Source organism: Panicum virgatum, chromosome 8N (assembly GCF_016808335.1).
Source record: "Panicum virgatum strain AP13 chromosome 8N, P.virgatum_v5, whole genome shotgun sequence".
In the NCBI taxonomy this organism is placed as follows: Eukaryota; Viridiplantae; Streptophyta; class Magnoliopsida; order Poales; family Poaceae; genus Panicum; species Panicum virgatum.
The window spans coordinates 22206086-22349756 of record NC_053152.1 but is presented as its reverse complement, the minus strand read 5'-3'; the positions used below and the strand labels follow the sequence as shown (position 1 = coordinate 22349756).

Below are 143671 nucleotides of genomic sequence, written 5' to 3'. Positions count from 1 at the left end.
GTATTCAAAACTTTTTCATTTGAGACCCAAAAAATAGAGAAAATTTTAGTTTACCGAGAGGTACCTAAGATTTCAGAAATTGCAGATAGGTCCCTATCTCCATTTCCCCTCCCCTGTCCTCTGCCGCGGCACAGCCGCCCGCCGTAGGCGTACGGTGGACACCGTCCACGTCCATCTGGACCCCCAGGAGCCCCCAAAACTGCCGCTTGGCACTCTAGCTGGCCACTCCTCCGTTCGCCACGCGCCCCAGGCCCCTTGGCAAGGCGACACGCCGCCCGCCATGCACCGCGCCGCCTCCTCCGGCCGCCACATCGCCGCCGAGCGCTCCTGGCTCAGTTCGACCTTCCCCAGGCGCCGTTTAGCTTCGTCTCGACGCTCTCCCTCCTATAAATAGGAGCAGAGCCCCGCCGTCGCGCGACCCCTCTCATTCCCCCCTTCCTCCACCGCTCGCCATCGCCGGCGAGCTCGACTCGCGCTGACAGGCCATCCCCGACCCACATTGCCCCCTCCGACCTCATCAGCAGCCTCACCCAACTCCATTGAAGCTCACACGCACCCCAAATCCCACTAGAAGCCGCCCAATCGGCGGCGCCCAATCGCGCCGCTGCCGGCGAGCTCGAGGCTCACCGTGGACTGATCGATTCCGGCAGAGACCGAGCTCGACACCTACCCCAGAAGCTTCCTCATGCTCTCGCAGTGCTCGTGCACTCGGCGTTCGTCCACCCCAAGGTCTCCTTCCTCCACACCGCCGGCGACCCGAACGCCACCACCGCCATCAACGCCGACGACCTCGATTCCGGCCACCCCAGCCCCGAACACCGACGTTGGTAGGTAGCTCTCGAACTCCTCTAACCCACGCGCCTCCCAGTCGCAGCCCCGGTAAGCCCTGCCTAAAAGAACACCACCGGCAAGATGCGACTGCGGAGAAGGCCGGCGAAGGATCCGGTTGTAATTTTTCTTTTTTGTTCAAGGGTCTGAATGCAAGTTTTTCAGAGTATGGCAGTGAAATTCAAAAATGCATAACAAATCATAGAAAAACCATAAAAATGCAAACTCAAATGGTCTGGAACCATTACACTGAGATCTACAAGTTTTGTTACACCCAAATCTTCAGAAACCATACCCATTTTAATCTATGAAAAAGAACAGCAAAAACACCTAATGTTTGTTCTGGAAGTTCTGCTCACTGAATGACCTTGATTTTTGGATATGATTGGTTCTGGTAGAATATTAGACTTATCATAAAAAGAGAAGAACTGTTTGAACCTGTTAATTGGCTTAAACAACCAAGATTCTCAAATCTGCTAGTGAACTTCTTGATTTAATGTTGGAAAACATGGATATGTTTTTGTTCTGCAATTTTTTCTAGATGCATATGTAACTGAGATCTTGCAGATCCATAAGTTTAAGAAATGTTAGAGCTAGTTTGCTTTGTACCATATTTAATGCTTGTTTAATCAACTTAATTCACCATATGTAGTTAATTTGCTTTTAAAAAAATCTAGATTTATTTCTGGAGTCTTGTTCTAGTCCTGTAATCATGCCTGCAAAATTTGAGCTATATTTACTGAGAATCATGCTTAGTATACCATGGCTAGGTTTGCTATTTTTGTTCTGGGTAAAATAGGCTGTATTTGATCATAATTTTTGGACATGTTCTTAGTTAGAGAACATATTTCCAATAGTAAAAATCTCACATGCAGTACTGATCATCTTGAACCTTGAATTAATATGCAAGCTCATATAAAGTTAAATGCATAATTAATTTATTTGGTAGAAATAATGCTAGATCATTTTTATGGAGCATGTTAATACCATATTTAGGTTCTGGTAAAAGTTTGAGATCCAAAATCCATGTATAGCTTTCTGTGGAATTTATCTTTGATGATAGCTTGATGATTTTGTTAATTTTATAACCCCTGCTGCATAAGTAAATAAAATCTGGAAAATTTACAGTACTGAGTAGAAGGTATATAGATGCTCCTGTAACTTTTGTAGCACCAGAAACCAAGCTCATCATTCTGTGCAAAATTGTGAAGTCATATAGTAATCTAATTGCATGATTTTGTATGATTAAATGCTTTATGGTTAGATGCTGAAATTTATACACTAGATACTAGATTGTCTGAGCTACTCTGTATAAATTTTTCACCACTAGTTCATGAGTATGTTTTCCTATATGAAATATTGAACACATGCTAGATTTTAATGCTAGGAATGGAAAACAACCCACACACTCATTCATGAAGATACTTAGTTGTAATTACTACTCCATAAATGACTGCCCAGTAAATGAACTCACAAAGATCATCATTAAGTTAATTTTGTTGGACTACAACTTTATCATGAAGGAAAGAAATCATTTATCCTATTGAAACCATGGAAATCTTGCATTGCATATAGACGCGGTTAATCTTGCCGATGGAGATTACGAACTGGTTCTCGCGGACTCTCTGTCCACCTCGGAGGTTAACCTTAATTGTACTAATGTGAATCAAGACCTGGGCCTAGCCCCATAGGACTTTCTGCCTGACAGTGCCCAGGATGGCAAGCCCCGGTGCATAATCTCATTATTTTCAGCGTTATTATTCATCTAACTATTCAGATATGTTGTAATAATTTTATTGTGCATTTATGTTTTCTAGGAGTTGATCGAAAACCTTAGATGCATGATCCCTAGGTACCTATGTTCGATATCCGGATCTTTTTATCGACTAGTTGCCCTGCTAATTAGGAACAGTAGAAGTCGAGTGGTTTCCTGCCTCTCGCGAGCATATAGGAATTGACTGACTTTAAATTCCTGCTGAAATATAAGGACAACAGGTGGGGTTGTGTAGTTGTGATACCTCACTGGTGTAGTCAAAAATGGTTAAGATTGCAGTGTGTGGCTCATTTCGTTAGGCGTTTGAAAGTACTAGCCACATGTCGAGAAATATGGTAATCGGTAAACTCAAGTACCTGATTGGACCGGCGAGTGGAACGATCAATCACCCTCTTAGTAGATTTAGGTTTTATTTTTGTCCGGACGTACGGGTGCAGAGTGGTCGGACTCTGTAGTCGGGGAGGGTGACCCGGATCCATGGACCGGAAAGAAAGGGGAAAGCGAAGTCGATCCCCATGCGTGTGGTCTAGGTTCCCCTGGCCAGATTGAAATTTGATTCGGAATCGTCCGCCTCTCACGGCATGAGATTGCTTAATGTTTTCGGTCACACAGAGTAACAAGTGGAACTTGAGGTTGATAATACTGCTGTATGATTAAATGGTTGCTCTACCATGTTTGAGTAGAGATAGATGCAAACTTAGAACGGTTAATCCAACTAGAAGATGGCAAAGATAAAATCTTGAAAATAAGGATCAACTCTTAGTGGTGTTTTTGGCAAAATAAACCCCACAAACCAAAAAGCCTTGCATGTCTAGTTATCGGACTATGCTATATCCGGTGACGGGTAAGTCTTGCTGAGTATTAGTATACTCAGCCTTGTGGCACTGTTTTCAGGTACCAACTTCGAGGATTTGATTGCAAGTCTGAATTGGCCGTGTACTTTGCCTCCGGGCTGGTCTGTTGAGTAGGATGATCCTTCGGCTGGTGCTGATCACCCTCCCGCTGAGTGACATTTTCTTACGGGCTTTATCGATTCGTCATTTCCTCTCGTTAGACGTCTTTTACTGCTTCCACTGAGACAATGAGACTTGAATAATTCAAGTAGATGGAACTCTGTAGTACTTTACTTTGCTGAACTTGGTTTGTAATAAATTTACCTTCCGCTGCAAAACTCTAAGATGTATGAGATGTTTCTGTGTTGAAATCTCTGGGCTTACCTTCGTGTGAGTGTTGTCTGCGCGATCCTGGAATAGTATGGCTTTTATCGAGGCTTCACTTGAGGAACTGCCGGTGCGTGCCAAATTGGGTCAGAGTTGCTTAGCAATGAAGATCAGTGCACCCGGGCCCAGTCTTTTGGGTGGTTCCGCCACAGCTGGCATCAGAGCTCGCCGACAGCCTACCAGAGATGGCAACATCTGTTTTCAAAACAACAAACTAAAACTTGACTTCAAAACTACTAAGTTTTTGAAAAGTCTAGGATCTCCAATGACAAGTTTAGAACGTAAAGCCCAAGGGGATCTTATAGGTATAATCAGGTGGCTTATATTGTATGGCTAACTTCCAGCACATTACATTCCAGTATTTAAATTCCGCAATTTAATTCTGCAACTACATCATCGCCGCGGAGGTATGCTTGCTCAGTCAGCTGAGGGAGTCTGACCTTCCCGTCGGTGATGCGAGCCGAACGCTGGAGCTCAAGCAGTGGCCTACTTGAGCTGCTGCCCATATACCAACCTCGGTTGATTATATGGGGAGTAATGGTTCGAAACTGAAATTCAATTCCCCTTCAAAGACAGTACTCAGTCAATACGTTGTTTCGATGGCGTATGCTTAACGTTATCCATATGACGGTAATTGTATGGATGCCGGTTCTATAGTGATCGGTAATATATGAGAACGCTTTTGTGAGTGCTGGCACGGAAGGTTCATTTATATACTGTCAATTTTCTACAGGTACGCTAACTCGAAAACGAATCCTAGGCAAGATATCTATATCGAATAGTTATATAGCGAGAGACGTATTAAGTATGCCATCGAAGCTAACTGCGTAAGTCCAAGGTTACTTGGCAATTCTTTTCTTTGGTGAGGATGAATAGGATCTGCATTCATCCTCAAATCTTCTGCAAAGAAACCTTTGAAAGAAATCGTACTCGGAAAGTTTGAAACACAAGTCCTAAGGATCATCTAGAAAATCTGTGAAATCTGGAAATGTTGGTTTCTTCGAATTTTTAATATATGAAAATATTCTCAAATCAAGTTTGGGCTGTAATATGAAATGTAACTACATAAATTACCAAACCACTGTAAAATTTGAGAATTTTTGAAGTATCCTACCATAGTGTTTTTAAATTTATAATAACCTTCTGCAAATCTGTCAACTCAGAGCAGTCTGTCTAAACCTAATTTTTCGACCATCTTAAGTTGCTCATTTGAAAAATCGTACAACATGAAAGTTGTAGGTAACTTGATGAAGAACTTACCATAAAAATTTGAATTATCGTGGTCAACTGGTTTGGTAGTTCTGGTCAAATTTCACCCTCTCTGGACAAATTGATTTCTGGTTTGACACCACTTCGAAACTTTGAGCATAACACCTCCTTAGGATTTGAATTAGTCTTAGTGATGACTAGATGAAATGTTCCTCAATACCCTAGGTATCTTCTTTAAATTTTTGTGAATTTTCGGAGCATGTTATCTATCATTTTGGTTAATTTCTTTAACTGTCCAGAATCAGCCATTCCTTGTTTAACCTTTAGCTGATCCATCGGTCTTTTTGTTGGGACAGATGGACGAGCTGGCGGTGATCGACGAGCAGGGGCACGTGCACTCAGCTTGTTTGCACTGGGACGGACTTCCTCGCTGTCTCTGGGAGCTCTTGAGTGCAGCCGGTTACCTCCAGCCACCGCTCTACAAGGGCCACGACTTTGTGGAGAGCGGGGTTCGCCGTTGCAGCGTGACGATGGTGATTCCGCAGCACCCGCTCAACGGATGGGAGCCGATCGTGACCCAGGTGATCGGCCACCGTTTGCTGGACACTTGGGAGGCCACCGCCATGAGGGCGATGACCACTTTCTGCTCTCAGCACCCGCTGGAGGTTGTTCTGTCTGCGTTCGGGTTGTTTCCCGCACACAACCCGGCCGACCCACTTTGGTGCGACAGGATGGCCAACGTGGACACGGTTGTGACCCTCGACCCAGTCGGGGCACTCCGGATGACTGCGTTGTGCCTGGACATCCTCTACCGTCTCCAGACTTTCCAGATTCAGGCCACCGCTCAGCTGGTTGACCAGGCTCGGGCTTTACACTTGACCATCCAGCTGAGAGACGAGCAGCTTCGTGAGGCCAGTGACGAGCTCGAGAGCAGGGGTGCTCTGATCACCTAGCTCCAGAGCCAGGTCCAGGAGCTTTAGGACATGGTGATGGACCGTGACACCACTCTCCACTTCCTCGAGGACCAGTTCCACGACCTTCAGCTTGACCTTGACGACGCCCAGGGGCAGCTCCACCAGATGCGGGAGGCTCTTCACGCACCACCCGGCCAGATGCAGGTGGATGGTGAGGAGGAGCCCCAGGAGATCCAGGGTGTTTCAGAGATGGACTTCGAGGAGCAGGCGCCGCAGCCTGCACTGGTCGAGACACACTCTCCCGCAGTGAGCGAGGCGTCGGTCAACATGTAGATTGAGGCGTTGTTTCCTAACTTTTGTAGACTCCTCTTAGTGTGGCCTAAATTTTGGATCATGGGCTACTAGGCTAACTCAGAGTTGAGTAACCCCCTTAGTATTGATGTTAGAAGCACTCAAGTAGAAAGTGAGAAGTTGATGTATGTAATGAACCTCGAATGCGACTTATGTAAGATGTTGGCAGACTGTGAAAAGCTGAGCGCAGCAGCTAGTTCGAATTTTTATACTTACTTCCTTTCCGAATTATCTTGTGATTTGAATACCAAAGTTGTCTCAAAATTCATTATCTAAATACTCACAAAATTTCAGCTCAAACAGACGTGTACAGCAGGAGATATTCGCAAAATACAGAGGCTCTATTTTCTGTAAAATCAGAAAACTAGAGGAGGAGTAATTGAATTTTTCGACTAACTTACTCTGGGAATCTGACTTTGCGTTGACTACCAAAGTTGTAGCTTATGAAAATATATATCTCCTGTAAAAAGTTTAAGTCCATATCATGCACAGAACCCCAGTTATGCACTTTTTCATATCGCCGGTTTTCTGTGTAACACGATTTATGCAATTCATATTCTTCCATATATGTATTGGGTTGTATATTTCCAGTTGAAATGATGAAAATGTTGAGGCTAATGCAAACTACTCACATTTCAGATGGTTGGATCAACTCAAGGCAGTCCCAGTGGTTCTGAATCCGGAGGGAATGGCAATCCACCTCCACCTCCTCCACCAGCGGGTATCGCAGAAGTTCTTGCCGCGCAAACTGAAATCTTGCGGCAGTTGGTACAAGCTCAGCAATAGCCGCGAGGTGGGCATCACGCTCATCAAGCGCAAGAGGTGAGCTACCAGGACTTTCTCAGTATGCAGCCCCCGCTATTTTGCTATTCACCAAAGCGGATGAGCCACTGGATGCGGATGCTTGGATTCGCACAATCGAGTCCAAGTTTTCTTTGCTGACTGTTCCTTGTTCCGAAGCGAACAAGACACGATATGTCGCACAACAACTTCGCGGATCAGCTCATATGTGGTGGGATCATTACCACGGGATGCTACCAGCTGATCACGTGGTGAATTGGAATGAGTTCAAGGATGCATTTCGAGCTCATCATATTCCGGCTGGACTTCTTGATCGAAAACTCAATGAGTTTTTGGCTTTAACTCAGGGCACTCGAACTGTACTACAGTATGCCCAGGCTTTTAATCACTTGTGTCAACATGCTGGTCATCATGCGGATACCGACACTAAGAAGCGTGAACGCTTCCGTCAAGGCCTCAGCACCAAGTTGCAGGAGAGGCTAAATCTTGTCCGTGCTGATTCTTTCAATGATCTGGTGAATCTGGACATTACTCAGGAGGATCTTATTTCGGCGCATCGCACTGAAAAGGAGCGCAAGGCACCTGTTGTACCCTCGAGTACCTCTGCACCAAGGTATCGCATTGTGCAGAATACTTCAGCTGCACCCTCTCAGAAGGCCCCTCAGCCAGAGCGTTGGGTTATCTGGCCTCCTCAGCAGCAGCAGGCTCGGTTTGTGCCACCTCAGCAAACTCGCTATGCTCCACCACAGCAGCAGCAGACCTGCCCTAGGCCAAATTTTTAGCAGGCCGCTCACCCTAACAACAACAACCGCTGTTTTAAATGTGGGAGTCCAAATCACTTTGCGAAGATGTGCCCTCAAGCGGGACAAACTCAAGGACAGGCTTCTCGCAGAAATGATCAGAACAAGGGCAAGAAGCAGATCGTTCAAGTCAGGCAAGGCCGAATTAACTTCACTAATTTAGCTGATCTTCTAGAGGGAGCACCAATTATGTCGGGTACATTCTCTATAAACCATCACCCCGCAATTATCTTATTCGATTCTGGTGCATCTCATAGCTTCATTAGTTCTAAATTTGGAGCAAGAGTTGGGTTAGATTTTTGTCACACCAAAGGGTCATACATGATCTCTACTCCGGGTGGTAAAGTCGCATCGAACCAAATCGTTAAAAGCGCACCACTTAAGTTGGGTAGTAAAACAATTCCCACCAATTTAATCCTATTACCACTTGAAGGGATGGATGTTATTATAGGAATGGATTGGATGAATAGACATGGGGTACTGTTAGATATCTCTTCCCGAGCCATTGAAATTAATTCTCCTACCCATGGCCACTCGGTTCTATATTTACCTCATTCGGAACATGTCAATTCCTATGCTTATCCCATGAAAGATATTCGTATTGAAGATATTCCCGTAGTCCGTGAGTATGCAGATATATTTCCGAATGATTTGCCTGGTATGCCACCAGATTGGGATATCGAATTCGTCATTGAACTGCAGTCTGGTACAGCACCTATTTCAAAAAGGCCGTACCGAATGCCGCCCAAAGAGCTGGCAGAGCTGAAAATCCAATTACAAGAACTTCTGGACAAGGGTTTTATTCGCCCAAGTGCTTCACCTTGGGGCTGTCCAGCATTGTTCGTAAAGAAGAAGGATGACAGTCTGAGGTTGTGTGTCGACTACCGGCCTCTCAATGTGGTAACCATAAAAAATAAATACCCACTTCCCCGCATTGATGTACTGTTCGATCAGTTGGCTGGAGCAAAGATCTTCTCTAAGATCGATCTTCGATCGGGGTATCATCAAATAAAAATCAGACCTTGTGATATTCCCAAGACCGCATTCTCAACCAGATATGGTCTCTATGAATATTTGGTTATGTCTTTCGGTCTCACAAATGCTCCCGCTTATTTCATGTATCTTATGAATTCGGTATTCATGCTGGAACTTGACAAGTTTGTCATGGTTTTCATCGACGACATTCTGATCTATTCCAAGAACGAGGCAAAACATGAACAACATCTGCGTACTATTCATCAACGCCTCAGAGATCATAAACTATACGCGAAATTTTCCAAGTGTGAATTCTGGTTGGACACAGTCAAATTTTTGGGTCACACTATATCCAGTGAAGGTATCTCAGTTGACCCTAGCAAAGTCCAAGAAGTAATGGACTGGAAGCCTCCTACTTCCATTCATCAGATTCGCAGTTTTCTAGGATTGGCGGGATACTACCGCAGGTTTATTCCAGAGTTCTCCAGAATTGCAAAGCCAATGACGGAACTGCTAAAGAAGGATGTCAAATTTAAATGGGATGAGAAGTGCGATGAAGTATTCCATACACTTCTCCAGAATTGCAAAGCCAATGACGGAACTGCTAAAGAAGGATGTCAAATTTAAATGGGATGAGAAGTGCAATGAAGTATTCCATACACTGAGAGCACATTTAACCATAGCACCAGTCTTAGCTCAACCTGACAACAGCAAGTCCTATGATGTTTACTGTGATGCATCGGGTACGGGTTATTGCATATGCTTCCCGAGCCCTTCGACCACATGACCTAAATTATCCCACTCATGATCTTGAGCTAGCAGTGGTTATTCATGCTCTCAAGATTTGGAGATATTATCTTATGGGCACTCATTGCAATATCTATACCGACCATAAGAGTCTCAAATACATTTTCACCCAAAGTGAGCTGAATATGAGGCAACGAAGATGGCTGGAATTAATTAAAGATTATGACCTGGAAGTTCATTATCATCCGGGCAAAGCCAATGTCGTAGCCGATGCGCTCAGTCACGAGGTTCACTGCAATTGTCTATCAGCAGAATCATACAACGACTCATTGTGTGCTGAAATGCAAAAGCTAAATTTCGAGATCATTCCTCAGGGTTCGCTGGCGCATATTTCTGTGGAACCGACACTCCATGACCAAGTCATCATGGCACAATTGCACGACAAGAGTGTCAGAATCATCGAACAGAAAGTGTTAGAAGGCGAAAGTAAATACAAGTGTTTCCATGTGGACCATAAAGGAATTTTGTGGTTCGAGGATCGCCTAGTCGTTCTCAAAAATCATGAGCTACGGAACCAAATTTTGGACGAAGCACATCTCCCTAAATTTTCCATTCATCCGGGCAGCACTAAAATGTACCAAGATCTCAGACAAAACTTCTGGTGGACTCGCATGAAGCGAGAAATTGCTAAATATGTCGCAGAGTGTGACACATGTCAGAGAGTGAAAGCTAGTCACTTGAAAGATGCTGGAACTCTCCAACCTCTGCCAATTCCGTCCTGGAAATGGGAAGATATCAGTATAGATTTCATTGTGGGCTTACCCAATACCACCCAACATCATGATTCCATATGGGTTATTGTCGACAGGCTCACAAAGACCGCTCATTTTATTCCAGTTCATACTGAATATCGAGCCAAGAAATATGGTGAAATCTATATCGATCGGATTGTCTGTCTGCACGGGGTACCCAAAACAATTATTTCTGATCGTGGTACTCAGTTTGTGGCAAGATTTTGGGAGCAGCTTCAAGAGGCTCTCGGAACTAAATTAATTCGAAGCTCAGCATACCGTCCACAAACTGACAGACAAAAGGGTCAATCAAATTCTCGAAGACATGCTTCGAGCGTGTGTCATCCATTATGACAAGAATTGGGACAAATGGTTGGCCTTGTCTGAATTCTCCTATAATAATAGCTATCCGGCCAGTCTAAAGATGGCACCATTCGAGGCCTTGTATGGTCGACGGTGTCGAACTCCTTTGAGTTGGTCCCAGACTGGAGAGCGCAAAATATTCGGACCCGAATTAGTGGTCGAGGCTGAGGAGAAAGTGAAAATAATACAAGCAAATCTCATAGCAGCCCAATCCTGGCAAAAGAGTTATTTTGACAAGCGGAGGAAACCTTTGAAATTCAGCCTTGGGGATCATGTCTATTTTCGAGTTTCACCAACTCGAGGTGTTCAATGCTTCGGAGTCGAAGACAAGTTAGCACCTCGCTATGTTGAACCCTATGAAATTATCGAAGAATGTGGACCCGTGGCTTATCGACTGTGACTTCCTTCGCAACTCGCAGCCATCCATGATGTTTTCCACATATCTCAACTCAAGAAATGTATTCGAGTTCCGACAGAAATCATTGATCAACAGGAAATATTTGTGGAACCCGATCTCTCTTATACTGAATATCCACTTAAAATTTTGGATCAAAAAGAGAAAGGTACTCATCGAAAGGTGGTAAAAATGTATAAAATTCAGTGGTCTCATCACACTGAAGAAGAATCCACCTGGGAGACGGAAGATTATCTCAATCAACAATATCCGGGTTTTCTTAGCTTCACCTTAGGTATCCTATCCTCCGTCTTAATTCCAATCATCCAATCTAGGGACGAGATTCTTTTAAGGGGGGTGGGCTGTGACACCTCTGGTGTCTGTGTACTAAAATCCAGTTCATTTAACTCAAATAAATTGTAGAAGGGGTTTTGGAAATTAAATTCAGAAAGAAAAGGGTCAAATAAAAGTCAAACAACACATTTGGAAAATAGAATGTGAGAGTAAAGGGGTTAAAAAATACTCAAATCCTATTCAAAAATATGCACAAAAATAAGTTTGGGTTGTAATTGGTACCTTAAATGACATGTGCTAAATTCAACTTTCAGCAAAATTCCCTCATAAACCAAATAAAAATCAAAGACCTTTTGTGCAAGTTTGAAATTTTAAAATAGTTCAAAATGTGGACTTCAAATGGAAACTTTCGTAAAACAAAAATTGTAGATATTGAAAAGCTACACAAGTTTGGTATTCAAAACTTTTTCATTTGAGCCCCGAAAAATAGAGAAAATTTTAGTTTACCAAGAGGTACTTGAGATTTCGGAAATTGCAGATAGGTCGCTATCTCCATATCCCCTCCCTTGTCCTCTGCCGTGGCGTAGCCGTCCGCTGCCGGTCCACGTCCATCTGGACCCTAGGAGCCCCCAAAACTGCCGCTTGGCACTCTAGATGGCCGCTCCTCCATCCGCCACGCACCCCAGGCCCTTTGGCAAGGCGACACGCCGCTCGCCATGCACCGCGCCACCTCCTCCGACCGCCATCTCGCCACCGAGCGGTCCTGGCTCAGTTCGACCTTCCCCACGCACCGTTTAGCCTCACCTCGATGCTCTCCCTCCTATAAATAGGACTAGAGCCCCGCCGTCGCGTGACACCTCTCATTTCCCCCTTCCTCCCCCACCCGCCATCGCCGGTGAGCTCGAGCTCGCGCGGACAAGCCATCCCCGACCCACATTGCCCCCTCCGACCTCACCAGCAGCCTCACCCAACTCTGGTAGAATATTAGACTTATCATAAAAAGAGAAGAACTGTTTGAACCTGTTAATTGGCTTAAACAACCAAGATTCTCAAATCTGCTAGTGAACTTCTTGATTTAATGTTGGAAAACATGGATATGTTTTTGTTCTGCAATTTTTTCTAGATGCATATGTAACTGAGATCTTGCAGATCCATAAGTTTAAGAAATGTTAGAGCTAGTTTGCTTTGTACCATATTTAATGCTTGTTTAATCAACTTAATTCACCATATGTAGTTAATTTGCTTTTAAAAAAATCTAGATTTATTTCTGGAGTCTTGTTCTAGTCCTGTAATCATGCCTGCAAAATTTGAGCTATATTTACTGAGAATCATGCTTAGTATACCATGGCTAGGTTTGCTATTTTTGTTCTGGGTAAAATAGGCTGTATTTGATCATAATTTTTGGACATGTTCTTAGTTAGAGAACATATTTCCAATAGTAAAAATCTCACATGCAGTACTGATCATCTTGAACCTTGAATTAATATGCAAGCTCATATAAAGTTAAATGCATAATTAATTTATTTGGTAGAAATAATGCTAGATCATTTTTATGGAGCATGTTAATACCATATTTAGGTTCTGGTAAAAGTTTGAGATCCAAAATCCATGTATAGCTTTCTGTGGAATTTATCTTTGATGATAGCTTGATGATTTTGTTAATTTTATAACCCCTGCTGCATAAGTAAATAAAATCTGGAAAATTTACAGTACTGAGTAGAAGGTATATAGATGCTCCTGTAACTTTTGTAGCACCAGAAACCAAGCTCATCATTCTGTGCAAAATTGTGAAGTCATATAGTAATCTAATTGCATGATTTTGTATGATTAAATGCTTTATGATTAGATGCTGAAATTTATACACTAGATACTAGATTGTCTGAGCTACTCTGTATAAATTTTTCACCACTAGTTCATGAGTATGTTTTCCTATATGAAATATTGAACACATGCTAGATTTTAATGCTAGGAATGGAAAACAACCCACACACTCATTCATGAAGATACTTAGTTGTAATTACTACTCCATAAATGACTGCCCAGTAAATGAACTCACAAAGATCATCATTAAGTTAATTTTGTTGGACTACAACTTTATCATGAAGGAAAGAAATCATTTATCCTATTGAAACCATGGAAATCTTGCATTGCATATAGACGCGGTTAATCTTGCCGATGGAGATTACGAACTGGTTCTCGCGGACTCTCTGTCCACCTCGGAGGTTAACCTTAATTGTACTAATGTGAATCAAGACCTGGGCCTAGCCCCATAGGACTTTCTGCCTGACAGTGCCCAGGATGGCAAGCCCCGGTGCATAATCTCATAATTTTCAGCGTTATTATTCATCTAACTATTCAGATATGTTGTAATAATTTTATTGTGCATTTATGTTTTCTAGGAGTTGATCGAAAACCTTAGATGCATGATCCCTAGGTACCTATGTTCGATATCCGGATCTTTTTATCGACTAGTTGCCCTGCTAATTAGGAACAGTAGAAGTCGAGTGGTTTCCTGCCTCTCGCGAGCATATAGGAATTGACTGACTTTAAATTCCTGCTGAAATATAAGGACAACAGGTGGGGTTGTGTAGTTGTGATACCTCACTGGTGTAGTCAAAAATGGTTAAGATTGCAGTGTGTGGCTCATTTCGTTAGGCGTTTGAAAGTACTAGCCACATGTCGAGAAATATGGTAATCGGTAAGCTTAAGTACCTGATTGGACCGGCGAGTGGAACGATCAATCACCCTCTTAGTAGATTTAGGTTTTATTTTTGTCCGGACGTACGGGTGCAGAGTGGTCGGACTCTGTAGTCGGGGAGGGTGACCCGGATCCATGGACCGGAAAGAAAGGGGAAAGCGAAGTCGATCCCCATGCGTGTGGTCTAGGTTCCCCTGGCTAGATTGAAATTCGATTCGGAATCGTCCGCCTCTCACGGCATGAGATTGCTTAATGTTTTCGGTCACACAGAGTAACAAGTGGAACTTGTGGTTGATAATACTGATGTATGATTAAATAGTTGCTCTACCATGTTTGAGTAGAGATAAATGCAAACTTAGAATGGTTAATCCAACTAGAAGATGGCAAAGATAAAATCTTGAAAATAAGGATCAACTCTTAGTGGCGTTTTTGGCAAAACAAACCCCACAAACCAAAAAGCCTTGCATGTCTAGTTATCGGACTATGGTATATCCGGTGACGGGTAAGTTTTGCTGAGTATTAGTATACTCGTCCTTGCTTGTAGCACTATTTTCAGGTACTAACTTCGAGGATTTGATTGCGAATCTGACTTGGTCGTGTACTTTGCCTCCGGGCTAGTCTGTTGAGTGGGATGGTCCATCGGCTGGTGCTGATCACCCTCCCGCTGAGTGACGTTTTCATACGGGCTTTATCGATGCGTCATTTTCTCTTGTTAGACGTCTTTTACTACTTCCGCTGAGACAATGAGACTTGAATAATTCGAGTAGATGGAACTTTGTAGTACTTTACTTTTCTGAACTTGGTTTGTAATAAATTTACCTTTCACTGTAAAACTCTGAGATGTATGAGATGTTTCTGTGTTGTAATCTTTGGGCTCACCTTCATGTGAGTGTTTTCTGCGCGATCCTGGGATAGCGTGGTTTTTATCGAGGCTTCACTCGAGGAACTACCGGTGCGTGCCGAATTGGGTCAAAGTTGCTTAGCAACGAAGATCAGTGCACCCGGGCCCAGTCTTTTGGGTGGTTCTGCCACAGCGCGCCACCCGTCCCTGTCGCCCGCAGCTAGAAATGAAGTTTTCCAGGGGCGGATAAAGGGCCCTCCCCTTAAAATCAATTTCCAGGGGCGGGCCATGGCACCAACCGCCCCTGGAAACCATTTGTCAGGGCCGGCTTACCCCGTGAGCCGCCCTTGAAAATGATGTTTCCAGGGGCGGCTGATGCCATCACCCGCCCCTGGAAATTCTTTTACAGGGGGCGGCTCAAAGCATGAGCCTCCCCTGAAATTCATTTCCCGCCAAGCCAAAATTTGAAATTCCAGATTTTTGTTTCCCGCTTTATTAATCTATTCAAATTTTTGTTTCCCACCAATTTATTATAATCTGTTTCCCTCTATATTTAAATATTCTATTTTTTATTTTCTGCCAATTTTCACCTGTAAAGCAATTGCACGATTGGATTCAGGTTTTCAAAATTCTATTTCCGCTTTATTTAAATTTCTGTTTCCGCCAATTTTCACCTGAGCTAGTGTGCTATTGACGATTTTTTTGATCGATGATGAATATATTTCTTAAACATTACTAATTAAAAATTCAACATAAAATCATATAAAAGTATCATTACATGCATCATTAGATTACATCCATCATAAAAGTGCGTAGAGTACAGACATCATTTACATTGAGAAACGCTAGTAGAGCCGGCCCAAAGATCCTAATTTTTCCACTGATGAAGGCTTGCATATTTGATAATTCATGCACAGGGTGAATAAATTCTCCACCTATATGGACCAATTCATGCAAAATGAAGCGACATAAATCGTCGACTATAAAAAGAAGTTGTTGTTCATGGAGTGGACCTTTGTGGAGTGGCCGTTGATCCATTCCAAAATTAAGCCAAGTGTTAGATGCAAATAGTTATAATATGCAGTTATGCATCTATCCTAGCAAAGAGTAGATGTTTACCCGTTCGGGATCTTTTGTGTACCTCCCGAACTCCCTCATGTGCTTGCACACGTATTATCCACAGTACACGGAACTTGAAGGTTGCTTGTGGCATGGATAGTGTGTGCGCTCACCATATTTTTTTCCCTATCAGGGGGGGTGTTCTCCTCCTTTGAGCACGTAGTGCCTGTAAGCCCTATTTTTTAAGAAAAAGAAAAGAAATAAGCAGTTATTTATGTATGCAAGATTCAGCATGAAGTCGAAGTATAGGATAATGATTTTGCTAACATGTTGAGGATGCCCTCGAATTCCTTATAACTCTTCGGATCGAAATCAGCAAACTCTAATACAAGCACGTGTCCACGCTTTGGCTTGATCATAAATACAATCCAATGATTTCTGCAAAAATATCATATATGATTTCTTAGTCAGATATTCGAAGGAAGTGCATATTATGCCAAATCATTGAGGCTACACTTACCGAAAGTTATATGGTGCCCATATGACATCCTTGTCTTGCCACTGTTAAAACTGATGTGATATGTATGTAGCAATTATCGTAATGATTTTTTTATGTTGCTTCTTCTGCACTTCATTAATTTCCTTGCATGATTGACAGTTTTTGAAATCATCGTGGTCGTCCTTCCACAACATTAGGCCGTAATGGCGTTTCTCAGCAATAGCTAACGGGTCAAGGAACGCAACCTTCCTACCTGTCTTATCCGCTTGTCGTTGCATCATCCTGTAGAACAAAATATCACAACTAATTAGATATGTATGCATATATAAGTATAGACCATTGCATATAAGATATGAATTTGGATGCGACACTTACATGCACCAGAGTCTGATCATTTCTATGTTAAGTTCTTTGAGGCAGAACATTTCTTGGATGTCTTCAAAATCGAACATGATATCAGTGATACCCACAGTTAGTAATCCAAAAATTTCCGGAGGGTACTGAGCCCAAATGCTTCTGAGCTGTAGTCTACATGCCCTTCTGTACTAAGTGTACATCCTTTTCATAAAACCTAGACAATCTTCCAACAAAAAGTGGGGTAGAAAATCTTTACCATACTCAAATTTTTTCGGGCAATCCGGTAAATCTGCTATGTCATCGACCCCAATTTTCATAACGAAGTCATGGTCAGTGCGGGGCACGGAAACGCCCAGTCGTCTGGTGGCACTAGAATCTGAAACATCCTTTGACTTTTCCTGTGCCTTATCCATTGACTTTTCCTTTGACCTTTGCTTGGTGTTTGCGGCGTGCCATTTATTTACAATATCTGAGTCCTCCTTCTAGTATGATTGTATAACTAGTGGTACATACCCAAGTAGTAGTAGTAGTTGTGGTGGTTGCTGAGCCGGTGCCGTGTGCGCTCGTGGTGGTGATGCTTAAGCTACTAGGGCCAGTGAAGCTGGAGCTGCTGGTGGCGGTGAAGCTTGAGCTGCTGGGGGTGGTGAAGCTAGAGCTGGTTGTGGTGAAGCTGGAGCCGGTGGCGGCAATGCTGGAGCCGGTCGCAGCGATGCTGGAGCCGCTGGTGGCGATGCTGGAGCTCGTGGTGAAGGGGCTACCGGTAGATAATCTAGAGCCAGTCGAGTCTGATGTGCCGGCCCTTCTGGTGAAACAAGCAGTATGATATCTCGTTTGTGCCATAGAATGCTGATGCCAATGCACTCTCCAAGCATGGTCCTCCCATCCGAAGTAGGGATGTCTATCTCGTTGTTCTCGTAGCTTGTTTCCAGTAGCTCCTGCACTCGCACACATGCATATAGGGGTGGGATTGGTTTTCCATCAAATAAACCCGCAATAGGATCCACGTGGGCCTTGACAACTTCCCTCGTCTTTCCAGCTCTGCCTATTGGATAAAACAACATGCATGTATTAGTATTTGTGATGCACTATACCGGATATGGTTGTGCTATGGTTGAGGCAACACTGCTCTGAGCACAGGCCGTATTCGCTGGTGCTAATACCGGAGGGGCATCGTCATCATCTGGCCGGATTGCTGCTGCCCAAATTGCAACGGATTCATCCATATTTGCCTTGATTGCTACTCTGCTAATTGTGCAAATATTTCCTTAAACTTTGATTCCGCTGCTTCTCGGCTGCTTGTATCATCTCTTCCTTGTAGCGGTCATGCCTCTTGTAGGTAGAGCGGTCCTCCTCGAATCCATCCCTAAAGGTCAGCTTTGAGGACACGCCTCTGATGCGGCCTTCGTGCTCTTTGGTCCCAATGGCTGCACTATTCAAGAAAATGACAATCTCTTTCGAGATACCATCAAGACAAGATGTAGGTACCATGATTCAAATAGTGTCCAGTGGGAAAGAATCACCAGTTCAGATGACTTATGAAAGAAGAGCCATAGAAGCCTTCCTTTTGGAACTTCAGAATTATGGTTATCTGATTCCAGATTTGTCATGGTTCAAAATCAAAGCACTTCAACAGAATCAACAAGATATTGTTAGTCTCTGCGAGACTCTTTCACAAGAAAATCTATATGACATAGTAAGTGAATTTTGTTAATTTCAAGAATTATGATAGTTTCTTTGATTGCGCAAAGCAGTTAATGATATTTGTATTCCATCTCCATTGCAGGATATATTTGGTAACACCTTTATGGCAATGAGCTTAGAAGAAATTTTATGTCAAGCCATGGAGCAGTTGGGTTATTATTTGACTGAGTACGGACCAGTATATACAAGGGAAGGTCTCTACTAGAGTTCTTATAAATTTCGAACTATGCCAGATCTTACCGCGGAACCAATGTTCACCGTCTACGGCAAAGCACTTCCTCGTAGAAGCAAAGCAAAGGACAACACACTTATCTGTGCATTGATTTTCATTGACGATGCTCTGGGGTACAAGATTGGTGATGTTAACTATATTCAGTACCTATTGCTTCAGAATAATATTCCTTAGATGATGTAGTAGGCATGCAATTGAACTTTTGCAACATGTATTCTCTAAGTGTGAGTTTCTGAGATTGTACTATATATTGCACGTGTGGCTGTGAACTTAAGTTTACAAATTGATATTTTCCTTGTTCTAGGTTGTATTAAATTTGAAAAATAATGAAACTCTTTCAAAAAATAGGGGGGAAAATACATCAACAAATAGTTCATTAATAGGTTTGATATTCAGAATACAAGAGAAAAATACGATTACATGCAATACGATTTGAAATAACTACTGATTTAACCGGTTACAATTCTCGATTCGCCATCCTTGTGTGCCCATGGCTTGTCATCTTTTCTTAAGATTGCTTCTATAATCTTCATCTTTTGGGGTAGGTTTGTGAAGAGGTTCATTTCATTGTACTGATTCTAATCTTCCACATCGTTGATACCATCAACCCCTATGTTATCTTATTTTCCTGGGACAACAACATGCTTTCCTTTCTTTGCGGAGTCAACTACATACAGAACCTGTGCGACCTGTGAAGTACCAATGGGTCACCTTTGTAACCAATATTATTGAGGTCAACAATCGTGAGTCCATAGCCATCCACCTCAACACCTCTAGGGTGTTTGACCCAATGACACCGAAAAATCGGAATTTGTATATTGTAACCATAGTGCACTTCCCATATATCATCTATGACGCCATAGTAAGTTATACTTTGGTCTGTTCTCTCGTCCAAGGGTTCAATGCGGACACCACTGTTCTGGGATACAGTCTTCTTGTCCTTTGCGGCAGTATAAAATAAATATCCATTAATATTGTACCCTTGCCACGATGTGACCTGGCTTGATGGGCCTGCTGCTAATCTTTTAATCGTTTGTTCTTCCTTGGTCTCCCCATCTGGGAGATCCAGGTCCTTCAACCATACAGTCAATCGACGCTTGTGCTCTCTCATGATCCAATCATCCGAGTGGCCATTAGATTTGGCACGAATTATGCTCAAGTGTTCATTGAGTAAAGGTGTCATTATCGCGAGATGCTGCAAGATGCTATAATGTGCTTGTTGTACTCCTTTAAAATCCTTGTCAATAAATATTTTCCTCCCAACTGTCCCAACCCCTTCCAACCTCCCAAAAAAGCATGGAACGGGCAAACCAATGGTTACTTTATCATTTAGGTAACCAAGGCAACACTCGATTACTTCCTCAGTACGGCATCCCTTGATCATGGAACCCTCATGGTAAGCATGATTTAGTACGTACCGGTTTAGAATGGACATGAAACGCTCGTACGTCCACATTTCGTGAAAGTAAAGTGGGCCAAGTGCACATATCTGGTCGACCATGTGAATCATTAAGTGCTCCGTTATATCAAAAAACCGGGAGGGAAACACATCTCGAGTTGTGCCATAGTCTCCCCAATAAATTCTTGGAGATCATTCAATTCATCTTCGTTGATCACCTTTTGAGAAATTTTGTTGAAGAAATAACACAGCCGAGTGATTACCATCTTCACGAATACTAGCTTGATCGCTCTTTTGCAATAGGGAGGAACACCGTCAGCAAAACATGACAATCGTGACAGTTATAGCCGCATAGCGATAGATCTTTCATCGAGGCTAGTTTCTTTATGTTGGATGAAAAACGACTTGGGACTCTGACCCCCCCGTAAGCTCTCGCACATTGCATTCTTCTCATCATGTGTCAAGTTGTAGGAAGCCGGGGGAAGTTCATATCTTCCATTTCCTTTATCTATAGGGTGAAGATCCTCCCTTATCTTCATGGCTACTAGGTCTTGATGTGACTTTAAGGTATCCTTTGTCTTTGCTGATGTCTCCAGAAGGAGCCCAATCGTGTTACCAAACACATTCTTCTTCAGGTGCATACCATCGATTGCATGGCAGACTTCAAGATCACCCCAATACTGCAAGTACTTGTAGAAGATGGACTATTTCTTGAATGGTACGCCTTTGATTGGTGCCTTATCACTATTTTCTTCTTTCTATCTTTTGTCACCTTCCCATAGCTAACTTGGATGGTCCTCACCATTTTGAAAATATAGTGCCCGTCACTTTTTACTGGAGTAGAATATAATTCAGCCTTAGCATCAAAAAAGGTGTAGAACTTCTTACTTCGGTATCGATGTCCTTCCACCAAGAAGCGTCTATGGCCAAGGTAAACGAACTTTCTTGAACCTCCCAGGAAAGATGATACGGTCTCATCCACGCAGACCGTGCATCTCGTCCTACCTTTGACCTGTCGAAAGACCGGATCGTGTGCTCTAGCCTAAGAGGGGGAGGGGGTGAATTAGGGAACTTAAAAACTTAACCTCCAGCTCTAACTAAATTGCACAAAATAAAACTAAAACAAGCTATCTAGATGTGCAACTAAGGTTCTTCTAGTGTGAAACCCCTATCCCAAAGAGTTTAGCAACCTATAGCCTTTCCTATCAAGAAACTACTCTATGAAAGTAAAGGCATGCAAGAATTGCTAGTATGAAATGCGGCAACGTAAAGAGCGGGATAGGAGGAAGCAAACTCTTGATGCAGGTGTTTATCCCGTGGTTCGGTTAGCCACAAAGGCACACCTACATCCACGTTGTTGAAGCACTCACTAAGAGTATTGCTTCTCGGCATTCAAGTCTCTCCCGTGAATTAAATCACGGTCACCTAGATCCCGATTTCCACTAAGTATCTTATCCACAAAGGATGGGGGTCTCCACGTCCCCCGCACAAGATCGTCCACGCCACTCCACACCAAGTCGGAGGGTCGTTAATGTTGCCGGCGAGCCTCAAAGCTCCAAGGGGCCGGCGCACCAAGATACCTTCTTGGTTCACTAAAGAACCACAGCACAAGGGCTCAAAGCCTTGCTTGTTCACTCACTCAAGAGCTAATCTAGCACTTACACTCTCAAAGCTATTGCTAAACCTAAGGATATGATCAATATGCACTTGGGTTGGCTTGGAGGGTTTCTTGGGTATGTTTGAGACTTGTAGCAACTCCAGCAACCTTGAAATGCCTAGGGGATGGCATATATATAGCCCTCCAAGTCCATGGAGCCGTTACTAGCCGTTACCCAACTTTCTGCGAAGGCGTCGGATAGACCGACGGTGGGGCACCGGTTCATCCGGTCACACTATGCGCCGAGGTTGCCATTGGGTCTTCTAACAAGTGACGTAGCAGTCACCGGATAATCCGGTCAGGAGGCGTCGGTTCATCCAGTGCGCTTTGGTTCGTCTGGTGCTGAAGGAATCTTCGGCTGGGTGCTGACGTCATTGCTCCGATGCAATGCACCGGTGCCCGTCGGATCATCTGGAGCTGAAGACTTCGCTTCAGCGCGCTTGACATGCTCTCTGGTCAATTCTCCGGTGATTGCACCGACGCTCCTTCTTGGCTCCGTCAGTTCATCCGGTGCCACTTGGCTCTTTCCCCCACCAGTGCTGCAAATTGCACCGACGCCTATGTGTCGGTTTGTCCGGTGCTAACCGGATAGTCCGATGCCCTTGCATCAGTTCATCCGGTGCCACTGGTTTCTGCAGAACTCGTCCATTTCAATCTTTCTTTGAGTTCTTTCTTCATGTTTTGTTTTGCTTGGCCTTTTTGCTTCATCCCTGGGATCTATAAAAGTTTACTTGACAAACTCATTAGTTCCATTGATTGCGTTGTTACTCAATCACCAAAATCACAAAACAACGGCCTAATGGGGCCATGTTCCTTATAATCTCCCCCTATTTGGTGATTAATGACAACACAATCAAAACAAGCATAAATTTTGTAAGATTTGAAAAATTGAACCACTTACACTTGCTTGGATGCTTACCATCATCCAATGTTGACTTGGCCTCCCCCTAAATCCATCATTCCCCCTTTGTTTCTCCCCATGTTTGCTACTTCTTCTTCTTTTTGTCCCCCTTTGGAATCAAAGTTGTTCCCCCTTTGGGTGATACTCATTTTTACCTTGCTTTGATCCAAACTTCTCCCCCTTTGGAATCAAATCACCTAAAAAGGCTTGGCAAAATAATATAGCTCAAAGGGAAAAGTTAGTAGTCTAGGGAGTTAGTTCCATGAATCATGATCCAATTGTATGATATCAATGAAGATACCAATTGAGCGATTACTAAGGTGGATCACGAAATCACGAAACTAGCATGATATGAGCTAAGCTTTCCATAAGTGTGTGCATGAAATGATAATATGAAAATCAAGTGCTCAACTAGACATTTGAATGAGAAAGCTTAGATCATATCATGCACGGAGGTACCTCTTAAAATGACAAAGAATTGACAAAGATACCAATTGAATGAGTTTTAGAACCTTGCATACCTCTGGGGAATTTTAATTACCTTGCACGTACTAATTTGAAAGAGACTTGTGCCAAAAGATACCAATCGAAATTAGATACCAATTGAAAGTCTTTGAGGTCAAAAACACTTTGTACACCAAGGTGAACAAATACATGAGCACATAGCCTATGAACTTAGATATGGAAATTTAGTTCAATAGATCATGGCTCAAAATGAGACTACAAAAGATAAGGTTGAAAATATGTTAGTCTCAAAATCACAAACCATAGGATGAACTCCCCCTAAATGTGTGATTTAGTGTTTGAATCACTAACAAAGTGTATGCACATTGTTTTTTACAACAATGGAAAGTTTACCCTATAGCTTGTGTTTATGGTACATAAATGAAACACATACCTCATGAAGTCCATGTACCATGAAGGGTAACCTTGTGTAGCTTTCTACACATTTATCAAACCATGTAGGTTGCTTATGGGTTAAAGCATGACACAAGCAACCCACCATATATAACACTAGGTGATGCAATGCAAACAACCTAACAAGGGCAAAGGAGCTACATGATGATTGAATTGAAATCTAGCTACCATTACCTTATTGAGGACTTGAGCTACAAATGTCCAAGTTGCGAGCTTGGCTTCTTTAGCTTAAATCCTTCATCTTCTAGTTAGCCAAGCCTCCAAATCCCTTGTAGCCGTTCTTGGGCTTCAAGTCTCCTTTGAAACCCACACCATTTGAGGCCCCTTCATATTGGTGATGACATCCTTGGGCATCCAAATGGAGTGATTCCAACTCCTCTCTTGCTTCCCAACCTTGTGAGCAACCACCTTGCCATTTGTCTTCTTTTTTATCACATAGGAGGTGCTATGACTTTTGTTCCTCTAGTTGGGCTTGGTGTAGATGAGAGAAATTTTGATTGTAATATTCTTCTTGTTCTTCTCATCCGAAAGCTTCTTCTTTGGTTGAGAGCACTTGTTGGACTTGTGGCCTTTTTGATGGAACTTTGAGCAAGTCATAGTGGATCCCTTCTCAAGCTTCTTCACCATGTCTTCACGGTTATCTTGAGAAGGTTGGACATTGCTCTCTATGCTTTTGCCCTTTAATCTAGCCAAGTCCTTCATGAGCCTTTCTACTTCTTGTTTGAGCTCATCATTTTCCTTGGCAATGAGATCATCACATGATTCTACAATAACATCCTCAACATATTTCTCATTGCAAGGGTTAGATTCATAAATTAAATCAAAACAAGAAGTTGAAGCATCTACCTTTGAAATTGAGTTGCTATTAGGGGTAGATTGCTTAGTTTTCAAAAATTCATTAGTATCATTAATGCTCTCAATTGTCAACTTGAGCTCTTCATGCTTCACGCTAAGCAATTTGAATTTGCATAACAAATTTTCATAATTTGTAGCGAAAATAGCATTAGGGTCAGTAAGAGCATTAAGATTTTCAATTTCATTTGATTGTTTTTTAATAACTTTTTGGTGCTCATGAACTAGTTCAAGAAGTTGATCATACGAAGGAGAATCGGAGTCATCATCACTTACATCGCTTTCCATACTTTAGGCCATAAGGCAAGTGTTTGATGATGATCCCTTGTTGGTGCGGGTGGTGAATTTCTTGTTTGATTCATCACTTGAGTTTGCACTTGATTCTTCACCACCGCTTATCCATTCACCAAAAATGGCGAAGGACTCATGTTGAGGCTTTTTCTCCTTCTTTTCTTTCTTCTTCTTGAACCTCTTCTCAACCTTCATGTGTTGATGGTGAGACCCATCTTTGAGGGAGATCATGTACCTCATTGAGTTGATTTTCTTCAAGCATTTGTTCATCTTTTTGACTTGCTTGTAGAGGTTGGGGTCCATTGGCTCTTTTTCATCATTTGAAGAGCTTTGGCATGCCTCCTCTTCTTCCTCTTCACTTGAGCTACCCTTGATGGCCATCTTCTTCAACTTCTTGGCTTGCTTGCATGCAAGTGCGCTATGTGTTGGTGAAGAAGATGGCGCCCTTGGCTTGATGTCATGACGTAGCTCATGGGCGATCACCTTGTTGAGGACTTGATTTGGCGTCAAAGTGTTGATTTCCTTCTCATAAAGAATTGTGATCACCAAATCATAGTCGGGCCTTCGTAATGAGTGAAGGATCTTGCGAATGAGCTCTGTATCATCAATTTTCTTCACACCTAAAGAATTGATCTCATTCACAAGAGTGTTCAATCGTGAGTACATAGATTCGACGTTTTCATCATCAAGTTGTTTAAAGATATTAAGCCTATCAATGTGAACATGATATCTTTCATTGGCTACATCCTCCGTACCTTCATGGTTCTCAATGATAGTCTTCCATAGCTTATGAGCGTTTTCACAAGAATAAACATGGTTGAACACATTTTCATTTAGAGACGACAAGATTATGCATTTGGCGGTGGCGTCATATTGTCTCTCTTGTTGACTATTGCTTTTAGTTCCTTCACTCGTTACTCTCCAAACATTTAGGCCCTTTGCTTGGAGATGTGATTGCATCAAAATCTTCCATCGTTGTAAGCCCGTGCCATCAAAACATGGAGGAGGTCCTAATGAATCCATCCCTTCCCCAAAGAGCTAACTCACTAGGCGGTGAAGCCTAACCGATCAAGTGAGCCGGTAAACACAAATTGCCAATGGAATTAGCTTTCTTTGTGAGAGAAGTGAGTCCCGTCTCTGATACCAACTGAAAGACCGGATCGTGTGCTCTAGCCTAAGAGGGGGAGGGGTGAATTAGGCAACTTAAAAACTTAACCTCAAGCTCCAACTAAATTGCACAAAATAAAACTAAAACATTATCTAGATGTGCAACTAAGGTTCTTCTAGTGTGAAACCCCTATCCCAAAGAGTTTAGCAACCTATAACCTTTATTATCAAGAAACTACTCTATGAAAGTAAAGGCATGCAAGAATTGCTAGTATGAAATATGGAAATGTAAAGAGCGGAATAGGAGGAAGCAAACTCTTGACGCGGGTGTTTATCCCGTGGTTCGGCTACCCACAAAGGCACACCTATATCCACGTTGTTGAAGCACTTACTAAGAGTATTGCTTCTTGGCAATCAAGACTCTCTCGTGAATTCAATCACGGTTACTTTGATCCCGATTTCCACTAAGGAGCTTCTCCACAAAGGATGGGGGTCTCCACGTCCCCTGCACAAGATCGTCCACACAGCTCCACAACAAGTCGAAGGGTCGTTGATGTTTCCGGCGAGCCTCAAAGCTCTAAGGGGCTGGCGCACCAAGATATCTTCTTGGTTCACTAAAGAACCACAACACATGGGCTCAAAGCCTTGCTTGTTCACTCACTCAAGAGCTAATCTAGCACTTACACTCTCAAAGCTAGTGCTAAACCTAAGGATATGATCAATATGCACTTAGGTTGGCTTGGAGGGTTTCCTGGGTGTGTTTGAGACTTGTAGCAACTCCAGCAACCTTGAAATGCCCGGGGGATGGCATATATATAGCCCACCAAGTCCAAGGAGTTGTTACCCAACTTTCTGCGAAGGTGTCGGATAGACCGATGGTGGGGCACCAGTTCATCCGGTCACACTGTGCCCCGAGGTAGCCGTTGGGTCTTCTGACAAGTGACGTAGCAGTCACCGGATAATCTGGTCAGGAGGCGTCAGTTCATCTGGTGCGCTTCGGTTCATCCGGTGCTGAAGGAATCCTCGGCTGGGTGCTGACATCATTGCTCCGACGCAATGCACCGGTGCCCGTCGGATCATTCGGTGTTGAAGACTTCGCTTCAGCGCGCTTGACATGCTCTCTGGTCAATCCTCCGGTGATTGCACCGATGCTCCTTCTTGGCACCGTCGGTTCATCCAGTGCCACTTGGCTCTTTCCCCGACCAGCGCTGCAAATTGCACCGATGCCTATGTGTCAGTTTATCCGGTGCTAACCGGATATTCCGATGCCCTTGCATTGGTTCATCCAGTGCCACTGGTTTCTACAAAACTCATCCATTTCAATCTTTCTTTGAGTTCTTTCTTCGTGTTTTTGCTTTGCTTGGCCTTTTTGCTTCATCCCTGGGATCTATAAATGTTCACTTGATAAATTCATTAGTCCCATTGATTGCATTGTTACTCAATCACCAAAATCACAAAACAATAGCCTAATGGGGCCATGTTCCTCACACCTATCCCGAAAGCACAAATAGAGCCTGGTAATCATGGATAGTGGTGAAGATAATAGCTCTTAGATTAAAGGTCTGTCGTGTGAAGCCGTCAAACATATCGATACCCTCCTTCCATAAAGTTTCCATCTCTTGCATCAGAGGCTCAAGGAAAACATCAATATCGATGCCAGGATGCTTGGGTTCTTGTATAAGGATGGACAACAGAAGATATTTCCTCTTCTAGCACAACCATGTAGGCAGGTTGTACATCGTCAAGATCACCGGCCAAGTGTTGTGAGTGCTAGTCTTGTCACCAAACAGATTCATTCCATCCGTACTCAACGCAAACCTAACGTTCCTTGGGTCCTTTCCAAATTCCAGATAATACTGCTCATCGAATTTCTTCCACTGCCGAGCATCAGCTGGATGTCGAAGCTTTCCAACACCCTTCTTGCGCTTATCTGAATCCCACCAGCGCATCAGCTCATCATCCTTTGGGTTGGAGAAGAAACGTCTTAGGCGGTCGGCAACCGGGAGGTACCACATAACCATCGCTGGAATTCGCCTCTGCTTCTCAGAGATGTCTAAAGTAGTATCTGGTGCCTCTGCAACACTATTCGCTGCACCCTTCCTCTTCCTTTTGTTCCTGTCTTCTAGACCTTGATTATCGCCGCCACAATAACCAGCATTGTTTTTGTACCTATTTGCAGAATATACAGGGAATTTGTCCAAGTCTTTGAAAGCATCCCCACGATACAAAATACAATGATTCGGGCATGCATGAATTCTTTCCACACCCATTGTGAACGGGCTGACAAGCTTCTTTGCTCGATATGTGTTCGCAGGCACTTTATTTGGCTTCAGAAGCAGCCAGGCCAACATACCCAGGAGATCATTGAAACTACTATTTGACCAGCTGTACTTAGACATTAGGGTCAACAGCTCAAGTACAAAACGAAGAATGGTCCAGTGTTTTGGACATCCTTTAGACCGCTCATATATATTTTCCTCTACTAATTTTTTCACTGTCTCGGAGTTTTCTAACCCCTTTGCACTACCAACGAACAGCACCGCTTTAGTGTGACGCAACAACTGGCTCAAAAAATCACCATCATCAAGTTCATCTCTATCATTATCACTGCCAAGATCGATGGGACTCCCATTGACACCATCAAAATGACCACCACCAACACCTTCATCCTCATAGCCAGCATCATTAAAGGAATCAAACAATATATTAAACTCGGGCTCTTGCATTATTTCATCGATTGAATTCTCTCTTGGGGTTGTTCTTCTTCACCATGTTTATTCCATATCATGTAGTTGTTTACAAAACCACTAATCAACACATGCGATCTAATTATAGTTTTGTTGCTGAATACTCTCAGATTTTTGCAGGTTCTGCATGGGCAATGTATCATCTGTGTCTTCTCAATTCTTGCATGGTTTTTTGAATGAATTTATTTACTTCTCCACGGAAATATGCATCCGTCCTTCGTGCTTTGTACATCCAAGTTCTATCCATCTCTAAACACCAACAATAGAAAAACAATACATGATTCAAACGAATTAAAACAAGCTCTTAAATAATTTGTGAAATATATGCCAAGTAAATCTACACATAAGCGTAAATATTGGAAAAAGTCAATTTACTATATCATCTGATATAATAATAAAACTTTGAACAAGGGTTAATCCTAGGGTTAAAGTCTTGCATTTTCTGAAAGTATTTTGTTATTCTTTCGGATTTCACATAATTTCAAACAAGAGAAATAATAATTCATGTGAAAACATAGGATGGAAAAAATATCTTGCATGTGTATAAATATATGAGGGAAATCATATCATTTTTCTCTCTCCTCTATATTTTTGGAAATATGTTCACATCTAAATGAGGCTAAAACTAAGATTGGGCTCGAATAATTATCTAATCATGTGCTCCAACTAAAATAGCGTAGATTTATCCAAAAAATAAAGCAATTCATGGCTTAAATGCTAAATCCATCTAATTTAGATCTACATCTAGCTAGAGGAATGAGAGCATAATTTGACCATTAAAATTAACCCGAAAGCTTAGAAAAAAATATAGAATTAGGTGCTACTTACCTCCTAGAGCCTCCAACTTCAAGAAAATCGAGTTTAAAACCTTCCTCCTATTTATGATGCATGGAAAATTCAGACAGCACCTCGCCCGAGGGAGCACTGTTCTGTTAGGAGGAGGAAGAAGTGGCTCGCCTAGATATTTATGGAGCTTTTCAGGGGGGGTTGGCATTACCAGCCGCCCCGTAGAAATGGTTTTCTAGGGGCGGCTGATGGCACCGGCCGCCCTTGGAAATCGGATCTTTAGGGGCGGGTGACGGCACCACCCGCCCCTGAAATGAGCTCTGTTTTCAGGGGCGGGTGATGCCGTCACCCACCCCTGAAGATGCATTTCCAGAGGCGGGCGAAATGCTACAGTACCCAGCTCCTAGGAGCAGGGTACATTTGCACCCGCCCTTGAAAAAGAAAAAAAATGAGATGTCCCTGGAAATCACTTCTGAAGTAGTGGTACTGCAATTTGCACATCGTCAATTTTACTTTTGCGATGTTGGTCTCTTCAGAAAGCATATTCTATTAGGTAGAAAACTTTTGTTGCTGTATCAATCATAACTCAGCAATCACACATGTATGTATCTACTGATACAGTGTCTGTAGTGTTGCTAGCTAATCTGATAGTACACTGATGGCTAGCATCCTGTGCCAACTTCCTTTGTTCTGTTCCTAAAATAAAAAGTTATTTTTCTTTCCTACAATATGTGTGCAGTGATTCACTTTATTATTACCTTCCAAAATATGTAATGTGGAATCTTTGCTAATATCCTCAATTTTCTAGGCTCTCAGATAAATTTGCACAGTGCAAACTATTGTACAAAGGGGCGGCAAAGGACCTTAACTTTTAGCCTAGATAATCTAAGGACCGGGTCCTAAAATAGCCAGACTTTAATCTTATACAATTTTGAGTTTAAAAAAATTAAAAGCCAAGTTTTATTGTGAAGAGAGTATTAGGGCTATGGCTCATTACCACTCCTAGCTGTACATCAGCCGCAGCATGGTGTGCATGTGTGAGTACGATTACTAACTCAGAAAAAGGCCTCCTTTCTGGCCCGGAAGATCGAAGGTGGAATAATATGAGTAATTGTGATGATTGATTGCTTGCAGGTGTGGCTTTTGAAAGGTGATGATTTCATAGTTCCTACAGATACCTGAGAACCTTGATACTCTGTTTCAGATGACCAAGCTCAACTGAAAACAGAACATCAAATGGTTAGTTTGCCTTTGTTCCAACAACAAATGATTAGTAACAAAGGTAATCTGGTAGTGGTAGCATCACAACTTTATGCAGGGAACATGTCTGAATTCATATACATTTATTAGATTAACAGTTGGAGGATTAGGCATATACATCACGGGTAAAGCAGAGTGTCCTCTGCCATCGGATGTCATCTAAAGTAGAATATTTGTTTCTGCTACCCATGCATTGGCGTAAGAGTTAGGACTGATTTGGTGCACTTATCCTAAAAAGAGAATTATTTTATTGCCTCTAAAAAAATTCCGCTTAGTTTCTTGACCCTTTTTCTCTTGAACTTGGATGTTTGACCCCAAAACAAGTTTCGTTTAGTTTGTTGGCCCTTTCGTCATCTTCGGTTAGGTCTACAGCCTAATTATATTCAAACACATCAATTTAGGTTTGTAGGTAAGAAAATAACAACATAAAGAAAATTTTCGTGAATGATGGTATTTTTTCACTAGTAAAATAGTTTCTAGGCATTTATAAATATATTCAGTTTTAAATCACAGAAAATTATAGGAACATGGTAAAACAGTTAAAAATTAACTAGAGTCATATTTAAGCATGCTAGATCTAGCAAAAATCACAAACATGCCATTTGAGCTAGTGAAAGGTAGATATTGCTATTAGTAGATAACTGCAGGTGAAGAAAGGGTGAAGAAACTAAATAAAATTCGCTCTGGGGCCAAAATTCGTTCAAGAGAAAAAGGACAAAGAAACTAAGCATAACTTTCTTTAGAATAATTCTCTCATCCTAAAATGCAAAGTAATGATCTTGAAAGGATATCTGATTTTACTAAACTGCTCTGTTGGTTAAATGCCGATTTATTGGTCTTTGCTTGCGAGTTGCAGTGAGCATCAAATTTTTTTATAGAGATAATATTAATGATCAAAATCATTCATACCGTAAGCAAGTTTCATGAGCCTAAGTGTCTAACATTGTGTACTTAATTAAGTTCTACATCACAGTTTTTTGGGCAATCATATATTGTAGTATGTTTCTCTCCTAGTGATGCCACTGTCCCGATAAAGATCCCAGCTCAAATTTACATTATGACAATTATTTGAGTGGGCACAATGGTTGTTGAATGGTCATGGACTCATGGCATGTCACCCATGGCCCCTACATTGACGCAAGTTTTGTGTTACAAAACTAGCAACTACTACTAGTTTTGTGCCAATGCAAGACCTATAGCAACAGAAATAAAGCGTGGCGATAGATGCATGTTATGGAAACGGAGGAACATTTTCCTTGCAATAAGCGTCTAGAAATTGCAATGCCTTTGAACATTATTACACCGACACAAAATTGTGGCAATACGAAAATGCTATCACATCCATGGGCAATAGTCGATGCAATATCCACCTTCATTTTGCAACGATACTGATTGCAGCCCAAATAATCTATCGCAGTAGTGTCACAAATGCAACTACAGTCACATTGGTTGGAATAGCGATAAGTTATTACAATGGAAATAATACTAATGTCACGCAATGCGCCATGGCAACACCCGCAACTATTTGCCACACAAAGCTAAAAAATGGTTGCTATAGCACCTTTTCATTGCAAGTAAAGGCATACTAATTGCGACACAAATATAAATATGGTTTCGCAATATGGCCACATATTACCATTGTCGTACGGTTTGGGGGCAATACAACATGCTCTTGTACCCAAATTATTGGTGCTGCAATTGTGACGCGTGGCAATAGGGCAAAAACCTTGTAGTGGAAGTACTTGGATGATCTTTCTTGATATGTTCTCATCACTTAACTTGGTCAAACCTATTCTCATTGACAATAACATTTAAACGTCAGCACATGTCATAGCTAGCTCATTAGGCAACATTTTGAAAGAACTGAAAGCTTCTTTCACCAGGATACTTTTGCTCCCTTACATCACTTGTGCTTTTGTGGAGATCTTCGAGTGTGTTTCAAATTTCGTGTGCACTTTTAAGGTTGTACACTTTATTGAACACATCAATGCTAAGAGATTCTACAAGAGAATTTTGAGTGATAGCATTGAAGTGTATCTCTTTTTCATCAGCCTTGGTGGGGTTGTTTGGCCGGGATAGGGATTTCAATCCTTCCTTGGTCACTCTACCTAAACTTTTTGCTTCTAGAAAGCATGACTTGCAAACATGGCAATAGGGGTATTTTGTGCTATCAAAGTGTGGACGCCTACCAAGATGACTCCTAACCTCTTCAAATATCATTTCGCTCAATGTCGGTGAAGCCAAAGGTAAAAAAATAAACCATCGGCTCTACTACCATTTGAAAGGACTATGACGCCTTAAGTGTGTATTAATTTTGTGTCCTAAAAAACTAAGGTTCCAACCACATATAAAAACCTATTCCAATTTCTATTTAGTTTTTTCTATGTGTTGCTATCTCTATCGCATAAAAGTTTTGTGCCCTAGGTTCCAATCCTATAAACTACGCAAGGCAATTCTACGAAAGGTGCATGTGGAATGTAAGTGCAAGAGGTGATGCGGAATATAAATGAGGTAGAGAATGCAAACTCCTGGAATGATCACTTTTTACCGAGGTATTGGAAAGCTCTCGCTTTCCACTAATCCTCATTGGAGCCCCTCACGAGAGAATACACGTGCAATGGCCAAGGTCCAGATCGAGTAACTCCAAGGATAGCCGACGGGCCTTGCCCACGCACAAGTGGGTCTCTCCCTTGCCTCTCCCGGATGCTTCCCGCCAACTTCACTAGGTAGAGCTTCGGAATATCCCCAAGAGCCTCTCCTCCCTCTCACAAGCATAAGTGGCTTCCCCACAAACTCGGTCGGAGGGTCTTGCAAGACTTACAAGCCCCCAACAACTTTTGGTGCGTGCAAGAACCGATAGAAATGAGGTGTGCAAACCTCACCTAGCGCTAGGCTAACAGCTAAAGCAATGCGCTACGCAGCCTAAACTAGCACTAATCAAGCTCTAAGATTTATGCTAATTGTCTTAATCTTCTTTTGAGCACTTTGTTGGCTGGAGCACTTGTATGAGTGTTGAAACCAAGTCTTCAGCTTCCTTGAGCTCTAACACACTTAGAATAGCTGAGCAATAGAGTATAAATAGCCCCAACCAAAGAAACTAGTCGTTGAACCAACGGCAAAAAATCCGCCTTGACCGATTGATTCGGTCGCCTCATTATGCACAGATCGATGAATTGGTCTGATTGTGTAGAGTAGCCGTTGGGTGGCTGAGTCCGGGCCCACGAGCCTGACCGACTGATACAATCATGCTCCAATGGATATGACCGAATGGATCGGTCGTTCCAAAGTGAAAGGACTAAATGTCGCCTAGGGGGGTGAATAGGCATTTCTACAATTTCTATAATTTACAAAACTTAAAGCAGCTTGTCAACACATAGACCGGTCAGACAGACCGATCAGACCAGTCTAACACTTAGAAAAAGACTGAAACTCATACCAACCGGTCTGACCGGTTGTGTGACCGGTCAAACCGGTCCAAGACAGAAGCTGCACAAAATCAGAGTTACTTCCCCTCTTCATGTTCCAGCACAAACAAAACTTGGTGTGATGCTTTTGCTGATGATTTCAAGTATATTTTTCAAGTCCCTCCACACAGATAAAGCACACCTAAGTAGATCAAAGTGGAAGCACAAATAAAAACTAGAACAACAAGTTATGAGGCAAACCACAAGGAGACACGAGGATTTGTTTGATTGAAGTTTAGATTCACCAAAGTGAATCCTAGTCTCCCATTGAGGAACTCTTTAGGAAAGTGAGTCTATTTCACCTCACTTCTACCGAGTTGGGTCTTCTTCCAACCACTTCCCTGCTTCATGTTGATCCTTTCCACCAAGGGGGCAAGATCATAGCTCGTACAAACTTATCGCTGCTCACCACATGTTGGGAACTAGCTGGCAACTCCTAGCCGTCTAGGAGGCAAACCTCCAGGAGTAACAAATTCTTCACGAGTTGCCTTGACGTAACCAAGAGTGCCCAAGCTATGGGATTGCTCACTGCAGCTCAACTTAGAACTCTCACAATGCTCACACACACTCAATCTCTCAACTCAACTAAAGGATATGAAATTTTGTTAGCACAGCTCACAATGATTGTTGGTCAGACTGGTCAGATCGATCCCCAGACTAGTCTGTTCAAGAAACTAGCCATTAGCCCCTGGATCGATCAGACCGGTCTAAGTATGTGAAAACCCAAAACCCAAACCAAAGACTTCACTTGGTCCACTATGCCAAGACTTGGTTGACCAAGATACTCATAGTTAGTAAACATGGGTTTCTCCTCAAGGATTCTCACTTGGATGACCTATGAGCACTTTTGAGTGTTATCAATCAACCAATGTTGCATCCCTCTTGATAATAAGGCTTTCCTATATATACTCAAGTTGAAAGATAAATCACAGTTCAACCACTTGAGTTATGAATCACTTCAGTCTTGCCATACTTTGACTTTGTCAACCTTGAGACTTCAACATTACACTTTTGTTTAAGCAAATCCATACTTGAGCTAGTAACTTAGAAATTCCATCTTATATGAAAATTTGTCCTTGAATTCATAAGTCACTCCATTGTGTCATCCAAAATGTATTTGATGCATTGCATTGCTTCTCCCAACAAGGCTTAGACACGATACTTCGAAAATCCCACGGATACTAGCCACTTCACTTTAGCAATACGCACATGGTAAGCCGTCGTTTCACATAAGCTTGCTTAGTCTCTCACTCTAGTCATCTCGGTTGGTTTCTTCACCACTTACCTTTACCACATTGAGTTAAGCTTTGCACATCAACAATGAATTCTACTTTTTTTAATATCATTTCTTCAAGTCTTTGTCTTGCTTTGTAATCATGAACAATTGACAAAGAGCTGTCAGGCCATAGATAGAGACTTTCATTGATCATTGCATGAACTTTCATTGGTAGAATCAAATTACCTCGCTTTGAATAATATCTATTGGCTAGCTTATCTTATATATCTATTACATTGCTTCAATTGCCATATTATACAGAATTCAACAGAGTGTGCATTATTATTAGTCGATAGCTTCTTATTCTTAGCATTTACTGAGCTTTTACCGAACTATTATCTCATTGCATTTAGATTCATCAGCTTGTGACTCTTAAGTCTATCACCCTGCTGCTAGCTATGTCTCGGTTAGGTCCAATCCGACTGGTGGTGATGCTAGATTAATTGTTACAATCTTAGTGATTTTATTTATAATGATTTATTTGTTCGGCGATCACTTAGTTTGTTGATTTTATTTACTAGCCGATACATTGAGTAATTATTTCTAGTATCAGCTGTTGGTCGTCAGCTCTATGCATTTCAATTCTATTATCTAGCTGAGATCTTCATATATTTTATTTGTCCAAGTGTTGTATCGGCTCAGCATTATGATTCTATTCTACATACCTTGTAATTTGAATGGTCAAACTAACTGGCACGCCCCTAACCTCGAGAAGCTATTTGGAGCCTGCGTCGGAGTAAAGCAAACCTCCCAAATCCTCGTGTGGGGTCACACAGAAAGGCGATCGACGGATTTTGCGTCAACATAAGGTCAATAACCTTGACCCATATAACTCTGTATTATTTCCTTTCCTAGTGCTCCCACATATATGGTTGGAGTCCGGCGAGAAATAAATTTGTGCAGATGTTGAGAAACACATATGAACAACAATCAGCAGAAGAAATAAGGCTAATTGAATAGAAAATGGGAGGCCATAGGAGGTAAAGATAAAGTATGCTACATTTGACGACAAATGTTCTGCTAACTTCAAAGAGATATCCAGGGGATTAGAGGGAGTTGTCAGATGTGAAGGATTTGTAGCTGCAAAAGGCATTCTGGTAATGAATTATCAGATATCAGTGGAGAGGCATCACCACCACCACCAAATTAGTTGCAGTTATGATATAAATAAATGCATGCACTCATCTAAAGAATATGAAAATGTACACACTCTTCTAAATTAGAAAATGCATTTGGTACTTATCATATGAAGTTCTTTGACTTCTATCTATTATGCCACTTAAATTAGTATATAACATTAATCGAGACATCAATTTCAGTTAACAGAGGACCATATATTGCTGGTTATTGCCCATGTTTTACATGGTGAAATAAGAAGACATGTCAAATTAGAAATATATATATTACAAGAATTCCATAATATCATTAAGAGAAATATGCCTTTTGGCAAAAATTATGTAATTCCTTTTACATACTGTCGTAATTTCATTATGAGAACGTTTTTCTATTGTGATCGGGACAAATTATATGTTACATATTTTTTTTGTTCAATTTCATTGTTATTAGGATGATGTGGTGTTTAGTGCGCAAATAAGTTTATCCCATAAATCTAGAAGAAACGGTTATGCCAGAAGTGGAAATATCTAGGCATCATAGGTAGCTTGACGTAGCAATATTGTTTGTCAAAAATCACATATGCATAAAACTTATTGAACCCGTGAAATCCTCATGTGATACTATAGTGAAACAAACTACATGTCTTGTAATAAATTTTCACGCAAATTATGGTTTTTCATTTAGATTTTGAATTAATTGGTCACCCTGTTGGTGTTACTATAGTGATGTTATGCTACACATTATTCTAGATTGTAGAGGCTCGGTGAGGATAAAAATCCTGAAGATATAATTAGAACTATTGTTGTGGGCACTTAATTGTTCTGGATATTGTGTGAGTTTCTACCTTTGGGAAATGAAAGGGATAGTTATGTAAGAAGCCACATTTCCAAGATTTGTACATCACCGGATAAGAAAGTTCGCAATCCTATTAAGTGCATTGTGTGACTTGTTCTATAAGCATTCCTGTATACCAGATAGAAGTGTCCATATATTTATCGTTGTAGGCATTATCATACAATAACTAATTGTCCATACTCTCGTTCCGATACATAATCAAAATTAATTATCCGAGTCATTTTGACATTTTCAGGCTTATTGGCAATTTAGTTTTTTAAGAAAATATCGTTAATACATGTTGTTCAGCACTAAATAATGCCTTTTTTCTAATTTGACCTCGAGATGTGTTAATGTAACAAAATTAATTAATATCCTTCAATACCTACTGTGATCTCTATAGATGTAAAGCTTCCAGTCAATGTACAGTTCACTACATTCTACTGTGTCAAATTTGCACAAGTGGCACTCTTCTCTGTGATGTACTACGTCGTGCTCTGTGTGGCTTCACCAATATAAAAGAACCCCAATTCATACATGATAGATTACTGTAGGTGAATGGAAGGTTTGAACTATGTGGTGAGAATCGGGTGGATCATTTTATGAGAATGGGAGGCGCTGGGAAAAACATGCCTTCTGAAAGATATCTTCCAAAAGCGACAAGTGGTGTTAGATCGATTCAGATTTGTAAAAGCACCTCCCGTTTTGTGAGAAAGAATGCCTTCTGATCACTCTAATCCGTAAAGCTATTGAGTCAGAAAGCTACCAGAGACATCGTGCGTCAAATTTTGATGCCTTACAGCAGAATTGCTAGATATAAGCTTAGCGTTCAAAAATGGCTTGAGCTATTATTTATTATAGGAATCCCAGATTTGTTGAAATATTTTTACAGCGCAGAGGTCGGGCTGTGGGTGGCAGATGCGGGGACGACAGCAACGCCACCTCCATGAGCACGGCGTTCACAGTATGCCGAGGTCGCCATTATGCCTACAGAATCTCACATATTGTTGGAACAGAATACACATGTGAAGGAAACAAAGAACCGTACTACAGGCAGTGCCTTGTGTATTCATGGCCTGTGCCATAGTTACAACCTCTCACTTGTTGTTTAAGTTTATGTCGTCCTTTGTTTAGAAGTACTTGTATTATTGAGTGGACAGTCATAACTCATAATATGTACTCATCATTCAATTTCACAACTCCTGCCCTGTCAGCCATGAAACAACCATTGTAGTAATGATGGATAGCAGTAGGCCTTTCCTAGTGCTCTCATATGGTTGGAGTCCAGCGAGAAGCAGATTTGTGCAGATGTTGAGAAACTCATATGAACAACGATCAGCTGAAGAAACTAATTGACTAGAAATGGGAGGCGACAGGAGATAAAGATAAAGTTTGCTACATTTGACGACAAATGTTCTGCTAACTTGGAAGAGATTTATAGGTCTCAATGCATAGTTTCATCACATAGTTACCTAGAGCAAAAACTAGGTAACCGAGCCAGATGAGTTTCATGGGGGATGAAACTCCTCTCACATCCCATGAAACTCTCTCTTGTCTCTCCTCATAAATATCATGTCACATCAACAAAATTAAATGCCCGTGAAACTCCGCCAGGGGATGGGAGGGGGTTGGTAGGTGTGAAGGATTTGCAGCTGCAGAAGGCATTCAGGTAATGAATTATCAGATATCAGTGTGTAGAGGCATCACTACCACCACCAACTTAATTGTAGTTATGGTAAAGAAATGCATGTACTCATATAAAAAAATATGAAAACATACCACTTCTAAATTAAGAAATATGCATTCAGTACTTATCATATGAAGTTCTTTGACTTCTTTCTATTATGTGACTTAAATCAGTGTTAACATTAATCGAGACACAAATTCAGTTAGCTAATGAGTATATATTGCTTGTTATTGTCCATGTTTACATGATAAAGTAAGGAGACATTTCAAATTAAAAATATAAGAATTCCAGAATATCCATATGAAGAGAAATATGCCTTTAGGCAATAATTAATTCCTTTTACACACTGTAGTAATTGCATTATTCTATTTTGATGGGGAAACATAATATGATACATGTTTTCTGTTCCATTTTATTGTTATTGAGATAAGGGTGTGTCTCCCGATCAGCAAAGAAGTTTATCCCACAAATCTAGCAGCATTGGTTACAAAAGTGGAATTAACTCTCAGTAGCTTCACCTAGCAATAGGGTACTGTAAAAAATCACGGATGCACATAAAACTAGAACCAATGAAGTTCTCAGGTCCATGGAAGCACTTATAAAAATTGCATTCACTTATATATTATTTGATTAGTCTGAGGGCCTGAGACGAACTTTATGTTTATTTTTGTATGTGGCCAGCTTGATCAACTTTCACTAGTACTGTAACGTTGGTGGACCAACATTTATCTAGTCTATATACGAAAAAAATATGTCCTGTGCAGCCAAGAAAAAAATAAAGTGATCGTGGAGCTCATCATGCCATTGCAATTATGTAATATCAAGCATGCCGTATTGGGCAAGCAAATATAGTTATACCAGTGGTTTATTACATATATTTACATTTGTATGCTAATACCAAATGATTAAAAATATATCAGTAAGAAAACAACCGAGATACAGAAATATTACTACAGCCACAGATTGAGCGAAGGCTGGAATAATAAAACATAAAAGTTGGGCTAAGCATCAATAGCTGCGAGAAGTACTAGAGGTGCCGTAGGAGTTTTAAGACCAGCATTCTTCACAGGTAAAGATATTTCTGTCATTAGTTTTCAGCTTCTTGCATTGAGTACCACCCGATCGATCACTGGGCCATGTGTGTTGTCTTCTCTAGCAGCTAAATCTAGTATCGGTCCTCAGCAAATACCCCCGGCAATGGTATCTCCATTTCCTTACGAATTGACAATTCTCCTCCAAACTCCAAAACATCTGTATAAAATAACATTTATGGTTTCACATGTGCCTTCTGTGTACAAGACCATCTTATGGTTTTTCACATATGCCTCGTATAGTTTCTCTGTCAACATTAATAGTGTCCAAAAGTTTCTTTCCCCAATCATCATGTCTAATCTTGGTTCATACGCGTTATTGGCAGTACAAAACACGAAAAAAAATCATCCAACTTGAATTTACATGTCAACGAGGGTGCATCTACAGTTCACTACAGACCATGAATCAGATAGCTGGTTCAGTAAGGATCACATATCAGATAGCTTGTTCGCAAGGAAAACATATTGGATAGCTGGTTCAGTAAGGATCACATATCTGAGATGGTGAGAATCAGATCCACCTATGTGTATGCAAGCCAATGAATATACTAACCTGACACCATAAAAGCAAACCAAAAGGAACAACGCCATGTACAAGACGAACAATGCAATTAAACAAATAAAAGGACAGAACAGCAGAAATCAAAGCATAGAAAGTTACCTTGTAATAAAACTTGCTACAGAGAAGCTAGAATATCCCTCATTTCGTTCACAGATGTCACTTTTTCATCAGGATATATTTTCGAAATCAACTTGAGGAAGGTTGCATATTTGTCAAGAAACTCTTTCTGCAAAAACCAACACATCAAGCAAGAAAAAGTTCTGTATGTCACTTAGCCTTGAAGGAGATTACAAGTAGTTCCCTCATTCATTTTTCACACATACAATTTTACAATCATGAAAAATAAAATATACCTTGCATTTTTCCCATAATGAAGGAAGCAATTCCTCAGCAGTCATATTCTTCTGTAGTTTTCTATACATTGCATTTATTGTCTTGTCAAGCTGTCAACCAGATAAAGTAAGAGTAAGGGACACTGCTTTATGACTAAGTTCATAAATGTGTAAAGGATGAATATATTATGAACTCACTCCAGCTAAGCTAGACTTCAACATCTTGCGAAAATCTACCTTGGACATTCCAACTTGGAAAGGTATCTGTGTGCAGTTAGAAGTATCCAACAATGAACACTTTATACTTCAACCAATGGAACATACTGTGCACTAAGACAAGAGGGTTGGACATTCAAAATAACTTTGTGTGCAAAAAATGCAATAGATAGGAAGCGAGGTTTAATCATGGACAGTAGGCGAAAGATTACACAGCATAACATGGATCTCGAGCAATGGGTAGTTGATTGGTAAAAGCATCAGGAATGTTTCAATGGTTGATACCCAATTGATTTTGCTTCTCAATGCATAGTAGGCACATGATTAAGACATGGATCATATGTTGCCCAGAACACACAAAGATCATGGTAAAGGCCGGAGGTCAGCTTGACCAAAGGCCGCTTGATTGGAATGAAATTGAGTTCACGGTTACAAAGGGGGGGGGGGTTAGCTGTGCTTATATAGCCAGCAGCCCAACCACTAAAGTGCTAAAGCAAAAGCATAAAGCCAAGGCATCAACTTGATAGCCAAGGCAAGTCTTAAACATAATTAAGATACAAACACTAGGCTTATATGCCATCAATCTCCTCCTAAGCCTAGTGCTGAGTGATCTGCTCCAGCCCAATCCTCTTCCTCATCTCCAGGAACCTGCTTCTGCCTAGTGACTTGGTGAGGATGTTGGCCAGCTGATCAGTAGTGGGAATGTGATCAGCCTTGATGCTCCCATCCTCCAGGCAATCTCTGATGAAGTGGTACTTGATCCAGATGTGCTTGCTCCTGCTATGGAAGACTGGGTTCTTGGCAAACGCAAGGGCAGACTTGCTGTCCACCTTGAGCTCCACCACATCCACCTTGCTGCCCAGCAGCTCCCCGAGTAGTCTGGACAGCCACAATGCTTGAGTTGCTGCAGAAGCGGCGGCGATGTACTCTGCCTCGCAGCTCGAAAGCGCCACCACCTTCTGCTTGATGGATTGGCAGACCAGGCATCCGCCGAGGAAGAACATGGTCCCGCTGGTGCTCTTACTTGTGTCGACGTCGCCGGCGAGGTCGCTATCGCAGTAGCCGACGAAGCTCGCCGTGCCGGGGATGCACTTGTAGACCAGACCATAGTCCAGCGTCCCAGCCACGTAGCGGAGGATGCGCTTGATAGCCTGCAGGTGCTCCGTCGTAGGCCGCTCCATGAACCGGCTCACATACCCGACCGTGAACGCCAAGTCCGACCGGGTGTGCACCAGGTACCGGAGACTCCCCACCAGCCGCTGGTAGTGTGTGACATCGACCTCCTCCGCCTCGCTCTCGCGACTGAGCTTGAGCTTCTCCTCCATGGGCGTGTGGACGGAGTTGCAGCCCACCATGTCGCCGAGCTCAAGGATCCTCTTGGCGTAGTAAGCCTGGGACAGAGAGATGCCGCTGGCGTGCTAGTGCACCTCGAAGCCGAGGTAGAAGCTCAGGAGCCCGAGATCGCTCATGTCGAATCTCTTCTTCATGGCCGCCTTGAACTCATCCACCTCCTCCGCATCAGCGCCGGCGATGACGAGGTCGTCGACGTAGACCCCAACCAGCAGGACAGAGCGCCCACTGCCCCGCCGGTACATCGCCGCCTCGTGCGCGCTCTGCTGGAAGCCCATCTCCTTGAGCGTCGCGTCCAGCTTCGCGTTCCAGGCCCGCGGCGCCTGCCTGAGCCCGTACAACGCCTTGCGCAGGCGGTACACCTTGCCTTCTTCTCCGGGAATGGCAAAGCCCAGCGGCTGTCGCACATATACCTCCTCCTTGAGGTCGTCGTTGAGGAAGGCGGACTTCACGTCCATGTGGTGCACGCGCCATCCTTCCTGAGCCGCCAGGGCGAGGAGAACACGGACGGATTCCATCCTCGCCACCGGCGCGAACGCGTCCTCGTAGTCGATCCCCTCCTGTTGGACGAAGCCGCGCGCCACCAGCCTCGCCTTGTGATTGATCACCGCCCCCTTCTCGTCCTTCTTCAACTTGAAGACCCATTTCAGGGTAATTGGGTGGTGTCCAGCCGGCGGATCCATGAGCTCCCAGGTCCGGTTCTTCTCCACGGACTCGAGCTCGATCTCCATCGCCTTGCGCCACGCCGGGTCGCCTTGCGCCTCCGCATGCGTGGTTGGCTCGCCAGCATGCGTCAAGTGCAGCTGCACGCACACCCGAGGCTCCACCTCGGGGATGGACTCCTCGCCAAGGATGTTGTCCATTGTGCGGTAGCGGAGGGGTTCGCCGCCGTAGAACGCGTCCAGCCGCTCCTCGTCGTCCTCCAGGGGAGTGGCCAGCTCTGCCGGACTCGGCTCCGCTGTCACTGGAGCCTCCGGAGCAGGAGAGTGTGCCGGAGCAGAGGAGGCCGACGCACGCGACGTCGAGGCAGGGGAAGGCAAGGTCGACACACCAGCCGGCGATGCAGCATCACCAAGCCCCCTCGGAGCTGGCGAGCATGACACGGTAGACGTGGTGGCCGGCGGTGGTGAGGGCGTGTCCCCGTCTTCTGGCACTCCTGCGGCGGTGAGCTCGAAGTCGATGCAGAGCTCCTCCGCCATGGACGCAGCGTGCTCCGCGCTGCTGTTCCAGTCCCAGCCGCGCGTCTTGTCGAAGACGACGTCGCAGGACACGAGCACGCGCCAAGACACCGGGTCGTAGACGCGATACGCCTTGGCACCGTCCGCGTACCCGAGGAACACCCCTGGCCGGCTGCGATCATCGAGCTTGCGCACCTGGTTCAACTCCTTGGCGAAGCAGAGGCAGCCGAAGACGCGCAGGTGCGCCACCGCCGGTGCTCGCCCGTACCAAGCCTCGTAGGGCGTCTTGCCCTGCAGGCTCTTGGTCGGCGACCTGTTCAACAGGTGCACCGCGGTGACCACCGCCTCGCCCTAGAACTTGGCCGGCATGCCCCGCTGCTTGAGCAACACCCGTGCCATGCCCACCACGGTCTAATTCCTCCGCTCCACCACGTCGTTCTGCTGAGGCTAGTAGGGAGCAGAGTAGTGACGCGTGATGCCCTCGTCGGCGCAGTAGTCAACGAACTCCCCGGCGGTGAACTCTCGGACATTGTCGGTGCGGAGCACGTTCAGCTTGCGCCCGCACACCTTCTCGGCCTCCGCCTGCGTGCGCTTGATGGCGTCCGCTGTGGCCGACTTGGTGGTCAGCAGCGACACCCACATGAAGCGCGTGGCATCGTCCACCAAGAGCAGGAAGAAGAGCCGGCCACTAGGCGTCGCCGGCGACGCTGGCCCGCACAGGTCCCCATGCACGAGCTCAAGCTGCTTCTGCGCGTGGTACTTGGCTTGAGCGGGGAAGGGGGAGCGCCTCTGCTTGGTGACGACGCAGGTGTCACAGAGATGGCCGTCGTGCTTGATCATCGGCATCCCACGCACCATGTTCTCCTTGCACAGCTTGTGCAGCGCGTCGAAGTGCAGATGGCCGTAGCGCTCGTGCCACAGCCAGGCTTGCTCGTCCTTGCATGTGGCAAGACAGAGCACATCGCCACCCTGCTGTGACGAGGCTTGGGCACGGCGGGATGGCTCGGCTGCAACGAAGTGGTGGATGTAGAGGTGGTTGGGGCTGCGCTGGACCTTCATCATCAGGCGTCCGTGCTCATCCCACATCCTCAAGACCCCATCTTTGATCCTCACCTCCGATCCTCCCTCATCCAGCCGGCCGACGCTCAGAATGGAGTTCCTGAGCGCTGGGATGTAGAAGACGTCGTGCAGCACCCACTTCTCGCCGTTCTTGCCCTCGAACGCGATGGAGCCGACGCCCTGAATGTCCACTTTCGACGCGTCGCCGAACCGTACCGACCCGCGCACGTCGCCGTCGATGTTCGCGAAGAGCTCGCGGCATCCAGTCATGTGGTGGGTCGCGACCGCGCTCGAGGTACCACCCGTCGATCGCTTCTTCGTCGGCGGTGGCGTTGAGGATCGCCTGGGCACGCGGCTCGTCAAGCTAGAGGACGTGGCTGTGCGCAGCAGCCTGGTGCGCGCCCAGCTCGACGACGCCGTGCGCCAGGAACAGCCCCACGTCAACATCTCCCTCCGCGACGTGAGCCGCGCCGCGGTTCCGGTGAGGTTGGGGGCAGTCCCTTGCCCAGTGCCCGGCGCGGTTGCAGTTGTGGCAGGTGTCGTTGCGGTTCGCCCTGCGATCGCCGCCGGAGTCACCTCCTTTCTCCCTGCGCCCGCCGCCGAAATCGCCAGCACCGGCCTCGCGCTCTCCCCTGGGCTTGTTCTTCCTTCTGCCACGGGGTCGACGACGCCGCTCCTGGCCGTCCTTGGCCGTGTTGGCGTTGTCCCCCTTCTTGCCACCGGCACGCCGCTGCTCGGAGTACAGCAGCTTGCCCTGCTCCTCCGACGCGCGGTCCCAATCCTCCACCACCTTGAATCGCCCGGCGACGTCGTCGATGGAGAGATCCTGGAGGTCGAGAAGGGTCTCGATCGAGAAGACCAATTGCTCGTCCCTCTTAGGCATGCACCGGAGAAACTTCTCCACGGCGCGTCCCTCGTCGAGATCAGTGTCGCCGTTGCGCACCATCTGCTCCATCAGATTGGTGAGGCGGACGGCAATGTCTTCAACTTGCTCGTCGGAGCGAAAGGTGAGACCTTCCCACTCGCCGCAGAGGCGCTGGAGCGCGGCGCGTCGCACGCGGTTGCTCCCAACACGCCTGGCCTCGATCGCCTCCTAGGCGAGCTTGGCGGTGGGCTTGTTGGCGATGGTGGCGCCGATCTCCGGCGGGACGGCGGCGCAGAGAGCCTCCAGCGCGCAGCGATCTTGCTCGTAGTCGACGCCGTCGTGCTTGATGGCGTCCCAGAGGAAGCGCGCCTAGAGCTTCACCTTCATGAGGAGGCTCCACTCGTAGTAATTGAAGCGCGTGAGCATCGGCCATCCGGTCCCGATCTCACGGTAGACCTGCATGACCGGAGAACGCCCGCGACGCCGTGGTGGAGACGGCGATCCGCGGCGGCAGCGATCCTTTGACGTGATGGAGCCCTCCGCGTCCTCGTCGCCATCCTGCTCCTCCTGCTCCTCCTCGCGCAGCGCTGCAGCGGCTTCCGCCGCAGCCTTGGCCGCGGCCGCTGCATCCTTGGCCGCCTGAGCCGCAGCGGCCTCAAGGCGCTCCATGCGTACCTGCGCGGCGGCGGCGCCGCACCTGGAACTGGAGGTGGACATGGCGGCGGCGCTGGAAGGAAAAACACTAGAACCCTAGGCTCTTGATGCTAATTGTTGCCCAGAACACACAAAGATCATGGTAAAGGCCAGAGGTCAGCTTGACCAAAGGCCGTTTGATTGGAATGAAATTGAGTTCACGGTTACAAGGGGGGGTTAGCTGTGCTTATATAGCCAGCAGCCCAACCACTAAAGTGCTAAAGCAAAAGCATAAAGCCAAGGCATCAACTTGATAGCCAAGGCAAGTCTTAAACATAATTAAGATACAAACACTAGGCTTATATGCCATCATCATAATCTGAAAAACACTATAGAACGTATTTTAATATCACCCTAACTCCAGGACAGTGCAATGGCAGCAAATTTACAAGCAAGAAATAATGCAGCTCTGAGATTAGGTCACTAAATTGCATAAACTTTCAGGTAGATAGAACGCAGAACCAAATCACATTCCTCACCTCTTCAGGGCTCATGTTGTACATTAGTTCCTCAATTCTTCTAGCGAACTGGAATAGTTTTTCAAAGTGCTGCAAAAAGTAAACAGGCATAAGTTCCATGACATGCATTAAAATAAACGCCTTAGTGTATACGTTGGCAAGGGGAACAAAATCAAAAGGAGTTACAGTCAACTTACAATATATATGACCAAATTGATGTGACGTGAACAAGCTTGTTCATAGGCTTCACTAGCTTGATGATAATATTTAGCAAGCGTTGGCACAACATTTGCCAAATCATACAAGCTGCAGATCCAAATAATTATATCAGGTTAATTAGTTCTATGAAACACTAGGTAGTCACAACTGTTATTGGTAAGATTCCAGCATTACATGGAGCAACTAGGTAAACAGCGCGCTACGCAGCGCCCACTTGGAAATATAGAGCAAAATAGTTGATGCGCTGACGGTTACATATACGTATAGAGCAGTAACAGAGGTACGTTGGAGGGCGGTGCGGCAGGTTGGCTCGTGCGGCGTCCCGTGGAGATGGGTTTATGACGTCCGCACTCGTTTTACTCTATTTTCATCATCTAAAAGGAATATTCATGTCTGGTCATCAAGATTCTTTCCTCTATATCTAGGTTTCCCGCACCCATCATCTTGTATATCTTCTACTCTATACCAACTATCAATAGTGGGGCCCGCTTATCAGATTTTTTTCTCCTTTATCCCCCACCCGCAGCCCTCCCTCCCTCCCCATTTTCTCTCTTTCTCTCTCCACCAAGCGCACCAGCGGCTTGCCCGCCCTGCGCGCGCCAACGAGCAAGTGCGGCCAGCGAGGCGTGGATCGAGGCGGCAAGCTCCGGCGGCGGCCGGATCCGGGTGTGCCGAGCTCCGAGCCATGGCGGCGGCTAGATCCTCCCTCCCTCTCCTCTCTCCCCTTCCTCTTCGCCTTCCCTCTCCTTCCACACCAGCTCCTTGCGGCTCTGTGCGCGGATCTGCAGTGGCCGGCCCTCCACCCCCTCGTCCTCCCTCCTCCCACGCACTCCCATGGCGGCGGCCAGATCCGGGCGCCACGAGCTCCGAGCTCCGTGCGTGCAGGCAGCTCGGAGGAGCAGGGCGCGGCAGGTTGGCGTGGCGCGGCATTGCGGGGAAAGGCGCGAACGCCAAATCCATGCCGCGTGTCGGGCTTCCTCTCTCCAGGGACACGTGTCGCTCGGGGAGCGCCCGGTTGCTCTCAGCTCTCCCTCTCCACGGTGTATAGGAGTAAGAGTATTTATGACCTCAGGTAAAAACAAACATGGGGGGTGTTGCTGTTTTGGAACATTTTTTTCTGGCTAAAGAAAAGGCTTCAATATTTGCATTGGAGATGAAATGTTTCACATCTCATTTTTCTTTTCTTTTTTCCTTATTCTTACATGAAGGTGTTAATTGTTTCTGCCACATGAGGCAATGGTAGTTGACCAGATTGCAAGTGACAGATTATATTGAAGATGATCCAAATAACTAAGTTCTCCTTAGTGGTACATATGGACTTGTGCAATACAGAGCTAAAGAGGAGTGGCATTATCGTTGCCATCAACCTGGTAGAATGAAGATGTGACAAAATAGTAACTTCAATTTCAATGACATGCCCTAACTGATGGAATGTTGTTGGAAAAGAAAAAAAGGACAACACTATGAAATCAAAAAATGGTACAATTGAGCACTTATATGTGTTGAGGCAAAAGTAATAGTTGTAGCTCCGAGTGAGAAAAACATACTTTTGTCCTGCAGTAATGCTGGTTGACATCTGTCGCTGCAAAGGCTAATTAATGCAGGCACCTCGGGAGATGAATGTAGCAGTGAGATGTGCGAAGGATGGTTCTGGTGGCTATGCATGCTGTGTATATTAATCACAAAGTGCTGAGATCATATGGTGAGGTGCCCGGACTGTGAAGTTGGCACACAAGGAATAATACGGATGTGAGGTAACATGTCCCGTTCTCACTACATATTAAACCTTCTACGGCAATGTGTGGCCTGTCTATGTACAATTGTTACACTGCTATGTTGATATCGACTACTTTGGTATTTTTAGTTATTTTTCTCTATAGTTGATGAGGCAACTAAAGAGTGTTTGTGGCTTTTACAATTAATTTCTAAAATTTAGGTAAATGAATAACATTATCATAGTTGCTCCACCAAAGATGCACAAAGCTATTTCCATTAGTCGGAAATTATTCTATGCAGTTTCCATAAAATAAGTTATGTAGGATATAAGCATCATTATAGGGCTGCAAATGCCACAAACCAGTAGCAGAGAGTCGTACAAATGCACACACTAAAAGTGTACCATGAGAGAGAGAAAAAATAAACCTGTGCTGAAAAGCTGCATAGTTCTCCAAAAGTACAATATCAACATATTTAGGTTCCACTTGAGCAATTTTCTCCAGTATCACAAACATAATAGTCACCTGTTGCAGTCACACGTCTGGTTAAGTTAACAAGGAACATGGTTGGTAATATTAATGTAAGTCAGAGTAATATGAAACGGCCAACATTGGTTGCATATGCATCTGAGGTTGGTGAGTGAATTTTTAAATAACTTATAGCATTGACTGGTCAAGCTTATAGTAAGTTCATACAATTTTAGTATATGCCTGGTCAACTAGATCCCTGGATCCATTGATATACTGCTCCATACGTGCTGCAAGTTGTGAGAACCTATATATCAGAAAAGAATAGAACACATTTCAGCTAAACATATTTATATATACACACCCAAGAACCATGACAGGTATGTTCAGATTTTAGAAATATCATTTGAGAACATAACAACAGACCTGGGAATATAGGGCACAACTCCAATTTGCCGCACATTGCGCTCGTACTTCTCAATCTGGTAGCAGGCATCATCAACAAACTTCACAGACCATGAATATGAAAGAGTAAGGAACAAATTGAAGAACTCTCCAAAGTAGAAAAAATGCTAGCCTATCAATAGAGTCAAACCCTGCTAAATAAAATCGTTATTCTTGTCTCCAAGTCATCAAGCAACAATTGCACATATCCTGAGACCTCTGCTTTCTGACCAGAAAGATACCGATCTGTTATTCCATGCATCGATATACAACTCAGTGGATCTAGCTTGAATGCCCAGTCAACCAATGCATAAAAGTCCTCCTGAAAAGGAACCATAGAAAACATGTGAAGCCACAACAGTACACCCAACAATGTTGTTAATTCAGCTATCTGCTTATCCGTATTTATAGTCTACATTGCAAATTATGCGAGGAAAACTAACAAAGTCAACCTGAATACCATCAAGCAATTCCTTAAGACATTCGTTTAGCAATCCCAACTCAGCTGGATTATTACCTAGAAAAACATGAGCCAACCTTTACACCTTTCCAAAAGGAAGCAAAACAATAGATCCATTGCAAGAAACACTGTTTAACTTGGGAGGTGGTGGTTTATATTACTTGTTTTGCCAATGCTTGAAGAAGCTTCTAATGTGACGGAAGAAGTACTAGTTGCTTCAGCATTAGCATCTGACTGAGAAACTGTAGAGACTTCAAAGCACATAAAATGTGCAAGGAATGAGCTCTAGTTGTAGATATTCATGAACAGAGTTAGGATATAATTAATATTATTTATGTTTCACAGAAATGACACAAAGAAATACAGAACAACCTCATCAACAAGAAGTGGAATAAAAACAGTAATCATCTTGGAGTATGCGTCTGCAGGACTATCGGTGATACTTGCTGGCTGGTTTGCACCAGCAGGACCCTCAAACAATGGTGTGCTGCTCTTTGATGCTTTTGAACTATTACGTAGTTCATTAGAAAATTCACGGGACTACAAAACAAATGCCAGGCTGTTATATCAGTACATTTATTATTGTTGTGTTATTTGTAATGTTTAGCTCCAAGGAATTCTAGAACTTCGATTAACTTTTAGTATATTAGAGAAATTGAAAAAATTCCGAGTACTCACAGAACCCCACCTCACGTCGAATTAGCAAGTTCAATGAGTGGCAGTAAGCTTTCCGCAAAGGTATCATACAACTCTTGTCCAAACTCTTAAAACATAGTATAAAGGGAGCATTAGAAAGCACAAAGTTTGACTAGCTAAAAATTATATTTCTTGATTTTTCAGAAGGAAATTTTTCACACCAAGATATCATGCAAAAACCTTGATGTGTTGTAGAAGCCGTGCATAAGTCCTACATTTGTTCCTCATATCAGCATGGTCAGGCCTCTGCAGATGACCTCGCTGCAAGTGTTTAGGAGTATATTTATGATCACACATATCCGGGTTTTATCCTGAACTTCCATGTTTGAAAATTTTTGAAGTAAGATTTACCTGAGAGAAGTTTGCTTTGTCATTTAGCATAGAATCAATTAAACTCGGAAAGTAATTCCTTAAAAATTCTGATGCCCTCCGAACAAATGTGCACTTAAGAAGAACAAATTCTGCACGTTTTTCTCTAACCTGTATATTTTTTGCCAAATAAGATAAAAATTTGTTAAGCCATAACTTTGTTTCAATAATGCTGGAAAATTACATGTAAAAAGTCCATTATGCAAACGTCTATAGCCATGGAGTGGTTGACAGCATTTCATTTAAATAGAAAGTAGCAAAGTGAAGAGAAACCTACATTTGAGGATTATGAAGGCAAGAGATATTTGACTTTTGGGTTCCAATTTAATCAAACTTCAAAAATATTTTTAATATGGGAGTACGCTTCCTCACTGCAGTGTTCTAAGCAGCTTCCTGTTTTTCTCTGTTTCCTACAGAGTTTTTGTTTTGTACAGTTTTAACTCCTTGTAGGCTCCCTAGGCAATTTGGTCATAAACTCTCCTGTATTCAATGCAAATCGGCACCTTCTTGTGCCAATTTTGTTTTTCAAGAAAAGGTAAAACAACTGTTGCTGGCATTCTTTTTGTAAGATATATTTAATTAAACACAAATTACTTTAACCTTCCATATGAAACAAATTTAGTTGTCTGTGGAAAATGGTCTTTTCTCTGTTGAATCTATTTATCTTCCCATGTTGCTAGCAGTCCTTCAAATGGTACTGAAGCAGCATACTAATACTTATCTGATAAAGAATAAGTTAATCTCAATTGATTTGAATGCTAAAGGAAAAGCTCAATCATGTAAACCTCCAATAGGAAAAAAAAAAGATGATGGTATGAGGATAAAGGACATACAGCACGTAATTTTACATAGATTGGATCTAGATTGGACGCTTCTAGGTTCTTTATAGCAAGGGTTAACCAGTCACAGGCTTCGATGTTCTTAATCATATTTCCCTCATCAAATGATCCTCCAGTTAATGATGCCTCATACTGCAATATGATCAATGGCATCAGGAATTTCAGTGGTATGTTAACATAAATATTATTATAGGAAAAATAATTAATAGATCAATAGAATGCACACTTCAGGTGGAATCTGAAGGAGCTCAAGCAATTTGTCAAGCTCATTAATCAAAGCCACATTACTGTCGGATTGCAACTCCAGCCTGTTATTACGCCATTCTATCTGCAAAACCACAAGGTATATGTGTTTATAATGTTATTTTTAAAAAAAGTAAGATTGACAATTTTAAAAATAATGTTGAGTTTCCGTAACAAAAGTCAGTGGTTTAATGATGTAATCATATGACCATGCATGAACTCAGTATGTTTAATTTACAATGATGTAATATCCTATGCTGAGCTCATGGAATAGTTTGGAAGCTTGAGTGATCAGACTTAGAAAGATCTGATCAGTGAGACAGTTTATGGCATTTTGAATTCAGTTTCTGACAAATAGTACATATTTATGTAATTGAGTACATAGAAAAGGAACTAAAAGAGAAACAAGACTCAAATATACACAATGACTGAACAAATATACCAGAAGATTCGCTGATTGGTGGAAAAGGTCCTGGAGGGTACCAAAACAGCACAAAAAGGGTTTCAATACCCTAGTGTTAAGAGTATATTTGGTAGGTTAGGAGATGTAACCCCGGACTGCCATATGTATCGGGGAGGTGCCTTACTCCCCAAGTCTCTGTACTCCTATATATTTGCCCTAGAGGCTCAATGCAATACATCTTACGCATTATACTTGGAGCATGGATCTTATGGAAGCACCAAAATAGTTGCATTTTTGATGGATCTGTTCCTAATCTCCAAAGGGCGCTGCAGGCTTTTCAGGATGAAGCACTTCTTTGGCGGTTTGCAGGAGCTAAAGGGCTTGCCGCCCTGGACCTAGGACGTGTAGGACAGTAGTGTGTCCTGGCAGTGGTCAGGACCTTGAGTCTTGTAATTTCTGCATCAATCCCTTTAGTGTTTTTACTACTCCACCCTCATTCTGGTTCTAGGTGAGGTGTGGTTTTATTATAATTGGACCATTTCTTCTTCTTAATACAAAGATACGCCAAGACCCTAAATTGCTTAAGAGGGAACCCCCAGTCTTCTTGGACAGTTCTATACAACACCTGTAGTAACTCTCTTCCAAGCTTATTGCCCTTGCTTCCTCAAAAGGTAATACTCAGGGTGCTACACATTTTGATCCTCAAGTATTAGATACAATATGCAACTACCACTAATTATGACCTACCAATATGAAACCATAACCACTGCTAGAGGAAATGACTCAATTGTATTCCTCCAAACCCTAGAAGGGTGGGTAATATAGTAGCTATACATGGGCCTTTAGATGGGCCTCTCAATCTATACACCAACACCCCCCGCAAGTCTGAACTACCGGCGCAGTGGAGTTCAAGACTGGACAACAAAGAAAGCACACACAGAGACAACACCCCCCGCAGCCACAACTAGCCACCTGCTATGTTGAGGCTGGAGCGAAACTCCGAGAAAGTCGGGGAGGGGAGACCCTTGGTGAAGATGTCAGCAAACTGGGAGGTGGTCGGGACATGGAGGACCCGAACATCGCCGATAGCGACCCTATCGCGAACGAAGTGCAAGTCAATCTCCACATGCTTCGTCTGCTGATGCTGAACGGGGTTGGTGGAGAGATACATGGCGCTGACGTTATCGCAGTAGACGAGCGTGCTCTTGGCGAGCGGGCTATGGAGCTCCGCCAAAAGCTGTCGAAGTTAGGACGCCTCCGCCACGCGAAAATCCCTCTTTTGCCTACCTCTATCTCGATGAGAAGAAACAAAAGCTCTTCTTACTTGTTGAGTAATCATTCGATTAAGTCTTAAATGAGCCCCTCTAAAGTTTGAAGGTTGCCGCCCAGGAAGACGGCATAGCCGGAAGTGGAGCGGCGAATGTCCGGACAGCCAACCCAATCAGCGTCAGTGTAGACAACCAGCTCGGCAGAGGGAGACCGATGAAGAACCAGGCCGAAGTCAACAGTGCCACGGACGCAGTGGAGTAGACGCTTCAGCGCAGCAAGATGTGACTCCCGGGGATCATGCATATGAAGGCAGACCTGCTGAACAGTGTATGTGAGGTCCGGACTGGTGAAAGTAAGGTACTGCAAGGCTCCAGCAAGACTCCGGTAGGTAGTAGGATCAGCCACGGGATCACCCAGAGCAGCAGACAGCTTCGCCTGAGTATCGACAGGAGTGGAGCATGGCTTGCAATCAGTCATCCCAGCCCGCTCCAGAATATCAAGTGCATACTGCCGCTGGTGAAGGAGAAGGCCAGACGGGCGAGGCTCAACAGTAACACCCAAGAAGTGATGGAGCTGACTAAGATCCTTCATAGCAAACTCCTGCTGCAGACTGAAGCACTGAAGCAACTGCTGACTGGAGGCTGTGAGCACAATGTCGTCAACATAGAGCAGCAGGTCGGCAGTCTCATCCCCACAGCAATAGATGAACAGAGAAGTGTCAGACTTGGCCTCGGTAAACCACAATGTCAGCAAGAACGTGGCGAACCGAGAATACCAAGCCCAACGAGCCTGCTTCAGAGCATAGAGAGACTTGTTGAGCCGGCAGACCATGTCCGGACGACTGGAGTCCACAAATCCCGCTGGCTGAGTACAGTAGACTGTCTGATAAAGTGCCATGGAGAAACGCATTCTTCACATCCAGCTGGTGCACAGGCCAAGAGCGAGAAGACCGTGCGCACTGTAGCAGGCTTCACCACTGGACTGAAGGTCTCATCATAGTCCACACCAGGCCGCTGGGTAAAACCCCGGAGAACCCAGCGAGCCTTGTAGCGATCCAGTGTGCCATCAGCCCAACGCTTATGCGTCCAGATCCACTTGCCAGTGACCACGTTGCAACTAGACGGACGTGGCACGATACCCACGTCTGGTTGGCAAGAAGAGCCGCGTACTCCTCTTCCATCGCGCGACGCCAGTGAGGATCCGCCAGGGCGTCGCGGACAGAGGAGGGTACCGGAGATATCCGCGGCTCTCGCTCGGTGGCGGAGAGAGTCGCGGGCTGAGAAGCCATCCGCCGAGTTGCCATGGGATGAATATGACCAGAGTCCCGATGGATGACAGGCGGGTGGTACACCACCGGCTCGACACGAGAGCGAGACGGTGGAGGTGGCGGTGGCGACGGCTCCGGTGGAGGTGGCGGCGGCGACGCTGGAGCCTCCGAAGCCGGAGTCGGCGCCGGTGCCGGCACCGAACAACGCCGGTACACCTGCACCGGCTGAACGTAGCGCGCAGGCGTAGGAGGAGGCACTGGGGCCGCGCGTGGCGCAGCAGGAGACACCGGGGCCGCGCGTGGCGCGACAGAAGGCACCGGGGTCGCGCGAGGCGCAGCAGAGATCACCGGAGGCGGTGCCAGTGTATCAGGAAAACCTGCAGAAAAAGGACAGACAGACAAAGGTGGATGAACCACCGGGTCAGGCGAAAACAAGGACTCCAACTCGGGGTCAGGGGAAGGTGTAGAGTTGGAGTAGGGGAAATCCGACTCCTCAAACACAACGTGTCGGGAGATGAAGACCCGACGAGAGGTGAAGTCAAAGCATCGGTACCCCTTGTGGACAGAGGAGTAACCAAGAAACACACAACGAGTCGAGCGGGGTGCCAACTTGTGAGGAGTAGTGGCGGAGATGTTAGAATAACATGCACACCCGAAGACACGAAGGTGGTCGTAGCGAGGAGGGGTACCGAAAAGACCGTGGTGTGGAGTGGGAGCAGGGTAAGCTGTGGAGTGGACGGAAGACGGTTGATCAAGTATGTGGCAGTGTGGAGACTCTCAGCCCAGAAGCGGGGAGGCAGAGAGGCCTGAATCAGAAGGGTGCGCATGACGTCGTTCGTCGTGCGAATCATCCGCTCAGCCTTGCCGTTCTGGGGAGAGGTATACGGACAAGACATGCGCAGCTGAACACTCCGAGAGAGAAAGAAAGAACGGGAGGTGGTGTTGTCGAACTCACGCCCGTTGTCACACTGGACGACCTTAATGGTGAGGCCGAATTGAGTGGACACCCAGGCAAAGAAGTGGAGGAGGGTGGGAAAGGTCTCAGACTTGACGCGCAAAGGAAAAGTCTAAGAGTAATGAAAGAAATCATCAGATAGTATTTATAACCAGAAATGCTGGGTACAGGAGAAGTCCACAGGTCACAGTGAACAAGATCAAAAACATGCGTCGCATGCGAAGAAGATGAAAAAGGTGTCTAACATGACGACTAAGCTGGCACGCATGACAGAGGTGCTCAGTAGGAGCCCTAGTACAAGGAACATCGGTACTACGACTAAGCTGAGCCAAAACATCGTGGTCGGGGTGACCAAGCCGGCGGTACCAGGTGGTGGAAGACGGCGTCGCGGCAAAGGCAGCAGACGAAGAAGAAGTCGAAGGCGGAGCAGCGGAAGCAGAAAGACGAAGGGTGTAAAGGGGCCCCGAGCTGTCACATCGGAGGAGCAGACGCCGGGAAGTCGAATCCTTCACAGTAAGACCAGAGAAGTCAAATTCGATGGAACAAGAATTGTCAGCAGTAAACTGACGAATGGAAAGAAGATTATGACATCTGAGGAGCAACAAGAACATTGGGAAGACAGAAAAAACCAGGAGCAGAACCCATGGCGGTGATAGAAAGACAAGACCCATCGCCAACCATGATGGAAAAAGAACAAAATGGATGTGGGGGTCGGACAGAAGAGAGGATACCGGCATCAGGGGTGGTGTGGAAGGAGGCACCCAAGTCGGCGATCCACTCGGTGCTGACCGGCGGTGTCAGCCCCATGGTGCTGAAGGACTGCGCAACGCGGCCTGGTCCCACCCCCAGGCCAGGTCGGTGGCTGGCTGGCTGGGCTGAGCGGGTGGAGTCCAGGACGGCGCGAACAGGGGAGCAGTACCGGTGAACATGGCCGCCGGCTGGAGCTGTGTGCGAGAGCCCCCCTGACCCTGGAACGGCCACATCGAGATGCGCACTGACCATGGGTTGCTGAAGGATGGCCAGGGCGTACCTCCAGGGGCAGGGGCAGGAGCGGGAGCTGGAGCCGGAGTCCGCGTGCCCCGACGGCCCCCACCAGAACCACCATCGGTACCAGAACCACCAGAAGCAGGGCCACCAGTACCAGTACCACCACCTCCACGTCTCCTCCCCCCCCCCCCCGCCGATGACGCCCACCACGCCCCCCTCCCCCCACCCCTGGGCTGCCCGGTGGGAGGAGCGCCAAGGAGGGACATGGCTGGCGAGGCAGAGGAAGCCGGTGGAGCAGCCACGAGCGCGGTGGAGGAGGACGAGCCGGTCGCGGGACCCCTGGTGCTCTCCTCGAGAACGAGGTCGTCCCGGACCTGCAGGAAGGAGGGGAAGGGCCTCTGGCGGGTGATCCATGTCTGCAGGTGGTCATAGGTGGAGTTGAGACCCCGCAGGACATTGAGCACCAAGACCCGGTCGGACACCGGGCACCCAAGGTCGTGAAGAGCATCAGTCATGCCCTTCATCCTCCTGCAGAACTCACCAACGAAGAGGTCCCCCTGCTCGAAGGTGCAGAAGGTGGCGTCGAGTTAGAGAGCGCAGAACTCGGCGTTGCCGAGGAACTACCCCTCGAGCGCCAGCCAGGCCTGTCGCGCGGTGCCGCCGTGAGTCCTGACGATGTCCTGCAAATCTAGGGAGATGGTCCCAAAGATCTAGGACATGGCGACGCTATCGAGGCGCAGCCACACCAGGTCCCGCGCCTCGACTAGCGTGTCGAGGAGGACGTGGTCGTCGAGGGCGTAGCGGCGGAGGGCGAGGAGGACCTGGTCCCAGCAGCGCCCGTAGGAGGACGTAGGATCGAGGAGGACGGAGACCAAGGCCTTGATGTTCTGGACGCCGGCGGCCTGAAGATGGAGTTGGGCGACCATGGGATCGGCCGGGTCGAGCCGGGGTCCAGAACCCAAGGGCGGAGCCTGGTGGGAAGAAGAGGCGGCATGCTCGGCGATGGGGACGACAGGCTGCTGGCCGGAGGAGAGAAGGATGTATTACTCCGCCTCAGCGACCCGGCAAGCGAGAGCATCGGCCGCGGAGCGCTCGCGCTCCAAAGCAAGGGCAGCCGCGTGGACCCGCTCCTGAGCCGCCGCAGCCTCGGACTTGGCGGCAAGGAGGGCCGCGGCGAGAGCAGCGTCGGCCGTAGCAGCTCTGGCGATGATCTGCTTCCCGCGGAAGGCAGCGGCGCCCGCGGCCCCCGCACCAGCCATGGCGACGGCGGCGGCGGCAGCGCCGGGCACACCCGCGCCCGCGCCCCCCGCGCCCTGGGCAGCGGCGGCGGCGGCATCGAGGGCGCCGGGCGCATCGACGAGGAAGGGGCCACCCGCGGCGGGCATGCCTAGCTCGCCCGCGGCGACCGCGGCGGTCAGGAGCGGCACGCCCGCGGCGAGGGAAGGGGCGGCGCCCGCGCCCGCGGCGGTCAGGAGCGGCACGCCCACGGCGAGGGAAGGGGCGGCGTCCGCGCTTGGTTCGCCCGCGCCTGGTGCCAAAGCGGGAGGAGCAAGGGCGGCTGCGGCCGCGGCGGCGCCCAGGCCCGGCCCACCCGCAGCTGCGGCGAGTGCGGCGGCGGGCATGCCCAGCGCGCCCGCGGCGGCGGGGTGGTGCCACGCGCGCGGCGCAAGAGCAGGGGCGGCGCAAAAGAAGAGGAGGGAAGGGGAGGAAAGGAGGAAAGGGGAGGAGGCGCCGGCAGCCGGCCAGCCGTGGCGGCGGCGGCGGCGGCAGGGGAAGGGTTGAGAGGAAAACCTAGGCTAGTGATACCATGCTTGAGGAAATGACTCAATTGTATTCCTCCAAACCCTAGAAGGGTGGGTAATATAGTAGCTATACATGGGCCTCTAGATGGGCCTCTCAACCTATACGCCAACAACCACCACTATTGCACAGACTAACTAGGCGGCATTAAAGTTAGACTTGTGTGATGCATTATCATATTGCATAATCAACTTCTACAACCCTGACGTTTACTATAAATTAGAATTTAAAATTTATAGTTACCTGTAATAAAATTGAAGGGAAAATGTATCACAGATCCTAAACATTAAAAAATGCCATTGATACTTAATCTTGTTCAAACGTACAATAGTTTACACAATTAATTATACTGTCCTAGCGTCTTCAGTAGGGAACACTTCAGTGTAAATTGTGACAACCGATGTTAACTACTGAATGAGCTGTAAGCCCGTGACAAACAATTCAAATATTGTTTCATTGAACTCTTATTGGGCTTCTTTTGATCAGACAACCCTAGAGTACATGTTTTGGACCGATCATCAGGCATTAAAAGAGAAAATATTTTCCTCATAACAACTAGGCAATATGATTGGCATATATATTAGTAAATGTGAAAATAACGTACAGATTGTATATCCTCCCTCATATGCCTCAGCTTTATATTGAAAATCCCTAGCCATTCATCCATATCTTCAACACATACACTGGCTATTTCTAAACCCTGCAATACCTGCAGGAAAAAAAATACAGCAGTAATGTATTGGAATTCTCTTCAAGAATAAACAATTGTACAACCAGTAAAATATTTGTGAAAAAAGATGAAAATTTACAGTCAAGATATTCAGCTAAAACCAACCAAGGTAAATAGTTTGTCATATCATTGGTAATCAATTCAAGTTTAATACTTCATCATGATGATGTACAGTATTGCAGCCACAGATTTGAGAAAATAGAAGAACATAGGGAATCTAAACAAAAAATAAATGGATGTGAAACCAGAGACTCCACCTTATGCAAGGCAATGCCAATACTCAAGGCCCAGGGTAGATGAGGACCTCTCAACAATTCTTTTCACACATTGCAATGTGTTCGACGCTAATGATGCAATCTAAACTGTGCTAATATATCTTGGAGATAAAGTTCCAATCTAATTAACGTGAAGGTAGCTACAATGTGAACCTAACCAAAGAGATATTCTAACAAACTACTGGATGAGTGGGTGACGTATTGCCGCTTCTTTGATGCTCTTTGAGAGCATACAAGGAGGATAGTTTCTGATGTGTTAAGACATATTATTTCTCTTTAAATATTTTTTCAGCAGTGTAAGCAAATCTGAAATGGGTAAGGGCATCCAGATTCACTTACACTTTATGAAATCTTACAAGTTAAAAGCTTACAATGTAAAGCCAATCACATGGTTAGATATGAATCATACCCATTACCATGTTAACATACCTTACATCTATTTCACTCTCGATCCATTCATGCCAAATTATCTTAAGAGCTTTCTCTTCTCATGAGAGAAGGAAAATTGGTCATTACAAACATTTAAAAGTATCATAAATAATTGAGTTCATTTGCCATGAAGAGGTATCCTGTAGATATACAGAAGTAAACAATTTGTCTTAAGAGTTACAGCTAAATCTCTCTAAAGTTATAAAATTCATACAAACTTTTAAAAGTATCAAAATAATTGTATCCATTTCCTATGAAGAGGTATCTTGTAGATATATAGAAGTAAAAAATTTGACTTAAGAGTTACAGCTAAATGTCTCCAAAATTTATATTTATACGGAGGTAGAAAATGGTGATCCCGAATTTTATATGATTAAATTAGAAGCAGGATCAGCAATTTCATAATTTTTTATGGCTAGGAAAAAGGCATTTACAAGTTCAGGAAAGTGCATACCTCTTCTACAACAGATTCAGTTTCTATCAGGGCATAAACATTTGCAGATTCTAAAGCTACAAGTTCACGCTTCATTCTTTCTGAAAAAGCCTCTGCTTCACCAATGGCCATAACGTAACTGCAAAAGAAAAACAATGCTAGCTGCACCAGTTATATCGTAAAGCAAACATAAATCCTAGGAAGATAAAGAATCCATTTGTACTCATGCCTAAATGAAATGATTGCATGGACGTAATACCAATTGTGACTTTAACAAAAATTTCATGGAACAATGAGCTGATATGATACGTAGGGCACATTAATGTATTAGTTGAAGTGTATCCAATCAATTGGCACATGCTAGATAAACTGAATAATCAGAACTGCAAGCACAGAAGGTGGCATGCCAAGTTCACATTGGGCAACTAAACTTACTTGCTAAGAAGAGCCTCGATGTCCTCCTCTTCTGCCTGAGAAACAAGGTCCTTCTCAACCGTAACATTTGATTCAGACTCTAAAACCACTGATTCGACAGGTCCATCTTTGTTGGTCGCTTGTGTAACCTTTGTTGTAGTGTTTTCCTGAAATATTCACAAAAATAAACATATAGCAATCAAACATGTAGATCACAGGCACAATAGCCTCCCAAGTATTTAGCAATTTTAAACTCCAATGGAATCTAAAGAAATCCAGGATAATCCAGCATGTCTCTATGCACTGCTGCTGCAGAAAATGTGATAAAAAAATGTTGACTAATTGCAAATCTGCTGATGCTTTTTTGCACAAAATAGGCGCAAATGCCACTATGAAAAGGCCAACAGGCTTTGGCTGGGCCAATACAGCAATTCTTTGCAAGAAGCATTTCGTCGAACAACTTCTAGGCAGCAACCTGCGTTGATGGCAACCGAGCTATGAAGCGGCGGGGCCGATTCATCTCTCATCGAGTAGTTCCTGGACTACGTTGAAGGGGGCATACGACGGCTGCGGGCGCGGGATTGCACTACACAATAGTCAGCGGCCGCCGCCTGGAGCTTGGCGCGCGAGTTCGCGACGCTGGTGTTAGTGAGGACGGTGGCGGCGGGTACAATGCGCGGCGGACACCGATGGATGTGGCGGCTCTGCGACCCATGCTACGGCCTCCCGCTGCTGCCGCTGCGCTTGTCTGCGCGACCACGCCGCGCTCGCCGCGCAGGACGACGAGGCACGGAGATTGGCGAACAGGAGAAGAGTGACGTGGTGTGGGTTAATATAAAATTATTTTTCACAAGGATAATATATTTTAGTAATGGGAAAATTGGTTCGTTAGCACTCAAAAATCACAAAAATCGGAAAATACCACCGAAATAACCTCCTCACGGGGAATACCACCGAAAGATGCATCCGTCACCTTCAAATGCATTCTGTCCGGTGGCTGTCTCACGTCGTGAACGCTTTCCATCTAGACTTACATGTCAGCCAAGGAGACACCGCCCGTCTTCCTCCCTTGGAGCAGGCCGCCACGGCGTCCCCGAGCGTCCTTTCCAGACAGCGCGGCGTCGGTGACGAGGGCCATGGCCGCGCAGGTGGGCGGGGCATGATGAGCACGGAGCGCGGATGCGAGGAAGGCTGAGGCCGCTGTGTGGCATGACGGATGCGGGAGGCGAAATTGGCATGACGAGCCCGGAGTGTGGATGCGAGATGAAGGCTGAGGTGAGGACCGCGAAGGCATGGAGAAGCATCAACGGCATGGCGAAGCATCAACGGCAGCGAAGGCAAATCCCCACCGCGGCCTCTGCGGCGCGCAGCTGCACTCCGTCGGGGCGCTGCTCAGCTCAACTGTGCAGTGCTGCGTGCCACCGCCGCCACTCCGTCGGGGCGCTCGGGGCGCTGCACGGAGGAGAGGGATGAGGGGTGGCGTGGCTCGGGCAGTCGGGCTGGCTGCACGCGGGAGCTCCGCCTGAGCGCGTGAGCGTCGGCCGTATGCACGAGCGCCGGCTTGTGCGCTGTGCGCATGGAGGTGAACGGGCTTCACACCGTTAGCTCCAAACTTGACGATACTTAACGAAATGTTATTTCCGGTTAACGTCCGCATCTTTCAGTGCTATTTCACGGAACGGAGTTCTTTCAGTGGTATTATCCGATTCTTGTGATCTTTGGGTGCTATGGAACCAATTTTCCCTTTAGTAATTGAGGAGTTGAAATTTGACATATGGGTTCTACCGTACTGAATATGCAAGTGTCTTTTTAAAATCTGCTTTCTAAATTATCATACAAAGCTATTTGAGTAAAATTGTCTTTTTTATATATTTGTATGCTCCAACAGTTTTGCAATATCCAGTGCATATTCTAGAGAGCAATTCTCGCGCTCCATTTTTGCTAGCGAGATATACGAATAGAGGATATCTATATTTAGATATCCAATTGATGAAAAGATGGTTGGAGGGTAATTTTAATTCAAAATCTCTATTCTTAAGGATATAAAGAATCTCTTCGAGATGCTCAAATAAACAACTCCGAGAGACTCTCTATATCTTTCCTTATCATTAGGAATAGAGATTTTAATGAAAAAATACAAAATCCAATAGCATCTCCAAGAGTTTTCTAAATTTCACTTTCTAAATCATCATTTGGAGAGTCATCTACATAAAAATCGATGTCTATATATTTGCACACTCCAACAGTTTTTCTATATTTTGTTTAGAACCTAGAGAGCTATTTTCGCTATCTATCTTTGGCTAGCGAGAAATCCGGAATAGATAATAGCTATATTTTGATAACCACTTAGAGAAGCTCTTAGATGATATTTTTCTATCAAAATCTCTATTACTAACAATTGGGATGGATATAGTGTCTCTCTTGGAGTTACTCTAGTGGTGATAAGATTTATTTGGTGTGTTCAGCAAGTCATTTTTTCTTCCAAAAATAATTACCAATTATGAAATCACATCCCAACCAAATGCACGGGTGTTTGGCTTGGATCCAAGTGCTAAAGTTTTTAGCACAAGTCCATCCAAACTGTTAGTCTGTTGGCTACTGTTTTTGGCTTCTTCTCCAGTCTCATCGTTTGCGGTGCTTCCGCTGTGACTGTGGGGAGTATTAGAGTATATTTGGTAGTTGTAGATATACGTATCGTAGACTGCCATATGTAACCCGGGGAGCCTTGCCTCCCAAGTCATGTACTCTTATATATACCGACCGAGGCCTCAATGCAATACATCTATTATACACAAATCCTATTATTCTACATGGTATCACGAGTTTGGGTTCTAACACCAGGCCTCAAACCCTAGTTTTTCGCTGCTCGCGCCGCCGGCGCCCCTCCTTCCCCGCCGCCAGCGCTCCTGACCATCACGACGTGCATCCAGCGTGCCCCTCGTCGATCTGCTAGCGCCCCCCGGTGAGATGTCGATCTCAGCGGGGGGGCGTGCCCTCCACCACCTCTCGGCAGATCCATCGATCTGCCGATCCTCTAGGTGTCGCGGCAAATCGATCTGATCCGCCGCCGCCGCCGTCCACGGGCTGGCCCTGGCCTCCTCCTGCTCCTCCCCTGGCGGTCCAGCTCTGCCGTACCCTCCTCCTCCTCTGGGCAGATCCGCGCCAGCCTCTTCCGTCGTGCCGGACTCCTCTAGCGCGCCGGCCTCGGCCCGTGGCTCCTTCATGGTGGAGATCCGCCGCCCGCGGGATCCGCCGCTGCCCTCGTCTACCCCGGGGCGCCGACTCCGTCCTCCACCCGCGGCAGATCCGCCGCAAGCTGCGCCCCTTCCCTGGCGGGATCACAGCGGACCCCCTGCACCCCTGGCGGAACCACTCCCGCCCCACCTTCCAGTCCTCGACTCTGCCTCGGGCTTCATCGCCACCGTCTCTGCCACCCGAACCCTCTGTCTCTTGTTTTTTTGTCTATCGCACCATGGCTGTTCCTGTTGACCATGGTGGGGGAACAAATAAGAAAGAGATAAGGGGGTTTGGGAGTCTCTGCTTTGTGCACCCCGGAGATTCTACACAAGAAATTGCTGCTGTATTTTTTGGTTTTACCGATCAGAGATTGGTTTTGCGTCGCCCACCGCCATGTCAACGATGCGCCTTTACTTCGACGTCTACATCGACTTCACCGGCCTCTTCTTCATCTTCGACATGCGACATGGTGACAAGGACGGTGCCCTAGGGGATGCCCATCTGCACCGCCCTCCTCGCCGCTTCGTTTGCACGTCGACCCTCGCCGGCTTGTCTTCGTCTTCACCAATCGGGACGCCTTTGCCAACTTCGCCCACCGTCGTCTCGCCTCACGCTACTCGGTCTGATCAGCCGATGTGCGTGATCCACCCGGCTCCCATGATGTCCGTCCTCATCGAGCGCGCTCCTTCACCGAGTACGGAGGGCTGCGCTGCATCGCCTCTTCGGGCAGCACTAGTGTCACCCCGTGGCCTTCTCCGCCGTTGCTTCCTTACCGCCGCCGACCACGTCCACGACCTCATCGTTGACTCGTTGTTGCACGCTTCGTGCATAGTCTTCGTCAAGCTGTACGAGTTCTTCCCCGTCTCTTTCGAGTGCCGCCACCGCGTCATTCGGATCATTCGGCCTGGTGCTCCTGGAAAATCCGGGTTCCCCTCCTCGCTTCGTCTAGCACAACCACGTCGCCAGCATCACCATCTCGTCCCCGACTACTTCGTCTACTCCAGCAACAGTAGGCGTTGGCATCTTCTACCTCGCCTTCTTCTGTGCCTGCGACCGCCATGGAGGCCTTCTCTGCTGGTCCCGGCCCCGGCGACGGCTTCTGGTTGTGCACACTCCCTTGCACGTCCGGTATTGGTAACACCGGTGCGTGCCTATCATCCTCGGCGCATTCCCGAGCCTGGCAAACCTGGGCATGTGTCGCCCGATGGCCTGACCGCATCGACTTCTACGTCGCTCCCTCTATGACTGCGTCGACGCATCGCCATCTTCGTCTCCGGTGTCTTCTCCATTACGACACCACCATGGCGCCTCCTCGTGCGTCCGCGGCTTCATGTGCGGCTACCTCATCTTCAGCAACCTCGACAGCTCTACGTCGGCCATGGCTATCCTATGCACGACATCTTGACCATGGCTCGGCTACCTCTACATCGGCACAAAGGGCTACCATCCGCATGAGTTACTCGCCGGTTTTCTCTCCAGTCACAGCATCCGCACCACACCGACGTTATGACTGCGGGGGATGTTAGTCCGTTTGCTACTGCTTTCGGCTTCTTCTCTAGTCTCACCGTTTGCTGTGCTCCCACTGTGACTGCGGGGGAGTATTAGAGTATATTTGGTAGTTGTAGATATACATATCGTAGACTGCCATATGTATCCCGGGGAGCCTTGCCCCCCAAGTCATGTACTCTTATATATATCGGCGAATGCCTCAATGCAATACATCCATTATACACCAATTCTATTATTCTACACAAACAATAGTGCTAATGGAATGGATTAAACTTTAGCCAATGCAAGACTCAAAAACTTTAGGAGGGATATAAGTGCTAATAGGTGCTAAAGTTTAATAGTCAACTTTAGCCTATCCAAACAGCCCTCTCATATGTCGGGTGGCTATATAGGAAGTATGATATTTGAGTGATTCAAGTCGTAGTGAGGTTATATTAGGTGACAACTTTGAGGATATCATGAAAACAATGTACGACAACGACGACTATGAACAGCAGTGGCCAAATCTATCACACCAATTTCGTCACTGTGACCAAACAGCAAAAGAAAAACATGTACGGCTATGCCTAATCATTGATTAATCAATTAACTGATACAGACCTTTGCCCAGATAGCCATCTCGACGACATCCATGCCGACCACTTTGGGGATGCTACCCAAGTGCTCTTTGCAGATGTTGAGGATGCACATCAGAAAACGGTTCCTGAAACAGATAACACAGCACATTCACGACCCTGAGCAGATCGATGTCGTCACGCACAGATACAGGACAGGTCAGGAACCGTGCGTGGCCTGGCAATACGGCATCACCTGTCCTCTTTGTTGCGCATGGTCCATTGCGGAGGCGCGACGCTCTGGCTTCTCAGGTTGTCAAACCCCTGGCCAGATTTTCAGAGAGAACAGCAGCCGATTTGTCATGATTTGGGGATATATTTGTATTGAAAAATATATGCTTCACTTACAAACCATCTTTATTTTGCAAGTTAACCAGTTCTTTGTAACTCTAGAATTCAAATATTTGAAATGTTACTGTGGATCCATTGATCTTGTATTATGAGAGCGGCCGAGAATGGCATGCATACCAAGAGGAAGGTGCAGCCGCTGGGATCGTTTTGGACGACCTCGATCTTGGAGAGATGCTTGATCTTGTACACCTTTGCGGGCTGATAATGCGCGCAATCAATCGTACCAGAATGCGATCACTCATCCACATCTATAACTGTCCAATCTAGGGAAACAATCTGAGAGTATATGATACAGTGAGAAAGGAAGAAAGATCACCTCGAGGACGCCGCCATGGGAGTACTTGAGCACCCGCATGAACGCCTTGGTCTTCTGCCCTTTCTGCTTGGCTGCGCCATCAACGGGTGGAGAGGGAGGCGGTCAGGATCCCGTGAGCGCACGCGGATGGAGGAGAGGAGAAGCGAGGAAGGATACTGACTGGTGATGGCGAGGACGCGGGGCTTGGCCATGTGGCGGGAGGCGAGCTTGCCGGCCTTGCCCCAGCCGCCGCGGCCCTTGGCGACGCGCATGGTCATCACCACCTTGTCCCGGTCACCCTTCGCTAGGATCCCGGCCTCGCACCCCCGCTTCAGCTCCATGTCGTCCGCGCTCGACCGCGCCATGGTGCCGCCGCCGCCGGCCGCTCGGCCTCAACGTGTGGACGGAGGATGGAGCGAGGTATCCTTAACTGCCTCGCCACCGGCGACGCTGGCTCCTGCCGGCTCCAGGTGGATTCAATCAAGCCGGGCTGTTGCAAGGCGTAGCTGTTGGGCTGCGATGGAGAGAATGAGATCGGGATCAGCGGGAGACATCAAACTCTTGGTCTGCCATTGCTAGCCCTCAAGATCTGCATTGGTTTTTCCTCTTTTTTTTTTGAACGTGAATTTTTCCTTTCTTTTTTTTTTCTCCCCCGGTAACTGACGAACCGCTCGTTCGCTGCATGCGCCGGGCCATGCCCGTTGCCCGATTCCTCCTCCTATCACTTCTCTATTTCGGGAACCATTAGATTCGAGCCACCATTCAAGGAGGGAGAAAAATGGAGAGGCGACGAGCAAAACAAAAGAGGTGACATGCAAGCTGTTGGTAACTCATTATATACTATGGGTCTGTCTTACTATCGGGTGACTGACTTTTTATTATATATAAATCACCGAATTTTTTTGGGTGACTTATCATTTGCTTATGTGTAAGTCACTACTCCGAACCATTAGACATATATCCAACGGTTCATACAGTAGTAGTAATACATGTATAGAACAGATTTGGACGTTGGGCTTAGCAAGATCGATTATACTGTTCATGAGCTCATTAATTGAATTGTGTTGGGCTTAATTGAACTGTTTTGGGCTGTATGTTGACATGTTGTGTGTTTCTGAGATATGCTACAGCTCGGCCTTATGCTTGTTGGACTTGGCAGTGTTTTCTTTGGAGTTGTTGGGCTTCTACATGTTGGGCTTCTACAAGGCTTAGGCTATAAATATAGTAAAAGCACAATGAACGTGTAAAAAAAAGGACATATCGAATTGATTTGATAAAATTACAGAAAAAATATTGAGCTCTTATTCCTACCAGATCTGTTGGGCTTGTACAAGGTGGGCTGTTATCTACTTAGTCACGTGGCTCAGGCCATAACAAAGGAGGAGGACACTGAAACCATGAAAAAAAGGTCATAACATAGCAGATAACATGCTGGGCTGTTATCTACTTGTTGTGTTGACATTAAAGAGAAAAAAAGCGCCAAAAAAATTGTCTGTTGAAGATTGATCTGAAAAACACAAACTAAAAATGAATCAGTTCAATGAAATAAAAATGATTTTGCCTCCAAAATAAAAAAAACCATGAACCACACTAACTATTAGTGGATCTGGTCATATAAAAGGCTTCCAGAACCAAAACAACTAATGACAAACCAAAGAAAAAGTAAAAAAAAAATTGGTACTGCAGCTTGGTCATATAAAAGGCTTCCAGAAACCAAGATAACCAGATAAAGATTCATAACTTACATTGAAAAGGTAAAATAACACAGATTTCATAACAACATTAATAAAGTAGAACTTCAACATAATATTGTTTGGCAATCTACGTAGTAGAATAAAAGTTCAAACATAATTAAACATAATCTTACAACTATGAAGCCTTCACATCTTCAGATCTTCATGTTTTCAGAAGCAAATTCAGTTCATCTTCTTGACTAGGAGTTGCTGGTTCACATCTTCACTAAAACACAAATAACCAGCATTGCAAACAACATCAAAGAAGATCTTCTCTTCACCAACTTTGATATAATGCCCTCGAAGCTCCTCATTCTTGACCTCATTGGGGCATAGAATGAACGCATAGTTGCGTGAAGGATCAACAGCAATGCGGTAATCTGGGACATTCTTGGATCCAACAAGTTCAGCCAATGCTCGAATAGTAATCATATGGCGATCTAACCCGGTACTGTCAAATGACCAAGCCAAAACAAGACAAGTCTGTCTACCCTCTTCAATGTCTAGATATGTGAAATTTGAACGAGACAAGTTGACACTTTCCCTACTAAAACCTTTCAGCTTCTGAAAATAAATGTAAATAAGTAAATATAAAATACAAATTTAGAGGAGCAGTACATAGATATGATAGTAAAGGTAAAGCTGTAAATACAGTGTACTTTAATTGTGCAAAAAATATAATATAGGTGTAGATTGATCATAGTTATTTAAATACAAGAATGAACAAGTTAAAAAAATAGATCACTACAAAGAATCAGATGATGAGCTATCACACTAAAGAAGTCTAAACAGCAAGTTCCATGAACTAAACGACACCACTACAGACTAATTTCCATATACAAACAGTTTGAGAAAGCTTACACTTTAAACTAGACTGACATCTTTAAAAACACAGCCATCGAGGAAAATAATTCACAAACGACACTACTACAGACCTTCTCAGTAAACCGAAGGCTAATTCATCCAAGAAACCAAGTCGACTATTTGAGCACTTAACTCAGACCAGAGATGGTTTCTAAAGGCAAACATCACTTCCAACCAAAATACAATACAGTAAGGGGAAACGCAAAGATTACTTAACAAGACAAGTGCAGGCACGACTCAGACAAATAACAGTACAAGATATGATGATAGTACATTTTAAAGTAACAAATTACAATACCATTGAATACTAAAATCATGATGATTTAACTGAATAACTCAAACAAATAAAGATGTCATATGAAAAATAGTAAAGGACAGGACAATACCTCTTCTGGCCACAGACTCATCTTGCAAAACCCCTTTTGATCTGCACATAATGTTCTCCCTCGTTAGAGAATTTCTAACAAAACAAATATTCAGTAGGCATCGACAAAATTAAATCCTAAGTTGTATCAATCAAAGACAACGCAGAAAGAAACAAATTGAACACAAATCAAGCACGAATTGAACACAAAATATTCTCTAACAATCTACAACAGTTACTAAAAATGTTGACTACAGATTAGAATAAGAAAAATGAAACACATGAATAACAACCTACATAAAATTGAAGAGCATGAACATTGCAGAGGATCAGAGGGCATTTCTTCCTACACTTAAATAAGATCAGAGAGCATTTCTCACTACACTTAAAGAAGAAAATGAACATACAACACAAATCCAACACTGAAGCAAAGCAAAGAGAAAGAACAAGGAGAGGACCTACTGATGAACAAGAACATCTCCTGATGAACAACAACATGAACAAGAACAAAGTACTACATGAATAGAATACAATCAGAAGAGAAACATGAGAACGAATGCAAAATAAATAGAGGCAAAGAACTAAAAACTTGTACACACCTGCTACTCGAATCTGGTAATGCCTTCTTCAGACCTTTGTCGTCCTCCTCGAGTGATATTCGATCCTTTTGTGATACGTGCATTTTAGCACATTCAGTGTGTTGATCAATTTCGCGACAACACTATCTATCTTTTTTTTGACGAACGTGCCTGAGCACGTATTTCATTAAGAGGAAAAAAGTACAAATGTTTCTACCTGTGATCGAGAGCTGAATCGCAGGCTGAACCCACACGAAAGGATAGAAAATTGCATCCAAACAATTGCGCGACCTAGGGGGCTATCAACAGTCAAAGGCGAGTTTGAAGAGGATGGGAATAATTGCCCCAAATAATGCTTGTAACCAGCGGGCACGGCGACCTAAAGATGAGCTTCATCCAACACATGATCCACTAGTTGATCCGCGGTTCCCTGTGTCCTATGGAAAGTGCGTGAATTGCACCACACCGCTGAAGGTTGAGTTGTTTTGCTAGTTAGGAGCATATAACTGAGCCATTGCATTTTGAACATGGTAACTGTCGGACTCATCAACACTCTCGATTGGTTGAGGTGAACTATTCAGGTTCTCTTCTCATAGGTTACGCGTATTCCTCTGTACGTACTTTATTGGCAATCAAAGCCTGGAAACCACTCCCTCATTTCCACATTCGACCACTACCTCATCCACCATTTTGGATTGCAATTTACCCAAGGGCTCAATATATACCACATATAGTAGTCTGCTACCAGGAACACGACAGTGTGAAGGATTTAGTGTTAGAACTTTTGGATCATCTAGCGGTAGGTCCGAGGGGTGACTCACTGGTTCTTGAAGACGAACCCGACGGTGATGTCCAGAACGCCGGCGGCGGAGTCGTGGTCGAGCTGGAGAGGTTCGAAGTCGAGGGGGTTGACAGCGTGGCGCATGGGCGACAACGTCGCGGTGCGGTTGCCGGGACTGGTGGCGGCTTCCCGTCGCTTCAGCACCTCCCTCTGAGATCGGTCTAGGGTTAGGACGGTGGGAATAGTGGCGGCGACAAACCTCGTGTACCGAGCCGCTAGTTCTCACCTCCTCTTTATAGGACTGCACGACGGGGGCCCACCAGCCTCTTCTTGGGCTGGGCGTCCCCGATCAGGACGCGAGTCAAGGTTCGGCCCAGTCGTTGGACTGGTCCGGTGGAGATCAATCTAACATTCTCCCCCTTGATCTCACCTCTGTACTTTAAAATTATCCAACTTAAACTTAAGTCTTTTCTTTTTCTTTACTTATTTTGCTCTTGGTCCTCGTCTCATTGCAGATTGGTACGTAGGGCGTGCCTCGTCATGACAGTTATCACTTATTGTTAGATTAACAGCCATAATACACCTTTTGTATTGAAACAAGACCTTAACCTTTCTTTGGGCCCTTTAGTAATCCAAAAATCATAGGCCACCCGTAAAACCATGTCGACTTGGGCGGTAGACCTTTAGTAAGCGGATCCGCAAGCACTTGCTTGATACTTTGATGCTCAATACTTTCATATGATTCTGGATTTTCTCCATTGCAATATATAACTCACCGTCAAAGTGGTTGGCAGCACACTTGACATGTTGCCGTAGGAGTGAAAACATTCGAATGGTATATTGTTGTTGTCTACCATTATCAATTCCCGGTAAAGGTTTCCCCAACCATTTTGCCTGTCCTGTAGCCTCATATTATGCTAAACTTTGGGTATACATAACCCATGAAATCATAACTATTTTGCTTTGGAGTTTTTCCACAATAAAACTCCAAGCGCGAGTGTTAGCTACTACTGTTGGCTTCACTGAACATCTCACCAAAACTTAATTCTTTTTACTCACAACCTTTTGAGAGTACATGTTCATTTCTTACTTAGCATGAGGCTGACAATACTTTGCAACATTGCAAAAACATTCTATAACTCCATTCCAGTGATCTATTGCTGGACTGGACTTATGCCAAAATGTCCCGGATACTTGCGCTATGTCAGGGTAAATTCTTTTGAGCACTAATTATGCTTCCAACAGCTGAAGCACATGTAAACTTTTCTTTTGATCAATCATATAACGGTTCTTGGAATCCTAAAAATTTCAAAACTATTACTCTTGACAATAGGACAGGCGTAGGCTTTACTCGTATGCATACCACATTTGTTTAGAACTCTTTTCTAAGTATGCTCTCTACGATAGTCCTAATACCCCTTGTTCTTTTATCCCAGTGAATTCACATTTCTAGAGCGAATAGTTCTTTACCGAGATTATTCTTATCAAAACTAGAGGTCATAATAACCTTCTTTGAACTTTGCGGGAAAAGAATTTCCCATCTTTGAACTTTGCATATTTGTAATTTGTCATCTTGAACTTTACTTAAAACCCAAAACTTTCCTTTGTTCTCACAAAACTTTTGATACACTGTTCTGTGATCTGATTTCATCAGGTGGTATTACGATGTTCTTTTCTTTCCACAACAAAACTATTTGGTTATGTCAGGTACATACTTTCTCGTACAAATCTATGCTAGGAGATGTTGCTCCAACATCCATCTGATCAATTCTCAAATTAGTATGCAACAATGTCACTATGATTCTAAAAGAATCCTTTCATGAGACTGCATAAAATGTCTCAATATATCTTATCCTTTTCTTTGCATAAATCCTTTTGTTACAAGTCATGCTTAGCAACTTTCCATGTTCCCTCTGGAGTCACATTTAACCTTGTAGACTCATTATAGCCTACTGTCTTGGCTCCTTTAGGAACTTATTCTATGTTCCAAAACAGGTTTGGAACTTCTAACATCTCTCATGGCTTCTTGCCACTTTGATGAATGAGCACCTCATGGCTTCTCTAAATGAGATGGAATTACTTTCATTTGTACTTCTTCACTTATGTGCATTTCTTATATATCCTTTAACAATAGAAATGTCGAGACAATTGTTGTGCTTGAATCATAGGAGTGAACACACGGTCTCACTCCTCTAAGACTTAGTTCTCCGCATACCTTACTCCCCCAGATTATTCCATCTATTGCAAAGATGGAATATCTTCAAGCTTTTGTTTGCGTTCAGTATTTACAAGCCTCATAGGGTGGTATAAGCACTACCTTTTTCTTTCGATTGCTTTGAGACTCAACTATCTTTTCTTTTCTTCCAGAAATTTTGCTTGTTATTGTGATTGGGGTATCATTGTTATGACCGTTGTACTCCCTTTTCGGTCATATTCTTTTTAAATAGATCATTCTTGCTTTAAAATGCATCACATTTAACTTTGTGGGGGAATTTCTTTCTAAAACTTAATCTCTCTTGTCTTTTTAATCTTTCTCCCCCTCGAAATATGGCACAAACTTTGCTGCCATAATTTCGAAACTATTTTTTAACACTTGTGAACGAGGAGCCTTTCATTACTTGATTTATTGACATGACCTAGTCATGCAAAACAATGGGGGTACCATTTTCTCATTCCATTTCAAGAGCTCATCAGAGTTCTTTATATTGTTACACTTTCAAGAACTCACCCGAATTCTTCATATTGCTATATTTTTGCAAGTCATACTTGCTAAAACTTTCTTTTGTGCCACTATAGTAGTGCATGAGAATTGTTGGGATAGCTTAAAACCTCCCCCATACTTCTTCACTTTTATGTGATACTCATGTCGCACGTGAGTCATCACAAAAACTTTCCCTGCCATGCAGGATATGAATGGCACAAGTGCCAAAACCTTTTCCGGCATGCGGTATAAAACTTTAAATACATTGGTAATACATGTTTAATTCAACGTTGGTCAAATTGAACATGCATAAAACTCATTTCAACCATTATCTTTAGTGTTGTTGAAGGACGAAGAAACTTTGGTCACAATGACTAAAACATGCATATATACTTTATTTTTTGATTAAATCTTCCCGTTGGTTCCAATTTAATCAGAAAATTAACAAATCTCTATATTGCAAAAACTTTTAGTGAGAGAAAAACCAAAAACCTTTCCGAATAAGTTGTATCTCTTTTCCATATCAACTAAAAGTCAGAATGGAACAAGCACTTTTCTTTCTTAACCTCAACTATACAGCTGAGTAACCTCAAAACTTTATCTGTAACGTTGATCGGAATCAACTTTTTGTTTGTTAATTTCTCTCTACTTGGGAAGAATTGTATGTCTTAAATTAATATTGGTCAGAATTAAAATATACAACTTTCCTTTACTTTTAATTCTATATCACCGTTGGGCAGAAATAGAACACATGACTAGAATAAAAATTATAATATTGCCATCATTAAGTTTGGTCAGAAAAAGACGACATCATAATAAACTTTAATTTTTATTTCTTTTAAGAGCAAACTAATGCTCAACTTGACACTTACAATGACAAAATGGTGCCAAAACAACCTTTCTTTGACTTAACAGCGGAAGCTTTTCTTAACCTTAAACTTACAGGCTGCCTTTTCCCACAGGGAAAAACTCATCTGAGTTTATCTTTCTTTATTGTGGCGGAGAACTTTTCTTTCTTTCATAAGCTTTTCTTTGTCTTTCTCTATTCTCTAAAAAGTTGATCACTTTGATGCAAAAATGTCAGAGAATTAACATTGAACTTAAAATCACAATGAAATTATAATATTGTTATCATCAATGTTGGTCAGAAAATAACAATATCATAATTAACTTTAAACCAATATCTTTCTACTCCTCTATTTAAATTGTCCTGTTGGTTCTAATTTAAATAGAGGTTGAGATTTTTACTTTGCAGCGGAAACATGAAAAGTTCTATATTCAAAAGTATTTCTATACTCTTTTATTCACTAAACAATATACACATTGGTGCAAAATTGAATAGAGGTCAAAAATATAATCTAATTCATCAAGACATTATTCAAAAAAAACTTCTGAAACTTTCGTTACTATGCTTTTGGCCCGACTAAGAAAACCGGCCTGCGACGTTTCTTCGCGCTCGGCCCAGCTCGGCCTCTTGGACCGAAACAAGCCCATCAGCCGCTCGGCCGATCCTGGCCGTCGGATTTCATCCGATGGCTCCCCGGCGGTTTCGCCAGCCAAAAACCGGCCTCCGCCCGGCTCCTCTTTAATCCCAGATCACTCTCTCCTCCCCTTTCTCTCGGTCTGAGCCCGACGGCGGCGGCGGCGGCGGCACTCGCCGGCGCGCCCTTGGTCCGGCGGCCGTGCCATGGCTGCTCCGCTCGAGCCCGGTCGCCGGCCCTTCTTTTCCTTTCCTTCCCTTGCCTTCTCTCGTACGGAGCAGTGGCGGCCACGGGTGGCCGTAGGAGGTGGTGGCGCCGCCATCGACGACATCGCGGTGCGGTTGTCGGGACTGGTGGCGGCTTCCCGTCGCTTCAGCGCCTCCCTCCGAGATCGGTCTAGGGTTAGGACGGTGGGAATAGTGGCGGCAACGAACCTCGTGTACCGTGCCGCTAGTTCCCACCTCCTCTTTATAGGGCTGCGCGACGGGGGCCCACTAGTCTTTTCTTGGGCTAGGCGTTCCCGGTCAGGACGCGAGTCAAGGTTCGGCCCAGTCGTTGGACTGGCTCGGTGGAGATCAATCTAACAATTAGCTCCTAGACAACAGAGGCACTCCGTAGATAATTGAAGAATTGGGAGTGTGTAAACCGAGAAATTTCAGAATTTGCATCTGAATTCGTGAGCCTTTCAGAATTTGATCCTCTGACCCACATGTCAATGACTTAGATTGACCCCACATGTCATTGTTAAGTGGGTTGACCCACATGTCAATGACTTAGATTGACCCCACATGTCATTGTTAAGTGGGTTAAATTCTGAAAGGCTCACAAATTCAGATGCAAAATCTGAAATCTCTCGTGTAAACGGTGGCAAAGCCTGCAGTCGATCAAGTTCAGTGGGTATGTAGAGAGGAAGGGGCGAAGCCAGGCCACAAGTTCAACGGGTCTTGTCTACCAAACGATGGGGTCATCAAGCACTATTAACAAGTATGAACAGTGATTTACATTGTATTTTACAGATTTCGTCGGGGTCGGCGGACCCGGTGGGAAGCTGCAGCTCCGCCCCCGAGAGGATTGTCCTCGGTGGCATATATGCTTGAGACCTACCGGCCGGCAGCTAGCTGCCTCTGTTGAAATGACGAGGCTGCATTCCATTTGGTTGCCAGCAATTTTGTGATTGTAAATTAAACTCGTACCAAAAAAGGAGACATTTGGGCCATTAATCAAGTCAGTAAAAACAGATCTGACCGCATCTGTCGACGTGCTCTAGTAGTAATTACCCGTGCCTGAAAAGGACACCAAGACATTTTTCAGGCGTGCAACTGTAGCGCAACGCCACAGAATCGAAGCATATCCTTAAGGACGAGGAGCAGGTTACTTGTGACTAGATCTCTTCGCCAGATTAGCACAAGAAACTTGCATGTGTGTAATACGTCAGAGTACTCCGAGCGGATCAAGCAATAATATCAATGGAACTCCATGGTGACACTTGACACGACGACGTCGTGCTCTTCCCCTCGCATAAAGGAACGCCAATGCAGGTGAACCCAACCCTGTCCTAGGACATTTGGCAATAATAATAGGCAATAATATCCTTAGCGAAGACGTTTGGGGATCTAGTCAATAGTTAGAATGTACAAAATGGGGAGGGGTAGCAAGGACATTTCACATGGGTTTGCTGACTAGGTGCTAGCGTGGCTTGCCACATGTGTAAATGTGGTAAAAATAATTCAAATTTCTTACAGCTTCTAAGAGCGATAATCTGATGAGCGCATTCGTTATAGTGGTCAATATGTAAATTTTCCAAGATTTTCTGATGGTCAATGAGGATCAAACACAATTTGGGGCACGTATCACCGTTGGGGTGATGATTCATGGCTGAGTTTTGGGCGAGCCGAGCCATGAATGGGCGCCATGTGGAGTTTTTTGTCGTTGACCATCACGTCGCATTATACACCTGCACATCACGAGCTAAGAGATACATTAATCTAGCACAACATTTTCAATCACTCAACATCAAAAGAGTGAACACAATTGGTCCTCAGTTGACGACCCCATCGGCTCTTGAAGTTGATCCCGCAGCGGCGGTACCCTGCGTGCCTGCCCCTGCCTCCTCCAAACTCTTGTGCACACACCGGGGTACCGCGCGCACGTACCCTTGCCTCCTCCAAACTCTTTTGCCTGCCCAAGGCATAGGGTGGTCGCGGCACATCGCGGAGGGTATGAACAACAACAGTAGCACAAAGAGGAGCACTAGGGATTCACGCATGCGCCCTCCAAGGACGGATCAAACGGTGGGTCTGAGGGGCTCCAGAGCCTCCTACCGCCATTGGATTCATAGAGCCCCTCCTAAACCCCCCTATAAATTTTATTTTGATATGAATACACTGTGAGGAGAAGCTAAAATTATTTAAAAGTAGAAGAAAACCCTTCCTAATAATTATTCTGGATCCACCACTGCGCCCTTCATGGAGCACCAACGAGCTCGCGTGGCTAACCCAGCTCGAACTGGCAGCCATGGCTTGCTTAGGGAGGAGAGATCGGACAAAGGTGAAGGATGATAAGGAAGAAGTGAGGGGGAGTTATATTTGTCTTTTCATATTCCCTTACCATGCTGGAGGCTCAGGCTGCTCGCACCGGTACACTAAAAAGCTTCCTCCAGTAATATTTACCGGACGGAAGACCTGCAGCGGCGTTCGGTAAAGCATCCGCTACCGTAGCGTGCGAGCCCCGCTTCCGTCAAATCTAGCAGGGTAGCGGATGGCCGCTACCTGCAGACGTGGCGCGGGCTCGCAGCCTGTCGTCTCCCTCGCGCGCACCACCGCTCCGCTCTGCCCCGCTGCAGCCCCGCCACGCGCCGTGGTCCGGCCGCCAAGCCATGGTCGCCGCTCCGCTCGCTGCGCTGCCGTGGGGCCGCGGCCGAGCTCCGTCCGCGCGCCGCCAGGCGAGGCCGGAGGAGAGAGGGAGAGGGGGGGGCGAGGGAGGAGGATGGAGGGGAGTCGCGCCACGCGGAGCTGAGCCTGCCAGCCGCGAGGGAGGAGGTGGGAGGAGGGGAGCTGGCGGAGGAAGCAAGGCCCGCTACACCTGCGCGAGGCCACGCACGGCAGTGACTCGCACTCGCCAGCAGCCTTGGGGGCCGACAGTGGAGGCCAGTGCGCCCGCCTGAGGCCTGCTGGACCGGCACGGCGGCGGCCTGCGGGGCCGGTGGCGCGGCGACGCCTGCTCGCGAGCCGGCCGGATCCAGCGGCGTTTAGAGAGGCGTGGCGGCGAGGGAGGGTGGAGGGAGGCGAGGCGAGCCGACGACGAAGGGGGAGGGGCGGGCCGCGCTAGCGAGGGAGAGGAGGGCGGGCACCGCTGCAGCTCCGCCCCGCCCCTGCCCCGCGGCCGCCGGGATTCCGCTCCGGCCGGAGGCGGGGAAGGAGCCCGCTGCCGCAGCTGTGTGCGGCACCGCCCCGAACGCCGCCGCCGCCGCCGCCGCCGCTCCGCCCCGCGCGCCGCCGCCGCGCTGCACCAGGCTCCCTCCGCTGCGAGCAGGGGATGGGGCGGAGGAGCAGGGGAGCCGGCGAGTTGTAGGTAGCAGAGGGAGAGAGAGAGGACCGTGGAGGAGGGATGGCGTGGGTAGTAAAAAAATAGAAATGAGGCTGACGCATGGGTCCCACTGCAGGTCGTTGAGATAGAGGATGAATATAGAGAATGGATGGATGCAAGAGAAGTTGATAGAGGAAAAAATCTTGATTACCAGACTAAAATATTCCTTATAGAAGAGAGATATAGAGGAAAATAAGTGTGGGTAGCCTCAATATGTCGCGCCACGCAGGTGATTTTGACAAATGTATAAGAAAGCGTCTCTCTTGGATGAGATTTTGACAAATCTATAAGAAATCTCTTCTCTAAACACTAAGGATGGTTATCTGAATTATCCAACGTCCGGATCCACTTAAACATCAATATGAATATCTGTATCCATAATCGAATTTAACATGGTACTAAAGTGGATACATCCGAATGTATCTGATTTTACATCTGTATTCGACAATATCCGACACTATATGTATTCATTTTCATTCAAAAACTATTTAAAAAATTATATTCACAACTCATATTATTAATTTTTATAATAAAGATATGAAAGATTAAATTTACTTTTAAATAATCTTGTTTTATCTTAAAATTACTTCTATATTTTTATTTATATATAATAAAAATTATTTATATATTTTTGCAATATATTTTTATTTTTAATTTTATTTTTTGTATTTATTTATTAACATATTTATTGACAAATAAACTATTTTTAAATAGCTACTTTTATTATATTACTAGTATAGTGCTCGTACGTTGCTACAGATACTATATAATAGACAAAGTAATGTCATCTCGTTCACTCCGTGTACAAGCCATGCTGTGGTCATACGAGACATTAATTGTCAAGGATCCGATTGGAATTCTGGTCGATTGATTTGTGGGTTGTAGTTAGGAGTTCGATTGATGAAAGGCTAGTCCGACTCGCATACGGGATAAACTAAGACCCACCTGTCAATGACATAAGACGGACCAAACCAAAAATTTAGGTGGAAACCTTACTCGCTTTATAAATAGGTATAGATTATACTTTAGTTTGAACCTGTATAACAATTTTGTAATTAAAACTACCAATAAAGAAAATAGCCAAACATTAGCTCAATGTATCAAGTAAATATTTGAATTATAATCCGAATTGAGGTATCTATTTTGCATTCGAATTCGAAATATCGGAATCTGTATCTGTATTCAATTTAATTATGATAAAAAATGCTATCCGAATCTGATTCTATACGAATCCCATCCGTTTCCATCCTAATGTTTCCACCCTAACTGAACACAATTTCTGGACCCAAACCGAGCAACGTCGATTCCATAAATTGTGGCTGGGTTTACAACCCATCCAAACCCATCCAAGCAGAAGTTTTGGGTTGGGCTTGTAAAAGTTTCGAGGTCATTTGGACCGAAAACCTCCCTTCCGAACAGGTCGCGTTAGTGCAATTGACAAGATCTATGCGTCCGTCTAACAAAAGTCTTGAGCATATTACAGCTATATATACAAAATGATACATGGTTTGCCAATGGTACTTGGCACCAAGGCTGATCACACGACAGTAGATCAAGCAAAAGAATACTCAATAATATCTACCACCAACGGGCAATCCAAAAATATTTATCTACCTTCAGTGCCAGCTCAGTCATGGTCAAGCTCTATGAAGACCTCGTTTTCTTTTGCTTAGGATTTGGACTAGAAGATTCCTTGAAAGCTGAAGGGCAAAGGTTATTGATGCCACACATGTCACACTTGGGCCTCAGTGGAGTGCAGATAGTCTGCCCAAAACCAACCTACAAGACATTTTTCAGTTCTTTTCAGCATAGACTAGCACCACTGCAAGTAATGAAGGATTCAGATAGCATAGAAGGGAAACCTCTTACAGTTCAATAAATAAATAAAAGAAGAAACTACGGTACCAAAAAAACAAAAATATACTTCAGTAGAAAAATACCAGTAATGGGTTTATAGGTTCCCACTCATCCTTGGGTAGCCACTTCTCTAGAGACATTCTTGTCTGTTCCGGAGTTGTTGTTTTCTGTGCACAATATATGGGAACGTAAGGACAATTCACCAGCCTCGTAATGGTTTTAGTGCAATTTTCTTTGCAAGGAGATAAGAAAACACAAATTAACTCAAACTACCTGTTTTGTTCCTTCCCGGAAAACCCATCCAAGACGGTTAGAAATGCGATGCACATGAGTGTCAACACAGATTCCTTGAGTATTCTTCCAAGCAATGCTCATCACCTGTTCAGATAAAGAAGAATATCTTTGAAGATGTTTAGGTTCATATTTCAACCAGGAAGGATACAAAAAAGAAGATTTTTACCAAATGAGCCATTTTAGGGCCAACTCCTCTCAGAGCAAGCAGCTCGTTCAGAGAATCTGGAATATCACCTCCAAAACGTTCGAGGCAAATTTTAGAAGCTTCTTTTATGAATTGAGCCTTTCTCTGATAGAATCCAACCTGATAAGATCATGAACAGTATGGTGTGGTACATCAATCTGAGAAGTTTCTTGTAAGCTCTTGCTTCTAAGTGTCATGAGCCTAAAGCAATAAGTCTGGTGTGCTTGCAAAGCCTCTTATGTGATAAGAAAAGCAGGCATGAATTTCTATTCCCATGCTGCTTAGTTCATTCATGTTTTGGGTACATCCAGTACAGTAATCATTTATTCCTACTTGTGAACAATGTGCACATAGTATTCACCCTAATATAGTGAACACGCCTTGCAACTTACAGGTTTGATAAGATTTGCAAGCGTAGCCTCATCAATCCTGACTATAGCATCAGGATCAAGTAAACCATTTTCAGAGAGACGTTCCACAGCAGCTGACAAGAATTGACACCAAAATGCAATCAGCATGTTTCTAAAAGACAAGTATTTAGTACAGAAACAGCAGTGAAATTGAAAAAAGAAGATTTCCTGAGCACAAAGAATTTAAAGGCATACCATGTGTAACTTCATCTTTAGTTTGGCTAGACATCATAGTTGATATCAGAACTGCAAATCTTCTTTCCTGTCAAGAAGAGAAGTATTGATAAATTAATAATAACGACACACATAGCTTCATTCCATACAATTGAATCTAAACCTTTTAACAATGGAAGAATTACTGAATTAGTGATAAACTAGATGGATCAAATATGCAAAATTATTTTCTGAGAAAAAGGCGTGAGTTATATTGTAAAGAAGAAAATAAGTAAATAGCCATAAACGTGGAAAATTTGCAATCTATTGGCACAAAATTCATGTACAGACTGACTGCACTTTTATGTGTAGACAGGAAAGGAGCTACATTTTTTAAAATGGTAATACAGCACAAGGAATCAGGTGAACTACCATGGTTCTTAAGGCGTTAAGGCAACGTGTGGCGACCCCCCCCCCCCCTCACAATGCTTAGGCGCATAAGGCGCCGCGACGCCATAGACATATCCTAAACATACTATGACAGCGGATTTAGTAGCACATTCATGAGTAGTGCGCAAGGTAAAAGCAGCATGCATGCACAAGCAGCAGAGCAGAGCAGAGGAGAGGAGAGGAGAAGGAAGATGGCAGAGCCAAGTGCATGCTCTCAATCAGTCAAGCAACCAGTAGAGGCGCAGAGCAGAACAAGGACAAGCAGCGGACTAGCGGAGCAGAGGAAAGGGAAGACCGGGAGATTGGATAGCCACCTGCACAGAGCAGAGAACGGGGCCGCGCATTGTCAACCAGCAGGGCCTTGTGGGATTACGGACCAGCGGAGAGGCGGGTCTGCACGAGATCGAGGAACCAAGGAGATGCACTGGGTCACAGTCACAGAGACGCGGGATGTCGTGGCCGCGGACAGACAAAGATGCGCAGGATCCACCACCGGGAGTTCCAGGTTCCATCCCGCCTCCCTCTCCTCCCATTTCTATTCTCCATCTCCCACTCGGTTGCGCCTGGATTGGGCAGATAGACATGCTCAGCAATCTCAATTTCCCGCGCACCCCTCCCTTTCCCATCTATGCCCCTTGGTTTCCCGTGCAGCACTAGTATATGGTAGCCGCCTCATCCTCCAGGACTCCCAAACAACGCCTTAGGACGCCCAGTCGACGCCTTGCGCCTGAGGCGGACACCATAGGCATCCTGGCTAGGCGACGAGGATGCCTTGGACCCCCAGCACGCCCCGACGCCTAGTCATCACCTAGGCGACGCCTTACAAACCATGTGAAGTACGCTACCCCCAATGTTACCTATGCAAGGCCTAATCAAAGAGCTCCACTGAACAAATATATCCAGCATGAAAGGAACTCGGGACAGGTCATACCAAGAAGGCTTTTAACAGAAAAATATATAATTGAAAAGATGATTTAGTAACAAAAAGTACCTTGGGCGGAAGGAGAGATCCAGCTTTTTCACAGCCTTTCGTATCTACAGGGGCTTGGCCAGATAACCTCATGTTTTTAATACCCCCAAGAACTGCCTCCCAGTTTTCTGGAGCTTTAGCTGCACAAATGACTAGTTTAGTTTTTCTTATGGTACATGGACATAAGAAGGATAACTATCAAATGAAAATTCCAAATTCTTCATAGCCATCAATAAATCTGGTCTTAATGGTGCAACAATGGCATAATTAAAAAATACAGAGTTTATGAATGATACAGATGTGTACAGGGAAACAGAGAACTGAAAAGGCCACAAAATATCCTGATCATGTAATGGCTCACTTGAGAGTGTGTGGCTAGATTGACCACATGCTAGCAGAACAGAAGTTTCAATCCAGTGACTTCAGTTTAGTAACCCAAGGGAATATAAACATGTGAGCATACATGAAGAAAGTCAAAAATATGTAGTCCAGACCTTGAAGGAATTACTGTTAGCATTAATAGGTTTGCATTGATGAGCACCAAGGCATATGAGTACCTTTTATAACTGAAGAAACTCTGAGCTTTCCCTCCACCTTGACTGAAGAAGGGAAGTGTTAGAGCTCTTTTGCAAGACAAGGCAGAATAATAAACAATATTATAATATGGTACATAGAGATGTGCAAGCAGATTATCCAGATGAAAGATGCCACGAAGAAAGAAATATCTGTTAAGGCCCATATGTTATCTAGGCCCATAGTGGCCCATACCCAATGTTCAGCTAGGCGCTAGGCGGTATCTAAGCGGTCACCTTCCGCCTAGCGCCTAAGTGTGCCTAGACTCGCCCAGGCGTTTTCTAGGCGTTCCCTAGGTGAGCTTGAGAACCAGAGCAGAGGAGGAAGGAGGAGAGGGAGGAGGCGAAACCAGAGCAGAGGGAGGAGGCGGAACCAGAGTAGAGGAAGGAGGAGAGGGAGGAGGCGGAACCAGAACAGAGGAGGAAGGAGGCTAGAGCAGAGGAAGCAGGCAGGGTCACAGGCTTATCATGGGGAGGGAGGAGCCCGAGCTCGCCGCGGCAGGGCAACAGAGCAGCTCGAGGTCCCGTCGGGCGGCGGAAGCAGATCCGGGCAACGAAGGAGCAGATGGAGGTCCCGACGGGCGGCGGAAGCAGATCCGGGCTGGGTACTCCGCCTCCGCCTCTTCCGTCGCCGCCCGACCTCTGCACTTCCACCTCCGCCGCCGCCGCCGGATGTCTCCGCCTCCACCTACGCCTCTGTTGCCTGATTTCCCCTCCTCCCCAGCGCCGCCCGACGTCCGCACCGCCTAGGGTACCGCATTGCCCCTAGGCGAGGCGGAACCCCTCCGCCCAGCGACTAGGCGCGCCTAGGCGACCGCGGAACAGCGCCTTGTCGAACATTGCCCATACCCTGGCTACATATATGTCCACCTAGGACTAATGGAGATCATCACTTGTCAAATTATCCAAAGGTAACATGGAATCAGAGCATGGTTTAGGGTTAGGGTTAGGACTAATCTAATCCACCCCGATCCAATTTTTTCTTCCACCAGCGGCTCCTCTGCTCTGCCGCCGGCTCCTCTGTTCTGCGCCCCGTCCCCATCCAGCGCCGCCGTCGCCGCCCATCTAGCGCCGCCGTCGTCGCCCGTCTCCTGCCGCTGTCGCGGCCCATCCAACGTCATCGCCGCCGGTCGTCTACTGCCGCCGTCGCAGCCCATCCAGAGCCGCCGTCGCGGCTCGTCTTCCGCCGCCCGTCACGACTCGTCTTCGCCGCCCGTCGCGGCTCGCCCAGCGCCGCTGTAGCGGCCCGCCTTCAGCCGCCTGTCGCGGCTCCTCGCGACCCGTCGTCGCGGCTCGTCTCCTACACGCCAGAGGACCTCCTCTGCTTGTCCATCCGCTGCTCAATCCGCCCGTTGCGGATTTGATCTGGGCGCTTCGATCTGCGCCTCTGGTCTTCTGCTGTGGTGACTCTGCCTGCACTGTGGTCCTCCGCTGCCTCCTCACGGTGACATCTGCTCTCTGCCTCTCCTTTTCAAGAGATCGGCTCAGCTGTGTCTGCTCTGTTCTTTTTTTTTTCCTTCAACATGTCGCATCCTAGTGCCATTCAAATCCCATTGCAGTTTGATGGTCACAACTACAGAGAATGGGCTTTTTGTGCTCAGACGGTGCTAGGTGGTTATGGTCTGGCTTCGCATCTTACTAGCACTGCACCTGTTGCTGCGGCAGATAATTCTAATGCCAGTACAGTCACTGCTTGGATTAATGATGATGGCAGGGTTAAGACTGCCAAGTTACTAGTGCCAAGCCATCTTTCATGATGAGTCTAGCGCCTTTCCAGACTGCCAAGGAGATGTGGGATTATTTAAAGAAAAGATTTGTTCAGGTCAGTGGTGCTCATCTCCACACTTTGATGCAAGGTCTCCGTGGACTTCAGCAAGATGACATGACCATTGATGATTATTATAATGCCTTTGATAAATTCATGGGACCAGTACTGTCCATGGTTCCTCCATCTACTGCAGCATGTGATGGGTGTTCTAAGAAAACCACGTTCATTGAGCAGTTCATGATGAATCAGTTTGTTATGGGATTGAGGTCTGAATTTGAGCATGTTCGTGCGCAGCTACTAAATACATCTCCCACTCCATCTATTTCAGATGTGTTGGCCTCATTGACTGCTGAAGAGGCTCGACTTCGTTCATTGTCATCTGCTCCTTCAGTGTTGGCACCTCAGAGTGTTCTTGCTGCTGCTCACAGGTCTCGTGTGTTTAATGTTTCTACACCATGTGAACATTGTAAGAAGACTACTCACTGTTCAGAGCACTGTTTCGCTAAGTATCCAGAGAAGCTTGTTGAGTTCCGTGCTCGTCGTGCGGCTCGTGGTCGTGGTACATCTGCTCCTCCTCGGGGCTCTGTGTCTATTGCTGCTGCTTCACCTGTTCATGCCCCTCAGTCCTCTTAGGTCCTTGATTCAGGCGCTTCTTTCCACATGACTTCTGATCACTCTCAGTTGGTTAATTGCCGAGCAGTCCATAATGGTGCTTCTGTTCAGACAGCGGATGGTACATCTTGTCCTATTACTTCTCATGGTTCACTTTCTACACCACATTTTTCTGTACCCAATGTTTTCTTTGTACCTCAGTTGTCCATGAATCTTCTTTCAGTAGGACAAATTACCGATCAGAATTGTTTTATTGGATTTGATGACTCATCTTGTTTTGTTCAAGATTATCGAACCGGGAGAGTGATTGGGACTGGCCATCGCCGTAGAGGTTCCTCTAGCCTCTATGTTTTGGACACATTGAGTCTTCCTGCTTCCGCTACATCTACAGCTCATGTGTCATCTGTTGCATCATCATCTTCCCCTTTTGCCATGTGGCATCATCGCCTCGGTCATCTATGTGGGTCTCGTTTGTCGACCTTAATAAGTAGTGGTTGTCTAGGCAATACTTCTGTCGAGTCTAGTTTTTAGTGCAAGGGATGTAAACTTGGAAAACAAATACAACTTCCATATTCGTCTAGTACATCTCATTCAGCTCGACATTTTGATCTTATTCATTCTGATGTATGGGGTAAATCACCTTTTCCCACCAAGGGTGGTCATGAGTATTATGTTATTTTTATTGATGATCACTCTCCATATATTTAGATTTACTTTATGAAACATCGCTCCTAGTTGTGTTCCATTTACCAGAATTTTGCTCATATGGTGCATACTCAGTTTTCCACTTCTATTAAAGTGTTTGGTTCTGACTCTGGTGGCGAGTACATATCTGATGCTCTTCGCCAATTTTTGGCCTCTAAGGGTACTCTTCCTCAGCTTTCATGTTCTGGCGCTCATGCTCAGAATGGGGTTGCTAAGCGCAAGCATCGCCATCTCATTGAGACTGCTCGTACCCTTTTGATTTCCACATTTGTTCCTTCTCATTTTTGGGGTGAGGCTGTTTCTACCGCTGCTTATCTCATAAATAGACAACCGTCTTCCACACTGTCTGGAAAATGTCCTGGTGAAGTTCTTTTTGGTACTCCACCTCGCTATGACCATCTTCGAGTTTTTTGTTGCACTTGTTATGTCTTGCACCTCGTGAGCGGACTAAGTTGACTGCTCAGTCAGTTGAGTGCGTGTTTCTGGGGTATAGTCTTGAACATAAGGGTTATCATTTTTATGATCCTTCCTCTCGTCGTATGCGTATTTCTCGTGATGTGATCTTTGATGAGAATCGCCCTTTCTTTTATAATTCTTCCACTCCATCCTCATCTTCCCCCATAGAGTCCACTAGCTTCCTGTGTCTTCCTCCACCTATTCCATCGTCTTCATGTCCACCACAGCCTCCACCACCTCCACCCGCTAAACCTCCCGTCACACAAGTCTACACCCGTCGTCCCAAAGCTCCCACAGTCCTTCCGTCTGATTTTCCTTCGGCCAGTCCTGATACTCCTGTTTTAGATGCATCTAACACTACTGATGAGTCTCATTCTATTTCTAATGAGTCACAGGTTGGTCCGCGATACAATCTACGGGACCGTGGTGCTATTGCTCCTCCTGATAAATTGGGTTTTCCTCATGTAAGTGTTGTCCTTGCTGTTGCTGAACCATCCACTTTCAAGGAAACATCTGGTATTCCAGAGTGGCAGAATGCTATGTCAGAAGAGCTTGCTGCACTTGATCGGACAGGTACTTGGGAAATTGTTCCTTTGCCATCACATGCTGTACCTATTACATGTAAATGGGTGTTCAAAATCAAGACCAAATCAGATGGATCCCTTGAGAGGTATAAAGCTCGTCTTGTTGCTCGCAGTTTTCAGCAAACTCAGGGGCGGGATTATGAGACTTTTGCACCCGTTGTGCATATGACTACCGTCCGTACTATGATTGCAGTAGCTGCCAGTCGTTCTTGGACTATCTCTCAGATGGATGTCAAGAATGCTTTTCTTCATGGTGAGTTACATGAGGAAGTTTATATGCACCCACCTCCAGGTGTTGATGTCCCTTCAGGACAGGTTTGTCGTCTTCGTCGTGCTCTTTATGGCCTCAAACAAGCTCCCCGTGCTTGGTATGAGCGTTATGTTTCCATGATAATAGAAGCTGGTTTTTCACCAAGTCCTCATGACCCGGCTCTATTTATTCATACTTCTTCACGTGGTCGTGCCCTGTGGTCGTGCCCTGCTCCTTCTCTATGTTGATGATATGTTGATCACGGCTGATGATGCCGAGCATATTTTCTTGGTCAAGAGGCACCTTAATCAACAATTTCAGATGACTGATTTGGGTCCCCTCAGTTATTTCTTGGGCATTGAGGTTTCACGATCTAACAAGGGGTATTACATTTCTCAATCGAAATACATTCAAGATCTGATTGCTCGATCTGGTATTACTGATAGTCGGACAGCTACCACCCCTATGGATATTCACTTACAGCTTCGTCCTACAGATGTTACCCCTCTCGAAGATCCTGCTCGATACCGTCATATTGTTGGTAGTCTAGTATATCTCACAGTCACAAGGCCTGATATTGCTCATGTTGTTCATATTTTGAGTCAGTTTGTGAGTGCTCCAACTTCAGTTCATTTTGGGCATTTGCTTCATGTACTGCGATACTTACGTGGGACATCCTCACGGGGTTTATTCTATGCTCATGACAACTCACTTCAGCTTCATGCTTATTCAGACTTCACTTGGGCCAGTGATCCAACAGATCGTCGTTCTGTCTCTGGTTATTGCATTCTTCTTTGTTCTTCTCCTCTTGCCTGGAAGTCCAAGAAGCAAGCTGCTGTCTCCCGCTCTAGTACAGAGGCAGAACTGAGAGCTCTTGCCACTACTACTGCCGAGATTGTGTGGATTCGATGGCTATTAGCTGATTTTGGAGTTTCTTGTGATACCCCCACACCTCTTCTTTGTGATAACACTGGAGCCATTCAGATTGCTAATGATCCTGTGAAGCATGAACTTACGAAGCACATTGGTGTTGATGCCTCCTTTACACGGTCTCATTGTCATCAGAAAACTATTGCTCTTGAGTATGTTTCATCAGAGCAGCAACTTGCTGATTTTTTCACTAAAGCCCAAACTCGAGAGCATCATCGTCTTCATTTGCTCAAACTCAACGCTTCAGATCCGCCTTGAGTTTGAGGGGGGCCCATATGTTATCTAGGCCCATAGTGGCCCATACCCTGGCTACATATATGTCCACCTAGGACTAATGGAGATCATCACTTGTCTAATTATCCAAAGGTAACAATATCAAAGACAAAGTATGGCCAAGTAACTATAGCTGAAAATATTGATGAGTTAAAAGCCCCAAATTGACCACTGGAGCAAGAAAAAAAATAGTCATGATAATAAAAATTAGGCACGGTCGCGAGAAGAAAAAAAATCAGGCATATTAAAAAGACACGCATGAGCTTAATAACTTTTCCCCAACCACAAGTAATGCAAGCTTATGTACACACTGATTATGGAACATTTGGCTCAGAAGACCATTTAGAAGTAAAACTCATAAAACATTATCTGATCATTTGTTTTTACCCGAAGACAGGGTTGCCTTACTCGATGATGTAACCGCTTTGGTCCTGTCATATCGAAAATCCTCAATGTCAGGGACAATACCAACCTGCATATGCATAGGACATTTTTTATATTGAGAGTATGAAACGAAGTACTAAGGTAACAGCATGAGTGAATAAATGTCACTAAATACAAGAGGTACACTTGCATCGAAGAACGAAGAGTTAGGGCTAAGACGCAAGCAATACATGAATCTTGCCAATTTCATATAAAAACATTATACTTAATCAGCAGACACCTGCTTCTTAGGAGGCTCCCCATTAAGAGGCAAGCAATACATGAATCTTGCCTATTTCATATAAAAACATTATACTTAATCAGCAGACACCTGCTTCTTAGGAGGCTCCCCATTCACTTCAAGCTCTCGCTTCACCCTTTTCCTCTTAACAGAAGTAGTTGATTCAGGCTTGGAAACATCGAAAGAAACACTGGATTCACGTTTCACTTCTTGTACAACTGAAAAGGCATGAAACATGTGCTTCATTTACAAAAAGCTGAACTATTTTAAAACTTAAAAGTGTTGGAAAAATCATGTATGGGTACTGGTAGTTAGGTATATGTCTTAATAGTGTTGGAAGATTAAGATAGATGATGTACACTTCAAGTTGGAACAAAATTTCTAAAATTGACCAAGAAGTGTTGAACCTACTCGTCTTGTTCATCAACATAAACCAAACAATTGGTACTAGCTGTAACAAAGGGGATTATTCTCATCAACTTGCAATCCAAATATCTACAATATTAAGCCAGTGGTCGGGAAGAGCAAGGCATTCATCACACGAAATGATCACAAGATTGATATGCATATTCCTTCATCATAGCAAAATCAAATTTTTCAGTGCTAACTAAAGGAGGAATATATAAGAAAATAACTTCCAGGAATAAAATCATTTTTCCCCTTGCATCACATAGACAAGCAACCTAAACTCATGAGGAAAAGACCAAATCCAGGTAGCACATTGATTTCACCCAGCTCATTAAAAGGAATTGCTCAGCTCTAGACACTGAATGGTAGTACTAGTAATTTCTGAGGTAAACATTTAGGCATAGACCAGCGGAAACAAATTGGGGGATAATGAGTACCATTTCAAGAACAATCCCGTCCTTTTACGCACTAATTGAACAAAATAACGTCTTTGCGCCCAATGGGGAAGAAAATAGAGCAAGAAAACAGTAAGAAACTCAACGACGGACTACTACTGGGGGATCCGCTGGGACGAAAATGGAAGGTGTGGATTTCTACTCCACCTGGGTTGACGTCGGCGCGGGAGGCGCGGACCAGCCTGGCGGAGGCGGCGGAGCGGGTGCTGGGCATTTTGGCCGGCTGGGAAATGCGGGAGAGAAGGAGTGCGAGGGGCATCCGCGCCCGCCGCTAAGCTAGGGTTTAGCCGCGATTGGGGCAGGTCTGTTCATCTCTTTCCCCCATCATCGTTGGGTTGGAGCTTTGTTGTATTCCTTGCGGAGTATGCAACAGTTGCGGTGCTTGTGGTGGTGCATCCTATTGCGTGGCTGTTTTGTTTGTGGCGCCTCGTGGTGTGTTGCATCGCCTCAGGTGTGAGAGACCGAGACGGTTGAGATTCCAATCGTTGGACCATCATCATCAACCTTTCCTAGATCATGATAAGCTTTATTTACACACAGACAAAATTGAATTTGTACCAGTAATGAATGCACGCGCGGACACATATATTTTAAATCCCAATAAATAAAAGAATTTATGTATTACTAATAAAAATCTAAAGAATATAAAATAAAATAAATAAATAATTTATATGGTAAAAATGAGTCTTTATTAAGTTGCCATAACATAAATTAAAATTTGGTACAATAATCACCCACAGTTAATGTACTATATATGTGCATAAACAAGCACAAAATGAAATGAGTATCAAGATTTTCTCAAACAATGCCGGGGAGCTGGGGTCGCACAAAAAAAATTATCTCCCAATCAGTGTTTTTAGGAGTATAATATAGTATAAATAGAGATAAGTATCCATAGATTAGTCTGCTTTCCGTGGACCTGTTTTCCTCCACAACCGTCGTTGGCATATCAGCACCGATTTTAATAACACTAATACCAGGCACGACTGAGGTGGTAAGGTCACGATCTGCCAGTGAACAGTGATGATTTTCGGCAGCCGCATTGGAGCGGAAAGAAGGAAGAAAGGCGGTTGTGAGGTTAGAGAAGGTATATTGAATCGGCAGTATGTGAGGAAGGAAAGAAAGGTGGGCGACTACGTATCATTCATTGGTTTGACATGGAATCGGAGGGCTCCTCTTTATTATCGGCAAAAGGACGAAGAGCACGACGTGGAAGGTTATCAGCGATTGTTATGGAGCATCATTCATTGATGTGAACTCCTCAATCGAATGCCTACGGTACGAGCAGCAGAATGACGAAGTGGGGGAGCTGAGGGTCGCACCAAAATAAATTTTGTCTCCCAATCAGTCTTTTTAGAAGTATAGATAGAGATAAGCACCTATAAATCAATCTACTTCCCGTGAATCTATTTCCTCCACGGTCGTCGCAATCCTGCCGGTGAACGGTAATGATGTTCGGCAGGCCGCCATCCGCGGTGTTGAGGGATCACGGCATTGGAGAGGAAAAAAGGAAGAAAGGCGGCTGCGAGATTGCAGTAGGTAGATTGAATCAAGAGGATGTGATGAAGGAAAAAAAGGTGGGCGACTGTGTACCGTTCATTGGTTGACCTGGGATTGGAGAGTCCTGTTCATTATCGGCAAAAAGACAAAGAATGCTCCTGTTCATTATCGGCAAAAAGACAAAGAACGGGGCGTGGAAGGTTATAGCGATTGTTACGGAGCATTGTTCATTGATCTAGACTCCTTGATCAGACGCCTAATGCCTAACCCAGGACCTCAAGTGTTACCGAGACTCTTGTAATCACCAGGCTACAGACATTTTTGCGATACCGATAAGTATAGATAGATAGAGATACTGATCTCTAGCTTTGCAGACATTTTTGCTAAACTATAAGTATAGATATTTTCTTCAGACTTTGCAGACTCCAGCTTTGCTTGACTGCTTCCTTCGCATTTTTAATTTGGTCCCTTCAAAATTTGAAATTGTAGTTTAGCAGTCAAACGGCTCTCACGGCCTGAACCCTCCCCTACCCCCTTCGGGCTTCGGCCATTCCTTCCGCCTCGCCGATCCCCCCGGCGGGATGGCTGGCCCGCGCCCCCTCCCCCGCCGGATCCTCCGTCTCGCCGCCTCCATCGCGGTTGCCTTCGCCTGCTTGCCTACCCCCGTCTCCGGTATCCGGTGAGATCCGCACTTCCCTTGCTGCCTTTGCTATGCTAGGACCCAAATCCCGGCTCTCCCTGCTCGTCGCAGTCAGTTCAGCTCTCGCACGAAAAAGATTCTTCGTAGATAAGGCGAGTATTTGGACCACTTAGGGTTCACTTAGTCGCGGATTGGGACCTCAAACTTGATTCTGTTGATGTGCACTGTGAGGGGGGAAAAGGTGAATGCCTAGCTAATTCTGACTTTTGAAATCAGGATGCTTTTATTGTTATGCTTCAACGGGGTTCTATTTGTTCATGTTAGGGCCACCGATTAGAAACGTAGCTTTCCTTGCCAATACACACAGGTAAATGCCACTAATAGCTGTCAACGTTGCGTCCTGTGATCATGTCATTGGGCTGTTTGATTTGAGTGCAATGTCGCAAATCACTAGTAGAAGGGCATGCAGGATTGTAAGAAGGGGATGATGGAACTTAAGATAGATGAAATTTTGGAAGGGAGTGCAGATTAGTCTAGTGAGGAAGACAGGTAGATAAAAGGGGCGAAGCAATGGTGATTGACGAGAAATACTTCCATATATGAGAAATACTTCCATGTAGTGGCTTTCACCTTTTTATAATGGTATTAAGCATTTAGCTAGATTCTAGGTGCTAGTTCAGTAATCATATTGTGCTTTAACCTTGTTTCTGGGACAAGGAAAAAGTTTTCTTTGCATAAGGCAGCATGGGTACAGTGAATTGCATTGTTCTAGTATTGGGGCATTCTTGTCATTCTGAATATGAGAGCTATTTTGCTGTGTATATATCAGCAAAGATAAGGACAGACCTTTAAATATTGTGCAGGAAGGACATTGGCTTTATTGAACCAATTATGTGCAGAAGTACTGTTCAGGGACGACATCTGATCTCTGATGATAATGGCAATACTCCTGTTCCTTTGTCTTGCTTAGATTATTTTCCTGTAAATGCTACACTGTCTTTCAACCATTTCTCACTGATGAAACACTTCCCTTTGTAGGCTATGTATGCTCTGCACTTTCAATCAATCCATGGTCTCACTGTTGCCCAACAATGGGGGACCGCTTTTCCTGCCAGTGGGTTTCCTATCTTCCGTCGCACCTTATGTGCAGCACTCCATCTAAACTGGTTAACCCTGTGAACCTGACATAAGTCTTCATGACATGATCCAGGGGCTGCAAACATGATTTACAGTGCTGCAACTCTTATGAATATTGTGTTTCTTGCTGTTTGAATCCTTCTAAGGTAATTCCTAAGCAGTAGTACCAGGTCTGGAATACAAAAATGAATCGTTTCATAAATTTTTTACTTGCCTTGACAGACCAAGAAAGAAGACGTGCTGAAGCTGAAGGTAGCTAAGCCAGTTACTGCTGGTAAGACACTTGAAGTTATTAATTGCTGTATTTGTAATGTGATGAATGAAGTTTACAGTTAGTTTTTTCCAGGAACGTACACAAATGTTTTTGATTTCTGCACGGGGAGATGCCGCCATAGCTCTGCAAGTGTGGTACTATGCCCCCCTCCCTCCCTCCCCCCCCCCCCCGCGAGCACCCAGAGATACAACAATTATTTTACTTTAGGGCATACTCGTTCCGTCCCCAAATATAAGGCGTTTTGGAGTTTTTAAGACAGATTATGGCTGTGTAGAAAAAGACTCCCCCACCCCTAATTATTAAGCATTGGAACTCTATTTGAGCAACTAAATATGTGCTAGTTAAAGTAGCATTCCCTTTCCCATGCACCTTCCCCTACATGGCTGCATGCATGTCTTTCTATTGGGAAAGACCCGGAAACGATGCACAATTAAGATGGTTGGGTCCACTCTCAACCCAGGATGCCATATATTTGTGGAAAATTTTGAATCCCAGAATGCCTTATATTTGGGGACGGAGGGAGTACCTTGCTTGGTTTGCCTAGAACAAGGGGTTGTGGTAGTTTCATTTTTTTTAATGTTAGTTACAACAACTACTTGTCGAAATGGTTCAGTCTAACTAAGTTATTCTTTCCATTTTACAAGGTTCATGAAAATGCCTACGCCAGCGACTTCCATCATTGTTTTTCAGTGCAGCAAAATTCATCAGGTACGAAATACATACTATGAATTGTATTTCTTGGTTATAATGCAACTTCAGCTGCAACATGTTCACGGATCATTACTGGTAGACCTAAACTACCATTTTCTCAGCTCATTACTGCTAGAACTGAATTATTTAAGTAAACACTAGTGTCTCCCCTTGGGGTTCATATTCATGTGCATTTTAATATTTTGAAACATCCAAATCGCCACTAGGAGTGGAAACAAGCCCATTCTACTTTACCTGCTTCGAGCTTCAAATAGTTTGATTCAGCTCCGTTGAAGGCTTGAAGCTACTCGGACATGAGCCATAAGTAGAGATTTATCTAGATACAGGTAGGGCCAGCTTGCTTTGGCAATGGGCTTTTGACAAGCCATCTCGTGGCCTCTTCACCAGTTTAGCAACATTAGCCATACTTGAAATATGTAACCTATCTATCATTGGTGGGGCAAATAATGGCATGTATAGTCTTCTATTAACTTATTGTCTTTATAAATGGATGCATGAGAACTTTGATAGTGATGAGAATGAAATCTTCCCCTATTATCTTGACTAAATTTGGACAGTCTGTGCTAGCAGCTCACCTCACAATCTGGTACCTTTATGTCCATTAGTCCATCACTAGTGCCCATGATGTATCATTTTGATTTATATGTTTGGAAGTGATCGTGGAGTGTATATATTCTGCAGGATCAACTGAAGCTATTTCTGTAGCAAAGTTGTTGGGCATTAACGTCGTAGTAGGAAGGTAAGGCCTTTCCACTTCAAGCACATATTTCTTTAGTGTGAATGAGCACCTAGGAACTGCTTTATGAAAACCTAAATGAATTTTAGGCCAGGGGAATCTTGCAGCTTGGTTTGCAAAGTAAGAGGACAGTCATGTGTTCCGAGCAGGCTCTCTGTCCTGAACAAATGTGAGATGTAAGTCCAATTTGATTATCTCCAAATTATGTGCCATCGTTACAGTTCAGTCAGTTACCCTCAAATTGCAAATGACACACATGCCATGCTATAACAGTTGCTGTTTAGCTGACTAGTCATGTTGCAAGTTCCATTTTCATTGCGTCAGGGGTGGGCTTGAAGTAAATGTTGACCAAGATATTGCTCAGAACCTAACTTGTCAATTTAATATCCAACAGTAGACTGTATCTGGATGAGTCTATAAGTATTAAAGTGACGCCTGAAAAAGGAACATCCCATATTAGACTGATTTTGGTGGCAAAAGGGGGAAGGTGAGGGTGTGGTGTGCTGAATATAGCTTTTCCCCATCAACAGAAGGCTCATATAGCTTCAATATTGTATGGCTTTGAATTGCACCCTAAGTTGAATATGAATTTCGACTAGGGTCAACATAAGCTTTTACTTGAAACTGAAAGGATAGGGGGAAGACTGGAGGATTAAAAAAGGTACTGGCCCAGAGCTGATGCGATATGAATTTGACCTGGGCACAAGCGAACCAGTTTGAATTTAGATCTTGACACATCAGTTGTTTTTTCTGTAGGCATCGCATCAGGAAGTCTTTTTTTTTGTGCTCCTTTACGTGAATTTTTTGTTCCCTGACAGATTGTCTGAGTGCATAGTCTTTTTGGGCACCTATTAGCTGTTAGCCTATTTTCTGTGCAATCTGTGAAATTTATTCCATAGTTATCTGCATGAGATAATTTCATATAAGACCCATGCTTAAAATTGAAGGGCACATCTGGCTCCAGTGTAAAGCAGACAACTTTTATTAAGCTTGCATGAGCACTGTCAGTAATATTGTAATATAAATTATCAGGCAAATTAGCTATGCAGCTCATCTGGATCTTATATATACATGCTATGTTATCGTTTTGTTAGTAGGTCTATCATGATAGGAAGCATTTGTTATTGTTTATGATTATTTGTGTTAGCTTGCAGCTTGCTGTGAAAATAGATCCATCATCACATCCTCACTTGATGGTCAATAAACTCATTCATATTACACCATCATCCCAAGGGAACTTTTCTTGGTGGAAATTAGCTAATACAAAGTGGAGCAATATTCGTGTTCTCTGTGTGTATGTTTTCTTTTCATACATTCATGCAGGATACTGAGCGTTTGTGCTCAATTGTTCAAACCAGTTTGCAGAAATATATGAGATGCAAAAGCGGATGTTTTCGCAGCCTTGGACCAGATCAGCCTGCTGAAGTTGTTGTCGAAGCTCCGACCAGCTTGGTATGAATACGATTTGGATTTACTATTTTTTAATTATTGGACTATTGTTTATCTCATTTCATCTTTAGAAGTTTCACCACATGCAGACTGTTAAAAACTTTGATCTATAAATTGGAAGCTTTCACAGCTCAGATTATATGTGATAGCATATTTTGTGTATTCTTCTCGTTATACTGTCTATGCCCATACTTCAAACTGCCATTAGATATGCTGCGCTTATACCAATTTCTGAAAAATAGTCAGCCAACTAACGTGTTATTGCTTAGGAATTTAGGAGGGATGAGGGGAGAATGTTGTGGCCATGGGAAGCCAGGTTACAGCAGAGTCTGGAGAGCTGATGGCTGAAGGGGCTAAGCCCTCTGCTTCTCCCTAATTAACCTGAACCATGGCATATACCTCACTATAGAGGGAACTTAGATACGATCCTAACTTCCTAATTGCAATACATAGACTCTTGATTAAAGAGATTACTTGGCTTCCAATCTGTTTATCTGCACAAGATAATCCTTGTCCATCTGAAGAGTATCGTTACATAAAACTTTTGGGAGTTGACAAACTTCTCACCTCTTAAAATTCATCATTCATCACGCCATCCCAAATTTCTCCGACCTGATGGTTTCTACTGCCTTATTGGATACATCTGAACAAATTCAGCTTTAGTTTTACCATACTTTATATGCTTAAATAAACTTATTATCTTAAAGATATCATCATTTCTCTGCTTCAACACTGACAAAGTTGAGTCAGCACCAAAATCATCTACTTCGAATATCAAATGGCATTGGATACAAGATCCAAAAATTCACATGAGAGTGGGGTGTGGATATATTAGAAGATTTGATGATAAATTTATCAGACTACTTTTGAGAAATTTTTTTTGCAGCAGCATCAGTCCTCAAAGCCACCTAAATCTTCTTGTTACATGCCTCTTCTTTCATCTTTTTTGTCAGATACTGTCTGAAAGGAATCTTACATATTGTTGTCATTGTTGTTTGTTTCCACAATCAAAGGCTCCTGATATTCGTGCTATGCTAATTAGATGCCTGATATTTAACTGTGCTATGTTCAAAGGCTCCTGATATTTTAGTTGTCATTGGATTCCTTGCTTGTGGATATCTGTGCATTGGACCCGAGTTAAATGCTCAATTTAGTAACATTAGGGATTGAAGAAGTTAAGCTCTCAATGCTGCATGAGGGAATGCCTGCACTGCCTCTTGACTTGAATTTTTCAGCTGTGGTTGTGTTTGTAGAAAGACAGAGGGAATAGGAAAACACCGCACACCCTATGCGGGGGGGGGGGGGGGGTGACCTCTCATTATATAGCCAATGTGACTTGCAATACAAGAAGATGTACATGCCCGACATGGGCCGCCCAATATGGGCCTACACGCCCAATATGGGCCTCAAGTATAGGCACACAACTATACACTCTATCACCCGCCCTCAGTCGAAGCATCAGGATTCCGGATGCAAAGGCTGGACCGAAAATCCTGAAATAGCTGCACAGGAAGTCCCTTCGTCATGATATCAGCGAACTGATATTGTGACGGCACATGAAGAACACGAACTTCGCCGAGAGCCACCTTCTCGCGAACGAAGTGGATGTCGATCTCAATGTGCTTGGTACGGCGGTGGTGGACCGGATTGGCAGTCATGTAGACGGCGCTGACGTTGTCGCAGTAGACCACGGTAGCTACCTTCAACGGGACATGAAGTTCCTGAAGGAGTTGGCGCAGCCAGCAACACTCGGCAACCACATGAGCAACAGCCCGGTACTCGGCCTCCGCACTGGACCGGGACACCGTGGTTTGTCGCTTGGACGACCAGGACACCAAGCTGTCGCCAAGGAAGACGCAGAAGCCTGATGTAGAGCGGCGGGAGTCGGGGCAGCCTGCCCAGTCGGCGTCGGAGTAGGCGATCAGCTTGTCAACCGGCCCAGTGCCGATGTGGAGGCCGGCTGACAGGGAGCCCTTCACATAGCGAAGGATGCGCTTGATCAGCGCAAGGTGAGGTTCCCGGGGGTCATGCATGAACAGACAGACTTGCTGTACTGCATATGCGAGATCCGGACGCGTCAGGGTCAGGTACTGGAGAGCGCCGGCGAGGCTCCGGTACTCAGAGGGGTCGGCGACAGGAGGACCCTCGGTAGCCGAGAGCTTGGCATGAGTGTCAACAGGTGTCGACGTCGAGTGACACTCGGCCATGCCTGCCCGCTGGAGAAGATCCAACGCGTACTGGCGCTGGCTGAGGAACAGCCCGTCGGAGGAGCGCGTGACGGAGATCCCAAGGAAGTGGTGCAGCTCTCCGAGGTCCGTCATGGCGAACTCGGAGTGAAGACGAGCTGTGATTCGCCGGAGCAAGTCCGACGAAGAAGCCGTGAGGATGATGTCGTCGACGTACACCAGTAAGTAGGCGGTGGCGCCTCCCTCTTGAAGAACAAAGAGGGAGGTGTCGGTGGCAGAGGCGACGAAACCCAGGTGGCGAAGGTAGGTAGCAAAATGCTGGTACCACGCCCGCGGAGCCTGCTTCAGACCATAAAGAGAGCGCTGCAGCAAGCAAACATGGTCAGGATGAGCAGGGTCGACGAAGCCAGGAGGCTGCTGACTGTAGACGATCTCCTCCAGGCGTCCGTGAAGGAAGGCATTCTTCACATCGAACTGGTGTATCGGCCAGTGTCGTGAAGTAGCGATGCTGAGGACGACCCGGATCGTGGCAGGCTTGACGACGGGGCTGAACGTCTCGCCGTAGTCGACGCCGTGTCGCTGGGTGAAGCCGCGAACAACCCAGCGAGCCTTGTGACGGGCAAGTGTGCCGTCGGAGTGGTATTTATGTTTATAAATCCACTTGCCCGTCACAATATTGGCACCAGGAGGCTTGGGAACGAGCCGCCAAGTGTCATTGTCGACGAGCGCCTGGTACTCCTCAGCCATGGCAGCCCGCCACTGTGGATCTGCCAGGGCAGTCCTGTAGTTCCCCGGGATCGGGGAGATGGCAGTGGCGGCGAAGGCCATCTGAGCCGTAGGAGCTGGAGGCGGTGGTGGTGGAGGGAAGCCGTAGCGCTCAACAGGCCGCAGGGAGCCTGTCTGAGACCGCGTCACAGGCCGGCTGACTGAAGCCGGCGGTGGAGGCGGCGGAGGAGGCGGCGGTGGAGGAGCCGCCACAGGAGGCGCAGCTGGACCAGCAGCAGCGGGCGCAGGTGCCGGTGCAGCTGCAGGAGCCCTCGGTGCTCGACGCCGAGTGTACACCCGGAGTGGAGGAGGGGCGACTGGAGCTGGGAGAGGGCCGGCCGGAGCTGCGGCCGGCACGTGGCCGACAACCGGCCCAACGTGGAGGACAGCAGGGTCCTCGAAGAGCTCCTCCAGGTGAGCACGAGGCCGCGGCTGCTCGACGTCGACAAGCGACGGAGCGACCGCAGTAGGGGACGCTGCTGCAGTGCGAGGCACCGGTGCGGCGTGACCTGAAAGAAAAAAAAAGTCCAGAGAGCTCGGAGGCACACTGGATGGGTCAGCACTGAACGGAAAACAGGTCTCGTCGAACACAACATGGCGAGAGATGATGATCCGCCGAGTAGTGAGGTCGAGACAACGGTACCCCTTGTGGGAGGAGGGATAACCGAGGAAGACACAAGCTGTGGAACGAGGAGCAAGCTTGTGTTTGGCAGTGGCAGTCATGTTGGGATAGCACAGACAGCCGAAAACGCGAAGATGAGCGTAGTCGGGTGGCTGGCGGTGTAGCAGCTCATAGGGAACACTGTTCTGAACAGTAGAGGAGGGGCGCCGGTTTAGGAGGTAGGTCGCCGTAGCGAGAGCCTCGGCCCAATACTTGGGCGGCATGCCAGCATGAATGAGCAGGGTGCGAATGCTATTGTTGAGGGTTCGAAGAACGCGCTCGGCTTTGCCATTCTGCTGGGAGGTGTAAGGGCACGAGAGACGTAGGTGAACGCCGCGGGATGCAAAGAAGGTGGCGAGAGCATTGTTAACAAACTCAGTGCCGTTATCAGCCTGAACAGCTCTAACGGGAAGGCCGAACTGTGTCTGAGCAAAGCTGCAGAAGTTGGTTAGATGACCAGCAACCTCGGACTTGTGAACAAGAGGAAAAGTCCAGCAAAAATGAGTAAAATCATCAAGAACGACGAGGTAATACTCGCTACAGGGGAGGTCCAGACATCACAGTGAACTAGTTCGAAAGGCATAGTGCTGATAGAACTAGAGGTACTAAACGGCAGACGCACATGCTTGCCAAGTTGACATGAATGACAAAAAGGATGCCTAGATTTATTACACTGGATGGAAGCATTATTTCTAAGCAACTCTATGGTGGCGACCCCAGGATGACCAAGACGCTGATGCCAGAGACTGGTGGAGATGGCGAGACTGGCGTGTGGAGCTGCAGGGCTGGCGGGGATGGTGTACAGGCCGTCGGAGCTATTGCAGCGAAGAATCACGCGACTGGTCGGGATATCTTTAACAGAAAAACCAAGGGCGTCAAATTCAATAGTGCAATTGTTGTCTTTGGTGAACTGGCGAACTGAAAGTAAGTTGCGCACTAGAGAAGGGACAACAAGAACATTATGAAGAGAAAAATTTGACGCGTGGGTGGGTAGGTATGAGCTGCCATGACTGGAAACCGGGATGGTCTGACCATTGCCCACGGTGATGAAAGGATGAGGGGGGGGGTGGCGGGAGAGAAGTATACCATCCGACGAGTGCATGTGGGAGGTCGCGCCAGAGTCCATGACCCAGGAGTTGGAGTTCTGGAGCGCCATCTGGTTCAGGGCGGCAATGAGGCCGGCCTGATCCCACATTTGAGGGGTGGAGACTTGAGCCGGAGCGAACGCGGTGTGCGCTTGGGGGTTGGCGCCAAGGAGGCCGGGCGTGCGCCCGCCCTGCACGCCCTGCCACCCGCCGTGGCCGCTGGACCACCCGCCCTGGCCGCCTTGCCAGGAGCCGCCGGCTTGCTGACCCGTGGGACCCTGAGGGGCGTACGGGTTGAAGCAGACCCAGGGTCCCATTGGACGGTACTGTCCCCCCTGTGGGGTGCCCTGCAGGACGCCGGTCTGCGGGCCGCCGGTGCCCTTGCCTCCTTGGTCACCAGATCGGCGACCCTTGCCGCCGCCTTTGCCGCCCTTCTGCTTGGGCGCGCCGCTGCCTCCGCTGTCCCCGCCCTTGCTGCTACCGCCCGTAGCAACCCCCGCGAAGGAGGAGCGGCAAGAGGGGCTGGTACAGCTGGCGGTGGTGGAGGCGACGAGGGCAGTGGCCACCGTGTTCTTCGCGTCGTTGGCGAGGCGCAGCTCTTTGAGGGAGAGCAGCTCGTGGGCACGCGTGAAGGGCGGAAGAACCGTGGCGTTGGCGATGTCGTCGGCGGTGGAGTCGAAGCGAGGGTTGAGGCCGCGCAGAAGGCTGAGAACGAGCTGGGAGTCGGTGATGGGGTTGCCGACCTATCGAAGGGCAGCAGCCTTCGACTTGAGGCGCTGGCAGTACTCGTCGATGGTGGAGTCGCCCTGCTTGAGGGTGTGGAACTCCTCGAGCAGGAAGACAGCGCGGGAGGCCGTGTTGGTGCGGAACAGGGCCTCGATCGCGACCCAGAGTTGGTGCGCGGTCTGGTTCTCGTCGGTGATGGCGAGGTCAAGGACGGAGTCGTCGACGGTGCCGAAGATCCAGCTGCGCACGCAGCACTCCGCGACGTCCCAATCTGGGTTGTCGGGCTGCGCTGCGGTGCCGTCGATGTGGCGGCGGAGGCTGAACTTGCCGCACAACGCCGTGAAGAACGACGCCCACTTGGAGTAGTTGCCGCTCTTCATGTCTAGGGTCACGGGAACGTGAGCCTTGACGTTGACGGTGGTGTAGGGGTGGACGACGATGGCCTGTGTTGGTGCGGTAGGGAGCACAGGCGCGGAGGCGTCCGATCTGGCGGCGCCGGAGGAGGAGGAGAGGCTCATGGCGGCGGCTCTGGATCAGATTGATCCAGGGGCGGCGGCCTGCTGGTGGGCGCGACGCGAGGGGATCGCGGCGCCCTAGGGTAGGGCGCGCAGGGAGGGGAGGGCTGCGCCCTAGGGTAGGGCGCAGAGAAGGGAGAGATGCGGCGCCAGGAGGCGGCGCCCTAGGGCAGAGAGGTGGGGCGCAAGGGGGGAACCCTAGCGCAGGGGGGAGCGGAAGCGGAAGGCCGATCGTTGCCTTCTCTTGATACCATGTAGAAAGACAGAGGGAATAGGAAAACGCCGCACACCCTATGCGGGGGGGTGACCTCTCATTATATAGCCAATGTGACTTGCAATACAAGAAGATGTACATGCCCGACATGGGCCGCCCAATATGGGCCTACACGCCCAATATGGGCCTCAAGTATACGCACACAGCTATACACTCTATCAGTGTTGATGTTGTGCATATAAACATCAAATAGTCACAGTTAAAATGTGGATCTGACTTCTGTTTGGCTTCTATTTCAGAATCCAGGAGCATGCTTATATATGCAGATGGATGAGCAGCTCACATGTGATGGTTCACATCAGCATACCCGGAGGCTCTGTCCATGCGCATGAGAAGGAAAAAAGTAATGTGACACACATAAGAGAGTAGAGATAGTTTTCCCTGAAAAAGCTTCTATCATGCTTTAGACTCTTTTAATTGCCAAGATATGGACAAAGTAGGTTTTCTCACGTTAGCCACACTCACACTCACTGAACAGGAAACAAGTGGAGATGATAAGCTGAAAACCACTGGTTCTCCATCACCCCCATGATGAACTACCATTCTGCATACTGGTTGCTACAAGCCCTCAACTCATCCTACTTTTGGGCAGGATCATGGATGCAAAAGAAAATGGGGCACCTGCAAATCTTTGCATGGTATTTGGTAGGATGTTGCCTGCTGAATGAAAATGCATGCAGCATCGGTAACGCGTTGCTCTATGTACATACCATTAACTGCAAGATGCCTTGCATCCATACTTTCCTCATAATTTATATTTGTGTCTGTCCTGTGCAGGCTGTTTCACTTTCTTGTCTGCAAGCATCATTCATGTGCAGAGAAAACACCTGAACCAATTATATTCATAATATATTGCACAATTTCTCATGTATGTTGAAGAAAGTAAGACAAATAGAACTATAGATACATGTTCTTTTAAATCAATTACACCATGCCAGCATCTCTGCATCACAAACTCCCATGCCTTTTTTTCCAGCCTCAAAAGGAGTAGTTAGGCTTGAAATCTTTCATAAACTTTGGTCTGTCCCTACCTTTGTTATCATCTTTGCTCTGACCAGCAGCTGTAGCACTCTCCTCTGCTGCGACTTCATTTTCCTGGCTCTCTTCCTCAAAGGCCGGGTGGGTGAGGATGTTCCCTAGCAGCTGTGTCCCCCTGAGGGCATTAGTGAGCGGCAGGTGACCTTCAGGTGTGTCATCCTTCATCTCCCAAATGAACTCATCAGGAAATGCCCTGTAGTTGTACTGCTCTATCTCGGTGTCTAGCTTCTTCATCCAGCCAACCTTGATGAAGAAGCGGGTGAAGTCACGCTGTGACTTCTCCCAAAGTCGCCGCTGAATGCTGTACCCAAACTTGCCATTGCTGTGCTCCTTCCAGAGCTTGTCAATGGCGCGGAGGTCCTCGGTGGAGATGAACTGGACCTCAGAGAAGAAGATGTACCCTCGGCGCCTCGCAGACTCCCCCGCGAGCTCGATGAGGAGCGCCCGGGTGGTATCATCAGCTTGGCGGTAGTCCCCTGCTGCGAGCTGGCGACCAAGCAGGTCTATGGAGGGGGTGGGTGGCGAGTCTGCTGCTGCGGCAGGGGTGACTGGAGTCGGAGCTGATGAGTTGGTGGTCGAAGTTGTGGTTACCGAGGGGGAGATGTTGGAGTAGAGCCTGAAGGAAATGCTGCCGCTGTTGTTGGTAGAGAGGTTCAGTAGAGCAGAAGGGGAGCTGTCATGGCTGCTGCTGTTGTTGACGAAAGAATGATGTTGGGGAAGAAGAAAGGACTGGAGAGAAGCATTCGCCATTGATGGCAGGAGGACTGAGGTGAGAATGGAGGGAAGGGAGATGAGGGGGAGGGAGACGATGATAAAGGAGTGGATGGGGTTTACTGAGAGCTGAGCTGGTGGTCTTGTGGTGTGGAGAATTGAGAGTGTGTTGCCTTGTGTGTGTGACTTTTGTTGTGATGTGTCAGGGGTTGTGAGAGATTTTGGTGGTGGTTTTGTAGGGGGTGCATCTCGAAGAGAATGCAAAGGTGGGCTGTGATTGGTGGATTCTGGGTGAGATGAGGATACTGGCTACTCAGCGATCAGGGATATGCCAAGGAGGTGAGGATGGGGTGCGTAGGCCGAGTCCACAACAGTTCTGATATGTTGCGCAAATGCGCATCCCCCCCCCCCCCCCCCCCAAAAAAAAAGTATCCAAACCATGCTACCATAATGTTTAATTTTAGTTATTTTAACCGTCTGAATCCCGATTGAAATAACAAATATAAATATTTGAATCTACATTAAAGTTTCACTAGAAATTTCAGTTTCTGGTTTTAGTTCTTTCTTTTTTCCTGTTAATATTCTTCCTGCAATACAGTTACAGTGTACTAGGTGCAAACCATTTACTTCCACTAGAATTTTGGTCCGTGTTATTTTGTCCGTTCCACTCAAAAACGACAGAAACCACAGAAAATTCTTTACAAAATGTCCTGCAAACCTTAAAACCACAGGAATGCCTAGCCCTATCGCGAATCACATTTGTTTGCGGTTGAAATACTTCGAGACGTATGAACAATGATGCTGATGTGTAGTGTTTAACTGCCCTGGCTTTTGTTTATTCAGATAATCCTCATCTTATGACTATTTTTTTTTGCAGCGCATCAAATACGCAGAAACGTGACAAGGCTTTGCGTGTCTGGATCTATTCTTGGAGGAACAATGGTAACAAAACTCAACTAACATGACAGAAGGATCAAGATGATGCTGGGGGTTAGGAACTTTCTTAGGTCTACGGACCTGGTCCATGTAAAATCTGCGTCTAGTATCTGTTTATCTTTGGTTGGACGTTCCGGACGAGATAGCATACGTGGACGCTCTGGATGGCCGAGCTTGCCTGTCTGTTTATCTTGGAAGGCCACGTATGCAAATCTCGTTCCAACCAAACCAATAAAAATAACCAACATTGTTCCCGTATTTGTCAGAGGCACAGATACGCACATCACTCGTGGGCTCGTGGTGGCGTTGAGATGTGTGGAGTGGAGTAGGCCGCATAGCGCCACTCCCTCCTGTCTCTCATTAGGCATGTGGGCCCACCGGCTTGTACTTTGCCGCTAGTCACTAGTGAGGCCGTGTTCGAGGAGGACCACCCAGCTCGGAGGATAGGTTAGCTCCGGAAAGGGGCTTTGGCTTGTGTGTTTATATCTTTGAATTTGAATTATGGATGGCCAAACGGGCCGGCAGGAACGAGCCCCATGCATCGGGCTGTGGCGTGCCCGCCAACAAGCTGAGCGGCCCAAGCCCGACAGATCAAGTTATCAGGCCCGCCTGAAATACGACAGGATAACGCGCTTTTTTCTTTTTTATATTTTTTAAAAATAAAATTTTTAAAAATATATGTCTGTTTTGAAATATTTCAAAAATACCCCCGGTCGTCCCCATAGGGCGACAGGCTCTAAGTGTTATTTTTTTCTTTAAATTTGCAACGAGGTCTCTGAAAAGGGGGGGCTTGTCGCTCCCCCTCGGGCGACCACTGGGCCCCGCCCACGGGTGCGGCAGGGGGCGTGTCGCCCCCCCTCGGGCGACCGGGGTAACCCCCCTTATATAAGGATCTGACCCCGCATTCCCTCCTCATTTGAACCCGAAAATTCCACCGAAAATCTAGAAAAAAAGAGGGGTGAGGAGAAGGGAAGCGGCGAAGCCCTGACGGATTCAGCACTTGTGATCTGCAGGTTAGTACATTTAGTTTATATATTTTTCCATTTAAGTAGGAGTAATTTAAGTAGGGGTGAGTAATTTAATTTAATTAGTGCTATAATAGAACCATTTAAGTAGGAGTTTAATGATACTTTACTTTGTAGTTACGTCCATTTAAGTTCTTTTCTAGATCTACGTTCATGTACAGGGGGAGGAACATCATGTGTTGGAGGCCATGGTTTGGGGGCATGAAGTCATCCATGTCGTCATCCCAGTTAACACAAGTTTGTGCTGTAGGTGGTGCAACATGACTTGATGAACCTCTTGCTTTTTCCTTTGTCTCTTTTCTGATTCTAGGTTCATGTAAAGGGGGAGGAACATCATGTGTTGGAGGCCATGGTTTGGGGGGCATGAAGTCATCCATGTCGTCATCCCAGTTAACACAAGTTGGTGGTTGAGGTGTTGCAGCATGACTCGACGAACCTCCGGGCATCTGTTCTTGCGCAGGCCAAGTACTATCACCCGAAGATCTTATCCACCTCCTTCGTCTAGTTTACGGAAGTTACCAGTAGATCACAAGTACGCAATTCGGCAGAGCTTCGCCGCTTTTCTTCACCTCACCCATTTCTTTTTTCCTGAAATTTTAGGTTCAAATGACAAAGGGAAAGTCGGCATATGGCGGCCATAGCTTATATAGGGGGAAGGGAACCTGGGGTGGGCGACAGGGGCCTGTCGCGCGTGTGTGTGTGGGGGGGGGGCGACAGGCCCCTTTTTTGTTTTTTTTTGCCAGGGACCTCGTTGCGAAATTGAAGAAAAAAACACTTAGGGTCTGTCGCCCTATGGGGGCGACCAGGGGTATTTCTGAAATATTTCAAAACGGACATATATTTTTGAAATTTTTATTTTTTAAAAATATAAAAAAGAAAAAAGCGCCAGGATAACGGGCTACTCATCCTCTCAACCTCGTGCGCGCCACCGTCGCCCTGCTCGCCACGACTGCCTTGCTATGGCCATCGCCTACCAGTGAATGGGGGGACAAGGCATTGATAGGCGGAAAGACTTTGCATCACGCGCGCGATAGCATTGTCTGAAGCAGCATGAATAATTTCCCGAGAGTGCATGTATTATTAGGCCAAATTTTAGGCTTGCTGTGTTTTATTCCAACTGTTTTCGCAGATTTTCCACATGCATGCATGCAGGTAAGGACAAAATTGATGATATCACCATATGCAAGAGGAGTTCATATTAAAAAAACTATAAATCTTAAGCTGTGTATCCAAATTAAATTCCGATTGCACCATTGTCATTTCGTCAAGATCTTCAAAATATGATCACTTGCTTATGTTTGCATGATATTTTTGAAAAATAATTTTTTTGATACTAAATAATTAATTTTGGCTACTGGAAACAAATATTTTAACAACACGAACAAATGTTCACGGTGTTTACTATTTTTTTGTTGTACATTATTATTTGTTCATTATATTTAATTTTTTTGTGCATCAAAATAATTATTTTTTTGTGTTGTTAAATTATTTGTTCCCAAGATCTGAAATTAGTTATTTAATATAAAAGAAAATATTTTTGAAAAAATATCATGCAAACGGTGGCAAGTATAATCTTATTTTGAAGATCTTATCATAAAAAAGATAATGATGCAATCCAAATTTAATTTGAATGCTTGGTTTAATAGTTATAACTTTCTTAATTTCAGATTTGCATGTATAAGAGTGATGTCACCATTTTTGTCTCTTCTGCATGTAAAGATTCTGTTATATTTAGCAGGCAATCTCTACTACTAATGAGCCGGCCCAATATAATTTACCGCAAGAATCCATATGCTTCAGATGATGGTTTGTAAAATTGGATAACCGCGTCCATTGACAGCACTCGGAAGGGACGAGGTCACGAGGAGTGGTGGAGTGGTACTGGTGGAGGACGAAGAAAAGACGGCAGGACTAGGAACGACAGATAATATTTGTGGGGGAGACGAGGAGGCGAGCAGGACTAGAATCAAACCAGAAATTTAACAAATCTATTTCATCACATTGGTATTCAGAATTTAAGATCTGAAGGAGTAAAAGTGAAAGCACTTTTTTCCAAGCAATTTCACTGAATGGAGGCCTAGGAGGTGTCTCAGCTGAAGGATAGGGCCGGGATGCAAACTGATGAAGTTTCTGAACGAGGACTGCAAACCTGGCAGCAGACAGATGAAAAACCGTTTGAACTGCACACCGGGGACGGGCGAACAAGATCAGCACCACATCGATCCAACACTGCATACCAAAAGGAGGAACCAACATAGGGATAAGCTAAACCTGGCTTGAAAAGATGCGCAGGGGAAGAAGTAAAGTAGATATAGAGATCAAGAAAAAGAAGCGGCCACTGTGGGAAAAAAAATTGAGGACGAAGTAGAGCAAGGGCCAACCTGACTATGACTGACGAAGACGAACAGACTATTGGCACAGCAATGTATCCCTTGTGCGGTTCACCTGTGCGGTTGTGAGGGTGAGGGGGAGAGAAATAAGGTCAGTAGCAGCTCTCCAAGAAATGCATTGGTGGTACGAGAGAGAGCCGCAGGCAGGCAGCGGGCAGCCGGAAGCCTCCGCTGCTAGGAGCCGGCCGTCGCTGCAGCTTCTCCCGAGCTCGAGTAGCACCGCCGGCGGAGGGAGCTTGGGAGGGGGTGGACGGAGGCTGCACGGCGGCGCAAGGCCGAGGAGAGCAGGGGAGGAGGGCGCGGCCGGAGGAGGGCCGGAGCCGGCGTGCGGCATGGCTGGCGGGGCGGTTCTTGGGAGGGAGGCGCCGATGAGGGAGGGCCAGCGAGGCTGCTGCCAAGCCGCGCCGAGAGAGAGCAGGGGCCGCGGCCGCCGCGCGTGCCCGGCCCTGCTCACCACGACTGGCGCGAGCGCCGGGAGCAGGGCCGTTGCTGCCCCGAGAGAGAGAGAGAGAGGAGATGGAGGCGAGCCTGGCCGGATGCCGCCGCCGCGCACCTATTTTGCCGCCGGTGTCGGGGAGGCCGTCGCGGACGCCGTAGCCGCGCAGCGATCCGCGGACCCCGTGCCGCTCGGAGCAGGGGAGGGGTGGCGCAGAGGGCGCAGGGGAGGCCACCGCACCTCCTCATCACCCGCCGACCCGGCACGGAGGGAGTAGGGGATGCCGGAGGCCGCGCGGTGGAGGCTCCGCCCTGCTGCAGCCGCCACAGCTGCCCTGCCGCGGGATCTGGCCGGCGAGCTCATGCAGGGTCCCTGACGCGGAGAGGAAGGGAGGGGCGGCGCCGGGAGGAGGGAGCTCCGGGGAGGCAAGGGCCGGAGAGGGAGGAGCTGTGGAGGCACCGCCGCTGCCGCCACTCAGCCCCGCCGGCGAGAGAGAGAGAGAGAGAGAGATGAGAGTGGGCCGCCGCCTTCTGCCCGCCGAGCCGTCGGGAGACGCGGCCGAGCTCTGGCTCGCCGCATGGATGGCGACGGCGGTACGGAAGGGGGCCCGGGGGGTGGGGTGGGGGGGGGGGGGGGTGACGGCGTTTGTGGAATGGCGGTGCTGAACGAGGGGGAGGGGCAGTGGCGACCAGCGATGAGGAGGAGATAGAGCGAGGCAGATTTTTTTTGGCTGATGGGAGCGAAGGTGGAAGGGGTGGAAGGGATTCGGGAGGCTTCCACCCAACGAGCAGCGGACGCGTGGCTACAACAGCTGTAAACGGAGGACGCTAAAGTCAATGGCTGTTGTCGCCGGACGATTAAAATCCAACGGCCGACTTATTTTTGGACGATGTGGACACCTTGAGAGGCCATGGAGTCGAATCATATATAGAAATAACTTGAATTCTAATGGCAGTTTATCCTCGTTTTCTTAATTTTGTAGGTCTTTTCGAACTAAAGAATAACTCTGCATTTACTCGTTAACAGCACTTAAACAGTACCAATCATCTTAGGAAAAAAAGACAAGTTTGCCTATGCAAATCTACCTCTGCTTTTTTTGAGAACTTTGTGTTTTACACATATTTTGACATCAACTATTTCGACAACAAAACTTAATATAATTACCATATATTTCAAATCATGCCAGTGCATCATGACTCATAATGATCTGTATCACAAACAAAAGTTATCGGGTTTACACTCAGGAACTGCATCTGCGGGTCCAAAGTAGCTTACAATTTATTTTAGGGAAATAATAGGATGCATACCATGAGTTCACTGAATTGCTGAAAATAAGAGAGCATCTATGAAAGAAACTTAACATTGGTAGAAAAATTAAATTAAGCAAAGCAAGTTTTGGCATACGATATATATAAGGCATGCAAGCAACAAGTATCTAAGATGCAAGCCGAGACATTATTAATAGGTATCTTCTGTCGCAAAAGCAACATAACTCATTCAGTACGGCAAAGATGACTTCTGAAAGAAGCATTGTTAACAGACATAATGGCGAGTTTGTTAGGTCAGAGCAACATTGATTGGTTAACAACCACCAGCTTTCATTATGCTGAAAACAGCATCCTAAACAGGCCATGGAAATTGGAACATGGCAGCAGTCATTCCTGACAACTACATCCCTGTTACTGAAGACTAATGATTTAACAGGCTAGCACCGTAGCACGACAATTCAACTACCAGAGCAACATCACGAGCCCAAATAAGGATTGTGGAAACTACATAATTCTGTAAGCCATTCGTGGAGGATAACCCATCAACTGAAGCCATGAACAGGTAACTAGCACCCAAGAGAAAAAGAAAAAAAAAGAAAAAAAAAGGGATGAAGAGACTGGATAAATCTACAAACGAATGCCCTTGGATGCTAAATTTTGTTCGCTTACTATACAAACTATAGCTACCTCAGTTTTTAAATGCCCCACCACTATAGGATGTATAAACAGTAAGCCTTTCCATATAGCAACGGGTAACCAAGTGTAAACTTCAAATGGTGGCCAGAAAATAGCTGGAAGTCCCGACATTTCTTCAGAAGTTGTTCTGCAAGTACAGGTTCTCCTGTGGCGAAGCCGGGCCAATTTCTTCCTCCAGCGACCGCAGACCATCACCTATACTGCTCCCAATGTTCCTACCGTCAGTTGTTGTTCGACCAGGAATATCAGCCTCTGATGCAGATGATTTCCTCCTCTGTGATGAGGCCACACTGGGAAATGTTATCCAAGATGGCGCTCTGTACTCGATCCTCTGGTCCTCCCCCTCGGCAAGCTCGTTCTCTGAGCAAGATTGGTTCGAGGACATCTGTGATACCTTGTGCATACGGCTGCTTCCGAGAACAATCTCAGTCGGCAGGATGGGCTGCTCGACACATGGACTGCCCATCAGCAGTGCAAGGGCATGCTCTAGAGCTGTTGTCACCTTGTCCATCAAAGGCCGATCTTTCCCTCGCATTCTGACACACTTGCAAGCCACAGAAGCAAATTTCTTGAGAGCTTCAAGGTCCAACAATGTTCCCTTCCTCAAACTGCATGTCAATTGCTTTCCTGCCACTTAGTATCTCAAGGAGAACAACTCCGAAGCTGTAGACATCAGACTTTGTAGTCAAGTAATGGAGACGGTAGTACTCTGGATCAAGGTAGCCAAGTGTCCCTGCTGGCAGCTCGGATAGTGGGGTGCCGCTATCAGCGGGACCTAATATAGATAGGCCAAAGTCGGCAACACGTGCATTGTGATCCTCATCAATCAATATGTTTGATGACTTGATGTCTCGGTGAATTACAGGAGGGCAAGCATAGCCATGGAGGTACTCAATTCCCCTGGCAGCCTGGACAGCAATTGTGACCCGCCTTGCCCAATTCAGTCCCTTTTTCAAATTTGGATCCTTGCCATGCAGATGCTCGTATAGGGATCCATGGGCCATGAACTCATAAACCAATAGCCTCTCACTGCCATCCTCACAGTAACCAAGAAGGTTGAGCAAATGTGCATGGTTGAGTCTGGAGAGGAGGTCAAGTTCATTGTACTCCTTTGAGCTCTTCTTCATATCTGATGCTTTTATCGCACGCTTCACAGCAACCACTGTCCCATCTCTCAATATGCCCTTGAACACACATGAAAAGCTGCCTTTGCCAACTAGTGAATCCTGTGAGAAGCCGCTGGTTGCTTGCTCTAACTCTTCGTAGGAGAATTCCTGAGCCATCCTGATCTTCAAATCCTCCACATCAGGCTGAATCCTCATGTTATCTTTCCGGACGGAATATGCTGTGCTCTTTGCCAGTCTCAACTCATTATTTGAACATTGGCAATGCCGAAGTTTGTGTCGTACATACAGGCATGCAATTACTGACACACTGAGTACCAAGATGATGGCAAACACAATCTCAGCTACAAAGATATGCAGCTGAACGGCTATCAACTTCCGACTTTTGGTCTGTTTCTGGGATAAGCAAAATGATATGCACTCACCTGTGACACACTTTGAGCAATCATACTGGCAAACACGGTCAGCCGTGGCATTGCAAGGTGATGACTCGTGCCAGCCCTCTGGGCATCCTGCACTACAGGGCAAACAGAGTCTAGAATTTGCAGGCATGCAAACCTTGCTGCTGCCAACCTCACCATGGTTCTCATAATTGTAGTACCAATGGCTACATGCATTAGGTCAACAAATTCCAGGTGGTACTGCCATTGGTAGTGCCATTGGCCCGCTGTTGCCCCAGCACGCATACATCTTCTGCCCTTTTGGTGATGACGTACTGTTACGAAGTGCAAAACCCCAGCAAGCTACTTGGCGATCAAGGCTCCTGATGCCACAGGCATGAAACCGTCCACCGACCACAGAAACCATTGCATCTATTGGCACTATGTTCACATCCCCATAACCAATAGCACTGGCTGGTTCCACTTGCTGCATTTCCAAGCTCCTGCCCCAGCACAACACACGTGCATTCTCCAAAACCCCACAGACGTGGTAACCACCTGCTCCTATGGACTGGAAGCGCACATCCCTCGGTGCTAGCCCGACAACACCGCTCACTGTTTCATCACCCCAGCAAAAGACTGTCTTGTTCTGTGCAAACAAGCCGCAATTGAACACCGAACCGGATGAGATGGTAGACACAGCTTCATCAATAACATGTGTGGCAGTCATATTGTATCCCCAGCAATCAATCAACGACATAGCAGCATTAGGACCATGGATTTCATTTGCAGCTGCTCGCAGCGCACAAAGGTGGTTGTCCCCTGCGCTCAGCTCAGAATACTTAGCACCCTCGATCATTGGCTGTGGCACGCCGCTCTTGACATAGGAGTTGCTCCCCCAGCAGTATGGCTGTCTGGAGTCAAGCAAGAGGCCACACACAAATCCATCCCCTGCTGTAAGGCCGAGGAAAGGAATATTAGGCGGAGCACCATACAGAATAGAGGCATCTGTGCCAAAGCAGGTGACCATGTGGGATCCATCGGAGCTCAAGCTCAAGGCACAGAACACCGGACCATCCTCACCATAAGCCACTGAGATGGATGACATGGAGCCAAGGCCACAGGACCAGCCTGGAAGCAAGGCCAGGAAACAAACTGCTAGAACCAGCACATAGTCCATTTCTTGGAACTTGGGGCATTGGGAAGTCATGCTGAGAAGATCCCTGCAAGAAACACAGGTGTTTGGGCTTTTCTTAGTTCCAACACGAGTCAGGAGAATCTTATTATACTAAAAGAAGTTTTTGAACCAACAGGAATCAGGTGAGTCTTATTTTACATGAAACAAAATGTCTTAGTAGCAACAGTAACCAGATGAGTCTTATTACACAAGACCCTTTTAACTCACTGTATACCAAGGAGCAAGAAACAGGATGGTGGTGTGGCTAATCAGTGATCGTCACAGCAGAGCATTTGAACAAGACGCTGCTTTGTTGATTTCCTCCTTTCTCTTTGCTACCTACTCAACAGGAAAAAAGCACCAATTTTTTTTTATTTTTAACTTTTTTTAATAATATTTTAAGTTTAACCCGTATTGGTTTTTATTTGCAGGGCATAGCCCGTTTGGTCGCGCCAGCCCGCATGGCGCGACAGATAGCCTCTGTCGCGCCAGTGCATGTGGCGCGACAGTGTGGCCATGCTGGCGGCCCGAGCCAGCGCAGCGCCGCGACCGAGATGACGTGGCCCTCCCTGTCGCGAAACATGCACTGGCGCGACAAGCCTATCGCGCCATGCGGGCTGAGGCGACAAGGCCAATGTCCTGGGCCCGCGCCGGCCTCCTCTCCCCCACCCTTCCTTTCTTTCCCTCAGTCCTCCCCGACCAGAGCTCCTGCAGCGGTCGCCGCCCCCCCCCCCCCAAGATCCCCCCAAATCCGGCCTTTGGAGGGGGGGGGGGGAGTTGGGGGAAACGTTCCCCACCCTTCCCCGAAGGTATTGCTCCCATTTTTTCCTCCTTGAACCATGCACATTTGTAGATATTAGGGATTCTTGGTGATTAGGGTTTGGTTTTTGATTTGAAAAATCATGTCGTAGTTGATAGTTTTCTCATGATTAGGGCTTTAGATGTTGCGTAGATGGTACTCTGCTCTCGATTTGGACGTGAGGTAGTACGTGCATGCATCGATTAATATGGTTTCTAGGATTGAGTAGTGGTGATGTTAATATGGATTAATTTTGAGACATCTATTTGTGAATATATTACGAATTCGGTCAAAGTTGGATTGAGTAGTGGGGATGTTAATATGGGTTTCACTCATGGATACTAGGCACCGTGAAGAATTGTTTTTGTAGTTCATTTCTTTGTATAAGTGATGAAGGTACTCCGATTTATTTTTTGTTGTGGATGGACGAATTAGTTCGTGTTTTTCATGGTGGTATGGTTAAGGAAACTGGAGAGTTTGAGAATATGGTAGAGGATATCGAACTGTTCGATAGTCCTCCATTGTTAAAGGATTTGGTAGACCTGGTGGTTTCAAAACATTCATGTGGAATTGATGAAATATCTCTGAGGGGTAGATTTGATTGTGGTAAAGCTAGAGCACATTATATTTTGATGACATTGGAATCTGAGGTGCATTGGAGAAAGTACAAGGATATAGTAGCTCGTGCAAATGTGGTTTGTTTAGAGGTGGTTGTTGAAATAACCCGTAGAACAAGATTACAAGAACCAGTTGGGATAGTAGATGAAGTTCCATTTCGTATTGAGAATATAACTCAAGAGTCAACTGTTGTAGAAAATGTCCCAAATCTCACTTGTCCTAGTGAATTTGTTGCGGATTATGATATGGCCGTCACTTGCGATCATTTGGATAGTGGTACCTTCGAGGAGGAGGATGAGAGGGGTGCTAGAGAGGATGATGATGTTTCTTTAGGTTCAGAGGACAATGAATACGATAGTAGTGATGATGAGGACGATGATGAAGCCACTGGGGAAGAAGAACCGGAGGGTAATGCTAGGGCGCCCCAAGCAGAGCAGGGAAATGATGATGGCGATGGATCCAGCCCTAGTCATGAGGAAATAAGTGGTGATGAGGAGTGTAGGGATGGGGCAATGGATCGAGCTGTTAATAATGCTGAGGCACGATTTAGTTATACTGCTGAAGAGTTGCGCATGATGAAGGTAGCCCACGTTGAAGTCCCGGCAGTTTCAAATGGTAAGGATCTTAGTAGGATCCATAGAGCAATTTGTGACTCATATGTCTTTGAAAGCGAGTCTGTAATTGATAGTGACAGTCCAGAGATTCGCAAGGGAATGAAGTTCAATTCACTTCCAGAGTTGCAGTTTTTCTTAGCTGATTATGCAGTGCGTCATCATCATCCATTTAATGTGGTTCATTCGGACAAGAGCGTATGGTATGATGTGCTATGCAAGCAGGGGTGACTATGGGGTGTATGGGCACGGATTGTTAGGGGCACGAGTCAGTGGAAAATCACCAAAGTCAGACAGCCTCACACATGTGCATCCTCCAGACCGAAGCAAGTTCACGCACTGTGCATGGCACATTACCTAGCACATCACATTCTTGGTATTGTTCGGAAGGACAGCGACACATCCGTTCCTTCGCTTATGGAGTCAATTTTTGGCATGTGTTCTTACCGGGTGAAGTACTCGAAAGCTTGGCTTGCAAAACATCATGCTATAGCTCTTTGCTGGGGAGATTGGCTTGAGTCATATGCAAGGGTGCCTAGAGTCTTGATGGGCATGTCCCTATACAATCCAGGGATTACATGGTTCGTACACACGGGAAACATGATGCTTCCTCACAATGGAGTGTACAAACATGTTTTACAAAGGGTGTTCTGGTGCTTTCCCCAGTGTGTTGAATCATTCCAGCATTGTTGACCTGTGATCCTCGTGGATGCCACATTCTTGACGGGTAAATACAAGGGGACACTAATGATGGCAGTTGCCGTGGATCCAGAGAGGCAACTAGTTCCGTTTGCATTTGCTTTGACCGAAGGAGAAAACAACGACAGCTGGTCCTGGTACATGAAGCTGGTGCGGCAGTATGTCTTGGGTCCCTCCAGAGAAGTTTGTATGATCTCTGACCGGCACCATGGCCTCTTAAATTGTGTTAAAGAGCACATGGATGGATTTCCCCCTCTTGTGCATAGGTGGTGCATGCGACATTTTGCAGCAAACATGTGGCGGCGTCAGAAGAAGAAGGAACTAATTGGGAAACTAAAGTTATTGTGTTCAGTGCGCACGGAGAAAGCTTTTGAAGAAAAACTTGCTGATTTAGAAAAAGAAATGAATGACACGGCCAAGGAGTGGCTGAAAGGCGAGATGGTGGACAAGGATAAATGGGCTCTTGCTTATGATGAAGGGGGGAAGCGGTACGCTATCATGACCACGAACAATGCTGAGTCATTAAATAATATTTTTAGGGGTATTCGGTCAAGACCTGTTGCAGGCATTGTAGAGTACTCCTTCGAGAAGTTGAACGAGTACTTCGTCGATAGATGGGGTAAAGGCAGGAGTTTGTTGGATAAGGGTGGACAATGGGGACTAATAGCGGAGGAACACCTGAAGGATGCTGAGGATAGATCGGTGAACCAACTTGCAGCGCCTTACGGCCCTGAAAGAATGATTTATAGTGTTAGAGGTGCAGGTGGTACAAATATAGGCGGAGAGAGTCATGGAGGACGCCATTACAAAGTGGACCTCAGATCTGGCGAGTGCACTTGCATGACACCACAACTGTTACACCTTCCATGCTCGCACCTAATAACGGCATGTAGAGCTCGAGGACTTTGTTTCAAAAGACCCACTTATTTGAGCCTGTACTATGCTCGATCGAACACAATCAACATATGGGAGTCCAGTTTTGAGCCTTATCTCGATCCGTCCCAATGGCCTGAGTACAAGGGACTAGAGTACGTGCCGGATGCGTCGCTATTGAAACCTAAAAAAGGAAGGAGGCGGAAGAAAAGGCTCAAAGGTGACATGGACGAGTCGCAAGGTCGGGCTAGTGCGGACTATGGCACCGGTGATTTCAATGAGGACAGGAGCCAGAACCGTTGCTCCAGGTGCCATAGATTTTGTTCTCAGTGCAAGTGTAAGAAGAAAAAAAAATCTAAACGAAAAAGAACGTCCACAACAAGTGTTAGAAAGAGGACTAGGCATATCACACGGAGAGAGGTACAGTAGTTTGTGCTTAGCACAAATATTAATATATACATACAGTGTTTTGCTTATCATTATTAGTTGGGTTTGTCTTGGTCTTTATTTTTGTCTTATACTCATGAAGTTTTGATTCATCATTGCAGGATGGCGCACCCCACGTTCTCCCTACTGGAGACGTTGTACGACTCCAAGCACCGAGCACACGTCCTAGTTGACCATGCCGAGGTTAGTGATACTGTTTCTCAATAGTTCAATTTAATTTTTTAGCTGCCTGTAACGACTCATTTGTTCCCATATTAGGTGTTGGCGCCCCTCCGCGCACGTACCCACTCCCCCCTTCGGTGGGATGAGCGGTATGTGCCGTACCTTCGGCGGGCTGGGATGCTTCCTCTTGCTCGAGTGGTGTGTGCGGGCCTCCCTGCGATGGATGCGCCTCTGCTAACTACTTTTGTGGACCGTTGGAGGCCGGAGACACATTCTTTTCATTTACCTTGCGAGGAGGTCAACATCACTTTGCAAGATGTGGCGATTATTCTTGGGCTGCCTTTAGAGGGAATTGCAGTGACCGGTATTATACAGACTGATGGCTGGAGAGATATGGTAGAAGCACTGATTGGGATTCGGCCTCCAGAACCACCTGAGGGGGTCAAGGACAGGAAGACCTCAGGGGTTAGCTCGGCTTGGTTGAGGCAGAATTTTAACCATTGTCCTCAAGGAGCACCGCAGGGGGTTGTAGAACGGTATGCTCGCGTATGGTTGTGGCACCTGTTTGGAGGTTTTCTGTTTCCTGATGGTTCGGGAAACACGATTTCATGGATGATACTTCCAATTGTGGGCCAACAGTGGGGGAACATTGCTCAGTATAGTTGGGGGTTAGCAACTTTAGCTTGGATGTACCGGTAGCTTTGTGATGCATGTCGGAGGATTGCTAATGATTCAAACCTAGGAGGTTGTGCATACCTCCTGGAAATCTGGATTTGGGAGCGCTTTCCAGTAGGCCGGCCGTATCGAGGCGAACTAGAGGTATTAATTAGCGTTGCAATCTCACTTTTCGTTGGCGGGACATTAAATGATTTTTGGATAACCATAATTTTCCTCGTTTTGCAGCCGTGGCCACACCATGATGAGGACTCCAGGCCCACCATTGCTTACTGTTGGAAGAACATGGGAGCTGTATGAGGGGATCCTGCACGCCGCTACATGCGTTACATGGACGACCTAGACTGCCTCACTCAAAATCAGGTTATAACCTTCATACCGTTTAGTAATTAAATGCTTCTATCTACATGATTTCTAATGCGTACGTGGTATGTAGATCTTCTGGACACCGTACAGTAGAGCCGAGCTGGAACTGAGTGATATTTGCACACGTGATGCCGAACTGTGGAGGACTTGCGTGCCTTTGATTTTTTTCTTTGTAGTCGAGATGCACTTGCCGCACCGTGTGAAGAGACAGTTCGGCAGATTGCAAGACTTCCCTCCGGAGGGAATTTCGATGTCCCAAGCTTTGCATAGGTACATTTTATGCCTTCAAATTCATTTCTCTTTACCAATAGTATTTCACTAATACACCGCTCTTATGTCGGTATTGATAGGAAGAAACGGTACACTGAGAATGATTGGCGTGTCAAACACGCACAGCACTGGCACAGTGGGAACAAAGGCAAAGGATGCATCCAGAAAGTGGACCGGCACATAGGCACAACCATTACAAGGAGTACCTTCGGTGGCTTCATTCAGTGGCTAGAGTTTCAGTCAAGCCACCACAATCCACTGAACCTATAGAAGACCACGCGGACACCGACGATGATGATGACATCATCGATGCGTACGATGATATCACTCGAGGAGGAGTTCAGCCCGAACGGGGCCCTTTGCAGAACTACATGGTACATCACGCTCTTTGTTTGACATTTCCTTACATTTGCACTTTATCAATTATTTTTGGACTAACTGAATTGAAATAGGCACAACAACTCGGACGCCTCGCTAACGAGGCTGGCGTGGCAATGGCTCATGCAAACGAAGGAGACAATGCCGGGGGGCACTTTAGGGCATTTGTCGAGGTTACTATCTTTCCTAGAATCCGAATGTAACTGGTTATCTCAAATATAGTTGAACGGGTAATGACTCACTTATTGCTCTTTGATACAGAGAGTCTGTCGGAGCTACAGGCGGATGGCTGGTAGGATCAATTGCATGGCTCGGCCAGACGAGGCGTTTGGTCCAGAGGCCTCTGGTGCGCGAACTTCAAGTGCACGTGGCCCCACTTCCAGCATACGGACACCAATTCACTACGGTGCCGCAACCGCTACCACTCCTGGGCATTCCGGTTCGAGAAGCCGTTCAAGGACCACTTCCAGGACTGGTTCACGTGCCTTGTCAAGGGGCAAAGCTATCCAGTCATCCGAAGGCAGTGAAGAGTCCGACCGCGAAGGCGACTCAGAAGATGAGGACCCAAGCTTTCAGGTGCTTAGGATGTCGCAGATGTTTGATGCTCCCCTAGGAACGCAGACTCAGGGTGAATCGAGTCAGGTAAGCATGTGCAATTGAAATGTTCTAACTTAGAGGTGATACTGCATCATTATAAAGGAAACGTGATATTGTACACATTTTTGTCTTCAACATGCCTCCATGTTATATATTTTTGTGCAGGCACCTGAGGATGCACCTGCTTCTCCTCCGTGTCGCCGACAAAGGCGTTCTCGTGACCACACCGACGTTGGTAGCGCGAACGTGCTCGCAACAGTTCCTGGAAGGCAACGGCGGCCCACCGACCCTTTCAGCCCTGCCGAGCGTGGACGGCGCCGTAGATGAAGGAGCACCGACACTTTGTTCCTAGATGTATTGTAAAAATGCTACCTAGAACCTATTTGTGCTTGTCAGGAACTATTTGTGCTTCTCATGGACCACTTTAGGTTGACATGGACAAGATCCTTGTAATGGACTACTATAGGTTGTAATGGACAATGTGCTTGTGTGATGACGGGTCTATATCTCTTTATTGGTTGGTTTGAATTTATGTTAGCACAAGACCCTCTTGCTGCAACAAGTTGTATTTTTATGGGGTGGGGCAATTTTGGTTCGGTTATTGAACCGTTAGCAGCTTGAGCACCAGCAGCAGCGAGATAGTAGTAGAAGCAAGGAGCAGCACCAGAAGCAAGGCAGAGCAGCAGCAGAAGCAAGGCAGAGTAGCAGAATTCTGTGATTGTCACGCCACTGTGGGTGGCGCGACAAAGCTAATCTGTCACGCCACTGGCAGTGGCGCGAACAAAAGGACCTGCCACGCCACCAAGTGAAGATTGCAGGCCTTACTGGGCTTGGGCACACAATGGCGCGACAGAGTGGGCTTGTCGCGCCAACTCCACTGGCGTGACAGATGCCCAGGCCGGTGATGACGTGGCCCTACCTGTCGCGCCATGCGGGCTGGCGCGACAAGGCCAATATACAGGGCCCGCGCCGGCCTCTTCTCCCCCACCCTCCCTTTCTTTCCCTCACTCCTCCCCGACCAGAGGAACAGCACGTCGTCGCCGCCGGCCGCCCCACCCCCCAGATCCCTCCAAATCCGGCCTTTTGGGTGGGGGAAAGTTGGGGGAAACGTTCCCCATGCTTCCCCGAAGGTATTGCTCCAATTTTTTCCTCCTTTAACCGTGCACATTTATGTTGTTCATAAGTACAGAAATGATACACCTTCGTTACGTTGAAGATAGAAGCATAATCTAGGAAATATTTTGTGTTTAAACCACATATTTTGGAACTGTGGTTTCATTTTAAGTTAAAATATTTTATTTTTAGTCCAGTCTCTTTTACAAATGATGGAGTGGAGTAGGTTGTGCTGTCAAAGCAACATCGAATATGCATGCAGATGGATTAGGTTGCACTGTGAAAACAACATTGAATATGCTTGAGTAATCTGTGTGCAAAGGATTTATCACGTCTTAAGCCATCAATCCTTTGTGCCCAAGTAGGCTGGTACATTAAGTATTCTAAACTGTCATTATATATATATTCCATGATTAATGATAAAAGTTTTGCTTGCTTGTGTTGTCTTAAATTTGTTTTTTCATCCACAAATGCTTCATATGGAAATTGTAGCATGCCCTTTTTGTTGTCAAGTAATTTTTTCTTTAGCCTTAGGTGATCGAGTCTGTGCTGTCGTGTGCAAGACATGTTTATAAATATGTTCAACATGTTTCAACATTCGCAAAAGGCACACACACAACTTGGACAAATGCAGTTCCATTTCTTTTAAAACTGTCCTGCAGTTGCATTATACACAACTCAGTTATTTTGTTCTTCGGACTCAGTTATCCTTGTATGACCACTCAGTTATTCTGGTATGCGGCCTCAGCTATGCCCCCTCCCAGGCGCCTCCTCCAAATCCAAGACCACGGGGAGGCCACCTCCACCACCTCCTCCAAATCGGGCGAATCCGGTACCCCAGATCTGTACATGCATTTCTAATCATCGCATTCTACCTACAACAACACCAGCAAACCCAGATCGACAGGTGAAATTTGTCTGTATTTGCTTTGGTGGAGCCATTCAAATATCAAAGTTCTCACCAAGTCCTATGACATTACAGAAGAAGTTCTCCAAGATGATTAGCTGGTTAGGTGGATGTCTGCCCTGTAGCAACTGTGCGACCCATGTCAGCTGCTTCTCCAGCACCAACCACGACAACCGCGTCATCACCATCAACTACTATGGCAATACTCCAAGGGAAGGAGATAGTAGTGGTCACGGTAGCCAGCTGGAAGGAGGAATTCAAGGTCGCGGTAGCCAGCAAGATGCTTTGCCGGATCTTATATCGATGTAATTGCTGCAAAGGTCTTGTGAGATGGATTTCTGTTGCCTGATCTGTATGCATGTACATCTAGAGTATCGGTTTGCATGCTACAGAGTATGTGATTTGTTATGGACTTGTTTGGTGATACTTGTGAGCTTGGTGGTGGACTTGGTTTGATTTGTGGAGTTGTGACGATATCTGTGTATTATATGTGTGATATGTGGACTTGTTTGGTGATATATGTGATATTTGAGACATTTGTGTGATATATGTGATATTTGAGCGATATGTGTGATATGTGTGGTGTTTGATTTGCAGGAGCTGAAACAAAAAAACAAAAATAAAATTGAATTTTAGACAGCTTTGCCGAGTGTTTTGGCTAAAACAGTCGGCAAACAGGCCCTTTGCCGAGTGTTTGGGCCAAAACACTCGACAAATCTGGGTGCCCAGTGCCATCACTTCTACGGTACGGGTGTGCCTCCTCCTCATACGAGGTGCTCTTGTCAGACGACAAACCACCATCATCAATTTTAACCGGACTCGAGTTGCGCCATTCTTCAGTAGGCTTGGCCGCCATTGGAAGCTATGAACAACAGAATATATGAAAAGTACAAAAGAGTATAAGGAAATTGTAGAATCAAAGAGATCATTTATATATTCAGGGTATAAAATATTTCTAACTCTAAACAAATAGAGTGAGGCCGGCCATCCACGTGGCGGCTTTGTTAATTCTTTGATGTACATCATAGAGTGTCAAAATAAATCATTCATACTACAAATTTTGTATTAAAAATAAATACGCTGCCTCACAGTTATCTTAATTTCAAACTTGAGTTGCATTTTTTAAAATCCAAGGATTTTCTCCTTTTGAAATCCTAAAAGAACCTCTGAAGAAATAATCCTAAAGGCCAATCCTAAATTCCTAAAGACTGGGCTTGTCGCGCCAACACCACTGGCGCGACAGATGCCCGCTGTCGCGTCATTGTGTGCCCAAGCCCAGTAAGCACTGCATTTTTTCACTTGGTGGCGTGGCAGGTCGCTTTGGTCGCGCCACCCCCAATGGCGCGACAGAGTAGCTTTGTCGCACCACCCGGAGTGGCGCGAGAAGCACAGATTTCGGCCATATCACAACCTTTCTGCTTTGCCTTGCTGCTCCATCTCCCTGCATGCTATTTACAACAAGATTTCAAATTCAAAATAGTTTCATAATTTGTTCGCATAAATGCTTATCGGATTCTGTTGCACCAATGATTCGGACACCGAAACATATTCTAATTAAAAAACATTGAGCATGGACATCGCTCAAAACTTCGAAACCAACAAATATTGAATTCTGAAATCAATAACTTTCATACACAGCTAACACAATTCAATGCTATTTTCTATTTCTCTTGCATAATTTTCCAAATTTGAACAGAGTATATACTTCAAAAAAAACTCAATATTCAAAAGATCTAAAATATTTGCACTTTCAAATTCAACGTGCTTTGGCATTCATTTTCAAAAAAAAATATTTATAAGATTACGGTGCGCAATGGTTATGTTTACACGCGGGTCATGCCACAACAATTTTTGCATCTGCAGTTGCGATTGTAATCTAAAACAGTTGTTCAATAATGGAGATGACCCATCATTAAATTGCACACGATACAAACTAAATAAATTTCTAATTTCATAACCATACAATGTTCGAAACTACAAATAAAGTCTCATACACATACGACAACCACATGAATAGGTAAAGCACATAAATAGTCCAGCAATAAAAAAAGTCCGTCACACACATAGTCCAATCATATATAGAGTCCATACAATTATAAATAAAACAAGCTAATCAGAGTCGCCTTCAATCAAAAGCTCTCCCCAACCATCATCATCATCATCATCTCCATCATCTTGGACTACAGCTTTTCCCTTTCTTACCTCAATTTGGGACACTATGACTTCTATTTCATCTGCATTCATTGACCACCACTCGTCATCATCTCCATCATCAGGAACGTGGTCATGCTTAGAAGCACTCTTCCCTTTGTCCTGCACTGCACTATTCCCGTGGTTATCGACTACAGGTGTGTCCACTGCTTTTCCTTTCCTGTCAGACGGGTGATCCTGGGCAGGTAGGTCACCTACAAATGCCTTCATTGCCTCCATTTGAGTAGCTCTAACAACCAAAACCTCCGTGCTCGCGGATGACACATCGTTCTCAACGTTGGGCACCTTGTGTGGCAGATCGGCAACTAGGGCCTGCATTGCCTCCATCTGAGCCTCCTGAGCTAAATCCTCCATCTTTTCCATTTCTTCCATCCTCTTGTTAGCCTCCAATTTCTGAAAATATTCTTCCCATGAACCCTTTCGGTATTTAGCTTCCGGATCAACAGTAAAACCTTTCTTTGCTCTTTCCTCCCTTAATCTCTGCCTCTCCATCTCCTCCTCCTTCTCCTTCTTCTCATAATTTGCCAAAAGCTCCCTATCTGTGAGGGGCCGTGGGTACTTGCTTCGGTTCTTCCTCCAATAAATAATGCAATCCTCAAGAGTCGCCTTTTCTGCTGCCTTCTTTCCATACTCACGCCGTAGGTCTTGGAGTACAGGCCCTGACAGAAATGACTCAAGGGGCAATGTAACTTGGTAATCCTTCCTTATCTTCAGTTTTAGATTTAAAGTGTCTCGAGATTTCCAAGGCTCTTTTGTTCTGCCCAATTGCAACATTAGCTCATACCGGCCTTGGAACCACTCGTAATCACATGTCCTTCCCTCCTGAAAAATTATTGACAGCCAAACATTCAGAAATATTAATATACCAAGTACTAGCATAATGACAAAATCATACGGAGATTCAACTTTGTGGTTAACATACGAACCCAAAACTCTCCGTAGCTATTGCCACAGTAATATCCGTAGCCAAGCTCAGAAGGAACTATGCCTTTTGTGGGCAGAATACCACACTTGCATCGAAGACTAGGAGTAGTTGTACATGGCCATGGCTTCTTCCCACTCTCAAATTCTCGCACTTCCTCTTCTGTCGGCCAATGAGATCTAGGACCATAAATATACTCATTGAAGTCACATGCCGGCCATCCATCCTGTATGACACATAACATTAGCCACATAATTACAGCAAAATTAAAGAATCAATGCTACGGTACATGACACTTACTCTATTATTTAGCGAGCATCTAAAAAAGGGAGTGAACTTTGGAGGGACACCAATATTAGGCCTTTGAAGTTTGGCACGAACACCGCAATGACATTTGGGAGGATTGTTCACACGATATATAGCAGCTTCTTGCTTCTCTTCCTCTGTCATAGGTGGTGGATTTGGTGGGGGAGGGACCCATCGTCTAAACTCATTGTACGCCCACGACTCTGGCCGATAATAAGGGAACAGCCGAATTCTAGGATCGAACTTATCCGGACCATCGATCCACTGAAAGAAAAAGCAGTGGCAAGGATTCAATGAATCATTCCACTTGCATATGTAGAATGCTCTACCGGCCGTTTTGGGATGCCTCGATTGCTTCACCTCTGCCAGCTGATTGCCCGGTTCACGACGACAGAATGGAACTGGAAGGGCAGGAGGGACTAGGCCATCCTCATCACACTCGGATGGGTACTGTCCACCACCAAGCACCTTGTATCGAGCATCGCTCATTGCCATGTGCACTGCAGATACATAAATTCACTTGCCATGTGAACTAAAAAAAACTTATGGAAACAAAAACAAAATAATTATGAAAACAAAGTATATACTAATTAAGCACAATATACCAGCGCTCAAAATATAGTATGTACATTCCTAAAACTATGGAATAAAATTACATGTAACTCATATTAACATCCCCACCACTCAATCCTAGAAATAATATTAATCGATGCATGCACGTAGTACCTCACGTCCAAATCGAGAGCAGAGTACCAGCTAAGTATCATCTAAAATCCTAATCATGAGAAAACTATCAACAACACCACCATTTCTCTTATCAAGAGCCTAACCCTAATCAAAATAACCACCAATAACTACTAATGCACACGGTTAAACGATGACATATTAGGGACAATACCTTCGGGGAAGGGTGGGGAACGATTCCCCATACTTTTTTTCCTAAAAAAAATCCGATTTGGGGGGGGATCGGGGTGGGTGGCGAAGGCCGGCGGCGACCCTGGACGACCTCTGGTCGGGGAGGAGTGAGGGAAAGGGAGGGAGGGTGGGGGAGAGGAGGCCGGCGCGGGCCCAGGATATTGGCCTTGTCGCGCCAGCCCGCATGGCGCGACAGGGAGGGCCACGTGATCGCCGTCGCGGCGCGGCGCTGGCTCGGGCCGCCAGCGTGGCCACACTGTCGCGCCACATGCACTGGCGCGACAGAGGCTATCTGTCGCGCCATGCGGGCTGGCGCGACCAAACGAGCTACGCTCTGCAAATAAAAACAATACGGGTTAAACTTAAAATATTATTAAAAAAAGTTAAAAATAAAAAAAAGTTCAAAAGAACCTATAGGCTATGACTAAAGAAGCGGCATTGCAACCTAAATCAAAGAAAGCTGTAATCTGTTCTACATTTCTGCATTTCACCGGCGAATCAAGAGCGCAAGCAGTGGAGAAAGAGAGGAACCAAATCGTACCCCAAAATAATTGACGCTTTGTTGGACCAAAATTGCTTCAAGCCCCGATAAACAAAATGTCTTAGTAGCAACAGTAACCAGATGAGTCTTATTACACAAGACCCTTTTAACTCACTGTATACCAAGGAGCAAGAAACAAGGATGGTGGTGTGGCTAATCAGTGATCGTCACAGAAGAGCATTTGAACAAGACACTGCTTTGTTGATTTCCTCCTTTCTCTTTAGGAATAAGTCCAATTCACCCCCTAAACTTGTCAAGGAGTCCGGAATACCCCCCGAACTACAATACCGGGAATGGAACCCCCCTCAATTCGCAAAACCGGACAAATCACCCCCCTGGACTGTGTGGAGACGGTTTTCCATGGTGGGCCCCACCTGTCAGCCTCTCATCTCTCTCTTTCAATCTCCCCTGAGCTCACCGCTGCCCCTGAGCTCCACGTCTGGAGCTCCGCCCCGCTGCTCGAGCTCCTTCGCCGGCCCTGCCGTTGGAGCTCCGTCCGCCAGCCGCCTCACCCCACGTCTGGAGCTCCGCCGTCGGTCGCCTCGCCCCGCCGATCAAGCTTCGCCGCACTGGAGCCGGCCGCTGGCGGTGAGGCCTTGCGGGGATCCGGCCGCCGCCGACGTGGCCGCCGTGAGGGAGGAAGAGGAGCGCGCAGCGGCGAGCTCGAGACCGGCCGAGCTTTGCCTGGGGCCGTGGCCTGCTCCGCCTGCCCGCACGCCGCCTGCTCCGCCGACGAGGGCCCTACCGCGGCGCGCATGGACAGGCGCTGCAGCCCCGCTGCAGGGAGCAGGTAGGAGGGGCGCGCGCTGCACAGGCCATCGGAGGAAGAGATGGGGGCGCACGAGCTCCGCCGGCGTAGGTGCTGCCCCATGCTAGAGCCCGTCCGCCGCCTCCAGCAGGCTGCATGGCCATATCTCACGCCCACCGTCCGCCGCGGGCCGTGCCTGCTCGTCGGCTGCCCCTGCTTCGCCGAGGACGCGCGGGGGAGGAGAGCTCCGCCGTAGTTATGGCCCTGCGCCGGGAGAGCAGGGGCGGGGGGCGCCGCCGTGAGGCCCGCCACCGGCCCGAGACCGAGGAGGGAGGACTGAGGGCGGCGGAGGATGGCGCGCCGGCATTGGGAGGGAGGGAGGGCCACCGAGGAGTGAGGGAGGGAGGGCGCGCGGCGGCCGGCGCGCTGCGGGCGGAGGGCAGGCACGCGGCGGCGGTGGGCAGAGGCGGAGGACGGCTGGGACGGCAGGGCGGCGCCGGCGGTGCCACTGCAGGGGAAGGCGGCGGAGAGAGAGGAAGAGAGGAAGGAGAGAGTGGGCGGCTGACATGTGGGGCCCGCAGACTGACATGTGGGGGCCACTGCCACATCAGCGAAAACCACCGTGAAAACCAGCCAGGGGGGTGATTTGTCCGGTTTTGCGAGTTGAGGGGGGTTCCATTCCCAGTATTGTAGTTCGGGGGGTATTCCGTACTGCTTGACAAGTTCAGGGGGTGAATTGGACTTATTCCTTCTCTTTAATAACTACTCAGCAGGAAAAAAGCACCTATAGGCTATGACTAAAGAAGCGGCATTGCAACCTAAATCAAAGAAAGCTGTAATCTGTGCTACATTTCTCCAATCACGCACGAGCAGACAGTGGAAGCACGAGCTTCAGAGCAGCATCTTACTTCCTCATCCTCCACGCTCGTATTCCCCAAAGGCGAACTCGGAATTGGATATTGGAAACGGTTAACTGAATCCGAGAAATCTTTTCCGGGAAACAGGAGTGGCGGCGAAGAAGAGGGACCAAAATCAACAGCGGATGGATGGGCGGATTTGGATGAGTCGGTGCACGAGGAATGCAGACAGCAGACCGGGACGAAGGGAGCGTGGGATACCGACAGGATCTGGGAACAAAACGAAGCTACTCCTACTCATATTGCAAGAAAATCAAGCCATTTCAAGAATGATGTGCAGGGACTGTTCACCTACCAGGAGAAGGACCCGGAGGGTCGCCGGACCACCGAGAGCGCTGCGGCGGCGGCCTTGGAGTGAGGAGCGGCGCTCTCTGCTTGGCGAGAGAGAGAGAGGGAGGGAGAAGGAAACGGGGGCCATTGAATGCGGGCAATAAAAAGCAGCGCCTGATTGGAGGCCGTATAGCTCTGCCCTGAAACATAAGATGAAATCGTGGTTGCTTTGTTTAGATGCACTGTTTAAATTTTTTTAAAGATTCTTTCTTTACATTTGAAGTATTGAACATATATTAATCATTAAACAAATTACAGAGCTCATCTATAAACTACAAGACGAATGTACTGAGATTAATTAAGCTATCATTAGCACATGCTTAATGTAGCAATTACTGTAGAAATTTAGTGTTTAATCATGATCTAATTAGACTCATTAGATTCATCTCGTAATTTACAAGAAAACCATGTAATTAGTTTTTTTATTTCGTCTAGATTTAATACTCCATGCATGTGCTGCACACATTCGATGTGATAATTTTGAAATTTTAAATTTTACATCTAAACAAGGCCTAAACTCAGGAGCACATGGGTTGTACATTAATAGAGGAAAATAGTAAATACTCATAAGAGCAAGTATTTTGGGTGACGGAGAGCTGGTTGAGAATCTACATGGACGGAGTGAGGAGGCCGGCATCTAGCGATGCGTCCACTCAAACAGGCGGAGAGGCTCTGCCTCTGCTGCTATTGGCTAAGCTAGCAGGGCCCACTACCATCACAGCATGCATCCCAGCCGGTAGTGGGCACTGCTATTAGCCATGCTCTAATGTTATAAGAAAAGTAATTGTAATAGGTTCAGGTTGTGTATGAGACAACTCAAATAGCTAACTCTATCTATAACCAACTGATACACAACTCTTCGACCGTTTGACATGTATCTATTCTAACACCCTACCTCAATCTAAAATCTCATTTGTCTTGAGATTTAGATTGCAGATGAAGTCTCCAAACTTCCCAACAGAGAGAGCTTTAGAGAGAGCTTTCGTGAACCCTTATGCTAACTGATCACGAGTGGAGATGAGCCGAACTTGCAACTGTTTGTTGACAACTCTTTTCTCTCACAAAATGAAAATTAATCTCGACGTGTTTTGCCCTTGGAACACTGAATTTGCTGATAAATAAGTAGCACCCAGATTATCACACCACAATGAACGAGGTTGTCTCAATTTTATCCCAAGCTCGACCATCAAAGACTCTAGCTAGATCGGTTCAGCTGTAGCATTTGCCATGTACTTATATTTGACTTCAGTACTTGACCTTGACACGGTGGCCTATTTCCTAGCACTCCAAGAATAAAGGTTGGCACTAAGAAATATGGGAGCCATCGGATGGTACCACCAGGAGAAAATTCCCGCCGCAACATTATCAGATATTGCATGCAACATAACTAGATCAAATAAAACATTTAGAACATACTACTGCAACATTTGAAACATCGAAAATCCATGTCTACGACATCAAAAAACATGTTGAAAAATTATTGTTAGCCATCCGTTGATGATGAAAAAAATATCTGCCGCAACATCTGTTTCTTATTTCGTGGAACATTTAAAATCCATATGAAACATCACGATGTAAATGTAACATCCGGATTAAACACTTTCAACATTTCTGTGCAGCATATGCAACATTGCAACATCTAAATCTACTTTTGCAACATTCACATGAAATACTTGCAACATTCTTTTGAAACATCTTAAACACGTGGAATATACGCTTACAGCAATGCACCAAAACTTGTACGCCCTGAATCTCCCATCGCCAGCCTCGTGCGCCGCCGCCTCGGAGCTTCCGCGGGGGCCCTCACATACCGCCGCCCACGCAGGGCTCGCCGCCGGCCTCCTGCGCCACCGCACCGGAGCCCTCTGCATGCGTGACCGCAGCCGGGGAAAGGCGGCTCCGACGCGACGGCTGTTAGATTTAATTGTCCATAAACAGGATCTTAGCTTAGGCTAATCACAATCACTAATTACTTAATGCAGAATTAATTAGATTACTACTGACCAGAACCTTTTGAATCCATGAACGCCTCTAAAGTCGTAGTAGTAGGGCTGATGTAGAAGTAGACTTTAATTTTCACCAATTAGAGAGATTTAGATCTCTTGTTGATGAAGATTTTGATGTCGATGATGAGCAGCAACTCCTCCTTTGTGCCTGCCACGAAGTAGATGAGGAAGTCGCGCTTCCAGCCCCTCTAGTGCCCTAATTGATTGGTGTTTTGCTAATCACGAGATTAACTAATTAGGGTTACAGAGGGTACCCCTCCGTCTCATATTTATAGATAGCACTGTGGGACTGGGGCCGACTTATAGATGGAAACATTAGGTGTACCTGCCAATCACGGTACATGACTTATTTGGTATGTAATCTCTAATTTTGTGGAAATTATTTGCCAGATCTAGGTTATTATCCTGAGATCACAAATTTCCAACATTCTCCCACTTGATCGAACGGTTAACAATTTAGTTTCGCTTTAAACTTATGTTCACACTAAGTACAACAGTAAGACCGGACCAATGCGTCGTCAGTAGTATTTAATTCACTACCGGGACCCCATTACCCACAGTTTACTGCAATACCTCGATAGAACGCTTATTATTTATTTGGGAATGATCATATACCCAGAATCAGGTCCAAAATTATTCACAAATCCCATACTTAATTTCGCGAAAACTTAACTGGGATGAGTGACATGTCTTGAATAATATTTGCTCGCATAAACTCAAACTTATTTCTTTAACTTTAATAACTTGATCCTGGGACTTCTCTTTCACAACATAAAACTTAATCATCAGTAGTCTAGACATCATCAATAATTATGTTGTTACTCGAATAAATACTGCATCATAGCAATATAAATTTGCTGTCCTTAAACATAACAACGAAATATAATTCTTAAGCTTCATAAGTTAAAACATGCCTTGTACAATCTCAGCTTTCATAATGCCAAGTTTGCTTAGAGCTCTCAATATTAATGCTCTTTTCTGCAAGAGTGAAGGACATAATCTAATGTGCACTTTTACATCCATACACTCATACAGAAATCTTAATTGAATAGTTCATAATAAACAAGCATGCTTAAGTGTCTTGTGCATATCCATTGGACCTCTCTTGGATAATACTAAAGACATAAGGTTTTCCGGCTTACAAATGCAAAGTCAAACACTTAGAGACTCATGCCAAAGCTTCAAATGATTGAAGCATAAGGAACGTCTTCCTTTACTTTATCTTAACTTCATTCTTAGATTTTAGATATAATTTGCTTCATTATGCAAAATAGAATAGGGTATCTTAACATTATTCACATTTACCACTTTAGACAGCTTACGTCTCTAGTGGTAATCCTAATACTTCTTTGGTCCAATCTTAGTGTACATTAGTGCCCAAAGCATAAGAGGCTTTCACCAAGATTAATTTAAATCTAATTGTAGGATAGAAACGCTCTCAACTTTAGTGGCATATCCTAATCACCACTTTACTTAGTAAAGCATCATCCACTTAAGTATTAGGATAACAAGTTTTCCACTTTAATCTCAGTACATACCTTTATCCATGAACATTTAGAATCATGGTAAACTATAAGCTTAGCATTTTAATTCTCTTTCGGAATCACACTCATGGCGAAAATACTTATGTGATTCCATTATAAATTTATACTAAAGCTCATAGATTCAATTTATGGCCTCCTTTATAGTGACCTTAAAAACGAATGAGGTTCATTCTTTTATGCCAACATCAACCGTTATTATATATCACATATTCATGTTGGGATTAATCAACTTATGAGAATCCTCAATAAAATATATGATAGCTTAAGATGGAGGTTTACTTAACTGATGACATGAATTAAATATTATGAGAATCTGCTATTTGAATCATCGATGCAGGATAACTAAGCCCACATCTCTCCAAATCATCTCTTCCTCCTTTGTGAGCTCCCACTGACTCCCACTAATCTCTGCATTCTTTTAAGAACACAACAGTTGAAACAACTAATCTTTGCAATTCTTTAGAAACACAACAGTTGAGACAACTATAGCGGTAGGAATGGTACCCTTCAGACATATTAGGATATCCATAAATGGTGGCTCGTTATGACATAAGTTCTTTGTAACACCCGGTTTATAAAAGAACATAAACCGAGTAATCATATACGTGCCAGGATCAAGTCACACATATATACAACAGAATGAACAGTATATCATAGCACATATCACGTAAAAAGACATAATAAAGCGAATACGAAAGTTATTTATTACATTAATGACAAAATGTCTGATACAGCGGAAGCGAAGTACAAAATACGAATAAAGCTCTCCGAAGCTGAAGCAGGGCGCCACAGGGACGTCGACTGGGAGACGAACACCTAGAAGTCCTCGTAGTCCTGGAAGCGCTGGACGAACTCCCTCGTGTCGGCAGGAACTGAGCAGCAGTAGCGTAGCCAAGAGGAAAAAGTAGAGAAGAGGCAAGAGTGAGTACACAACTTGTACTCAACAAGTATAACACAAACTATGAGGCTCTAAGGTTGGCTGACTCAACTGCATTAGCTTTTAAGTGTTGGCAAAGTTTTATTAAAGCTATTTACTACGAGTTGATGAATTACCATTAACCCAGTTACATAGTAATTAATCAAGTTTAAACATGTTACTACTGAGAACCAAACCGAAACCAAGCCACCAAGGTAACCCCGAGAAGCACCTCCCTCGTCGGAAGGAGATAACTCCACTAATCAAAAGGAGGATCTGGGCCGCTCATAACCGTGAGCACGGCTAGTATACCAGTTTTACACTCTGCAGAGGTTGCACATCTTTACCCACAAGTCGTGAGCTACGCCAGTTGTTCATCACACTTCCTTAGGTGAGATGGCCAGCGACTCACTACGAGGCCTTTAAAAAGAATCTCGTTGGTAAGGCGTAACCGCGAGAGTTAGGTCGGCGACGATGGGGCCCACCTCCGGGGGTACAAGCACAGGAGCGCAATCCAAGCACAGACCAAGCCGGAGGAGCAGGGACCATTGAAGCTTACTACTCTTGCCCCGCAGGTAAGTTACTCCAAACCAAAAAGATCTAATTATTACGCCAAGTCTATCCCATTCTAGCCTTGTGGTAGCGCTGTTGTCCCAGGTTGTCGCTCTATGAACCGGTCCTTATGGAGAGTGGCCAACCAAGCACTAAGCACCGTGCTGGCCCCCTAAACCATGTTTCTACAAAAACAACTTTTAATGAGACGTGAGCCACTCAAGCCACACAGAGTGCCACTCTCAGAATTAAGTTCAAGTAAACCATTAATCAAATTAATTAAAAAGGACCAGAGTGTGTTATAGCGCAGCAACCTAGCACAACTAACCAAAATGCAACCCAATGATATATATAAAGGATATAAAGTGGCTAGGAAATCCTTATAGGCATACAGTATTAAAATGCAGTATGAAAATGTATTTAAAGGTGATAGGTTGTTCATGTTATACTTGCCTTCCTCGTACTGCTCTGGCTGCTGCTCAAAGTGCTCGGAAGACGGCTGCTCCTGGTACTGGTACTGGGGCTCCTCGGATGGATCAACGTCTACTCACGAACACATGGCCAAGACAACGCACAATAATAAGCATACAAGCAAACTCTAACAAAAAGCTAAAGAACAGTACATCAATACATAAAAACAGCAAGAAAAACTAAGCTAAAACTATTCTACTCGATACAACGATCGCGTGGATATAAAGAACGCTAAAAACGGAGCTAAAACGCATAAACTAGGCCAAAAACAAGTTCTAGGGGCTTATTTGTAAGAAAACTGAAGTTTCAGGGGCTTTTCTGCTAAAACTGAGGACTAAAACGTAATTAAACTAAAGCTTCAGGGTCTAACGTGCAAAAACATCAAGGGTGGACTGCGGGTCCTAATACTGAAAAAGTCAGGGGCTAAAGCGTAAAAGTAAGGACAGATTTGTAAATACTTTTCAACCGAGTTGGACGGCGGGTTGATTTCAAAGAAAGGCGAGGGCTCTTAAGCAAATATGACAGGCCAAAGGGGTACGGTTGGATCTCAGCCGTTGGATTCGGATCTGAGGGTCCAGATCTGATCGGTTTGGGATCTAATCTCAGCCACGGGTTCTAAATCGGATGGCTCAAGTGCTCCGCGGCGACGGCGGCGGCGCGGGTCGCCGGGAAACCAATTCCCGCGGCGGCGCATCGCCGGAGAAGTCCGAATCCGGCCTTCCCGGGGTCGAATCAAGCGGGTTTTGGGTCGTGAGGGGACTACGCGATACGTGTAGTCCACCTGGGACAAGATCTAGGCGCGAGCGGGTCTGAGGCGGCGCAAACGTGGACGGCGGCGGCTCTGCTCGGGGATTCTCACCGGCGGGCGGGGTCCTAAGCTCTAGAGCGGGCTACGATCTAAGCAAATGGGTGCAAAGGAAAGGGAAAGTCCAGGCGGTGCTCACCGAGGGCTCGGATTGAAGGGAGGGCCGGCGCAGAGGGGTCGTCGGCGTGAACCGGCGGCGGAGCTTGACACGGTGCTCGCGGGCAGGCTGATGTGGGGACTCTCCGGGTCCCTGGATGGCACGGCTCGACGATTGGCGGCACTGCGAAGCGAGCCAGGGGGTCAGCGTGGCCCGAGTAAGGCCGGCGGCAAGAATTCGGGAGGGGAAAAGCTCACCGGCGGCGGCGGGTGGTTCTGCTTCGAGCTCCGGGTAGCGGCGGCCGCTACTAGGGTTCTGGGGCGGCGCGGGTGGATGGGAGGGGGCGCAGAGCATTGGGGGCGGTTTAAAGGAGGCAGGCCGGGGATCTCGGCGTGGGAGCAAGGAAGGGAATCCCGGCGATCTCGGCGGGATTCAGGCGCGGGCGTTGCGCTGCGGGGGAGAAGAAGCTGGCAGGCGGGCCCGGGCTGCAGCGAGAGGAGAGGGGCGCTGGCTCGCTGGCGTGTGGGCCTAGGAGCGACGCGGGGTGAAGGGCGACGCGGCGAGCGGGCTGGCTTGCGCCGCCAGGTGGGGCCGGCGCGAGCGCGGAGTGGGAGCAGGCCGAGCGGGCTGCTGCGCGAGCGGGGGGTGCGGGGCTGGGCGCGTGGGCGCTGGGAGCGGGCCATGGGCCGAGCTGGGCCGGGTGCTGCTGGGCCGCGGTAGGGAGGAAGCGGGCCGAGGGAAAAGAGAGAGCGGGCTGGGCTGGGAAGTCGGGTTTGGGCTGGGTTGACTTTGGGTGTGGGTTTTGCTTTCTATTTCTCTCTTTCTAAATCTAATTCAAACAAAGTTTGAATTCAAAAATGAATTTGAATTCAAACCACAATCAAATAAAAGTATGCACCAGCATGAATGCAACAACAAAATTTAAACCTATGATAAATTTTAATTATTTAAGGAACAAAAATTAGATTAAATGCCAACTAAACACAATAAACCTTAGAAAATTAAATAAAGCCAATTTAATTTATTAATAAATGCTGAAATTTAAATTAGGGTGTTACATTCTTTATCTTCAGTATACCATTGATCAACTTCCTTTACCGATCAAGCCCACACCAGCGATGGCTAGAAATGAACAAGAACAACAAAGCTTATGGTCAAATATTTACCAAACAGCGATGGCCAGAAGTGATAAATATAAGCCATACTTCAAAAGTCTCGAGCTTCATTGAACTAGTCAAATAGCGATGGCTAAAATAAACTAGAGCAACAGAACTTTGTGAACATGTATCCGTTAATCAGCGATGGCCACAATAACGAATAAAGTCACACTTAACTTTATTTGAGACGATTGGCAATTATGGAGTAATTCTCCTGTCACAATGGTTTTTAGAGCATTTTCCATCATATTCACCCTTTACATAAGCCGATATTCTAATTCAGCCTTTTGAATCTCAATCTTTATGGGCAAATAAAAATATGGTGATAAGTTATAGCTCTTTAGTGTCTTACATCTAATGACTGGAGTATCTCTCATTCTTATGAGACATTACTACTGGAGTATTTCTTATACTTGATGAGACATTCCAATTCTCCCCTTCAAAATGTGATTTAACTAAGAATATCACAATTTCGACAAGGTCTCATCAACAACTTATTCAAGCATATTACACAATATGCAAGAAATATATAAAAAAATTCCTTGACAAGATAGCAAAATCAACAATGATGATGTACTTATTATCTCAAAACTTAGCAAAATGTTCAGAATTACTTATTACTGAAAACAAATATGGCTAAATATATAAAACTAATGCGAAGCATTTAACATCTTTGTCTTCATCATCATCATTAGACTTTGCTCCCCTGAACTCTCCTCATCTTATGGGTAAGACTTAATGACCTGCTAGGAATGCATCTCAATCAATCCACCAAAATTTAGGGGAAACTTTAACTTGAGCTTATGAGACAACTTAATTACCATTTCTTTTGCACTTGATGAAGTGACTCACAGAACTTATATCCTACTAGAGTATCCGTATTTTGAGCACGCTTATTATAATTCTCTGGTAGAGAAGCCATAAGATATTGCACTAGCAGATCATCAGAGATGAACCTGTCAAATGCTTTCAACTCAGCAGCCATATTGTACATGCTCTTAGTGTGTATACTTAGTCCATTGTGCCCATCATAACGTGAGGTAGACAGCTTATTTATGAGAAAGTTGGAATAATTAACTTTATAACTTTCCGCAATGGAGTTCATAAACTCCTTAACACTTAGTTCCATATCATCCTTCCTATAAGGAAATGCTCCCCTATGGCATCTGAGATCGAATGTTTTATAACTAATTTTGCAAATTTGTTGGATTTTTACCATTTCTCCAACTTGGAGGTGTACTCCCTTAATTGCTCATTATGATTCTCAGTACTTATAGAAGGATTAACAGATTTATCCTCATAAAGTGCGTTCTCAAAGTCCAGAACTTTGAGAACGGCACGCACCTCTTTATTCCACTTAGGAAAGTTGGTGCCATTAAAGGGCTCAATGGAACTTAGTAAGTCTTTATAACTCACTGAAATATTATAGAATGATGTCTCATTAATCTTATACAATAAGATGCACAAAAAGGCACAAGATTAACCCTACGATGGTCTGATTAAAATTATGCCATAAGTTTCAATTTGCTTCACCGATGGGGAAAACAAACGAAACTTATCATTAACTCATAATTAAAACAATGATGGTCAGAATTAATTACAAGCGTACTCTAATAAAACTTCTCGATGGTTCCATTTGATTAGAGAGCATCTTAATTGTACAAGCGAACTAATGCAACATTTATCAATAAAGCATAATGAAACATTAAGGCAAATACACTTATTCTGGAATTTTAAACTCAAATTTAAACAGTGAAATAAAACATAAATCATGAAGAGATCAAATTTCACTATAAATATAGGCCTCATAAAACCTTAAACTTTACCATATATAATCAGTGCATAAAACATTATTAAATTTAATTGCACTGAAAATTTAAACTTTATTTCACTTACAAAAGATAAGGCTCATTAATCTTTAGATTCTTTCTCATTTAACAAGCATATCTAATATTATGAATTAATTGTGCTGAAAAACAAGACTCATTAATTGCCCAAAATAAACTCATTATCAATGATGATTTCCCATAATTATTCTTAAATTAACCTTATGACATCAAAATTATGAAAAATATCACTATTCATAATTGAGAAATATCTATCATAAATAAATTAAGCAATAAACTTATTTGCAAAATTATAAACAATAGATGTCTCAAATATGAAATAAATACTCATAGACATTAAATAAACATAAGACTGGTAATTATAAGTGCAACAGAAAATAATTAAAGTGTTAAACATAAACAACAGTAATTAAATAAAGACTTTAAATGTGAACAATAACTGAATTAAAGCTTAACTCATCAAAACAGTAAAAAAAGCTACAAACCATAAAACTGGGCTAAAACTCATTAACAGGCCCAAAAAACCAAAATTGGCCCCAAAAACACCCCCACACGCGGCCCAAAATGCGCGCACCAATGGCTCGGCCCAGAACATTAGTGGCCTGGCCCATTAGTGGAGCTGAAACCCTAGATCAGATCGATCTGGGCCGCTCGTTTCTATCCAACGGCTGAAAAGTTAATGCCATCAGCATAAAATACGAAAACCAGGTCCGAAAACCCTAGTTCTCCCTCACTTCCTTTTCTTCTTCTTCAGTTTGAGCCGCCGCACTGCTCCCAGCAGGAGCGCCGCTTCTACCGGGCCACACCGCTGCCAGGCTGCTGGTTGCCTTGCACCGCACGCGCGCTCGCATGCGCGCAGGCCAGCCACGCGCCCGAGGGCACTGGCCCGCGGCCGCCGCCTGACATGGCCACGTGCGCGTCCTGGGAGCTGCACCTGGCCAGCCACCGAGCGCCCCGCCTACTTGTAACACCCCTGTTGCCGCCGGCGATCGCCGTGGCGTGAGCAATGCGGCAAGAGACTCAGAGATGGTGGCGGCGGCGTACAGATAACCCCGTCGCCGGATTCGATTTCACGATTCAGAATTCAGGGGTTTCACAAAACTCTCTCGTTACACGCCGCGGGCTATTAATCCCAGGCCGGACACTGCCACGCAGGTCCCACGCAACACCACTCCCGCGTTACAAAGTATGTTTTCATATAGCAAATACGCCTACATCGATACAGCCGCGACATCTCCCCCCGCTCGTTCACTTGCTTGTCCCCAAGCAAGAGCATCCGGAAAGCTTTGCTTGATCACGTAGTATTCTTCCCATGTTGCTGAAGAAGGTGGCAGAGTCTTCCATTTGATCAGCACTTGTGGAACGACGGTTCCTCCTTTCTGGACCAAACGCCTGTCCAAAATCTGTTCTAGAATCACCTCAGCTGCATGTAACTGAATGGAAACCGGTAAGTCTGAATAAACAGGTGTATGATCAGGTACGAAAGTTTTGAGTTGAGACGCATGAAAGACCGGGTGGATAAGAGTGGTAGGCGGCAAATCCAACCGATAAGCACAAGCACCAATCCGCTCTAGGATAGTGTAAGGACCAAAGTACTTCATGGCCAGTTTAGGAAAGGGCCGGTTTACCAGAGATGATTGAGCATAGGGTTGAAGCTTGAGCAGGACTGAATCACCCACTTGAAAAACCACATCATGACGGTTCTTATCTGCATAAAGTTTCATGCGAGTTTGAGCCTTCAGAAGATGGTCCTTAAGCAACTGCATGTGCAGGTCACGGCTAGACATGAATTCAGACACTTGTGGAGTGGCGTCTGGTGGAACTGGGCAAGGAATTCCCAAATTAGGTTCATACCCATACAGAGCTTTAAATGGTGAACACCCTAATGCTGAGTGAAAGTTCGTATTGTACCAAAACTCAGCCTGAGCCAACCAAGACCTCCACTGCTTGGGATCGTCACTGACAGCACAACGGAGATACATTTCTAGGCATTGATTCACACGTTCGGTCTGCCCATCCGTTTGTGGATGATATGCTGTACTGAAACGTAGTTGGACCCCACTAATTTGAAAAGTTCAGTCCACACCTGACTGGTGAAGACTTTATCTCGGTCAGACACCATGGTTTGTGGCATACCATGCAATTTAATCACTCCATCATACAGCACTTTAGCCACTGTAATAGCCGAATAAGGGTGTTTAAGAGCAAAGAAATGAGCATACTTCGTGAACCTGTCGACCACCACTAAAATGACCTCATGACCATCAGATTTGGGGATGCCCTCGATGAAATCCAAAGAAATGTCCTGCCAAACTCCCTGAGGAATTGGTAATGGTTGTAATAATCCTGGAGAATGAGTGTTGAGATGTTGGGCCTGTTGACAAACCAGACATTGTTTGACAAATTCCTCTACATCTTTTTTTAACCCCTTCCAGCTAAAAAGTTTCTTAACTCTGTGGTAAGTAGCCAACTGGCCAGAGTGACCTCCCACTGCACTGGAATGCAGAGCAGCAATCAGTTTTGTTTGAAGTGCTGAGTTAGAGCCAATCCAAATCTTATCCTTGAATCGAATAAGTCCAGTCTGCAGAGAATAGCCCTGAGCATCAGGACTTGAAATAGCCAAACGAGATAGCAATGCTTTGGCCTGAGCATCAATAGCATAGGAGTTGAGAACTTCCTGAACCCAGACAGGTTGCACTGAGGAGATTGACTGAATAGCCATTAAGTGGCCCAACCTTGAAAGAGCATCAGCAGCCAGATTTTCTTTACCCCTTTTGTATACTACTTTAAACTGCAGACCCATGAGTCTGGTCATGGCCTTTCTCTGCATGTCAGAATGCAAATTCTGCTCATTGAGGAAGGACAAACTTTTGTGGTCAGTGATGATGAAAAATTCTTGTCTCTGAAGATACTGTCGCCACTTTTCCACAGCCATAATCAAAGCTAAGAATTCTTTCTCATAAATGGAAAGGTGGGAATGTGTAGGACCTAAAGCTTTGCTAAGGAAAGCAACTGGTTGACCTTTTTGCATCAAAACAGCACCAATTCCAATGTTTGAAGCATCAGTTTCTACTTCAAAAGGTTCATGAAAATTGGGCAAAGCCAAGACTGGGGTAGTAGCCATAGCAGTTTTCAAAAGATCAAAAGCCTGTTGAGCAGTAGCGGACCAGACAAATTTGTTTTTCTGTAATAGAGCAGTAAGGGGTTTAGCAATGATCCCATAGTTCTTTACAAATCTTCTATAATACCCCGTTAAGCCCAAGAAGCCTCTCAAATCTGTAACAGAAAGTGGTGTGGGCCATTCCAACATGGCACTGGTCTTACTAGGATCAGTAGAGACTCCAGCTCCTGAAATGATGTGTCCCAAATATTCCAACTGTGGTTCTGCAAAGGAGCACTTACTAGGTTTCATGTACAGTTTGTGCTCATGCAGCTTCTGAAACACTTGGTCCAAATGTGAAACATGGGCTTCTAGAGTTGGACTGTAGATTAAAATGTCATCCAGAAAGACCATGACAAACTTCCTCAGAAAAGGTTCTAGTACTTCATTCATGATGCATTGGAAAGTAGCTGGTGCATTA

General features: G+C 45.6%; 6 protein-coding genes and 1 pseudogene across 14 annotated transcripts in view; 1 reads left to right on the top strand and 6 right to left on the bottom strand.

Annotated features, from left to right (window-relative positions):
• Nucleotides 1-39919: 39919 nt before the first annotated feature.
• LOC120685797 (exocyst complex component SEC3A-like) lies at nt 39920-67733 on the bottom strand. 2 transcript variants are annotated; one of them, XM_039967887.1, is made up of 26 exons: nt 67550-67733; nt 67390-67460; nt 67191-67271; nt 66919-66986; nt 66709-66811; nt 61384-61529; nt 60970-61087; nt 59686-59790; nt 52384-52485; nt 52152-52289; nt 51301-51429; nt 51130-51210; nt 50942-51016; nt 50626-50793; nt 50415-50538; nt 50246-50310; nt 49945-50115; nt 49776-49855; nt 49578-49656; nt 49309-49406; nt 47145-47253; nt 46969-47037; nt 41327-41392; nt 41150-41239; nt 40896-41022; nt 39920-40394 (listed from the first exon to the last, which is right to left on the bottom strand). In XM_039967887.1, the coding sequence occupies exons 1-25, from the start codon at nt 67731-67733 to the stop codon at nt 40912-40914; spliced, it is 2631 nt and encodes an 876-aa protein (XP_039823821.1). In that variant the 3' UTR covers nt 39920-40394; nt 40896-40911. The 2 variants fall into 2 exon arrangements, with proteins under 2 accessions (XP_039823821.1, XP_039823822.1); XM_039967888.1 differs by lacking the exons at nt 66709-66811; nt 66919-66986; nt 67191-67271; nt 67390-67460; nt 67550-67733 and adding an exon at nt 61838-62176 and having other exon boundaries at nt 40352-40394.
• Nucleotides 67734-80864: 13131 nt separating this feature from the next.
• On the bottom strand, nt 80865-91851 carry LOC120685672 (endonuclease III homolog 1, chloroplastic-like). 4 transcript variants are annotated; one of them, XM_039967724.1, is made up of 11 exons: nt 91598-91851; nt 90678-90805; nt 90311-90395; nt 84331-84372; nt 83795-83913; nt 82396-82462; nt 82183-82274; nt 81773-81910; nt 81586-81690; nt 81396-81479; nt 80865-81234 (listed from the first exon to the last, which is right to left on the bottom strand). In XM_039967724.1, exons 1-11 carry the CDS (start codon nt 91707-91709, stop codon nt 81100-81102), a joined length of 1107 nt encoding a protein of 368 aa, XP_039823658.1. In that variant the 5' UTR covers nt 91710-91851; the 3' UTR covers nt 80865-81099. The 4 variants fall into 4 exon arrangements, with proteins under 4 accessions (XP_039823658.1, XP_039823659.1, XP_039823660.1 ...); XM_039967725.1 differs by having other exon boundaries at nt 90332-90395; XM_039967726.1 differs by lacking the exons at nt 90678-90805; nt 91598-91851 and adding an exon at nt 90588-90644.
• A 1604-nt stretch (nt 91852-93455) lies between these two features.
• Nucleotides 93456-107052, top strand: LOC120686465. 5 transcript variants are annotated; one of them, XR_005680198.1, is made up of 13 exons: nt 93456-93629; nt 94454-94530; nt 94629-94704; nt 94801-94873; nt 94950-95001; nt 95074-95135; nt 95646-95709; nt 96394-96451; nt 96538-96624; nt 97807-97900; nt 104349-104452; nt 104588-104794; nt 106736-107052. XR_005680198.1 is itself a non-coding variant. In XM_039968686.1 (12 exons), the coding sequence occupies exons 1-11, from the start codon at nt 93532-93534 to the stop codon at nt 104439-104441; spliced, it is 834 nt and encodes a 277-aa protein (XP_039824620.1). In that variant the 5' UTR covers nt 93456-93531; the 3' UTR covers nt 104442-104452; nt 106736-107052. The 5 variants fall into 5 exon arrangements, 3 of the variants coding, with proteins under 3 accessions (XP_039824620.1, XP_039824618.1, XP_039824621.1); XR_005680197.1 differs by lacking the exon at nt 106736-107052 and adding an exon at nt 104887-104980; XM_039968686.1 differs by lacking the exon at nt 104588-104794.
• On the bottom strand, nt 104923-106080 carry LOC120686466 (tetrapyrrole-binding protein, chloroplastic-like). Its single transcript, XM_039968688.1, has one exon. It carries the CDS (start codon nt 105895-105897, stop codon nt 105088-105090), a length of 810 nt encoding a protein of 269 aa, XP_039824622.1. The 5' UTR covers nt 105898-106080; the 3' UTR covers nt 104923-105087.
• Nucleotides 107053-112597: 5545 nt separating the features above from the next.
• On the bottom strand, nt 112598-130787 carry LOC120686287 (annotated as a pseudogene).
• Nucleotides 125755-127754, bottom strand: LOC120686288. Its single transcript, XM_039968488.1, has 3 exons — nt 127239-127754; nt 126943-127164; nt 125755-126838 (listed from the first exon to the last, which is right to left on the bottom strand). Exons 1-3 carry the CDS (start codon nt 127737-127739, stop codon nt 125915-125917), a joined length of 1647 nt encoding a protein of 548 aa, XP_039824422.1. The 5' UTR covers nt 127740-127754; the 3' UTR covers nt 125755-125914.
• Nucleotides 130788-141301: 10514 nt separating the features above from the next.
• LOC120684894 overlaps nt 141302-143671 on the bottom strand; it is a 4664-nt gene continuing 2294 nt past the window's right edge. The window contains exons 2-5 of the mRNA XM_039966759.1: nt 142477-143671; nt 142227-142407; nt 141719-141912; nt 141302-141523 (exon numbers count right to left, since the gene is read on the bottom strand). The exon at nt 142477-143671 is cut by the window's right edge and continues 1786 nt beyond it. Coding sequence (XP_039822693.1) covers nt 141302-141523; nt 141719-141912; nt 142227-142407; nt 142477-143671 — 1792 coding nt within the window. The remainder of the gene's footprint in view (nt 141524-141718; nt 141913-142226; nt 142408-142476) is intronic.

Coding starts and splice junctions, on each gene's coding strand:
- LOC120686466 (XM_039968688.1), bottom strand. CDS start 105,897: ATGGCGAATGCTTCTCTCCAGTCCTTTCTTCTTCCCCAACATCATTCT.
- LOC120686288 (XM_039968488.1), bottom strand. CDS start 127,739: ATGGCAATGAGCGATGCTCGATACAAGGTGCTTGGTGGTGGACAGTAC. Junction 127,165..127,238: donor GATGCTCGCTAAATAATAGA/GTAAGTGTCATG, acceptor TGTGTCATACAG/GATGGATGGCCGGCATGTGA. Junction 126,839..126,942: donor ATAGCTACGGAGAGTTTTGG/GTTCGTATGTTA, acceptor ATAATTTTTCAG/GAGGGAAGGACATGTGATTA.
- LOC120685672 (XM_039967724.1), bottom strand. CDS start 91,709: ATGCCCCTCGCACTCCTTCTCTCCCGCATTTCCCAGCCGGCCAAAATG. Junction 84,373..90,310: donor TAAGGCAACCCTGTCTTCGG/GTAAAAACAAAT, acceptor TCCCTTCTTCAG/TCAAGGTGGAGGGAAAGCTC. Junction 81,911..82,182: donor TTGCAAATCTTATCAAACCT/GTAAGTTGCAAG, acceptor TGATCTTATCAG/GTTGGATTCTATCAGAGAAA.
- LOC120685797 (XM_039967887.1), bottom strand. CDS start 67,733: ATGGCGCGGTCGAGCGCGGACGACATGGAGCTGAAGCGGGGGTGCGAG. Junction 52,290..52,383: donor TCCTTCAGATTCCACCTGAA/GTGTGCATTCTA, acceptor ATCATATTGCAG/TATGAGGCATCATTAACTGG. Junction 51,211..51,300: donor ACAAAGCAAACTTCTCTCAG/GTAAATCTTACT, acceptor AAACACTTGCAG/CGAGGTCATCTGCAGAGGCC.
- LOC120686465 (XM_039968686.1), top strand. CDS start 93,532: ATGGCTGGCCCGCGCCCCCTCCCCCGCCGGATCCTCCGTCTCGCCGCC. Junction 95,136..95,645: donor GCCATAGCTCTGCAAGTGTG/GTACTATGCCCC, acceptor CCATTTTACAAG/GTTCATGAAAATGCCTACGC. Junction 95,710..96,393: donor AGTGCAGCAAAATTCATCAG/GTACGAAATACA, acceptor TATATTCTGCAG/GATCAACTGAAGCTATTTCT.